Here is a 142,932-nt window from a genome sequence, read left to right as displayed (position 1 = left end):
TCCGTCCGCGCCATGCCGGCTGCGTGCGGGACGGGCTGGTGTGCGCTGAGCAAGGAGCTGGGCAGCGGCTCGGCCTCCGAGAAGCGCTGCAGCGGGAAACAGGAGCTTGCTGGAGCGATAGATGGGGAGAGAAAGGGGGAAAAAAAACCCAGTATGGGATCACTGTGGATTCATGCCTTTAAAAGTGCTGTCTCTGCCCTCTCCTTACCTTTTTTTTCCTTTCCCGACTTGGAGGTCTAGCAGCTAAGATATCAGCATGGGACTCAGGAGGCTGACTTGGTTTACAGAGTTAGTTTTCTTTGGTTTAGATCCCTGAAACAGTGTCCTCAGGGTAGGAGCCAGCAAAGGCAGGAGTGGGAGCACAGGACCAGAGCCGGTCCTCCTCTACAGCGAGAAGCTGTTAGATCGGCTCAGCTGCGATACGAAACTGCATCTGCCAGCCGGTGGGGCCAGCAGTTTTGTCATCCTGTGCTCCTCTGCCCTCTTGTTAAGGGAGAACAGGATTTTTCTTCCCTTGTAGGGATGAAGCTTGGGATGAGGAAAGAGTCTGGTAAGGACTGTGGCAATGATCACAAAAGTGCCCGGCTAGAAGCCTGCCAGCTGCTTGCTGTACCCCTCTTTACTCAACACCCCCCAAAGCGGCCCAAGCAGAAGAAAAAATGCCGTTTTGGGGGACAGCTGATAACTGTGTCTGCTGCTGCTTACATCAATGCCGCAGGTAACAAATCTCGTCAGAGGTGCCAGACCCTGCAAGTCATTTACAGCAGATTTCCTTGAGGCAGCAGTGAAATCCGTCATCTTTTTGTTTGACATCTGCAACCTGGGTGGAAAGAAAACAGTGTGACTCTTGCCTTGCATTTGCAGCTGAAGCCTTACCAAGGACAGAAAAGAAGAAGAACCTCTATTGTTTTTTTATCTTCTGCAGGTACAAACAGTGTTTTTCTGGCGTAAATTGAGAGGCATAGGGCTCCGTGGGAGTGATTTGCTTCTAGGAATTTATTTCACATGGCTGTCAGTGGCTCTGCAATATAGGATGGGAAAAAAGAAACAGGCCCAAACCTCCAAATAACTCTGGAAGAGCCCGACGAATGAGTCCTCACATCTCGTGCTTCCCCAGAAGAATGGAAACCTTTCCAAGGGAGCTGATACATCTACTGCCAGTGTTCAGCATTTTGTGTTTTGTTTTTTAAAGAAAAGCTAAGTTACACTAGGAAGTATCACGTGCCCAATTTTAAGTCAAAACAAATAAATAATCTTGGGGTTTGCCTTTAATTTCCTGTCCACTGCCAGTTTTTCTGGGACCAACATGGGTCTTCTGTGACATGCTGTGAGAATTTCGGGGCCGGGAAGGCAGGTCCCTGGCCCTGTCACCTCCACGGTGGCTGATGAAACACAGAAGAGCTCCAGCACCCGAAAAACCTGCGTCCCCACAGGTTGGCTCTCTGTTTCTGCCCTCGCTGGCTGCTCTCAGCGCAGGGTTTGCCGCTCGGTCTCACCTTTCAAGGAGGGACTGTGTCCCGTTTCCTTTTAGAAAAGGTGATTTTTCAAATTGTCCTTGTTTGAAAGAAAATACTGTGTTTGGCAACAGTGAAAACAGAGGGCTAAGTGCTCTCTGGCGTGTGCTGCGCTGATGTGATGAGACCGGGCCATGAGTCCAGCAAGTTTTGCTCATTTTTATACCACGTAGTGGTAAGCTGGCATGTACAGCATTTTTCCTTTACCCTAGAGCTTCCTCCTAGGACCCTGCCAGTAATTTGATCCTGCTTTGATAAACCATCACGCAGACACGACATGGAACTGTAGTCCTAATGACCTGTGTTAATTAAAAATCAAATGACACTTTCTCAGGAGAAAGTTCTTTGGTTCCAGTGTTTTCCTAAGATAATTATACCAAGCCAGCCTATTACCCTCCCCTGTAGTTTCATTTATTGCTCACTTTGTCTAAATTCCTGCATGCCGTTGCACTGCATTATGTTGTCGTGTTCCACCCCATCATTTCAAAATAGGTTGCCTATTTGTTTAAAAGTACTTTGAAGTCTTGAAGAGAGAGATGCCATATATTTACCGTGATGATGTACAGTCTGCCCGTTTGATTTCACTGCCTTGTAGCACCAAATTGAGAACTCTCTGACGCTTCGTCTCCCCTGGCTTCTAAAATAGCAAGAGATAAACAGGAAAAAGGGGAGACACCTTCAGTTTGATATTGTTTGACTCTCAAGACAGTTCAGGCTCTGATATTAATAACTTCCTGTTTTGTTGTAAGTCTTCTGATGAGCGAAGAGCCTCCACGTGCGTTGACATTTCAGCCTGAACTTAGGCAACCGCATGAGTAGTGTGTTCCCAGGCTTTGGGCTACAAATTCCAGTTTTCTGCTTACCTTCGGGCCAAAATTTTAGAACTGGAAGTCAAATCGCTGAAAATCGGGTGCCTAAACCCACCGTTAGTTGCCAAAATAAAAATGACTTGACCGTCGCAACAGCTGAACACCTGCAGACCCTATAAGTATCTTGGGACTTGAGAGGGCAGAATCTATACAAATCAGACTAATTTTATGTAGGAGCTCAAATAAGGATCCTAATTTGAAGCTCTGGGCTGCTGTTCATTGCTAAGGATGTGCTCAGAAGCTAGAAACAGAAAAGAGGATCTGCAAAAGTGTGGAGGAAGGTGCATTTCTGTAATATCACTTGTGCAAGATGCTTGTGAAATGTGGCGCATGTTGCATTGCATCATTTTTCACATGCGCTTTAATTAGTAAGACTCCTTCTTTTCCAGCTATCCACATGACTTTCCCTGTGAACTGAACTACTTCCTCTGGATAATACGCTGGTTTGCTACCTGTTGGAGAGGTGGAGTATCCCCGGAATGCCTCGTGCCTGTGTACTGCCCGTGGCTGCTGCTCTGCGTAACCGGGAACCATCTCCCAACCATGGTGTGCAGCAGGACAACTTGGACTTAGCAGTTCTATGAGATGTAAAAATCAAACCAGCTAATCAAGATTTAAAACAGCCCTGGATTGAAAAGACTAGCAAGTGGTCCAGCTGTGAGTTAATTCATTAGTTGCAGTAAATATCACTGGAAGAGCTTGTCAAAAGGAAATGTGAAGCAGCTGAAAAGAAGTCCTTAAAGTGAATGTCAAAGGCTTTTGCAGCTGTCATCCAGTGGACTGGGAGACTCCGGGCTTTGGAGAGAAAACAAGGGTGAAAGAAATAAAAATTTGAGTACAGAGTATAAAGTACCAGTTCCCACTGAGTGATTATAAAGGAAGCAATCTCGCCACTACAGGGACCTAATTAGAGACTGAATCTCACAACCGTCTAATGTCTCCTCCAGGACACCGAGAAACCCAAACCAGCTAAAGCAGTCCGTTCAGACCAGCAGCAGTAAGAGGCTCTGCTGCTTCAGGGGCACACTGAAATGCCAGGTTTATATAGCTGTGGTCATTTCCAGTGTTCTCGAATCCTGTAGTCTGTTCAGCGCTCACTTAGGACCAGGAGAGCAACTTCATTTTCTCGCCTGGCCAGCACAGCATCATCCTGGTCCTACAGAAGGCAACAACGGGCTCCCACTGCTGTGTAGCCAAGACTCCTGGAGGAAAGGCACCAGGACCCGTTTTCCCAGGCAAATTGTCCACGTTAATAAGAGAGTATTTCACATTTCTGCGACCGATCTGATGAATCACTGCTTTTGTTGGTCTCCAAAACGTGCAGGTCAGGTGTGAGTCCTCAAGCCTTCCTGGAGATGCCAGTGCTGTCAGTCAGCGGTTGCGTGCGTTGGTTCGCTTAAGCCTTGCTGCAGGGCTCAGCTCTCCCACTTTGCTCCAGCTATTGCCTGTCCGAAACACTGTCTCCCTGCTCTCCCTCCTTTTGGAAATGTGGAAACACTGGCCGTAGTTTGAGGCTAACCTTTGGCAGCAACGCCCATCCCTGCTCTAGCTGCTCCCTCCTAACTCTGAGCCGCAGTGCGTCACCTCTTCATCAGCGTGCTGAGCGGGGAACTCCCCGAGTTGGGTTTTTTTCTTTGTTTGGTGTTTTTTTCCAAGCAGCAACAAGTTTTCGCTGGATTTTATTTAAGACTGGGCCGTTCCGGGCCCTGGTCCTCAGCACTCCCCTCCTGGAGCCGGGAAGGGCTGTGCAGGCAGGAGCCGTGCCCCGGGGTGAGCGAGCAGCGGGGTCAGCAGGAAGGAATTATTTGAGCTGGTGTTGCCATTAAAGGCACTTTTTTACATAACCCCGTCCCTGCAGAGTGATGCTGTGCAGGTGAGGCTTCAGGGGAGCACAGCGATCTCTTCCAGTGTCACTCCTACTAGCAGCCACGGTTTTCTGTAGCAGGATTTTCTGGGCATGGGGAGGGTTGTGCAGTCTGAGACCGCTCGGGGAGCTCAGCACCCCTGGGGGGAGCGGGGATGACCGCTTGGGATGGGTAGATGCATCGTGAATTGGTTTACGGGTCTCTTCTGGAGCTGGGAAGGGGTAAGTGACCTGCCTAGAGAGAGCTCAGCACTGCTAACATCTGACAAGGACATTTTCATAACCGAGATAAACAAACAGATGCCTTTTTTGCTCCAGGGAGATAATTTCTTCTGTGCTACTAGCCTGAGACCGTTTGCTTGGCTTAGCCTGTATTTTTACCATATGCAACAAACCTTAACCACTTCATTTGAGGCTGTTATTCATTTGGGGCCAATATGAAACATTTCTGGCATTTCTTTTCCATTTTTCTGGCCCTTACGTGCTGCTAATGTCTCCACTTCTGTATATATGTTTTCTTCTCTAGCATTTCAGTTCTCCTCTCTTGTAATATTTTAAATCCTTAATTGCCTGATGTTGCAGATGGAGAGTATTAGTTACCTTCCATCACCATTCTGGCCACGATGACTTCCTTTGCTTGACAAGTTGATTACTTTGTCAAGGTGAATGTTAAGTCTGTCTAGAGTATCTCTGCGCCTCTTGTGCCAGATTGCAATTGCAAGCTGGTTTCTTATTGGACATGCTGCTTCTCCAGACACAGAATACCAGGAGTAAAACTGGGATCTTGAGGGGCATTCTTCCCCACGTCCCTACCGAGATTGAGGTTGCTCCAGTTTATACCAACAGGATTTAGATGGCTGTATCTCTACATGTGACAAACTAATGCATGGCAAGCAAACCCAACTGATGAAATTCCATTGATAAAGAAAACGCCCATCCTGGCAACCACCCTGCAAAGTCCGCAAGTAGCAATTACGAGTTAATAATAACTGCACCGAGTCTGCCAAAGCTGCTGGAGATGGGACTACCAGACACCTCCGTGGAGCCAAAGGTTCGTTGCAGTGCCTGCTCCCCGCTGCACGGCATCAGCACGTCCAAAAGGGCAGCATCACGGGTGAGCGGTGGGGATGAAGGCTCCCCAAAGTGCCACTTGCAGGCAGCAGGGACCAGAAAGGAGCCTTTGCGAAAGCGTTGCAAAACCGGCTTAACTCTACGTAGGCTCGTTAAGGTGGGAAAGAAACTTCGTCTCCATTGCGTAGTAGGATATCGCTGGGGTTGGTGTCTCAGATCTTGCCATCAGCGTGTGAGTCCGTAGGTCCCCTTCACGGGTACACCGCACGGTGCGGGATCCAGTTACGTCTCTGTTTGCCAAAGTGGCTACACGCGGCACCAAACCTTGCCTCCTTATGCCACGCACATGCCACCCAGGCCTCCAGAGACCTTCAGATGGTCGTGTTCTGCGTGACCCCTAAAAGAGGGTAGACAGCAGTTGCAGCATGGAAGCGGTAGCATTAACAGTGCTTTCAGATTGTCCAGCGGATATAATTGAGGCGAAACAGCAAAACCCAGGTAAGTTAAATGCATTTCATAGTAGTGCCTGAGGGAGAACATGTTGCATTGTTTGTGAGCTGCAAGCCAGGTCAAGAGGGCTGGCCCTCCCACAAAGAATTGCTGACATTGGCCCCAAAGTGTCATTGTTAAGGTAAGAAAAACATCCAAATTTCTCTTAATTTTTTCTAGTTGATATGTTATAAGGAAGTGGCATCCAGACCGCTACAGGTATTAAAAATTTGGGAAACAACACTAAGAACAAAAAACAGCAGGTGCTTTCTGAGAAGATAGGGAAACTGAGTCTATGCCACTGGATGCTTCAGGAGAGTAAGTGCTAATAGCTACAGAAGCCAAATGTCACCTGGGACCAGAGTGTGAACAACTCCTTTGTGATATTACTTTGAGACTGTCTCAACTTCTTGAGCTCATTGCAGAAGATAAAAGAAAAGGTTGGCCGGCATTATTATCTGATGGTACAGGAACATTCATTTCTCTAACCACATGTGGTAGTATCTGACCGCCTTGGATATCTGAGCGGGCAGGTCAAAGGAAAGCAGTGTTTTCAAAGTGGTTTTCAAAGGCACCTATTTCCAGTAAGTGTGAACTTCATTTTCTCTTAGGAATTCATTTTTCCTGGCATATTGTAACAGAAATAATAAAACAAACAAAAGCACGGTAGACCTGTAAGATGAAGCTCGGGATCACACCGTCTGCAGCCAAACCAGCTCTGGGTGCAGCGCGAGCACTGCGAGCAGATGTTGGGCCGCTCTCCTCCCTCAGGCAGATGTGCTCCTGGGGTTGCTCTCCTCACAGGCTGCCACAGTGAGGGCAGTGAAGAGCAGAGACAGAGCTTTTCTTCTGTCACACCATACGTGACAAGGCAAGGTTGTGTTGGGACGCCTGTATATTGACCTACCTCAGATCAGCTTCGTACAAGAACGGAAAGGCAACGTGCATCCACCGCCCTCCCCCCCCCTTTTTTTTTTCCTGGTGTTTGTGGGAAGGAGGAAAAGCACCTTTTACGGTCTGAGTTTATGACATTCCTGCTCCCCCTGGGTGGAAAGGAAAGGGAACTTTTCTCTCTCTGCCTACAAGGGAGGCACCGACCATCGGTGTGAGCGATGGGTGGGAAGCTCTCTCAGGACAGACCTTGTTCTCCCCAGGGACCTGCAATCCAGCCCAATCCCTGCCTTGGGCTGGCACGCTGGGACCCCCTGGCCTGTCCCCCCTTGTAGGTCCGAGCCCTGCCACTTTCTGTCCTTGGAAAGGCAGAAGTGGGGCAGCAGGCTCCCAGGGGGAGCAGAGGGTCTCCATCGGGACTTGCAGGAGATGAAGAACGCTCCTCCGCCCCGCGGACTGCAGGCAGGACCGGTCACGCTCTTCCCCTCTGCAGCCAGCAGCACTCTGCTTTTTCCCGTCGTTGATTACCTGACGAGTGTTTTCTCGTGTTTTCTTGTGTTTCCCTCCAGGCTGGGAGCCAGGAGGGCTGGCGCTTGGGACGTCTCCTCCCGGTGCGGTCCTCCCGCCGAGGGTGGTGGTCCCCAGCCCCGGGGCACGCAGCATCCGTCCCCGCCGCTCGCCCGACCCGACCCTCGAGACCTACTTTTGCTGGGAGAGGCAAGGTAACCTCGCCACTGAAAATAGCTGGGACAGCAGCCAGTGGAGATTAATGGCATCATTAACGTCCCCAGTTTATTTATAGGCTTAAAAATGCCTCGGACCTGCAAACCGAGCAGAGTTGCTCTGTAACGCAGGGACTCCCAGGTCTCCGGCGTCTGTCTTCCCCCTTCCTGCTATTTCATCCTGATCGCTGGGACCGTAAAACCTCTGCAGCAGGGACTGTCTCTCATTGTAAACCTACTTTGTAAACCTTCCTAAATAGAGGGATACACATGGATATTTTTTTTTTTTTTCCCATGAATGCTGTATTTGTCTGGTCTCCTTCCTCCACCCAACTCTTTCTGTGCTCACTGTGTCCTGTGGCCCCTCTTTGGGAAAATCCTCTTTTTGATGAATTCCTGAGGCATGGGCTGAGCAGTCGTCACAGGCATTAGTGATTTTCCACCTTGGGTTTTAAACTGTGAGCTCTGTGGGAGGAGGACTGGGAATCTCATAGCACCTAGGACATGGGGGGGCCTAGTGAGACATGCAGATGTAATTAATGACCGTGGAGGTCTTCCTATGGGAGCCAGCAGAGCCAGCCCAGCTCCCAGGTCCTCCAGGAACCTCAACGGAGTGGCAAGAAAAGAAAAAAAACCATCCTGAGTGTGTTGGCCCCAGAAGAGGATTTTTCGGCACGTGACCTGCGGCCGCACCGCCTGGCGCGTTTCCCAGCGCTCGGTGAAAGGTAAGTGAGAAAGGAAGCTTGTTGTCGGCTGGCACAAATCCAAGGGATCGGCTGCGTGACTGGGAGATGGCTCCATGGGTGGGAGAAAAAAGTAAAAATGCCCATAGGGACCCCTCCCACCCAGAAACACGGATAACCAGCGTGGCACCTCATGGAGGTGAGGTTGCTTCAGGGGGCAGCCACCCTTCACTTTGCTGTTGTTTTTTTGTTGTATCGTTCTGAGATAAACTCCTGCGCCAGTCTCTCCTTGGCCCTCTGGCTTCTAGGGGCTGAAATAAAGAACCAGCAGAGAACCACTGAAACCGCTGTTGTCTTTTTTTCTCTGGGCAACGAGACTACGTCGGGGCAGAGTAAAGGAGCACAAAATGCTAGAAGGAGGATTTCTCTGCCATGGCCACTACAGGTGAAACTACAACCCTGGGATCCCCTCAGCCCCCAACGTCTGGTGGGTTCGAGGCATCTCAGTGCCTTGCTTTCCCCTCCCTCTCTTTCCCACTTGGGTGCTGGGCTCCGGATCCCCTCCATCCCCCCTGGCCAGGACCCGGCTCTCTGCTGCGATGGGGAGGACAGTGCCTGCTCAGCACCTCCCTTTCCATGTCTGTTGGATGGGACCATGACACTTACCTGGCTTTATAAAGTCCTTTGAAGGACAAAAGTGTAAATGCAATTATTCAGTCATCCAAAGATCATAACTGGGAGAGTATTTATTTCCACGTCTGATAAATGTGAGATCCTTTAAAATTTAAAAGACTTCAAGGAAAAGGCAGGTCATATGCAGCATCTGAGAAAAAGGGGGAAAGAGGTAATGTTTTACCTGTACTCATCCTAGGAAACAGACACCTCTCATATAGTTGTTTCTCAGCTAAATTCCTGAACATCTAACCGCAAAAGTCAGCACAAATTTCTTTCTAGACTGATGTCAGACTAGAGGAGTGAGTCTTGTAACAAAAGAGGCCATCTACATCTCAAACCGATTACCTGCTTTGAAAAATGAATATAAACGGTGGAAGATTTTTTTTTTTTTTTAACAAGGCAGCTAAGCTGCATTTTGGCTGCAAGACAGCTATCTCCTGGACCTCAGTGCTGCACAGCTTCTGTGGAATTACTCACCCCTGATACAGAAAGCAAGAGCAGGGATTTTTTTTTCCTGTTTCACTAGGCTACACCCAGTTGTAACCATATTTAACCTTCTTTTTCTAGCTGCCAACACTGGGTGGCACTAAGTAACTCCTTCTGACATTTTACAAAATTGACTCTAAAAACTTGAATCATACTGACTTGGCTCCAGTCTGTCCTGACAGCAAATGGTTTTGTTTGAGAAACGTTTGATCATATGGTTGTTGCTGTAGAAACATCTGACTTGCATGGCACATTTTGTACTTCGTTGGCTTGTTAGGTTGTTAAAGCTCTCCTGAAACTCTAGCCTCACAAGTTTGGTAAAGGTTCAACGTGCTGTTGGGCTTGAAGGCCAAATTTCCTCTACTGAGGTGTGAAGTGATGGAATACTTGAAAATAACTGCACTTAATGCTGGAGATTTAAACAAATCTCACAGAATCACAGCATGGTTGGGGTTGGAAGGGACCTCTGGAGTTCGCCTAGGCCAAGGCCCCTGCTCAAGCAGGGTCAGCCACAGCAGGTTGACCGGGACTGTGTCTAGTCAGGTTTTGAGTATCTCCAAGGACAGAGACTTCACAACCAGAATTCTTCTGTTGTTCAGTCACCCTCGCAGTAAAGAAGTATTTCAGTTCATGCTCATTGACTCTGGTCCTGTCACTGGGCACCACTGAGAAGAGCCTGGCTCCATCTTCTTTACCCTCTCCCAACATCAGGTATTTAAACACACTGATAAGATCTTCCCTGAGCCTTCTTTTCTCAAGGGTCAACAACCATAGCTCTCCGAGCCTTTCCTCATATGTCAGTTGCCCCAGTCACTTAATCGTCTTCAAGGGACTCACTCAGGTACATCCATGTCTCTCTTGCATGGGGGAGCCCAGAACTGGCCATAGCACTCCAGATGCATCTCCCCAGTGCTGCACAGATGGGAAGGATCACCTTCCTTGACCTGCTAGTGACACGCTTTCTAACGCGGCTGAGGAGGCTGTTGGCCTGCTTTACCACAAGGGCATATTGCTGGCTCACAGTCAGCTTGTCCACCAGGAGCCCTGGTTCCTCTCTGCAAAGCTGCTTGTCAGCCCAGTCAGCTCCCAGTGTGTACTGGTGCGTGGGGTTATTCCTTCCAAGGGGCAGGACTTTTCCCTTCAATGAACTTGATGAGATTGCTGTCATCCCAGTTCTCCAGCCAGCTGAGGTCCCCCTGAACGGCGACACAGGCAAGTGGTGCATCAACCCCTCCTTCCCTCCTCCTCTGCAAACTTGCTGAGGGTGCCGCCTGTCCCATCATCCAGGTCATTAATGAAGATGTTAAACAGTATTGGACCCATTATTGGCCCCGGGGTACTCCACTAGTGCTTGGCCTCCAGCTTGACCTCGTGCCACCGATCACCACACTTTGAGCCTGGCAGTTCAGCCAGTTTTCCATCCACCTCACTGTCCACATGTCTAGCCCATACTTCATACTTTTGCTTATGCAGATGTCAAGGGAGGTAGTGTCAAAAGCCTTGCTAAAGTTGAGATAAACAGCATCCACTGCTATTCCCTCATCCACCAAGCCAGTCATCTCATCATAGAAGGCTATCGAGTTGGTTAAGCATGGATTGCCCTTCATAAAAACATAGCGACTTCTCCCAGTCACCTTCTTGTCCTCACTACCTAAGCCTTCCCTATGTCCTGTATCACCAGGTCCCCTTTCCCCATTCAGCAGCAGGCCCACATTTTCTAGCAGTAGAAGCCCTTCATGTTGCTCTTCATGTCCCTCACCAGATTCAACTCCAGGTGGGCTTTGGCTTTCCTAACCCCATCCCTGCACACTCCAACAGTGTCCTTAGGTTATTCCTAGGGTTACTTGACTCTGCTTCCACCCTTGTGTGCTTTTTTGTGTTTGAGTTTTGTCAGGACCTCCTTGTTCATCCATGCAGGCCTCCTGCTGCCTTTGTTTGATGTCCTGCGTCTGGGCAGGGACCGTTCTTGAGCTTGCAGGAGGTGATCCCTGAAAATCTACCAGCTCTCCTGGACCTTTCTTCTTGCCAGGACCATATCGCGTGGGATTCTTCCAAGCAGCAATCAGAAGAGGTCAAAGTCTGCTCTCCTGAATCCAGGGTTGTGGTGCTGCTCTTTGCCATGCTCCCTCCTCTCAGGATCCTGAACTCCACTATCTCATGGTCACCGCAGCCAAGGCGGCCCCAGCCTTCACATCCCTGGCCATTTCTTCCTTGTTTGTGATTCTGAGGTCCAGCAGATTGTCTCCCCTTGTTGTGTCTTCAATCACCTGCATCAGAAAGCTACCATGAGTGTACTCCAGAGACCTCCTGGATTGCTTGTGCCTTAGTGTGTTGCCCTTCCAGCAGATATTGGGGTGGTTGAAGTCTCCCGTGTCCTCATCGGCCTGCAAACACGAGGCTTCCTCCAGTTGCCTCAAGAAAGCCTCAACTACTTCTTCTTCCTGATCAGGTGGTCTACAGCAGACATCCACAACAATGTCACCCTTGTTTGTCTGCCCACTTATCCTGACCCATAAGCTCTCAGCTGGCTCCTCATCCATCCAAGGCAGAGCACCATGTGTTCCCTCAAATCAAGGGAATTCCCCACTTTGCCTTCCCAGCTTATCCTTCCCGTAAAGCCTGTATCAGGCAGCATCCACAGCAGTGAGCTATTCCACCGCGACTCATGATCCCAATGAGAATGTAGCCCTACAATGGCACACGGACTTCTTAATTTCTCCCGTTTGTTCCCAATGCCATGTGCTTTAGTGTACCGGCGCTTCAGAGAGGCACCCAGTCATGCTGATTTCCCAGAAGGGGTACGACAGCTTCCACCATAAAGTTCTCCCATAGGCACTCCCTCACCTGTGTGCATACTCTTGAGGTTCACCCCCTTCAGCCCTGTTTTGTTGATTATGAAGTCTCTCCTGTCCACATCACACCGAATCCTTTCCTTGCCAACCTGGACAAGCACTTCCTCACTTGATGGAGGTTTGCCAACTCCCTCCCGCATCGTTCCCATGTTGAAGTTATGGCTGGCCAGCCTACTGGCCCACTTTTGTCCCATTTGGTGAGGTGGATCCCATCCCTTCCCAGCAGTCCTCAATCCTCAAAGGGGGTCCCACAGTCATAAAAACGAAATCCTTGTTGTCAACAGAAGCTGCACAACCAGTAGTTGCATCATAGGATCCATCCACTCCTGAAGCCCTTCCCCATCAACAGCAGGATTGAGGAGAAAACCAGCTGGGACCCCATGCGCCTTGGCCCTCGCCCCCACAGACATATAGCCATGCTTGATGCGCTCCTGGTCTCCCCTGGCCTCATGGAAAAGCAGAACGAGAGCCCCAGCAAGCAGCAAACCTCCCACTGCTGCCACTCGCCACCTCCTCCCAGTGGTGCTGAGGGGCTGGGGCAGCCGAGCATCTCCCTCACCCTGGCGAGAGGTCCCCAGCGTCCCTCAGCCCCAACCTTGTGGCCAGGTCCCATTGGAGGCTGCAGTGTCCTCAACCGCAGCAGCACCCACGTGGTCCCGAAAGGTCTCTGAGGGTCCCCTACCAGCCCCAGAGGCTCCTTGAAGATCTCGAAGTGGAGCCTGGACACTGCCACGTCTGCTGGCCGCTGCTGCCAGCTGCGCACCGTCAAAGTCCTGTTAAAATAAATCAGCTTTAAAAGGAGCACAACCGCAGACGCGTGGCTTTCACCCCTCGCAGGCAGTGCTTGCCCTACAAGTGCCAAGGCTGCAATTTTAACGGCCTGTAATGGCTCCGGTGGGCTTTGTGGGACCCTGTTGACTGATGCTGGTGCGTACGGTGATGGAGGCAGCAAAAAATCAGGGCCAAGTAGTGTGTCCTCAGAGGACGTGGGCCATTCTCGGCCAAGCCACCCATGGAGACCCATTGCTATGTCCTGATAATAAAAATTAGCATTGCTGTGTTTGTACCTGACCCTAAGAAGGTGTTTAAAATATAACAGACAATAGATGGTATAACCTGATGGGATCATAAAGATTTGTTTCCTGAAGGCAAGGACATAGAAACACCCACGACAGTAGCTAAAAATCCTCAATATGGAAATTAAGTTTGGTTACCAAATCTTTTTACACAGCCATTCTGATGGCGGCGGGAGAGGTGCGGCTGAGAAAGAAGCTGCCCACAGCGAGACATGGAAACTACTGAAGATCCTTGGCGTCTCCAAGCAGAAGAGCTGGCAGAGAGTGAGAGTAGCTGGTGTCTAGCTTAGAGCCAGAGCAGAGCCGATCCATACACTCAGCAGTACCTACAATTACCTGCTCTCTCCTGTGGCAGTGGGAAGGGGGGTCCAAGTAGAGCCAATGATTTCTGAAGAACAGTTTATTCACTGAAAAGTGCAATTTCTGGTTGACCAAAACTATCTGACAATTGGCGTGCAATCCATTCATCAGATTGAACCCGTAACATTAGAAACATCAGAATGGCTTGCTTTGATATTTCTGAAGAGAAGCGTTTTGACTTTTTTTGAGGCTGATCTCACAAGAAAGCCCAGACAAGACACATTGGGAAGAGAGGTTTGAATGCCCTTTCTGCCTCAGCCAGAGTGAGGATTTAACTGACACGTGCTGTATCTTCAGACTGTGGCCAAACCACAGGCCATGGGACAGCCTGCAACAGGGCTCTCCCAATCCTCCTGCTCAGGGTATAATGTTGTATACGTTATTTACACTGTTTATTGGACCAGGTAGAGCAGGAATACCTACAAGGCTAAACTGCCTGCCCCAGAGAGCTGGCCTGGGAGCCAGGAGGTGGTGGTTGAGAGTGGTTGCATCCACACTGCTCAGGGCCAGCCCACGTAAAGTAGGTTGGCTTTGGCTGGATGACATGGCACTTGACTCCAGCTCAGCTTGGCCCTGTGTGTTGTGCCTATGGACCTGAGGGACAACTAGTATTTTTGTAGGTTTGGTTTTGTGGGTTTTTTTAATCCCAGCTCAAAATGCCCAGGATAATGAAGACGATGCTGTAGCTCATCATTGTTGGGTTTCCATAGTGTAAAACATTCCGGGTGCATTGCCCGCCCTGGACTGAAGCATGAGAACATTCAGGAGAGCTGGAGGATGGAAAGGCTGGTGGGACCATGCTGGAGGAGCATCGTGAGGGAAGGGAGACAGAACTTGCCCATGCCGCTCTTGAAAGCTGTCCCAGGAGTAGTTATGACCAGAGCAGTGCTGCTTGGGGGTTGGAGGGAGCTTCGTGTCCAAGTCCAGAGGAGAGCATAGGCACGTGCTAACCAACACGACAGGGACAATCCAGGATGAGGACCCACAAGTCAGCTGGGGAGTTGTTTCTGACGGTGTAGGCACATATGACGGGCTTGTCTACATCACCAGCAAAGAAGGGATGGACTCCAGCCCTGGATTTCTGCTCATTCTCTGCTGGACTCACCACTGACTCTGAGGCTCGGGTTTGGATCGCTCCAAGTAGCTGTTTCCAAGACAAATTTTCTCCTCAGGGAGCAAGCTCTGAGCCCAGCAGTGCCACTCCACCCTGGCCTGCTTTTATTGAGGCGCGTAGGCATGGCCAGGCTAAGGCAGTCTCCTGCCTTGCTGTGCTCCAGCCCCAACGCGCCTCGGGTGCTGCCTGGCACGCTGGGTGTGATACTGCTTCTAGGAAACCTCTTCTTAAACCTTTTTTCTGCTTGAGAAACAGAAGGCTTTGAATTTGCATCTTATGTGTTTTGAGGCTATGTCGTGGGCAGTGGATTATAGTGGATGATAGCTTTTCTTCATAAGCCTTGCGGCTGAAGACAAGGTCTCCTTGGGAATACGCCCTTCCATTCCTGTGAGGGTTTTGGGGTTGACCTATATCATGTTTGTTGAGCTTTTAGTTTGACTACTAAACAGAAAAATCAACTATTGGCAGATCTGCCTTGTCAAATAGACAAAGACCCCGAAGAGGCAGAAGCTCTTTGGAGAGAGGCCCTGGCTTTGCGGGGATCACAGGGCTTTGGGCAGAATTCAGGCAGAGGATAAACCCCGCTATCCAAGAGGATAACTTGGGGAAAAGGAGTTACACGGGATTTTTCCGTTGCTGTAGGAACCTTTGCTGTAATTCAGCTCATGTTGATTAACCCTGAATGCTAGATTCTTAAAAAGTGATTAGTGAGATCATACTGGAAACAGAAACAGATGTACCATCTGTTACGCAGTGTAGGGGGTTTAGAGGGAGGTTTTGCTGAAACACAGTTGTTCCCGACACTGACATGAGACTTCACTGCTGTCACCTTCCCGTTACCTCCCCAGAAGCTGAACGCCCCTCTGAACATACAAAGTCAACTGGTGGGATTTGCTGTCAGTGGACTGGTGCTGGAATTCTGGCCAGTGACTCGGCTGGGAGCTGAGCTATGGTGGCACCTCAGCCTTTAGGGTAAGCCATGGTATAGGACTTTGCCTCAGAGCATCTTTTCTTTCAGTGAAATGTAACCACCGAAAGGGTAGAGATTATTTTTTTCAATGCTTCCGCAGAGTTGTTCATATACTGTGTCCCTGCCCCAAAATACTCTCCATTTGTAGTGTAGTCACTCGCTGCAGGTCTCAAGGATTATCAGAAGCACTAAGCAGCTCTCAGACACCAATTGCAATTATGCTTCTACAGCTGTGATTGTCCACAGACGTGCTGTCTGTCTTCATCCAGAGCAACAGAGGATTTTAAGGAACCGTGCAAGGCCGGAGAAGGCAACACATCCATATGTGCTTTCCTAAATCTAATCTGGCATCCTTCTGGCTTTCATGGCATCTAAAGAGCAAAGTGCACATTTGCGCTGTTCATGGCGTTGCTGCCTGATAACTAATATCTGGTCTAACAGGGGAAGCGCTGCGGCACCTGGGGAGAACAGGAGCGGGTTCCCTTTGATCTGCAGGGCACCTTTTTCAGCACAGCTGCACAGCCAGGTAGAAAGCTGTCAGGATTCTTGTTTTCCTCTTCCTTTTTCAGAATAAATCTCATGTCTCGTATTCAAAGTCTCTGGCAGGCCTCCATTTACAAGTATAACTACTATTTATTATTTATACAGAAACAGAGAAGGGCCATTGCTTTATGACCGTGTAATAAAACGGGTCACTGCTCCCCGTGTGCTTTGAAGCCCAGGACGTGATCCAGCGGAGGTAGAAAATGGGACTCCTGGCACGGGAAGGGGATTGTTATAGCGGATCCCTTTGCAAAGACCAGACTTGAATACACAACACACCTACAAAGCGCAGGTACGGCTTTACAGGGGGAAAAGGAGCCAAGCAGCCGGCTGCCCTCCCTCGAACAGTGGTGTTACAGGGGAGGCTGAGCACTCTGCTCCAGCAACACCCCTGGGGATCTTCTGAATGTGGGACCTGCTGGCATTGCACTGGTTTTACCTGGGTAAAGCCAGATGGCCCTTAAAAGAAATTATTTCTCCGCCTCCCTGTCGCTCTTCTTGCTCCACCACTAGCTGCTATTAGCTGTCCTTGTCCCCAGGGTCTCCACCGGGACCAAGGAGAGGGGCAGAAGGTGACGTGCCGTGAAGAGGAAGGTGACCAGATGGATTCAGCTTGCTGTTGTGCTTTACATTTCCAGAATGTCACCTCAAGCCCCGCTGCCACCCCCAGCTCCAGCCCGTCATGGCCATCCCCACAGCTTGTTCCCCAGGGTGCCGGGAGGAGCTTGGTTTGGGACCGTGAAGGGGAAGAGGGGACAACCTGGAGAAAGCCACCCGGTAACCCACGTCCTGGAGCCCAGACCGCATCCATGGGTGGGTAGAGTCTTCCACAGCTGAGCCAGCATCTCCTCCCAACACCACCTCCGTGGTGAGGAACCTGAGCGCGCCCCACCAGCTCCATCCACTCCAAAAAGGATCTGGGGACCTAAGCACGCGCGGCGAGCTCAGTTTTGCTCCTTGGTTCCCTACAGAGGCGTGCTGACACCTCGCAGAGGGATGAGGGGACGGGCGAGCACGGGGCAGGGGGAACGCGGGGTGCCGGCGAAGCCCACGAGCGGCCGGCGGCCCCACCACCCACCTCCTGCTCCTCCGGCAGTGGCGGCAGCCCCCCGTCCCCCGTCCCCCGCGGAGCTGGCCCCGCTGCGAGCCCGGCTCTCCCGCAAAGGATGACACGGTTTTCCCGGGCTCTCGCTTGCTCACGCAGGGCTGATTCAAAAAAGATGTTGGCAGAAGATGTTACGGACCTTTCAAAAAAAATCTCTCTTCGTACTCCAGCACTTCCTTCTCTCCGTCCTCGGGCAGGAATCGCACAGGTCTGGACTGCATCCCCCGGCCCCAGAAAACAGGAGCCGGTGCCTGGCAGCAAGTCCTCCCAATTAGTTCTTTTAAGAACACTTTCACCGAATAGTTGATGAATCCTACAAAGTGCTCTCCCCGAGCACTGTGTGCTGGGCACGAGGACCGTGCACCCACTGCCCAGGAAGAAGACGGGGTCTGGGCTCCTCACGCAAATCCTGACGGCTGAGGGGAGAAGGGATGTTCTCAGGAAGGGCACGTGCAGTGGTTACCCTGGGGAAAAAAAGTCACATACAAATTTTCTTCCCTCCAGATTCCTCATATGCAAGCCACGGAAACAAAAAGACACCCTTACTCTCTTTCCAGGGAATTTTCGACAGAAAAATGGAAAGCTTGTTAAAAAAAAAAAAAAAGAGGAAGGATGTGGGGAATCTAACCGAAGTTGTCCGAAAACTCTGAGTGCCCCTGCCCGGCTGCGTTAGCACTGCTGGGCTCTCTGGGCTCAGCCCCCAGGACCCCGCGCCCCGGAGCTCAGCGATGCTCAGGGGCGAGGTGGCTGCGCCCGGGGCGGCTTTTCCTCCGGTCGGTGCTCGCACGGCTCGAGCAAGGACACAAGAGAAAGCGCCGGTGGTCCTAAACGCTCTGCCGGAGCAGCTGAAAGCAGAGATGTTTTCTCCAGGGTTTACTGGGAGAAGTGTCAGAGCGGTGCGGCTGCCGAGGTCCCTGCTCGGTGACGAAGGTGACATGGCAGCCCAGCCTCCCCGGGGACAGAAACCACGCGGTGCTGGACCTACAACAACCCACGACAACCTCGACTCTGCCTCGAGGGCCTCCCTGCCCAAATAATTCAGTAACCATTTACCCCCTCCATGCACCCAACTATAACCCCGTATTTTTCACAAGCGTCTAGCAAATGTAACCTCTGTGTTTTATACCTTTCAGTCGTTGATCAAGCTGATGTGTTTCTCCTTTGGACAAATAGTCATTACATCTGAAAGTTTACGGCTGGGCTTTGAAGTTAATGTTCTCTGAGATGAAGGAGAAAGTTCACACTTCTTCTATTGCTTCCAGCCCCTCTGGCTGCAGACCAGATAGGACAGCGATGCCTTCAATTTACAGGTGATGACTATTTATGCAGGCAGAAAAGCCAAAAAACTTCTTACAATAATAATGGCTCTAATCCTGTAGTGCTCAGCAAAATGCTGGGAAAGGAGGGAAATGAATACAGGAAACCTACGGATGTTTCAGAACCTTTTTTTCTCTGTTTACTGTCTCAGCTTCAGCTGAGGCCACGTCTCCCTGCCTCCGCTTTTGCTGCTGTTACGGTCACATTGCCTTAGGTTGCCCACGAGCTGCTATTTTCCACCAGCAACCTGTGGGGAAGAAGGGGCACCGCGGACAAAAAGTTTTTCCTTGGATATTAACAGGTCCCCCCCTCTAATTCTCCTTAATGAGGTAAAGGAAATGCTAAACTTACAGCATACTCCGTTAACAGCCAAGACCAAGTGTTTAAGCTGGAGGGAGTTAAGGCATCCAATTCCTTCATGCTGGTTTGGAAATTGCAGCCTCGGCATGACCTTTTCAAGCCTCCTTCCTAGCAGTCGGGGCGAGCCGGCTCCTCCAGGCTTTGCTGGGAGAAGGCTTTTAGCATCTCTGCCCGAGGGGGTTTGGAGGAGCATCGCGTACGGTGGGAGCCGGGATGCTCGGAGCCAGGTGAAAGCTGAGGCTGAAAGGGCTTTGGAGAGGGATGGGGTTTTCCAGGGCCTCATCCGGCCAACTTTGGGAACTCTCCAAAGGCGGCGGATCCAACACCCACCCGGGCAGCGGTGCCCGCACTCGTCCCCATCCCGCTGCCCTCTAAGCCTCTTCACTCAGAAGGGGCCGTTCCATTTGACCCCGTCGGCTATGGGACTGGCCAAAAAAAGAGACGTCAGCGAGATCCATGTGTACCCCCCAGCTGGGGTTATCTGAGCCCGTGCTAGGGAGATGTGAAATGTAGTTTTGTCAGGAACTCCCGCAGAGTGTGCCCAGGTACCATTAGCATTTTGATACAGCTAATGAGTGGGTGCTTTTATAAATAAAATACCTCCTGAAATGTGATGTACAAACCAGCAAGATTTCCAATATACGCCGTCTAATTTAAAACTGAATTACATTCCTGTTGTTGTACATTAAAGGAAGGATCAGCGTACCACGGCTCACAGCTGGGCAGCATGTCAGCTAAACCCACTTCTCCCTTCCAATTAACTGTCTTCAATTTGTTTCTCCTAAATATTCAGCTGAAATTCAGCTGACAGGCATCAGCCAAGTTCAGACCAGTAAGGCATCATCAGATGAAGGCCGGCGCTCCTTGTAAAGTGGAATTCGGTACCTGACTGGAGGGACCTAACCCCCCTCCCCAGCAATCCCCAGTTCCCTCCCTGTTGCGGGGGACAAGCGCCGCTGGGGACTGACAGCCGAGCAGCACGAGGCTCTCAAGCTGCCCTGACACGACCGCAAGGACCGGTCAGAAAATCCCCCCCGGGAGGTGACGGCAAACCCCAGGGTGCCACCAGCATCCCCCGCACCAGCCAAGAGAGCCCCTCCGCCGCTACAGACCTGCAGCATCCTTTGCCAAAAGCAGTGGTTCCCTTTCGCTCACACCTGCTCTGCTAATTTTCCTCTGTTAGGGCAACCGAGGGACTCGACGGGCTCCGGAGGATTTCTGCTGATTCTCCTCCGCGTCTTGGCAATACGACCTGCCTCACTGAACACTCGGGAAACTCCCCCATCCTTTATTTTACTCCATTTAATCCTCTGCAGCAATGCTAAATAAATTTGTTTATTATTACCCACCCCCCCCCCCCGCCCTGCAACGGTACTGGTTATGTTTGCTGCTGGTTTAGCTTCCAAGTAATTTAAATAAACAACTGAACCATAAGGAGAAACTATTAAACATCCTCTTCCACTGGACATCAAGATGTGCCAGGCCATTAATATTTCTTTATCACTGCAAATTTCGATGCTTAAAATCCACTCCTCAGTTTGTCAAATGGGATAATTCTTAAATGTTTTCAATTATCCAGCTAATTAGCACTAAATCCTGCATTGCGGTGAATGCTACGTTACGTGGTGTTTCTCACACTAATTTCTTTGGAAGTTAGGGCCCGTAATTTGGCACTGCCCTCGCAGCGGGGAGGTATTTCATCTTCTAGGGCGACATCACCCATTTTTGCCCCGGCTTTAAAAGGCGAGCAATATCCCTTCCAGCTTTCCCAGGCAATCAGCAGCCAGAAAATCAGTGTCGTGCTTGGGAACATCAGTGTCGGGAGGTGTGAAGGTGGTCGTTCTGCTGCTGGCGTCGGGGGGGGGACCTTTTGGGAACAAGTCCCGCTGTAACACCCCTCTATTTTGGAAAATGCCCCGTTTTTCCTTCAGGAGCACCCACAAGCGCTCGGCGGTGCAGTAGCACGCTGGGGACGTGGCGGATGCGTCTTCTGCCCGGGCACTTGGGGGTTGGAAGCTGTTTTAGGGGCTTTGATGCTTTTTCTTCTGTTCCCCTGGGGAAGGCAGGGCTGGCGCGAGGCGGGTGCCGGGTACCGGCAGCGCCGGGGCATCCCTCGCCTTCCCGGTGGCACCGGGGCATCCCTCGCCGCGGTTTCTGCTCTGCTTTTTCCTGCGCTGCCCGCTCGCTCCTATTTTTGGAGGAGGGCAAAGCAAAGCTGTGTACCTCTCGGAGAAGGCGCTCTGGAAAACACCAGCCTGTTCCCCAGCTCCGCGGCAGAGTAATTTGGTTTCACTGTAAAACGATCTTACTGCCCGACGCGGAGCAGGTCTGGAGCAGCCCCCGAGAGGTGCAGGGCTCTGCATCCCATTAGGGCTGCCTGGAGGAAGCCGGACAGAGTTTTTATTAAATCAAGCTCAGAGTCGATGCTTAAAGAAGGGCTTTTTTGAACTAGGAGCTGAACCTCATGTTTGGTGCCCTGCCAAGCTCAGGATAGTGCGAGGAGGAAAAGGAGATGTATTTTTGGACTGCATGTCTGTGAACAGGCTGTTAGATAAAATTAAAGAGGCTGTTTATAAAGAATCCTCTGGTGGTGAAGCAGATGTGGAGGCCCGAGTTTATGACAAGATATATTTCTGGTGTTCGCATGAAAAATCATTTTCATTGAGGACTTTCCTCATGCTGTAATAATTTGTTGGTTTGGGGTGGGGCTTTTTTTTCATTTATTTTATTATTTGAACTGAAACTGGCACGATGCCCCCCGTCGCTTGTGATAAACTCGTTTGTTTACGTATGCCGTGGTAACCGGAGAGCTGGACTCGGGCTCTGCTTCCTGGGATGCTGGTCGTTTCCTACCCGCGGTGAGCGGGGACATCTTCAACTAAATCGGGTTGCTCTGAGCCCCATCCAACCTGACCTTCAATGTTTCCAGGAACGGGACATCGACCACCTCTCCGGGCAGATCCCCAGTCCAAACGTCAGGTTTGCTCTGGTACAAAATGGGAGCCGAATTTTCTTCTGAGCCGGTGTTATTCTTTACTGAGCTATGTTTAGCATCCAAGAAAATACTTTGGTTTATGCTTAGTGTTATATAAATACATGGAATGTGTTTAATAGATACTTCTGCAGCTCTAAATGTGTTTTAAAAATACGCTGCTTTCCTGAGCGTTGTAGGCAGCAAAGGCATCACTGTGCTTTTACAAGAAAAACGGAGAGCGCAAGCGCACATTTGTAAGTGAAGACACATTATCATTAATTATACATGGTTTGAGTTTGTGCTGACTTGCCGTTCTTCCTTGGATCCCGCACCGAGTCCCGCCTTTCTTATGGTACAGACAATAACTTAAAAAGAAAGAAGCCCAACACAATTGCCGTGATCTGTATCTACAGCAGGGCATCCCATATGGAAGACATAATATTTGATGGTGAATTTTTGCTTTGACATTATAGTAGAAGTTAAGCGAAAAGGTGTCAGCCTTGGCCTAGAGTTTCACGAGTGCCACAGGCAGAACACGCTTCTTCGGGCTCTTTTAAACCTTCTCCTCCTCTTCCAAAAGGAGAGACTCGCAATCTGGACTCAATTGAAACTTAAAGCCATAAAATTCCAGGTTCCAATAAATCTTCGTTTTATAAAAACACATCCAGCATATATCAAAACAGAGACTGTAAAAGAAATTAAACATGTGTGGGTCACATACTCTGCTGGATGCTCCTTAACAGTATCGCAAAATGAGCGGAATAACGAGGTGCAGTTTTGCTATGAAGTTTTGGTACCTCCTTGTAGCTGCCCAGAGCGCCCACCCGGAACACGAGCAAACGCACGGGAAGGGGCTGGCGGCTCCGTTCCCACGTCCCATCCATCCTTTCCTGGTCCGGGCAAGCCGGGATCCGGCCAGCATCCCCACGCGCCCAACGCCCGCGCTCGGCCGGGGGCTTCGGCTGCTGGGCTGACAGGATGGACCGGCCGCAGGATGCGGCCCGCGGGCATCCCGCGCATCTTCCCTGCAGGAGGGGCCCAGCGGAGCGGGAACTCGCTCCTCCAGCCCCAGCGAGTGCCGAGGCCGCAACGGCGCCGTAAATCAAAGGGAGAGAAAAGTCAGCGATATTTGGGGGGGGGGGAGGATTGGCCTGCCTGTTCCCGTAAAGTCGAAACGCGAAGGAAAAACGAAAGCAGCTGGGATCGTGCTGCAGAGAAACGGACTTTAACAAGCTCTTTTTCAGGGCTTTAAAAAAAAAAAAAAAAATCTGCCTGTGATGTCATCTTGACATTTCCTGGCTGACCGGCGATTTCCTCGGATCAAACACCCGGAATGCCGGGGAGCCGTCACCGCCGCGCGCAGCTCGTGTTACCCGCGCCGTCGTCCCAGCGGACGCGGGAGGAGAGAGGTGCGGGGTGCCAGGTACGGGCTGGGGGGGGCCGCAACCTGCACCCCTCCTCGGCCCGGCTGGGCGAGACGCTGGGCACACTCCTTCCCTTCTAGAAATTCCTCTTAATTTTGAGGGGTGAGGTTTAAGGCTCCTGGCCGGGGGTCCTGCGGCCAGCAGCCTTGGCAGAGAGACTAAAGCCTGCGAGGACCCCGGCGGGGACAGCACCTCAGATTTTATAACAAGATATAATCTATTTTTTAAAATGTATTGTATTACGGCAATTATACGAACTTCCAGGTGACTTGCTGGAGCAGTCACGAGCGACTCCAAAAGCAGGCAAAGCCCTGTAGACTTTGGGAATCTTCTTCTCATGAAGATTCATCGAGTTTCTGCTAGCAATGTGCTGAAACTAGAAAGTTGGGGGGGGGAAAGGGGGAAAAAAAAATCCAGCACACTTCCTTTATTAACATTTGATGGAAGTATTTCAGTTCATATTCAGAGCTCCTTTAACATCTCCCGATTCTCGCGAATCCAAGCGGCCCCAGGGATAAATGCCTGTAAGAGCACCGGGACGTCTGTCCGGGAGGTCCAAAACCACGGGGCCAGCCCCATTTCCCAGCAGCGGGATGCGACGAGTCTGCCGCGGAATCGTTAACGCTGGGATGAGCAGCGAGGCCGCCGGCGCATCCCGGGTTTCCAAAACAGCCCCGGGGATGCCAAGAGCCCCCGTCCCCACCTGCCACCCGTGGGGACATGGGGCCGTGGGGAGGGCAGGGACGCCGGGTCGTGTTTTTGCAATTCCCTTGGTATCCAGCACCACAAACATCCCCGCAGTTTCCATCAACCCCCAGAGATGGAATACTTTAAATCCGGCAGCTCGGTTACAGCAACGAAATATGAAACCGAGGGACTTTCATCACACTTTTAGTGCAAAAACTCCCTGCAATCTTACTTACGCCCCACTCTGACCTCCCCGGCAGTGCCGCCGGTTTAGTTAATGTTTTGCAGCTCCCGCTCCCGGAGCAGCCGCTTCCAGGCGGCTCCATCGCAATCACGGCTCCTCCCGAACGCAGCGATTCACCGGCACGTGAGGAAAATAATTTCTGTAGGATTTAAGTCTTCTTGAAGGAGCTGAGGTTTTTGATTTTTATAGGGATGAACTACTCAAGTCAACCTAAGTATTTTTCACCGCCTCGAGGAACTGCAGCTTTCGAGAAAAACATCCTTTTAACTGCGTTGGCAGTTGGCTGTGCCGGCAGCGCGTGGCTCGGCCGGCGAGTGCCACGCAGCTCCCGTGACCTCCCGAGGCCATCGGCGCGTGCGTCCTCGTGGGATAACGCTGGGACGGGACCAGTCTCCCCAGTTCAGGGGACGCCACAGCAGCGCGGCCGGGGAGGGGACCCAGCAGGGCACGGTGGCAAACCCCCGTCCTGACTTGAGATCCTCCAATGTCTGCTGTAGCGGGTGGAAGGAGGAAAAAAAAAACCCGACTCTTCCCCAATTTTGTTATCTGGATCTCCAAAGACTGTCCGAATTTGGGTTGCTCAGGAGCTCTCCGTTACTAATTACCCTAAAACAAATAAAATCAAAGGCAAGCAATGAAGGACCTGCCTGCCGTACCGCCACCGCAGACCCCAGGCAGCTCTTCCCCACCTCTTCTTCCTCACCGGGCAATCGCTGGCAAATGGAGTTTTTGGGGATGAGCGACCCGGGGGCTGCGTGTGCCGGGGGCTCGGGGCGGTGGGACCCGCGGGGGTCACCCTTCCCCTCCCGGCCGGGGGCACCCGGCTGCTCGGGCTGGCGTCGCCTTCGCCGTGGTCAAACACGGGAGCTGCAGCCGAGAGGTTAACGCACGCGCCTTCAAAAGTATTTGGAAAGGGCATTTAAAAGGGTATCATGGAGTAATTTAACGCAGCACCAACATGGGGTTAGAAGTAGTATTAAAAAAAAAAAAAATCTTGTAATATTAAAAAGAATATTGGGGGGGTGTTATTTCTATGCAAACAGTGCGAATAATTGACGGAGGGAGCTGCAACTGTTCCGCACAGCAGAAAGAGAAAGCGAAACGAATCCAGCGGTGCGAGCAGGGAGAAGGCAAGGCCAGGAGGAAACTTCAGCAGGGTTATAGCGGGGATTAGTTAAGCAGCACCGCAGCTTTGGCTATCCAGACTTTTATTCACATAATCCTCCAAGTCTTGCATTAACACACGTCGGTTGGGTTTGGGTTTTAGCTTAATTATATCACATGCTCCGGCTTTTTATATTCACTTACAGGCGTGTCGTGGTATTTTCAGACTTAGGTCACTTCAGTTTTATTACCGCAGGTGGCCCAAATAAATTTTCGTTTACCTTTTCATGTATGTTTTCTAAAGAGAACTGTAAAAGGAACAGTTCAGAGTTTTGTTTGAGTTTTTGAAGGAGGATCAGGAGCAACTTCCCTATCAGTTTTACAATTATGTTCTCTGTTTCGCCTCAACCCTCACATTAAATGCAGCATCCAAAGGCTAGAAAAATCAACAGTACTTACCTGACAGGCACAGACATTCAGATAGACAAACCCCCTTTTTATTAAAGACATTTCAGGCAATTTGAATTGTGTTACGCATCCCGTTTTTGCATTTCTTTCCTACATTTTGCTTCGCTAAAGATCTTCCCAGAGGTGTATGCATGTAATCTGCCTCACACGAACAGCCTGCTTGAAGCCGCAGCTTCTCCCAAGGTTAATTTATTACCAATTAACTTGAGGCGCTCAACATCTTTGCAAAGGCGGATGTGACTACTCTAAATCTACAGCTGGAAATCAAATACAGGTAAACGTCTGATTAAAAAAAATAAAAATAAATAAGGAACATGATTAGTAATCTATCGGTGCTTGGATACCAACCCAAAAGCAAGAGAAAAAGGGAGTGAGCCCAACATCCCCAATCCCTTTCAGGAGCAAAGGTACACACTGTGCAGCACAGTAGTTTCTCTGAAGCATTTTTAAAAGTCTTCTGTGGGACAGTGGAGTTGTCCTGGACTTTTACTGTTTTAAAATTAATGCAGAAAAATGGGAAAAAGGGGAGTTTCCTCTGCAAAAGTCACGGGCCAATGATTAAGGACTGGGGGTATCAACCTGAACTCAAGTTTTGAGAGCGCTGAAGAGACAGAGAAAAGTCCACGTAAAATTCACATTTTGCATGTTTGCCTTTGAAAAAAATGCCTATCGAGTCTCCTCTGCCTTTTGCCCGTTCTCATTAAACCCAGGACGTCTCAGTGCTGAGGTTTCTGCATTGCTCGGAGCGGTGCGCTGGGACTTGCAGTCTCCATGTTTATATTTCGGCGCTATGCGTGATTAATCCTCCATTTCATTCATTGTCTTTTTACTTCTCTGCTACTGGGAACAGTAAATAAGAGGGAAGTTGTAACAAGAGCCTCCCTTTTATTCAGCGACCTTCTGTTTCCTGCAGGAAAACAGGAATTTGGCGGCTTCGAAAAAAATCACAGCTCCATTGTGCTCCAAAGTCATATTAAATGATTCAGATGGATAAAAAACCCCACGTCAGTAGGAACTGGGGACAAAAAGAGGAGCGTCGAGGCCGGCGGACCAGGGACACCGATCCTGGGCACATCCTGAGGATGCTGCACCCTGTGCCAGCACTGATATTATGTTTTTTTCCCCCCATTTTGTGGGTCTGTGGAAGGCGGGAGCTGCTCCCCGCATTAGGGATGCTTTGGTGGGGGTCCCCGAGCGCTCCTGGCACCACAGGAACGGCATCGATTGCCCGGGGATGGTGGGGCAGCAGGACAAGCCCCGTCCAACCCGGGGAGCATGGATCCAGCCCCCAGCAGCCGGAGGGGAGAGGCGGACTCGCTCCTACCCCCCGGAGCGGGGCTGGCAGCGATGGATGCCCCGTTACCGTCGCTGAACATCTGGTACAATCGCTCCCCCAAAATAGATCATTTCCTTCTTCCACCTCAAAGGAAACGGCGTTGGAAGGAGGCTCAGCCTCAGCCGGGCCGGATCGGTGCAAGGAAGGGTCCCGATCGCAGGCGGGTTCGCCGGCAGCCTCTGGCTGGGAGCCAGTTGCACATCCCGGAGCGAGATTCTGGGACAAAGCGTCAGTCCCAGGCGGGACCCAAGGGGTCGGTCCCGCAAAACACCCCAACGCCCACGCGGGTGCTGCGCCTGCCAGCCCCCCCCCCGCGAGCAGAAACCCACCAGCGCTTTGCCATCGGGGCTGGTAGAACAAAACCGAACCCTCCCGCCCCCAAAACCTGCCCTTAAAGCTGCTCCCACGCCAAGGGGCTCAGGCTGTGATCGATCCTCACCTGCATTTTCCGGTATCGGTTTTACAAATACAATGCTTGTTCAGGACATTTTCCTTATTGGAGGGCGTCAGTAGAAACGCGTGTCAACAGAACTAAGACGAGCGTAAGCGCTGCTACAGTCAAGTCTGATAATAAAACATGAGTCACTGCGATTCAATCATTTACTAAGGCATGTTTTGCAAGAAAGTTATCTCTTCTAGGAATCATCACCACACAAATTTGAGGTTGGTTTTTTGTTGTTTTTTTTTTTTAATAAAAAGAACACCGTGATTTTGCTTTTTACTGCGTAGCTGAGCCTGTACAGGGCTCGTGCCTGCGATCCCCATCTGCAGCCCGCTGCCCCGCTCCCTTCGCACCTCCATTCAAAACCCCAGGCACAAGCCCCTCGCCCTGGAGCGACCCACCACGTACGCTCTGCGCGCTGTGGCTGCGGGCAGGAGCCTGCCAGCCTTTCAACGCCGTCCTTCTGACCAGCCGTTTTCGTGCCCAACGTCTCCCTGGTACCAGGAACACGCAAGGAGGGTGCTGCCGGGACCCCCTCGGCTGCCATCGGTACCCCCACACGGCTGCAAGCCGGCATCATCCGTAGTGCCGCTGGCTGGCGTTGGTTTAGGGGACGGGCATTTTCCCCCTGGGCTGGGCTGAGGAAGAGCGTGGTCAACCCCAGTGCTTTGGCAAGGGAGACTTTTTCCCATAAAGGTATTATTTGCATCGCGCTCTCGTGCAGTTTAGGAAGGAGCGGGAGGTGTCAGGGATGTTGCAGCTCAGCTGGAATTTCTTCCCAGACATTTCTTCAAAAATGTTATTTTTATTCTCGACAACAAATGCACTCACCAAACATCGCAGCACGTCTTCGGTTTCCCCTCGACAAGTCTAATTTTTCGAATGGCATCTTGCAAAGAGCATTTAAATGGTGACCTCTTACTGCTGTAAGGTGTGCGGGGAGCTGGGTCCTTTCCAGGCATTCAGGCTGTAGCGTTTGGTCTTTCCTGTTTTTATTGAAGAACTTTTGGGAGGTCAGAAGTGCGTGATTTGAGCTTTTGCCGCTTTAATAGACGAAAGGCTGCTGGAAGCATTAGGATGAACTTCCTTTGTGCCAAAAGCCAGTCATTTAAGTCAAACACGTTTTAACAACATAAGCAAGATTTTAAAAGGTGTAGCTAAAAAACCCACACTTGCCCGTCTTGCTTGCTCCTCGCTGCTCCGCTGTCTCACTGCTTAGCTTGGATCTCAAACACTCCTGCTGCAGGGAAGGCGTGAGCTTCTAATGTAGCAAACAGGTAGACTAAGCTAATTTATAGCTTAAGTCTTTTATTCCATCATAAAGCGGCAAAAAGGAAGGCTTGTCTCTCTCGTGGGTCACCTCTAATAGCAATTGCTTCAGCAAGATGGATTTCAAAATTAGGTGCTCGCGAAGCAGAAGCCACGCTGTATTTTCCAACAGCACAAAGCAGCCGTAAGAGCAATCTGACCTTCATTCTTAATAATAAATTCATTGGGGAAAAAAATCCATCTTTGTTTTTCTGCTTGAAGCACTGTCAAAAGAAAAGCTGGGGCACAACACATACAAAATAAAAATATGAGACAACTTCTGCAAAATGCTACAAAACTCTTGGAGATTTACTTTTCCTATTCTTTTACTCAAACACTTAGAGAAAGTCTGACAGCTTGTCTACAGGTACATTATTTTGGAATAAAGGCTGGTGTTAAAGTGAACCTATTCTAGACTAAATGAATACCATCTCAAAAGTGTTTTTCAGATGTAGGGTGCAATCCAGTAGCAAAGTCCGGGGAAAAGTTTACTGATAAACACCCACATTTAGGCACCGCATTGGATTAGCTCATTTGTAAAATGTCCCTTATGTATTTCAGGGGCTAAAATAACGTCTATCACAGCCTGCCAAAGGAAAATGTCACACACTGTTATTTTCTTCTAAAGCAGCCCCAAAAAGACATGATCTGTTGTCTGTAGTCAAGTACAGCATGATGGTAAGCTAAAGAGTAGAATGAAGGAACGTTGTTTGAAAATACTTGGCATTTTACTGTTATTAATAAAACGCTCAGTACATTTGTGTCCTAAAAGCTCGTAGCTGGTCCACTACTACTAGCGGAGCCTGGAAACAGTGAAAATTAACCATCTCTTGTTATTAAATACTATCTTTGCATTTTGCCATGTCTCAAACCTGGTATTGAATAATAATATAACCCAACGCAGTACACTGGCTTTATTCCTTTAATTTTCTGTCAGGCATAGCCGGGAAGGCAGAATGGGAATTCTAGTTAGAATAAACTAGCAGGTTTAACCCTTAGGCTAGCAAGAATTAGGAAAGGGCTTTTTCAAGCTCGGTTTGTCACGCATCTAGAGAACCTAATGCTGTGGCTGCAGTCCAGCCGACTCCTCTTCTGGTGGAGTTACTCAAACCCATCTTCCCTCTTTCTAGCAAGCCTAAACCCAGATATTACTCAGCCTTTTCTCCTTCACGATGGGCTCGTTACACCAATAAAAGGAGCTGTAAAGGGGGCTCAGTGTCAGCAGTGCCAGCATCACCTTAATTAAGCTGCAGAAATCTTTTCAGCCACTTGATAGCCGTTACTTCAGGTTTCTAGGGGCCCGTCTGCCTGGACAGAAACACTTTGTTAAATAAGCTCAACTTTTTGCTAGAGCTGGTGTGATCACTGAAAGCACGACAGAAGGGATGAACGCTGTGCGTACATTTAGTTAAGCCAGTTGAGAATTACAGAGCGTACCTAGAACACAGGTGGCTTCAACTGCAGCTCCTTTCAGGACCAACTCCAGATAAAACAACTGTAAAATCAGTATGGCTTCATTTGGCATTCAAGATACCACAACTACCACTCATTAACATTCAACTTCTCTCCAAACCAATCCCTGGGTTTTTTGTTTACAACAGGAAAAAAAAAAAAAAGCCTTTTTTGCCTCTACATCAAGCATTTATGTGAAGGTTAAAGCCCTAGGGAATGCTTTTTGTTTTGACAGCAATGCCAATGCTGTCCGGTTCCACTGCCTAAACAGTTGCAATTTCACTGCTCGTTATCCCTCAGCAAGCACCAACTTTTCACGATCACAGGGAGGCAGGTTCAAGCAAAAGTGGCAGCAATAACTGACCTCAGATCAAGTAATCCTGTAGTAGTCAAGTCTGACCTATCGGTGCTGAGAATCAGGCGGAATTTCGACTAAGAGGATTATTTAACTGCTGGAGCTCACGGGGGACCACAGCCGGGGGACGGGGGGGGTCCTTTCCAGCATCAACTCTCAGAAGCTCTAATTTGAAAAGAATTCATCTACCCAACTATGATATTCCACTCCAGAAATAGCGGTTTCATTGTTTCAAAACACTCTTCTAGAAGACACAAGCGAAGACATCAGTCCGATATAGGCGTGCAAGCTCATTGATTTAGAGGCACGTAGCAACTGCTCATCAGAAAACTGTGACCGTTCTGGAGAGCTCTGGAACACCTCCCAACCATCACCAGCCTCTACAGCGTAGTACCGGGGGTCCTCTCCCTCAGAAAGTAGCATTTGTAATTGTTATATTACCTACCCTCTTCAGCCTCGAGCACGCTCTGTTTGTCATCAAAGTGCTAACCCCAAAGATAAAGGCAAACGCCAGGCCTGGCCGCTGGGTAAGCGCTTGCTACTCATCTTTTAAGATCAGCTGAATCCTCTAGGTTACTTCTGTCAACATCAAGCACCGAGAACAAAGGCACAAGATTATAGGGATCTCATTAAGTATGTTTGTTCCAAGAACAAGAAATGTGTCTACTTTCCTCTGATGACCTGGGGAAACAAAAAAACCCTTCAGCACAGAAAATTTATTTGTAATCAGTTACGAGCATTTGAATGGGTAATACCCAGTTTAAGAAAAAAAAAAAAAAAAAAAATCTATCTGTCCTAAGCTTTCTATATCAGGACCTTGTGAACAGCATCATTATTCTGTTTCAAACAGAAAGCAGGGATGTATATATCTGAAAACACCAACACACCAAAAAAACCCCCAACCCCTTAGGATATTAAGTGAGCCATTTAACTAAGTATTTAAAACCTCTGCAATTATTAGTTTATTAGTATCATCCAGGATTCAGATGTTCAATATTTCTCCTGAAGTTATACATAAATGCAAATTGAAATAAGAATCTGAAAGTCAAAATTGTATAACAAAACAATACTCCATCACAAAAGCGTGTAAAATTACAAGAATGCTTTTTTTTTTTTTTTTTTAAACACTGGCACTTAAGAGAACCATAATTTTGTAACCACAAAATTGCCAAATTGTCCCCCAAACTGGTAAGCAGGTATATGTGAAAATAGTTACAGTTGCCAGCACTTGAAGTTTTACTAAATATGCAAAAAAACCCTTAGCTTTGGTTTTGGAAGAGAACTGTATTTGACCAAATTAGACATTGTTGGTATACCATAAACATTTCACTTTTTAATGCAAAATTTAATAAAATGTACTTTTCCATACAGCTATATTTAACTTAAAAATGGGCAAACATCAAGAGTGCGGTATAAAACCTAACAGGAAAAATACATCTTATCTCATTTTCAATTTGAGACAATATACAACTTTGTTTAAAGGGCTAAAACTAGAATTTCAAGAATACAAATATGAATTTACATAGATTTAACAAATAATAATGGTACCATTTATAGAAATCTTAGAAAGAAAAATCATTTCTCGTGGGCCATTTGCTACCAGGAGAGTTTCATGGTATAAAGCCCGTGGCCATCACCAGACCTGTCACTAAAAAATAATATGGTAATTTCATGCTTTTAACTTTACACATTTTAGGTACGCTCATCGCTCGGAAGTGTTCAGAGATTTACAAATACAACTTCCATTACATGGTAACGGAGTCACACATGTAAATTTCTCTACACTGGATGGACATACACTCTTCCTATGGGTCCTTCTAGGACAAAATTTAACATTCCCTCCCTCCCCGCCCCGCCCAAAAGTATTTAATTTCTGTAAAATTGAACTCTATACTTCTCAACTCTCCAAGACTGGTAAACTCATGCAACTCAATAGAATATTACATTTCACAAAAATCCGAACAAGTATCAGTTTGTTGAGATTGAATTTTTTGTTTTGTTTCCAGTTACGGAAGAATATTCTTTCATCATATGCCTATATATTTCTTTTCTTACCCTATCATGATTATGCAGGGTATGCAGATCAAAGCTTTGTTTATCAGCTGGTTATATGAAAGATGAAAACTGTAATATTCCCATGATCCCATACGGGCATTCAATAAAGCAAAAGATGAGTTCCCCTCAAAAAAAAAAAAAAAAAAAAAAAAAAAAAAAAAAAAAAAAAAGAGAGAGAGAGAGAAAAGAAAAAGTATGATTTTTCAAGGGCACCTATTAAAAGGACAACAATACTAATAAAAAAAAAATTGTATTTACTTAGAAGCATTCAGAATGTCAACAAAACAGCTGCAACTTTTTTTTTTTTTTCTCCTTTTTGCAATTACAGAGTGGTATTCAGTTAACAGAACAACAATTATTTTTATGATGCATCCGAGACAACTGAAGATGAAAAATGAACTACATCCCCGTATATAACTAATTTGTGCTGTGCACCAACAAGAACCTGCTTTAAAACTCCCATGCCAATTTACAACCCCCACACTGTACCAGGCAAGGTTAGTGGCCATTGAAATACCACTAAGGACAGGGCTATCTAAAGACACATTCGGTAGTGTGTTAACTATACAAAAAAAGAGACACTGTACAGTTTAAAAACAAATCTTACACAGCCTTACATTTCAATTTTTTTTTCTTTAAAAGGAGTGAGTTGTGTACAGGGGGGTTAAATGCTTTATAGACAAGAAAGAAATTGCTCTAAAAGAGACTTATTCATCATCATCATCATCTTCATCCTCCTCCTCTTCTTCCTCTTCATCATCTTCATCCTCTTCATCTTCATCCTCATCTTCCTCCTCCTCCTTCTTCTTCTTGCTCTTCTCAGCCTTGGCAACTACTTTTTTGCCTGCATCAACCTTCCCTTTGGCCCGGTACGCAGCAATATCCTTGGAGGAGAAAAGCAGGAAGAATCTCTCAAAGATATAACCAGCCAAGAGCTCTGAGCAACTCCCAAACGGTACTTGTGAAACCAGAGCCACCCAGGTTATCTGCCCCTTCTCCACATCCACTGGGGTAGGACCTGGGAGCTGTAGCTTCCATTACCAGGTGAACTGAGGCCCAACGCCAAAGAAAGGGGAACCCTCTAACACAGAAACGATACTGGCGCACTGGAACACGCTGCTTACGGCTGTTGAGGCATCTCCGCTGTGAGGCTTCTGGGAACAGGTTGGAAAAGCTGCTGCCTCGGATGGTGAAGGCACAGCTGAGCCCACTATCCCATAAGGAAATGAAGTAGGGAGACCTCTTAAGGTCCCTTTCTAGCCCTACCTTCTACGATGCCTAAAGAAACGCACAGGAAAATCCTTGTTCGAGGCACAAAACTGTAATTAGCCATCCAAAACACATTAGAATGACATGGCCTAATATTTGCAATGTTACACCTCAGCGAAGAGCAATTATACAGAATTCTGCCTAACTGAAGTTTACAAAATAAAAGGTATAAGAACTTGATTAAAGGGTAGACAGTGCCACCTTCTGCATGCAATAAATTTATTCTAGTGGTTTATAACACACAAAATTCAGTTCCTGTTATAGGGAAGTCAAAACCGTACCTGGAAGACCAAGCCAGAAAAACGGTTAGACTCCCCGACTTTGTGCCAAAATAACAAAAACAATTACGTAACAGAATTGATCTACAGGATTTAATCATACCAGCTAGAGAAACGTCAACACCTTTACGCAGATGGTCCAAGTTTTCAAATATTCCCCACCCAGTAAACATTACACCACTAATCTTAAGAGTTCCCTCAGACTCCCTTAAAGCTTAGCACAAAATTTTCAGAAGATACAATATCCACTGAGTCGAAGGCTAAACAATGAAATACTGAGATTACTGCACCTTAAAAGCCCATTTGTAAGCTAAGAAATGAAGACAATACTAGCGAAGACTAAAATATCTGGGAATAAAGATTAATAATTCTACCATTTAAAAAGCCTCTTATGAGTTGCCTTGGCTGTATTTACAAACAATTACCACGCTCAAGAGTTTAAGTTGCACAGGAACGACAATATGGGAAAGCTTCTAGACCTGCAGTTCCTCTCCAGCACATAATTAGGACTCAAAGGGGCCACCTTGCTCACTACAATGCTACAATTTTAAAGTGGTTTTGTTTGCCAGCAGGAGAAACACCCAGAGGAAGGTCACAGCACACAAATGGATACACGTGGTATACATTAGCTATAGGTGCTTGCTGACCCATTGTAAAGCATCATCAGGGGAGGCTAACATGCATCCATCCCCCTCCTCCCTTACTTTCCTCGTATTGGGATGGGAATCTGCCTCTGGAAACAAAAACACGTGTAGCACTACCCTGTGCGTGCAACACATTTCTAGAGCTCCAATTATGACGACAGGATTTAGCTTTAATAATTCAAGAAACTTTATGACATCCTGCTTCATATGTATTATTAACTATGTTAATTACTAGAAAGGAGATGGACACAAAATAGGTACAGGAAAAACATGCGTCTAAAACTAGCACCTCATTAGCGTTCTGACATTATCCCAAGAATAAATTTTAAAAAAGGCGTACCAATTATCCTCATGTTGAGGGATGCTCATCAATACCTCCAAAATTAGGGAGAACCAATTTACTCTTTACTGGCATTACTTAATACTACCAACTTAACTCAGATACTGCTGTGACCTATTGTTTTAATAACAATACAGACACCATGGTATCTATTAAACCATCATTGATGGCCCTGCATTACAGACAAATGCAAATAGTTCAACACAAAGGACTGCAATTTAGTGTTAAGAGTAATAAACCGTATGCTCCCTTACGTGATATTTTCCAACAAATATCATGACATTTGTCATTGGCATATTATAATTTGCCACATCAGGTATCAGAGTACGCGATAAGGAAAAAAAACATCTAAATTGAGGCTTGACCTCCCCAAACCATCTCCATAAATGTCGACATTACCTTTTCATACTTCTCCTTCAGTTTAGCAGCCTTTTTTTCATAAGGCTGTTTATCATCTGCAGCGGTGTTGTTCCACATCTCGCCCAGTTTCTTTGCGACGTCCCCAATGGACAGACCAGGATGTTCTCCTTTGATTTTTGGACGAAACTCAGAGCAAAACAAGAAAAAAGCCGAACTACAGTGGAAAAAAAAAAGGAGAAGCTTATTTTAATTTTAATTAATGTTTTGTGACCTTTGTTACCGTTTCTTTAGAGCATTTTGGAAAAGCACTGAAAAGTGAGACAAACTTTAATCACAATGGAAGGTATCAGAACCAAAAAAACTACTTTGAAAACTTAACGCACCCTTGTCTCATAAGTAATGCCACACACCCGGTCCCATTTTTGGCAGGACCCCCAGAGGGGCAAATTTTATGTACCATACGCAGAGAAAATCTTAAAAAAGGAGAGTGAGTGGATGATACCAGGGGAGCAAATGTTATGTCAGAACTGTTAAAGGCAGAGAAGCTGCAATACTTGTTATGAAAATTAGGATTTCCAGATGATAGCATCAGCCCAAATACGAACATTCACTGGTACAGGAACTTCCCTGTTCCTTTCAGCATTAGCTCCATTTAAAACACACACAAAAATGTTTTGCTACAGAGTACTAGTGTCTAGTACCAGGTGAACCTGAAGTCAGTAGTCTTCACGTAGTGGCTGAAGTTTTAATTCTCTAAGCTGTTTTTTGTACAAGATCATCCTTCTAACTTGTTCTGTGCAAAAGCCTCTTAATTTTAAATGGACTGCCAGTCAAAAATTCTGCTCAAGCCAACAGGTGGGGAGAGCAGGGCCTGAAATATTTTACTGCCATTTTACACGAGAATTACCCTCTCAACAGAAATTGGAAACATGAGTCAGAACTGCACGTCACCGATTTTTGCATCCACTTTTAAAGGCTGATGTTATTCCAACTTCGATGAAGAGGGCCAACCTGAAACCACCAACCTGTAATTTGTAACTAAAATTTCAACCTATCTTTACGCCACTGGTCAGAAAAATCATGTAGTCTTGTATTTCTGAAGGTCCTAGACCTGGATAAAACCATCATTTTATAGATACGCTCCAGTGTGACGGTCCCGAACAAGATTAACTAGAAATCTACTTACGGAGGCCTCTTAGGTGCATTTGGATCCTTGAACTTCTTTTTTGTTTCCCCCTTAGGTGGTACATAGTTTTTCATTTCTTTTTCGTAACGAAGCTTGTCAGCCTTTGCCATATCTTCAAACTTCCCTTTCTCCTTAGAAGACATAGTCTGGAAGGCAATTAGAATCACAGAGTATCTCAAGTTGGAAGGGACTCACAAGAATCAAAATGGTATTTTAAGATTTAAAAGCATATCCAAGTCCATTCCAAAGTTTCAGTCGGGGGAACTAAGGTAAGGCTAGACCAACGGATAGTTACCACTGATCTTACAACTGCACTTCTTACTTATTTAAACCCTGAACTTTTGAAGAAATAATTTGCAGTCTCAAACAGTATTTCACACAAAGCAATCATTTAAAGGTTCTGCGGGGTTTTTTTAGTGGTTATTCCTACCTTCCATCGTTCTGAGCATTTTTTTGAGAACTCTGAAAAGTTCACTGAAGCATCTGGATGTTTCTTCTTGTGCTCCTCCCGGCAGGTTTGCACAAAGAAGGCGTACGAAGACATTTTACCTCTCGGCTTCTTAGGATCGCCTTTGCCCATTTTTGATGATTTTCTGTGACAAAGCAAAAAAGACACTCTTAAAAGTTTTACTTTTTACAAACCAATGCGGGAAGTAAAGCCACAACCAAGAATCATGCCAAATAAGACCCATTGGAGCAGTATTCCAAAATCACACCACAGGAAGAGGTTTTGCTTCTGGAAAATTTACTGAAGATTTGTGCCATCACTGTTTGAGGTGACCTGGACGCAAGCAACCTGAAATCTCAAAGGGCCTTCAAAATGCACAGTTCCGGTCTCCTGTGAACAAAAATGTCCCTTCCAAGCAATTCGAGAGCAAGTACTAGCATCAGTGCAGTGGAGACTATGCTCCTTGATTACTGCTAGTGTATCAGTCCCATGCTTGGAAGGAATAAAACATACTGAAAGAAGGAGCAAAAAAAGTACCTGAGTATCCTGTCTCAGCTGGCTTTACGGGTCACTGATTTTTTTCTTCCTAAAGCCTATATTTCTATCCCCCTCCCCTGTAGCCCTTGGGTGCTCACTTGCAAAAGATATCTGGTTTTTATTGTTATTGTTTTTGTATGCCATATATTATCACTCTCCTTTAGCCACATATTATCACCCTCCTTTACGTGTACTGCAAAAACCTACTCTCTCTTCGTATGTGTACCTAGAAATACAGGAATGAAACACCGCACTCGGTCAAACATGTTAGAACCAAGCCAGGGACGCTAAAAGTATGACATTTACATATGACTAGCAAAGCTGTGCTCCGCGCGAGGACTATCTGACTCTTTCAGGGACCGAGAGGGAATGAAAAAATACCTTCCTCGAACTTTTCACACCCAAGTCAGACATTCAGAGTATTTCTTCATGGCTCCCTGGAAAAAAGTCACTTGCACCCTGACAAACTTTGCTCTTCAGCAGGAATTAAAAAAAAAAAACAAACGTAAAAAAGAACATAAAGTGCATGCACCGCCTGCCCGTATTGCCACAGAAGCAGTATTTCCTATCGGTTTGGCGGATAGACAGAAACAGATTTCTGCTCTGTGACTAAACACGTCCGGTTTGAAGTTTCTATCGAGTAAACAAGAGGGCTGAAGAACCGGGAGCCGCTCCTGCCTGCCATGGAGACGTTTCCAGAGCCAGCCGGCACCCGGGGCTCGGCTAGCGGCTGGGGCACGTCCCGCTGGCTGTGGGGGAAGGCGGCGAGGCCGGGGGGGACGGGGCAGGGGTGGTTCAGAGGCGTGGAGCGACTGTGGGAAGGATGAGGCACGGCGACCCGAGCTGGCGTTTAAAAGCCTCCTTCCCGCCATTTTGGACGCTTCCCCTGCCGGGGGGGGGGGGGCAGAGGAAAACTTCAGAAGTCCTCTAAAAGACCTGCTGGGGGGCGGGTGAGAAGAAAATAAAAAAAAAAAAAAAAAAAGAGTCCCGTTATCAGGGAAAAGGTGTGGAAGTTTTATTTTGTGTTCACGGGCGCAAGCACATGCCCAAGGGCCGGCCAGCGGGGCTGCGGCTTCCCGCAGGCGGCGACCCCCGGCCCCGGCCGCCGCTCGCAGCCCCGGGACAAAGCGCCCTCCCCGTCCCCCCGCGGCGGGGCGGGCCGGGCCGTCCCCGGGCCTCCCCCGCTCCCCGCCGCCATGAGGCCTGGCCGGCGAAGCGAAGCGAGGCGCGGCCTGCGCCGCCGCAGCGGCGGCGGGAGCGGCCGCCATGGCGCAGGCTCCTGGCGGAGGAGGTCACCCGCCGCCGAGCCTCCTTCCATTTTGTGCACTGAGGAGAGCGAGTCGCCCCCCCCCCCCCCACCTCCTCCGCCACCACCACACCACACCACCCCCCCCCCCCGCGGCCCAGCGGGCGGGGAAGGGAGGCCAGGCCGCCGGGACCCCCCGCCGAGGCCGGGCGGCGACCCCCGGCCCGCGGCCGGGGGGGGGGGGGGGGGGGGGTGTGTGTGAAGACGACGGCGGCGGCTGCTGGGCGGCGCGGAATGGCCGCTGCTGGCGTCGCCCGCGCCCGCCGCCGCCGCGCAGAGAACATGGCTCCTTCCTCCCCTTCCCTTCCCTTTGTGTGAGCGCGCCCGCTACCCTGGCGCACACGCTCAGCCATTGCAGCCGGGGGAGGGCGGGCGGGCGGGAGGCGGGTGGGTGCAAGGCGGCGGGGGGGGGGGGGGGGGGGGGGGCCGGCGCGCTTCCAGCGCTTGCCCGGGCCCCGGTGAGAGCGGCGGGCAGAGCCCCGGCGGGGACGACCACCCCCCCCCCTCCGAGCTCGCTCCCGCGCCCCGACGAGTTGTACGGCCCCCGCGGCGGGGCGAGCAACGGCGGCGGCTGCAAAAAAAAAAAAAAAAAAGTTCCCCCCGAACTGCGCCCCCGCCCGCCCGAGCGCCTCTCTGCTCCGCCGCCGCTCGCCTTGTTTTCTCGCTCGCGGCTGCCGTCAGCCATGTTACAGCCGGGCGGCCGCGGGGGCCAGCGGCTCCCCGGCCCGCGCCCCGCTGCCCCCGCGCTCCTCGCCGCCCCGGCGGCGACCGGCAGCCCGCCGCTGCCCGCCCGAAGCCCCCTCCCCTCCCCGGCCGCCCTACGCCGAGCCTCTCTGCCCGCCGGCTGCCCCGCCGCCGCCGCCGCCGCAGCGATGGCTACGGCGAGGCCACCGTAAGCGGCTTACGGCGGGGCACGGCGCGGCCCGCGCCCCCCGCGGCGGGGCGCCCCCCCCCCCCCCCCCCCCCCCCGCAACCCCCAAACCCCCGGGCCGTTCGCTCGCCTCCCTCCCCACCTCCACCCGGGCGGCTTCCTTAGCCCCGTCCTTCCCTCCCCTCGCCCCGCTCCCGAAGTCGCCCGCCGCCCGCGCCCCCGGCGCCCCCGCCCCGCCCCGGCCAAAGAAGGGCGGGCGGGGGTTTGGGGGGGGGGGGGTCGCCTCCCGGGAAGGGTCTCCCGGGCGCAGCCCGTCTCGCCTTTGTGTTGCCGGCGCCCGAGCCGGCGCTGCCCCGCGCTCCGCGGCCAGGCAGCGGCGGTACGGCGGGTAGCGCCGGCTCGCCGCCCGGCTGCGAGCGAGCGAGCGGGCGGGCGGGCGAGCGAAGGAGCGCGCCCGGCCGGCCCGGCGGCCCCCGAGCGCGTACTCACCCGTGTCAGAGTCCGGCACGCAGCCCTCGCTCGTCGCCGAGCCCCAGAGACGCTACCCCGGCCGCCCGCCCGGCCCCAGCGCTGCCTGGGTCCCTGTGTAGCCCGGTGCACCGCAATGGCTGTGAGAGCGGGATCGATACGCAGCCTCCTCACACTCTCAGCGCTGGTAACATTACTCTGAACACAGCCCCGTCCCCATTGGCTGCCGCCAAGGCAGCCGCCGCGCCGATTGGCCGAGGCCCTTCCATTGTCCTGACCAGAGAGCTCCGCCGATTGGGCGTAACGCGGGACACGTCACTGAGGATTGAAAGGGCGCGCAAATATAAAAGTGAGCGGAGGGAGCCGGGTCGGCGGCGGGATGCAGAGTTCCGAGCCGGCGGCGGCTCCTCGGCTCGGCGCCGCGCTTCGCCGCTCGGCGAGCACCGGCGGGGCCGCTGCCGCCCCTGCCGCCCCTGCCCCGGGGGGGACCCCCCCCTCCGCGCCCGGCTTCCACCGCCGCCCCACGGGGAAGGGGAGCGGGGAGCCGGAGCTCCCGCGCCGCTCCGGCAGCGCCGCCGCCCCCCGGCCCCTCCCCGGCAGGGCAGGGCCGCGCCGCCCCATTTCACAGACGCGGAAACTGAGGCGCGGGGGCTCGGGGCGCAGCTAGCGTGGGGCGTCGGTTCTTTTCTTTTTTTTTTTTTTTTTTTTTTTTTCCCCCCAGAAACGGGTAAATCGTCTGTAAGAACAAGAGTCGGAAGGTCACGGCTCTCTTCATAACCCCGGGTGACGAGGAGCAGCCCGGGGCGGCCGGGCGGCCCCCCCAGTTCTCGGCGCTTCTGGAACGATGCCCCAGAGCAGAAAGCGGGCAACCTGGGCCGCGTCTCACCTGCCCTTCGCTGCCGCTCCTCTCCCTGCTTTTTTGTGGTCGCTTGCACCGTACGGATCAGCTATAGAGGACCGATCGGACAGAAGGAATGCCCCTTCGCATCCGCTTTGCCGTTTGTATCTGCTTTACTGGTGCAGACAACGCCGGGAGGAGCACCGCTGTGATAAATCCAAACCCACTGACCTTCCCCGAAAGGCATTATCGGCACGCTTACTGAACTAACAGAAACTTGAACGAACAGAACTATACACGGGTGTACATATTAAAAACCGTTCTTACCTTGTAACTGTTGTTACGCTGGCAGCGTGAGTAGCAGGTAACATTAAGAGACGGCCTGTACCATCCTTAAAAGTTTTGTAGGCCAGCTAAACGTGAAAATAGGACAAATCCTCGCGTGCCAGACCACAAACCCTTCCGAAACTTCATGGAAAGGAGAAGATTTTAAGGGAACGTGATAATTAAGTAGATTGTCAAAACCAACTCTTTACACGTGAGCATGTGTGACCGATAACAAAATTTAAAGTATTATACCTGACAAAACTAAATAATTGATAAAATCTCTACCTTTTCTTTGGTGGGACCATGGCTAATAGCATTCAGTAGCAGGAATTAACTACAGTGAAAAGCAAATCCTGGGAAGTTGTGCTTCAGGTCCCAAGCAAAACCAGCCTCTAAATCCAAGAACGACAATACCACGTACCTTTTCATTTAGCCCAACGCTGCTTGCCTGGTTCTTAGTAAGAGAGAAACTTAGAGAATACCAGTCTATCAACTGTAGGCCTATGCAAATGGAAAGCTGTATAAATACCGAGAATTAAAAAAAAAGCCCCAAACCCACATCTTAAAGTCATAATTGTACCAATTTCCAGTGCAGCTAGGCCCAAGTTCAATAAACTAGCTTCCTCTTTCTTTAGCTATGAATGTGATTAAAAAGAAACTAACATAATTATACTAGTACTACCTCACTGCGGACACTTTTATGCTGGGATGGCTCAGTTCTCTACTTGCTTGCATCCGTGTTAGGTGGACTGAATCATTTTACTTGTATCAGTAGAAGAGCCGTGATAAAATCCTGTGAAGATGCACCCAAGCGGTCACTTTGCATGGTTCGTCTCTAGGAATTAAGCCACAAAAGAGGCTGCAAGAGACGGGCTTTGCCACAGACTTACTGTCTGATGATCCTCAGGCAAATCTTTGTGCTCGTTCCTCCTTCTTTAAGTGGGGTGGTATTTCTAAAGTGTTTATGAGACACTGTTACAACCAAAGTAAGTCTCAAATGAGCAGATCCCCTAGCAGAGGCCATAGGTGCTGATCTGCTGGAAGGAGTTACGATAGTGAACGGAGTGCAGCGAAACTCTTCACACCAAGTCTCGGTCCGGAGTGCCACACACCGGTGACTGGTCTCAGTGTCATGTCGACATTTGTGTCATATTGGACGATGTGAAACAAAAATTGCTTTTTTTTTTTTTTTTTTTCCCCCTCACTGGCTTACTTCTTTCAATATGCTTTTGCGCACAGTACTATTAAGTCCCATGGAAGTAATATACGGGTTCTATACAGGATAAAATAGGTTCCTGTTTAGGAAGCTGGCAGCACATGTTAAGGTCCGTTAAGCTGAGAGCTGTTCAGCCTCACAAGATGTAAACCACCTCCCAATAAGCATCTGAATATGCAGCAGGGCAACTTTATCATTCAAGAAATTTATACCAGGGCTGCTTCTGAGTGTCGTTCACACTTTCTACCCTTGTCCTCTGGCGATTCTCCCACCCAAGAAAACACCGATCTCTCCTCAAAGTCTTCCTAAGTTAACTGGGCCCCCTCACGGCTGAGGAAGAGGCCCCACAAATCACACACATTTTTACACATCTGCTGACAGAGTATTTGTACTAGTATTCATCTGACCCCCTTAGTTAATCTGGAGTCCAGTGTTTTCTGTTCTGGACTCAATGCCCCAGCCAATTGCTGCTGCTTGGTTATGATTGTTGCCTCCTAACATTTCTCTTCCTCAAGATGGTGCTTCTTTCAAGATATTGCCAGTGAGAAGGCAAACAAATTCCAAATCTATCACAATTATCAGTCATTTGGCAAGGCAAGGTGCTTTATGGAAGTCAAGAGATCCTTCTAAGTAATGACCCTAATTGTAAAACTGCCTCATTTGTGAAGAAGTGCTGACGGACGCGTGAAGACAGCGGTTCTGCTATCTGAATTAATGTGAAAATACATAAACAGTAGGAACACTAATGGTTCTGTCTCGAGGGAAGTCTTTTTTTTGGCTGCTTTGTGTCTTAAGGTTTAAACCTTGACATAGAATATGGAGCAGAGGAAAACTGTAAAAAGCACAAGCGTTTATGTGGCCTAGTGTGCAGGATCTGATAGCTTTGCACACACTGAACTTCTTTACAGTTTCTTCCACGAAAACCAGACCTGAAAAGAAGGAAAAGGCAGGCATTTACTCCCAGCTGTTGTCTAGAGCCAAGAATTTAGCAAAAGGTGAGCAATGAGGAGGTTCTGATTACAGGACGTATTCCTGTAAAGGTTTTCCTTCATCTCTGCTAGTTATATGCTAAGGCCTGTACAGGTTTTCATATTCCAGTGGGTTTCTTCTGCGGCCCTTGATGATAGAAATAAAAAGAATTTACTCATCAGTTGCAGACGGTAGCATTTTTTACGGAAGCAGTGTATGTTTCTCCTCTTGTTCATGCTGTGCCACATCCCTTCTGATACTTTACAAACATGCCTTCTTCTGCAAACCTTACTGAAGTCCAAATCTGTTTTAAATTACACTCCGCATGACAGGTGCAGTCACAGAGATCACCTGGCTAACACAAGCCACCTTTGACTTCACGCACAGAGGCTTTGCCCACAGAATATTCGGGTCATAACAGCCCAATACGACTGCTCCAGGAAAAAAAATATGTAGCTGCACAGGAAGTTTCAAAACCCCTATTTAGTAATTTTGGTGTTTTGCAAACTAGAGTATACTTTGGGAAAAGTCACATGGATTGGATGTCATATTGCAAAGCAACAGTAAGACTATGATTTCTATTAGATATGTGTTTTCAAATACTTCCAATTTTTACGATATGCTTTGTAGCTACTTACTTGAAAACTAGTAGAAATGTTTGTTAGGAGCCTTTCTGTTCAACTTTTTTTCCATGCAAGGCAGGCTGAACTTGGATGGAAACATCAGCTATGTATTCTCAACCTTTTTTTAAAGCATCCTTTTGTTTTCCATTTTCTGCAGAGATAAGAAAGAAAGGCCTCTCCAAAGACAGAACTGTTCTTCTAAACAATGTATTGCCGAGTAGGAACAGCAAAGCTCCAACTGAACGATGAAAACAGTGTTTTATTTTATTTATTTAAAATTATCCTCTCACTTCGGATCATCCCCCGTGTAGCTCACAGCTGAAGACTTCTAGCAAAGACAAACAAGGACAGAGAATCCCAAGAAGTACAGACCACTTGGTTGGCAGTGAAGCCTGATCAAGAGAGAGATGCAGAGCAGGGATCTCATTCTCCCCAGCTCCCAAAATAACTTTGTGAAACACCTTGGTGAGACTCCTCAACAGAATTTTCAAGGAAGTCACAGTATATAAAGAGCCAGGCCTTAGCAAGTCTGTGCCCACTCGAGTGCGGTGGTTGCTGACAGGGGTGAGAAAAGGAACTCGCACCAATTCCATGAGATTCAGGAGACACAGGATGCAGGGCAGCACAGCTCTCCTGGGGCAAGAAGGTTGCTGCTCCATGCCACCACCTTCTCTTGCAAATTTTGCTTTCTGTGAAAGACACTGTTTACTCCCCAGTGGTTCTGGCTGGAAGGCAGGTGATTTCATAGCTCGCTTTGACAATGAGGAGATTCAGTGTCGTCACTGGACCTCCGGATTTTGTCACTCTGTCCTCCCTCCCAAGGAACGAGGTCATTGTTTCTTCGGGTCAGAATTAAGAGAATATTACAGTGAAAAAGGCACAACAAAAACTAGCTTGTCAGTCAAATCAAAGCTACTATTAGGCTATTTTTAATGAGATCTGAAAGCTTTTCTCAGTAAAAATGTTACATTTTGAGCTCAAAACAAGAGCGAAACGTGCAGCGACAGGGCATCTGGGCACATGTACTTATGGGGCTGCTTGTGATTTAGATTGCCACGGTTGCTTTCGAACATTTCCAGCTATACAGCAGGTAGGTTATTCACAGCACACTTGGAAAAAGCACTGGCCGTATTTGCCCTTTTCCTGAGGCTGCGGTGCCCACCTGTATGCAGCCCAGATGAACACGATTCTCAGTTGCTTATTAGATGCAGACTTATAACCAATTTTTTCTGTGTCTTATTTGAAATCTTCAGGAGATACTTCAAATATTTCCTTAAAATAATTTCTGGAAGAGAAAGACTCCATTCAAAGAAATGAGACTTAGCATGTCTGCAAATAGTAACAATGCATGGAATGTGCTTTGCTTTACCTTTCCAGCTGGATTTGCTCAGATTGCGTCAAGTAATCTGCATATATTGCTGGCTGTCTTCTATTAGAGAGCATTATCTAGGGAACAGGGTTTCAGAAGGCCGTTTGTCCTTTCAGCATGGATGAGTGGCTGGCTAGTCTAGATGTGCGAGCAAGTGGTAACTGTGGAGAAGCAGCGGCCAGACAAGGTAACCTTGGCTGACTAAAAGAAGTGGTCTGGGAGAGGCAGGCAGGGAGCAGGGACGGCACCGGTGCTGCTGCACTAATTTCCTCACCGGGCTTCATGTGCGAACCAGCTGATTTTTGTTGACATGTGAGCCCTGCAGACAATTCCATCATTTCTAGAGCTGATACGTTCTTAAACCAGGGTCAGTACTTACACAGTGCTTTTATCCATAGAATGGATAACATTAAAATTTGTACACTTTTTGAGGAATTAACAGATATACAGTAGAGTATCCAAGAAAACATGTTTCCATAGCAAGAGTGTATACCCACACTGTTCAGCTCACAAAGCAGGCAAAACTGATGAAGATACATCAGTATGGACTTCTGATGATCAGTATGCTATGAACATCTTTTTATAGTGAAAATGTGTATAGAAAGTAACCATTTCATGGTAATGGTCATGGAAAATATTTACTATTATGACGTGTGATTCCTTTAGCATCTTATTCCTTATGTATAAGCACAGAACTTCTTTGAGTGCCTCCGTGAAGCTCTCAATGCAGAGTTTCAGACAGATGGGAATGGTGCTCAGCTTCAACAGCAAAAAGGAGTTCAAGAAGTGTTCTTCCCGAACTGCACAATTTCTGAAATCACTGACCTGTTGAGATGTTTGCTTTGCTGAGCGCACAACATGCAGTGCAACATCCACTCCCCTCTTCAACTTTCTGGAAACATTGCATCAAATATTCATTCCCTCTCCAAAATCTCCAGACCGTTTATGTGATCGTACGCTCAAGTCCACCACCAAGATAACTCTTATCAGCTGCTTCTAATAAACCCCAAATGCTGCTGTCCACCTACACACTCTCCTCTAAAGGCATTAGTACTCAGCCACCCTCGCTCCAGTCTAGAGGCAGGTAAGCTTCTGATGCTGACACCACTATTAGACTTCTACACCTGAACAGGCGGAATCCAACCAGGCCTAAGGTGATGAGAAATATCCGAGATTCCCTTCCTATTTTATCCAGCCCAGAAGATTCAACAAGATATACTCCCTCACATCCAGGAGTCCTTTAGATAGCCCTCAATGCTGCAAGTTAAATTGGAAAGATTCCTTGAGCTAGGTATAGTGCTGGGACAGAGCTACTTATTCCCTTATCTATATGTTTTCTGAAAGTACACAATATACAGACATCACTCTGACCTGTACTCTGACCCTTTATACAGGACTCTACCCGTACCCGCAACACAGGGTAAACCATCTGCTTCTGAGTATGTAGAAGACACCTTAACACCAACACAGTCCCTGATATTGGAAACCTTAGCACAGTATTATCTCCACAAAACAGGAAAATAATGTGAATTTATGGGATGCTGGTATCTGAAGAAATAGAGGATGCAGCACACATCACTCTATCTGGTAACTACACAGGATCTACCATGATGTCTACATTGCATACAAGCAGTTACCGGAACTGCTGTAGGAAATAACCATTAGCTTACAGCTTCAAAAAGGAACTCGCATAGTTTGGCAGGACCGTTTTGCCCTTTTGCTGAATACAGCCAACTGTGTATGGTTGTCACTGAGTAGTGTCCATCTCATCCCTGACAATGCAGTGGTAGAAAACGGAGTGTTCCTCATTCATTTGGGGAATTGTCCACATATTCAACAACTTCATTAACTTGCTAACTTCCCAATGAGATACGGTGCTCAAGGAAGATTACAAGTACTACAAGTTATCAGAGTGAATCACTTAAGGAGGGCAAAGAACATATCCTGGAAGAGCAGAACAAACCTCAGAAAACTGTTATCCTTTCTCCATTTCTCTCCTTTCTGTCCCTTTTCTCTCCTCTTCTTTTCCCCATACTCCTGTGCAAAGATAAGCTGGAAAATGCACTGTGACAGCTGCACCTGCTCACCAAATACTCATCAGTAGCATTATTTAACGGGAAAGTAATTTTCTAGCCACCACCCCTCTCCCCCCACCCCAGGCTGGTTATCCAGTATATGTTATACTCCAGCGGGCACTGCATTGGCCAAACACCTACCATTATATGCAGCCAGCCCAATTTATTACTGGTTCAGGAAGGAGGATCACCTCTTAAATAGCCGTTCAGAGAAATGAAGTCATGCTAGTATTCTTACAGAGACTGTCTCCAGCTTCTATCATAATCATCCTGTTTCTTCTACCATCTTCTTTCCCGGTGCCGTCATCTCCCTTTATTTAAGGGCTCTATTCCAGGACTTGGGAGACTCAGGCGAAGGAACTGAGGCAACCTAGGATGTAAGAAATGACATACTTTACATTGACTAAGCCTGTATTACCAAAAGGCATTCAAGGGAATGCCCACTTCTCTCATCTCTATCCGACAACAAATAGTTGTTTTGAAAAGGGCTCTGTGAGCTCATCATCGCAGGGGGACAACTTCTACGCCAAGTCACCCAGTGCTACCAAAATCTTACTATTAACTTTCTCATTAACACACACTTGTAGTCTAAATCTGTTTAGATTAGTACTGTCTTAAGTAGAGGCCATTTGGCTTTCTATTCTGTCCTTATTCACCCTTACACCTTTTCCAGGAGTTTTAGAGGATTTTAAGTCTTTTACATCATTTTAATTCTCCTTTTTTCCTCATTTACCATGTTTCCATGAACCTTACTTCTGCTGAAACAAATTAAGTCCCTTATTGAATATGCCCCAAGTCTCACTGAAGGAATGCTGCTACAACGGAAAGGAGTACTCTTTTCGAAGTAAAAAAGCAAGACAGGTCGGACAGAAAGTCAATGTGGTGACCTCAAATTTGTGTAAGACACAACGTTAGACAAACTTGGATTACACTGATCTACAGCACTGAGTGCTTAAACAGTCTGTAGTTCAATAAAATGAAAATCTGATGGTTTCCATGAGGGATAAGTGTGGATCTGGGAGTGCGGATTCAATTCAGATGCTGATATGCATGATATGCATAAAAGTCATTGGGTATGCCAAGATGCTTTGACCAGGCAGGCATCTGATTAGTCTCCTCAGGGTAAGTTTAACTCAACCTTGTCCTAAAGTACGGATCAAGATCAAAATGAATAGCCACTCCTTTGGCAAGAAATACTGAAGCCTCTTCACTGCTCAAGAGCCCCTTTGAAGCTGTGGATTTTGATTGTTTGAACTCTTATACGACTTAATGGTGACAGCTTTTGTAACAAAAGAAATTCTTGATACTGTGTTATTTCTTCTATTACAGCCTAACAGATCACATAACTGTTCTAGGGTTTCCAAATATTGGCAAGTGGCTACTTATGGGATTAAACAGATATAAGGGATGCGTATATTGATGTCCATTCACAGTCTCTATTTCCAGTGGCCCGCATAGTCTGGAACCGACAAAGGTTTTGCATTCAATCCTACAAAATTTTGGCAAGTACTTATTACAGTGTTATCCATAGCACTTAAGGTTTTGTTGTATTATTGTTGCTTTACAATTAAGATTATTATTTTTATTTCATGTCCATCTCCTTAAAAACCTCAACACAAACACAAATACTTTTGCAACCCCTCCTGCACACCCACTCTTGCTGATTTGATAGCCCTTTTGAAGTTTATGAAGCATTTAAATGTTTTTAAAATGATCTATCCTTTTCTGTCCTCTAATAATTACATACTCAGATGTGTTGAAGTCATATTAAATAGTTGTTTATTTTATCTGACCTTGCAAAAACATAAATTTCTGACCATACTAACACAGGAGTAACTAGTGAAGCAATTTTACTTCTGTGTATGTGACTAGTAAAATACAGGTTTATGTCTCTTTTTTAATAGAAAAATTAGAGAAGGGATAGAAAGGAGCCAGAAAAATCATCTGAGAATGTGAAAAAATAATGAGAACCATAAAAAGCTCAATCTGTTTAGCTTTTAAAAAAAAAAAAAAAAAAAGCCACAACAAGATTGAGAAGTAACTTGATTACAGGGTAAAAGCACCTTCCTGGGGAGAAAATAGTAAGTACTAAAGAGCTCTTTAATCCATCAGAGAAAGGCATAACAAGGATCAATGACTGGAAGCTGAAGGCAAACAAATGCAAATGGAAATAAGGTAGAAAATTTTTAGCAGCAGGCATGATTACTACTTGTACTGTCCTGGTACCTGGAAGCCAAGTCATGGATCAGGGCTCTCTCACATTAGGTGCTGGTTAAAAAAAACCCTAACAAACCAAACCACCCCACCCCCAACCCCCCCAACCCCCCAAAACCCCAAACCAGAAAGAAGAAAATAAACACAATCCCTGCCAAAAGGTTACAAACCACGCATAGGATGAAGTAACATAATAAATCAATGACAATATTATCTGATATGACAGGCAGCAGTTTCAGGCCCTGGTTTCACGATACAAAGTGTTGAGTTGAGATACTGGCTTAAGGTGATTCTGCCCTATCAAGACTGATTCTTCCCGCTCCCACAATTTCTCTAAAGCTGTGAAACTCTGAAAACTGATCCTTATTAAAAAAAAAAAAAAAAAAAAAAAAAAAAGCAAAAGCGTTAAAACCAGGGTTTTCATTTTTTCTTTACAACAAAATGCCAGTGGAACTGATGTACTTTTGCAAGCGTTTGGATTTTTATGAATTTCAGTGAATGGCTTGATGAAAATTTTCCTAACTACCTGTAGATCTCAGTATCATCTCCGGCACCATTTACAGGACATCTAAATTTGCTGCATTACGTGTGGGAAAAGACTGCATAACCCAGAGATAAATATGCAAAAGCGAAGCATGAGGTTGCTTTGTTTTCCTCATAGCAAATCACGAGCCCAGTCACCAAATCTCAAGTGTTATCCATGGATAAGGTAGAACATTAACAAAAACTGAAACCTAACCCATGGTCTGGCAAGATTTCTCTGTAAAAAATCTATCATCCTAATCAAGTCTAATGTACAAGATAAAGAGATGAGCTTGTGATTCCCAACACCACTGCGCTGGCACTGGTGTCTACCTTGGTAGCTTACAAACGCAACAGGCCACTACAGTTTGACTGGGAAGAAGATTAAAGGGGCAAGCCGAGAGCAGTATTTTCTATTATAAAAGTTTTTGCTACCTATTTTTGAGACCAAGGATCATACGCATCGCCCCTGAAATTCATCTGGGACAAAATGGGGAGAGTTGAGGAGTGCCTTCTCTTGTTTTCTGACAGAAAAACATAGGTAGGAGAAAAAAACACCTTTGGTTTCTATTTCTTTATTTACACTATTAGCAGACTATAGCAACACACCGCACACCCCCAACACCTGCTGCACTGAGAAACTCCAGAGGAACTCATTTTTTGGGCTGGGAACACTGAAGAGAAAACAAAAGCTAGGGTAAACTCTCCCGAAATAGTCCCCGAGACTCGAAAGCAAACCGGGTACACCCATGGCGTTTACTACCCAGGCTTCTTCCTTCCCTTCCTCCCTAGAGGTGGCCAGCCTTCTCCTACCGGCTGATGTTCTGTATTTCAATGAGCTGAATATTCACGTTCACGTGCTAGACAGGGAAACACTTACACCCAGTTCTAAAAGCACTCATTTTTTTCTCAGTCCTTGTTAAAAATACTTCAAGCCATAGCTATAATAAGCTACATTAAAAGAATACTACTTCATTGCAAAGTTTAAATACTTAATAGCCTTAATATTTGTCTTCATCCACTTTGCTGAATTTTTCCACAGGACCGCGGCTGCCCTGTGTGTGCAGGACACACGCTGCTCAGGAAATGAATCAGGGTTGTGTATCGAATTAGATTATTTATAGGTTGGTATATGTGTTTGCTCTAGAAGTTGTGCAGAGAACCAGACAGACAACTACAGGAAGAGAGTGATGGGCATGTGGTTAAGGCAGTTGAACCCCACACAGGAACGCTCCGTTCTGCCTTCGCCATGGGCTTCTGCGAAGGAGGAGCGAGTCAGACCGAGCACCTTGGCAGGTGGCCACCAACCTTGTCTTCCTCTTTTTCTGGAAGTCCAAACCGAAACACCTTGGGCCTTTTACGTAGAAATGCAAAGCAGCTGATTATAATGGAAGCTTTGGCTTTTGAGGGAGAAATGGAGCTGGAGGCACAAGGTTAAAAGGCAGGAGAAGCCAATTAATAACATCGACTTAGCTACTGACTGAACGAGTGGCTCGTTTTTCTCCTTGGTCAAACAGGACAGCGGTGCTTTTCTGTTGTCCTGGGAATACGCAAAAATTCATCAAATACTGCGAAGCTCTTAGATATCATCATAATAAGCCTACAAAGAAAAAAAAAATTAAGCTATTTCCAATTCTCCATATGCAGACAAAGTTTTGGATCTTTTAATCTGTTAATTATCCTATACTGCTACATACATGCTTTAAAAAGTCTATACAATATAAATACTAACATGCGTAGAGATGGAGCATAACCATTTTTCCCCTCAAACTCTATTTTTAATGTGATTTTGCAAAGTCCTTTCCAGCTTTTACCAGGGTTATTTAGTACTCAGTGAAACTGCAACACGGTCATATGGAATAGGACAGGGAAGAGCACTCAGTGTAAACAAAAGATATTCTCTGGTTCATGAAAATAAAAAAATCCTTACTCTCAGCTGTACAGCATGTCATGTAACCACAGCCACAGAAACAGAAAAGCAACAGGAGAGCTAGTAAAAGTTAATGCCTTTTCCTACTTATTTTATTGGTCTACATCACAGAGTATCATCATATTGAAAGCTTTCAGTAACAGTAGGCTACTAAGAAAATAGCAGATTGCAAAATAAAATGAAATAGATGTACTTTGTGTCCAACAAATAAAAACCAAATCTACCAACATTTTAAAAATGACCTGAATAGAGTTCCAACAGTTACTCTAACTTCAAAATCTGAGTTAAGAGAAATACCACAACGACTGAAAACACAGGTGATGATCCCCTCCATTTTAGGTAGGAAGCCATTGAATGTAAAAATACAGCACAATAATCACGGCGATCATGAGTTTTTGGCACATGACACAACAGAAATATTTTAATGATGTCTGACAACATCCCAAGCACGTGGTATCTGAATGCTACTAAAGTAGATGTGCGTGAGACTCAAAGACAATACCGTTATGTAGGATAATTTTCATGAATTAGAAGCAAATAGACAGGGGAATAAAACAGAAATTTAGGTTCAGGCCTACAATCAGATCTTCAGAGTAGAAACTTGCAGTCATCCAGAGTCCCATCAACTCAGCCAGGCCCCATGGCTGTTGAGGTCCATTTGAACAAATTCAGTGGCAGGATTAGGGCCTAAAGATGTAAACAGAAAAAGGATGAGATCAGGTAACAGCGCACAGCAAAGAGATACCAAACTAGTCCCAGAAAAATAATCTGAGTGTCTAGACCATGACGAGGTTTACATTTTTACCACAAAACACTGCAGCTACAGGAAAGGCTATGGTGATATCTTACATCAAGAGGTTTATACAACATTAATTGATCACAGCATATTCCCCTTCAGGCAAACACGAGTACCTGCAGTGCGTTTGCTCACCTCCTGCGTGCTGCTGCTTTTTCATATTTATATATAATTTGTTTTATTATTTTAAATAAAAGAGAGCGGTCTAAAATCAATAAAGATGATATTTTTATCTTCATCAGCTCTTCATTTCTAGACATGTAGATTTTTAGCCTCTTAGTAACATGGTGGCAAAAACTAAAATAAGATAATCTTACCATATTTTAAAACACTGTAAAACCGACAGAAAGTAATGTCATTTCTATAAAAACATTTGCTGTTATGCCTATCTGAAGGCTGTGAGAAGTTCTAGCTTGGCAGCGTGTTAGATGAAACCACTTTTTATGCCGATGTTTCTCCCTAACGTACTAATAAAAGCTCACAGTAGCATACACCTAGTATCATACACAATTGCCAATGAGAAAACGTACTGTCTCCAAAAAATGTCTACTTTCTACGGAGGTTTGCCTACCGAAATACAGGCTTTAATACAACAGGAATGTGCGACAGCAGCGGTGAAGACACTACAGGGATATCAGGTTTATGGCGGAACAAGCACACAGAGCCACAGGCTACACCATGGAGTATCGTGTCCCCCAAAGTTGGGCAGCAGCACTCCACCCCAGAAAGGGGTCCGTGCCTTCTGCTGCACCTAGCACCTTCCTTTTCCATCAGTGCCCCTTGCAACTTCACCAGTACTACCACTTCGAGACAGCCAGACCAAAGACAGCATGAGGTTGTCCGGGAGTATGATACAGTTCTTCCCTTTACTGTAGTGGAGTTATGCCTTCAGAGATCAGCATGTAACCAGACAAACTAATATAAACACACTGTCAAATAAAGTAATTAAAAAAAAAAAATTGTTCGGGAGAATCAACTCTCTCTGATTACTTTTACTTCTCTTACTTGATGGCTTAAGACGCAGCAAGATCCTTTATAAGAAATAATAACTTTAAAAATTATTCCAAGATAAGTGAGGACACGAACATCTGAAATTCATTGAAAGAGATGTTGATTTGTCTATGACACTGATGGAGAGGTAAGGACTCAAATTGTTATCATTTCTAGGTGGAAAAAAAATACCGTATACAGTTTTCTATTCGCTATGCACGTGGACATTTAGACGCCCTTTTTGCCAAGATGTGACACGGACTTTAATTAGACTACTTATATATGAGGAGACTCATAGATACGCAAGAGAGATGCGATTTCCGAAATCTGTGGGTGAAGGTAATGGTTTTGTCTTCTTAGTGTTGGTGCTAGCTCAGGATAGATATAAAAACCTTTATTTCCATTTCAGTGTTGAATTCCCACTCGCATACCACACGCATGTCAGAAACCGGTACCTCTTAAAGAACCCGCAACGCCACACTCAGTATCCCATTTCGGTTAACTCTATCTCAAGATAGAGCCCGCCTGTGGCTCAGAACGCGCTCCCCAGCAGCGCCCGTCCTCGCTGCGCGCAGGCGGGGGTCCCAGCCGGGAGCAGAGGGATGCCCGACCTCCCGCCCCGTCTCTCCCCGCCGGCTGCGAGCATCCAGCCGCCGCCGTCCCGCAGACGTACCGCGCTTCCCGCCCGCAGATGCCGTGAAGCGCGTTTGCTCACGAATTCACAGGTTTTTAGCAAGCAAAAGGTCATTTACTGCCTCACCTGGCCAGCACTGCTCTTGCTCTGAATAACCCGAAACTACTGAAGGGCTATAAATACAAAATTCCTTTCCAAAGAGTTACATTTCTGAAGAAAGGCAATTTTAAAATTTCTCTTCCCTGAGCACAGTACATACTTCAATATTTTAATCTGGACACTTAACTGCTAGACACCTAAACCAATCTTTCTTCTTCCTCTTGCAAAAATGCATTAACGGTTTATACTTCCACACCTGGTGGAAATGTATCTATTGTAAAAATGACAAGAAAGGAAATAAAAAGCTGTTTGGTTTTTTTTTTTAGTTCGGGTTATGCCTCCCTGATACTAAAGTTGCCTCATCTCTGGTTTAAGTGAGAAAAGCCTAGAAACAATTCTAATTCACACCGGTTTGCTACCATACCCATACAACTATATGCCAGTGGAAAATTCGCCAAGAGCAGATGTTATTTCCTCTGCCCTTTCTCCAGTCCCCCTTCTCAACCTGTGAGTTCTGCGACATGCTGAAGATGGAAGGAAAGGATGACTGCGGCTGGTATGGGACCTGGCTATAAAAGCCTCAAGCAAACTGAAAGCTTCCTCCTCCCGGGGAGAATTCTTACATCATCAGGCGGGATCAGAATAAGGAATTGAACCAATTAATTACATTACTGAAGCACTATGGAGTATAGTTATTAGCAGACTCGGGTCCATAATTTAATTGTAAAAAATTGTAAAAAAAATGACTGTACCCAGTGTTCATTATTATTATAAACCAAATAAAAAGATCAGTGCCTTCCCAGCAAACACAAAACACACCTTTTCATGCGAGCCACCCCACTGTGACATTACAAATCAAACTCAACGATTAATGTCCAGTCCTTGGTGGCAGGTGGGGAAATATTCTAAGCAATACTACATGGCAGGCAATCATAGGAGTGAGGAACTCCAAATAATAATAAACAATACAATTATATTTGAGGACAGATCTTGAAGGTTTTCATATGAATTACTTAACTGCTGGTGACACATACAAAGCTGCACAGCTACACCATCACCATGCCTATTGCTCAGACACACAACTCTAGCATCACCTTAGATCCTGAATTTACTTCAAACCCCAAGATTCATATTCATAATTTGCAGATACTTTCAGTGCAACGTTTCCAAGATGCTATTTTTCTTAATTCTTCCAATCAGCTGAAGCATTCAATCAGGTTATCATCGCCGCGTTTTGATTCAGCAACATTTTTCTCTCTGCTTTTGAGAAATGCAGCCTAATCTCACTCGCATTCATTCAAAAAACTGCCGCAGAGACCCTTTTCCTAGTCGATCGCTTGGAGAACACATCACTGTCTCCACAGCTCTCCCTGACTTCTCCTGCAATATCTGTTACTTGTCTTCACTTTCAAGGTCCTTCCTCGCTTATCACCACCGCACCTATTGTTCCTTAATCATCCCAGGAAGCCAGCTGTGGTTTGCTCACATTTGAAGCCAGGCCAATTTTCATGAAACATAAAGCTGAGAAGACCGTTAGATCATACTGTCGGATTTGTTTATTATTTTGTGTTTGGCTAAAACATTTTCAAAACCTCCCACATCTTACTGAAAAACAAAAATTAAAAAAATTTGGAGATGCTTCTTGAATCTCTTGCCTTCCTATCTCCCACCTGTCATTCAGTGTCAGGAGTCCAGCTTCCAGCTCCTCTCTGACCCACATGTTATATTTTCAAACAAACCTCTTCCACCTTTTCCTGTTTTACACATTACACTTTTGGGAAACTCCCTTAAATATTTGAAAACGTACTTCATTGCTGTTCTTCAAAGCTTTCTCTGAAATTCAGTTTACTAAGATGCCCCATGAGCAAAATGTGCAATAAGAAGGTATATACACACCACCTATTTTTAAGTCTCTAAAGTAGGCAAGTGTAGGATGTAGAAGAGAGATCCTCCTATACAGTAAATGGAGAGAGGTTCCTGTTGAGAGTGGTTTTGATGACAGAACTCCTAAAATATTCCAAACTGTCCTCTGAAGGAGTCTCTGGATAAGCTGTGGAAATGGCCTAAGGAGATAAGTCTTTTGATTTAGGTACACAAGTTGGATGCCTGAAGTATGAATGTTCCCCCTCAACTCCTAGTATTTCCCTTCCCATCTGTGTATAATTTCTCTTTTCAACTGTATTATATTTACACTGCAAACATTTAGGATTGCAGATAATCTTTTCAGCCCATGTTTGTGTGGTGCCTGGCACCACAGGAACTTCAATGTCCAAATAACACTATTTTACAATAATACAAAAACAGTCTTACAATGCTATGCAGTATTTTATTAAACAGTACCTGATCATGTAATTATCATAGAATTATGCATGCATGCATGCCAGGTAGAAGGTGCACAGCTACGCATCAAGTTCAACTTTGTTATTTTCTAAATTCCTTAATCCTATAACAAAGAGCGGGAATGTGTTCATGGCTGGCACCAGTTGGTTTTCTCCCCGGTGTGAACGATGGGCAAATCCTTGAGACAATTCAACACAGTGAAAGAGAAGGGAATAAGAGGGATGGGAAGGTATATGTGGATCTAGGATGCATACAGAATTTTTGGCAGGGGAAGCAGGATGGGGGAAACAAACCATGGAAACCCTTATCATGTGTGTGACACATGTCATAAGCTATTTTCTGAACCAATCAATGAGAAAATGGTAAAATGTAGGACTGGTAAGATAAAAGGAAGAAATATGAGGAGCCCCTTCGTATAGGTGAAAAGTTCATGCCCCACAATGCACGCTCCTCCCTGTTAAACTTACCCTATTAAAAAGGAGATTTCAGTAACATGAAGAAGGTCCCTAAAGCCCAAAATAAGGAAGCAAAACCCCTAGATGTATCTCACATGCTAAGAAAATCTCTGAGTCTCCAAAAACATGCTTATTGCTGGGGAAAAAGATAATAAAACATTATGAAGAAACAATGAGCTTCAAGAATTTACCTGAATCAAATAGGAGTCTCACACAAATTTGGAAATCTAATCCTAGTACAAATGATAAGCAAAAGTCATGTCAGGCATTATGTAAAAAACCGAACAGAACAACTACTACTGATGATGATCTAGTTCTTGCTCCAGATCTATTCATCCAGATAACAGAAAAGAAGTTCTTTCAAAGCCTGACGTAAGAGAAGAATTCCTCCTGAAGCAAACAAACAAAAAAACCCCCTAAGACACAGACAGTCATAGATCAAAACCTGATGAGAATAAACAATGCAAAATAGTGGATTAAATGATCGATTTCATTATAATAAATTTCATTAATGGCAAAGAGTTAACTGCAAAGTGTCTCAAAAGAATGGGTTTGGTCCTATGTTATGGTATAGCTATTAATCATCCAGAAACTGGGGTGAGTACCATGGCATAAAATCTGCAGTTATTTAGGTTACTAGGAATCATGCAGAACTGTTAATCTAACCAAAATGAGTAAGCAGACCCCAAAAATGCCAAATCAAGTTTAAATGATGATAGATAACAAACACATACTAAAATAAACGCAAGAGAATACAGTCTGTGTTTTATGAGGTTTCAAATTAGAGGCGCAACTGTAGGGAACTTAGTGTGATAAAACTCAATGTGTTAGGCAAGGGGAAGGTAACAGTCACCTACAAAATCTCCAGATAAGTTGATGTTACCCACTGACATTTATTCTCCCACAGATTTAACTCACTCACACTCTAATGCTCACTTAATCACAAGCACCAAGACTTATCTGTCCAAATGGTCTGGCCAGGATAACTTATGTGCAAAACAGAGGACAAGGGCCATCAGCTATCAAGTCCTCGCTCCATTTCAGGAGTTGTTCTTAATTAGCAATAAAAAACTTTTTTTGAGCAGATCCATTAGGATATCCTTCAGGAATCATCAGCTATGACAAGGCAGTTCTTTGCCTCAGGATCTTGCTTACCTCACCTTCCATAAATCTTGGGCCATATTGCTGCCCATTGTCTGTTTTCCTTGTTTGGAATACAGGTCCGAAATGTCTGCCTGCAGTCTCTTCTCGTGTTTGGCTAACAGGAAAAAGAACGGTGTATGTGATATACTACAACCTTGTTGCCATCCTCCTGCTGTTAGGATGCAAGGTCTTCCGCTGCAAGTCATCTGTGCTGTGGCACACAGATACTGCTGGGAATGGTGTCCTGGAAACGGTGTCCTTCGTTATCAGTACAGGCCATTTCTTTAACCCTTTGTTTCGCTCTTTCACCTTACGCTTACATATACATTTCCATCCATCCTGCATTTATACCAATCTTAATGCTTCTGTTACAAATCTGCATAGTTTTATGCTAGTTAAGCTGATCTGACGCAGATCCCTGTGGAAAGGACACATTCCATACTTCTACCTCCTCCTTCCTTTGCCATGTGCTCCTCTCTTCTTGCAACAACAGCAGCAGCCATCACTGCTCAGGGAGCAAACCAAGAGGAAAAATCAACCCTTTATTGGTAAAACTAGGATTGTTTTTTTTAAACGGTGTAGTTCCATGCACTGGATCACTGGGGCATACGAACGCCAGTGTCAGGTGCAAGGGAGGTGGTAGGACTGCTCCTCTTTAATGGAAGTCATCCCGTAGATCTGTTATGTCGTAATGGGAAAGAACACCAGATGCTTTGGCCTCAGGAAGGAACCAGGGCACCACTTCAGCAGTTTAGTGGAAATCTCTGCTCAATACGCCATTACAATCAAAATAAAAATAATAGGCTGCTGAAACAATGGAAGAGAATTAGAAGAAAGCCAGTGTAATAGGATTATAAAAATCACCGATGTGACCTTACCAGAAAAAAACCCCACGAGGTACAGGTCACCCCTTCTCCAAAAGGGTACCAAAGAACTGGAAAGGGTTCAAATGTGAACAACGAAAAACACTGAAAATATCCTATGAAGAGAAATTAGGAAGTTTAAAATCAAGAGTATTATGAGTGGACATACAAAATAACAATTGCTCTAGAGAGGCCAGATCAGACATTTCTATTCTTGCTATCTTAAAACACAACAAAAAAATATGGAGAAACGTCCAAAGCGTGGAAAATTCAAGACTTATCAAAAGAAATGTTTTTCACATCATATGTAATTTATTCATATTGATTATCAAGGAAATTCGGTTATTAATGTAAATACAGTGTCCCTATCAACAATAGTATAGATCAAACCAGTTACTGCATAAAGAAATCAGGAAGAAACTTATTTGGAGTTAACATCAACTGAAGCAGTGGGATATATTTATTAGCGAAACAGGAAACTGTGTGATGGTTTAAGACAGTATGATAACTCCTATGTAAACATACGAATTAAAAAAAAGGAATAGCAATCTGATTTCATTATTGAACTTCTATTCACAATCTCACAGTAACTCTTCCCATGGTTTGCATTAAATGCTATTAATAGCTCATTAACAACAGTATAGTCATATAAGATTTTGAAACAACTAAAGCTTGGACACATTAAGCTCTTATGTAACCAATAAAGGCAAATACATGAAAAATGAAAATCAGCATGATTATAAACTCATTTTCTCCATCACTGCAGGTTCTACATAAAATGTATTTTCCCTGATTTCCAATCACAGCCAGTTTCTTAGAAGTTTGTCTACTTTTCAAAGACCTGAAATTGAACATTTTTCCCCTTACCGATTTTTTTAAGTGGTTTTAACAAGGATTCTCATCATACATCTTGCTGAAAAGCACCCAAAAAGTGACTACTTACTGATCACCCACAAACAAAGGAGCTAGAAATAGCTTAAGCACTAATTTCTTAGTATGCCATCACTATACTGCTTGGTTAGATCATCCTGCTTTAGTTTGAAATGCATATTGTCACAGCACGTACTAGAAAACACATTACACCATTGTATTAGTCATTACAAAGACATACAGAAAATTATAATTCTTTCTCAAAGAGCAAAGAGTCTTAATTTTATGGAGATAGGCAAGGAAAAAAAAATAAAAGATAGCATAATGTTGGGGCTTCATGTATTTCGTCCAAGTTCCTTCCACTGTGTCTGGGAAGGTAAAGCGAATATACTATTGTCTGGGAGTGGGGGAACAGGAAGGAGAGGCTGCCAGTATTCCCAACGCAAGGATGGGGCTTCATGGTTTAGTCAGTGGCTGGGTCAGGTAAACGGTGCAGAAATAAATGGCTGAAGCATCACGCAGTACAATAGAGGGTACAAATGAAGACTCAAAAGGCCAATAATACAGACAGCACAAAGAACCAGAAAGATCGCCTGGGAACTCTTTCTTGGATAGCAAGAATGCAGCTGGTACCAGAATGAGGGAAACTGAGAAATTTAAAGAGCTACATAAACTTTGCGCAGTGACACTTGAATGTAGGCACGGGTACTGGTTCTGTTAAGAGAAGGGAATTTCAGCGGATGTACAGCTGTGGGTCTTTTCTGTCTGCAACGACAGAAAAGCTGTCTGGCACAAAAGCAAGTCAACAGGTTGCAGAAAGGCAGTATACAATTTCTGAACCCAAAAGGCAACATACCTTTCATCTATGTTCTGAAAGCAACAGACCATTCACTACCAGGCAATCGGAACATAAAATTTATTCCCCTTGTTTAACTTACTGTGTTTTGCAGATGACACAGGCTGTGAATTTGTCAGTAAAAGAATTGTCGCTTGCCAGAGATACCTTTTAGTTGTATAGCTTTTGCCTGTGATCATTTTTATAACACACCCCATTGACAAATATTGATCACTTTATAAAAGGGACGTTTTGCTTTCCTAAAGCTATTATATGCTTGAAAATATGTACTGAATATACATAACTTGAAATATACTTTGCTGTACGTTTACCTGCAAAGTTGCCCCACGTGCTTTTTTCCTTTTAAGTAGAGGGTGGGCAATTGCAATAAACTAAACTCATGGGGGAGAAGGTGTAAACTAACTTCATTTAGATGGGACGGACTTTCTTGTTAAAGACATTTCTTTGCTCATTCCAATAGTATGAAAGCTATTTACTTGGTAATAAAAGTTTTTGGACTGAAACAGACATTTCTGAACTTCTTGTTGATGATTAATGTACAGTTTAAGAGAGCCATTACTTTGTGGCAGGCGCTATAGAAGCCAAGTGTCAGATAATGTATCAGCTTCTGCCCTGCTTTAATTCTCATTTAATGATCAGAACCCTTTTATTCTTAACGTCTTGCTTTAAACTGCAAAGAGTTCAGCAGGACACGCAGCAGTTGCCGTAAGAGTAGAACACCCGTCTTGCAGCGTGAGCATCACGCGGGCGTTAAACGGAAGGTATTTTAGTATTAGCCAAAGCGTATTTTCGAAGATGACCGTTTTCCACAATCCGCTGTATATCCATCCATCAAAGGGAGACCTAAGTTCATGCTGCATACGCGCAAAAGAACACCGACATGAAGCAATAAAATCACTTCAACTCGCGTGGTGAACTTTCGGATTGTACTTATCGTGCGGCCTCGTACGTCGTGCAAATCACTTTCCTGAAACGAACGAGACGTTTCTTGCTGTCGTTAAATGCTTTCACCCGTAACTATTCACGCCTCTTTTCCCAAGGCAGGCAAACCCTCCGGGCAGGGGCGCGTCTCCGTTCTCGAAGGCACACGCTCCCAGCACCACAAGACCCCACGGCGCGACCCCGTCAGCAGCCGTCGTACGGTGGCGCCAGGACGCGGGCAGGAGGGAGGCGGGAGCGGGCAGCGAGGGCACGGAGGACCCGCGGAGCACTCGGGCCCGCCGCGGCCGCGGAGGCAGGCGGGAGGCGGAGGGCGGCCATCGGCGGGGCCCCGGGGGCGGGCGCGGCGCGGCGCGCGGCGCTGCCGGCAGCCAATGGGGGAGCGGGGCGCGCCTCCCGCCCCGCGGGCGGCAGCTGGCGCGGCGGGCAAAGGTCCGCGCGCTGCCGCCGCCGCCGCCGCCCCGCCAGCTGCGGCCCCGGCGGCTCCCCCAAGGGCGGGCGGGAACAGGGAAGGAGCCGCCCGGGGTCCTAGTGCCGCCCGGCCCAGCCCTGCGGGCGGCCGCTGGCTGGAGTCAGCGGGGCCGTGCCCCGCTCGCCCTGGCGGAGAGAGGTTTTTTTTTTTCCTGATGGCGCTGCCAGCCGGCCCGCGGCAACGCCGGACTCGGCTGTCGATCCCGGCGAGAAGAACCTAAGGCCGGGCGAACGTCCTCGACGTGCAACAACCACCCCCCCGAGCGCTGGGTGACCGGCGGAGCTGCGCGCAGCCACGGCTGACGCCGGCACCCGGGGAGAAGAGGACTAAAGGATTCACCGGGAAAGGGACAAGGTCAGTGCCTTCAGCACCTGACATCAAACCTGCCTGTGCTTACACGAAACCCCCATCAGGTCCTCAAAACTCAGCCCCTACGCTTAACCGTCGAGCTGCGCATCTTCGTCGCGCAGCGCAAGGAAAGGAAAAACCGCTGCGGAACAGGAGGGAAAGCGAGAGCAGGACCAAAACTGTACATGCTGTACGCCAGTAAGATTCCACACAATCTCTCCTGGCAAACGAAGGAAGGATCTTGACAAGCCAAGGACTCAGAGCAGAGAAAAACGGCAGGAAGAACAGTCTGGTGAGGCAGCTCTTACACCTGCAGACGTGGGATTACACCAGCATGCCCCCCTTCTGGCTTGCTGTTGCTACTTGGGTTCATCAAAAGCGAACGCAGCTGTACAGAAAGCAGAGATACAGCCCACTGCATCTACACCCCGTTCTCCCAAACACATCAGCCCGGCCAGAGCGGTCATTTCAGGCGTATTTTCGCTTTGCTACCTCCTGCCTCTCCTTGCCTGTACTTCAACACCACTTGAAGATGAAACAGTACTATTGTTGTATCTTTATACCTGTTATAGTCTTTTAGTGAGGGTCACAATCCTTAAGTGGCCCGAGATGACTTGGTCTGGGGTGCGAGAATTAGAAACAGGATTGAAATGACTACTTTTATTGCCTTCCAGCGTTGCCTATGGAAATTGTGATCAATTTTGTTAATAGATGCACATAGTTTTCATTAATGTGTCTACAGTCTTGCAGCCCAAACCAGACAAGGGATGGACAGACAAGCTCTACATCAGTGGAAGTAGAGTTAGGTGAGCATCGACAACCTCCTCCTGCAAATGAAGAGGAACATAGAAAAACTCACGCACACAACGTACAGCCATGAGTGGTGTTAAGTGAAAAATTTATGGGAAGACCACTCTAATATAAATGCATCTGTTCGCTCTGGCATAAACTCCTCCACTACATGTTATGGATGGTAGAACAGGACTGCTATTTAAAAGCCAAAAGTACCTGACTCATGATAAGTTGTATCTATTCTATCACAGCAATCTGTCTTACTCCTGCCAAAACTACAGGTCTCTCATCCAGAGAACAAAAATTCTGGAGCCATATACGTATTTTCAATATACAAATCAGTGCAGGCTTAGAGTTAATACTACTATATAGCACATCAAAAAAACCCAGACATCCTAAAGATTCAAAGCAGTACCTGAAAAATTTCACTTCACATACTTTTCAAAACCCTCCCTCTCATCTTGCTGCTGTGAGTGCACATCTGTCTCCATATTACAGATACTAAAGAAATGTAGGACTGGAACCCTGGGCCAGTTTTAGACCTGCTTCTTGCAGCGTTCCAGTATGAAGCTTCTGTAATGTAAGTGATAATTTGTGTAATGTTGTCAATAGGTAAATCTGTTTTGTCTTTCACAGTTTTATTAAACAAGGAAAAATTAAATTGGTAAGAAAGCCAAAATTCAAGGAGAGCTAAGATAACCAGAGGCCAACTGGTTCACTCTAATTAGTGTTTTCACAATATGGAGACCATTAGATCTGTGCTATCAACTTCCCAAATAAAAGCATTTCTGAATCTGTTTAAATCATTAAAAAAACCTACACAGGTGGCAATGCAAAGCAGATACTTCTATAGCCTCTCATCAAATAGTCCAGAAATGAATACACTGAAATTGTGCCACTTTGTAAAAAAAGAAAAAAAAAAAATTAAAAAAAAAAAAAAAAATCACTGTTTCTCAGTTCCAACTTACGCTCACAAGACAGATGTAGCCTACAAACTCAGCAAATCAACATTGTGAAAAAGAGCAATCAGACATGGTAAAACACAGCTTTTTGAAAGAAAGTACATTGAGTAACTAATTGATAGCACACATGTCCAATGTGCACAAAACTTCTCAAGGATTCAAACGGGCACGAGCATCTTCCACATTTTTATATGTAATGGCATCAAGTTTCACTGTGGGCTGCAATATTGAGGGCATGCCTTTAGGCTGGCATGTTCATTTAACGTATGAGTCATTCAGTGTGGAAACAACATAACAGAAACATCCACAAACTAATGAATTGTGAAAGAACTATAACATTTTCCCCCTCAGGCTTCCACCTACTAAAGTGTCACAAATAAAGTTAATATCACAAAAATTATTTAGCAAAAGAGGAATTAAACATTAAATGACAGTCAACTCTTTTACAAGTCAATCACTTGTTTTAACTGTTTTTATTTGAAACAATACCAGTCAGTACAGTCACCTTAGAAATGATCAACAGAAAAAGACACTCCAGCCTCGATTTTTATAACTACTGCAACTACAGACAAGATACCTCTATGACATGGAAACTGCGAACTGGGTTTTTCGTGATTGATATTGTCCTTCAGAATTTGAGGGGTTTTAAAACTAAGAGGAGCTCACCCCTCCCTTTTTTTTCCCCCCTAAAAGTTGGTTTAAAATAGAAACAGGTCAAATAAATAACCAAACACTTGCCATGCAATGAACCAGAGTGAAAGATTAGCCTGGGAAAAATAATGTTATGAGCAGCCTAACTTCCTCCTCCCAAGTTACTATGATAGCCTACAGAGTTACAGCAGTTTTAAAAACTACTTATAAATATATCTAAGCAGATATCTAAGCTTATATCCATATATCTAGCACACATACTTATCCAGTGCAGCTAGAGGAACCTAGTATGCCCTTACATTACAGTTCCTGATTTGTGTTCTGTATTTTGGCACTGGAATGAGTGCATAGCACTTTGAGGGCCAGATTTTATCTCCCACCCACCTAGAAAGTAAAAATGAAAAGCCAAGCGTTGCAGAAAGGGATATTAAATAGAAGTCACTATTAGTCACTTCCATACCAATCTAATTTCAAACGAGGAGACTGCTTACATTAATCTCTTCAGGTCTAACTTGTGCAGTTACATCAGGCCTTTGGCGTCTGGCCACAGATCTCTCGGGAATTCATCTACCAGGCATTCTCCATACTTCCTCTCCCGGTATGTTAGTGAGGATACTCTGCTTTAGTTAACGCTGCCTTAGGTACCTGTTAAGTTACGGTGCCTGTCTATACTGTGCAACCGAGTACCGTGCAACTGGATTCTGTCAGCTAGTAGGCTGGTACTCCTCCTCCCTCCAAGATACACTACGGTTTTGCTGCTCTCATCGGGTGCCCATAGGAGGTATCTGTGTCAGAACAACGATGCGCCTGAGCTCCTCATCCTTGCCTCTCAACGGGGCTAAGGCCTCTGAAGGGCGCGAAGTGGACCGAACGCTGTTACCAGACACTAACCACCATCCCTCTGACCAACACTGTCCATCCGATTAATGCCTAATCTGCTTGTGAATCAGCTCCTGAGCCACCACGGCTTTCAGCATGGCATGAAAAAATTAAGAGTTCTTGAGGTGTGTCAAAACCCTAATTTCACTGGAAGTAGCATGCTGCTGGAGCAGCTACCTCAGCTGTGAAACCAGCTCACCAGAATAACACTAGTCTCTGTCCTGCTCTTTACTACATAGTGTATGCATACCCAGGACCTCAAAATACACTTAAGAAGCAGCTTTAAGAACTGCCAGCTGTTACCACAACAGTTCCATTGCAATACCAACCACCAGTGGCATTCAAAGAGCAAGAAGAAAAACAGAGGCACAAATTCTTTGTGAATTTCAAGAAATCAGTATATACATGGATAAAAACATAATTGGGTTTGGTGAAAACAAGAATTTTTGCTTAAGGAGTTGTTGGCCTAAGCTATTTCAAAGACTAAATTAAAAGGAACCACTTCTACTATACTGTAGTTACAGTAAAACTTCCACTGGTGTTTCTACTTGCATTTTCTAATTGTGTACATTATTTAAACAGTGTGAAACTTCCAACAAAGTAGTACCAGTATAGTAACTTAGCATGCTGCCATTATACTTCTTTTTTTTAACCTATACAAAGATTAAAAGTTTCCAGCTATGATTAATTTGTCAGTAATTACATAAGTGTTCCGTATCTCCTGCAAAGTTGGATGCAACGCCTGTTAGAACAGTTACATGTGTAGTGGTGAAATATGCCACCAGAGGTTAGTTATAACATACTCTGAGTATACGCTGAGTGCAAAAAAAGCTGTTTTTTAAAATGACCGTCCAAAAATATTCAGTTCTAAATATTCAGAGAAACACAGTCAAACATAGTGAGCCACAAATGGCCGCCAACTACTTCTCTAAAGTAACTTACTTTTCTAAAAAGATACTTTAACTGGTTTTATATGCAAGAAGTCACTGCTAAGTAAACTAAAGTTGTACACTGTTTCAGAATTTTAAATGCTGCACGATATAGAGCAATCCTCCTACTTTTCACATTTTAGAAGAAATTTTCATTAAACAGACAAATCTTCAGAGAGATACAAACACATTTTACTGAGAACTATCATGTACTCTTTAATAAATTACATGCAAATTCTTACCAGAACGCCACTGCTTTTGAACATGCTATATCCATTGTTATCCTTAGGATATCCATTCACATCCGTCATTAGTAACCTGCTCGCTTTGTACTCAAGCTTTGGAACGGATTTCTGACAAGCAACCCGCACCTACCAAAATGGTTTCTAGAAAGCAAATTTAAAAGCTGTAAAACATTGAAAACAAACCAACAATTTGCAAACCACTGCAAGCGCAATGCAAACAAGAGTCAATATAAAATTAGTTCTGAAATGTTCATCATATTATGCTGGACTGTAATATAACCACAGTTACAACATTATACTTTTAAATCACTAGTTCATCTATGGAAAAACTGCAAGAGCAAAGTTCCTCTTACCAACTTAAGTCTCATATACCTCATCTCATTAAGGGTAGTCATTTGCCTAGAAGTGATTTCTTATAAAAAAGCTGGATAAAGGAATATTATTCGTAATCATATTTAAGGTCTTCTAAGGACTAATGAAGATTGAAGTGCCATTATGCTGGACAGCGCATAAACACAGAACAGTAAAAGGTGCCCAATCATATAAAAAAACAACACTCTAAACAGATAAGACGTCATGGGGGAAAAGTTCACACACAGCACAAACAGCGTGATTGTAGTCAATGTAACAGTAGTTCTATTTTGGGGTGGCTTTTGCTTGCAAAGAAAATGGAAGGAGATACAGAGCAAAGAGGGCAGTTTGGGGGGAAGCACATGAACTAAGCAGGATTGAAGCAGAAGTAAAGAGGTAGAATAGACAGAAAGAGGGTGGAACAGTCAATGAGCATAGGCCAGAGAACAGCTAATTAAAGCTAGTGAATGTTCTCTGAATGTTCAAAGGTCCTAGGCTTTTGGCTCTTTCTGTTCCTGCTAGTTAAGTCTCTGACTAGGTCCTTTTTTTACTGCTCCCCGGCTTAGAGCAGAAGGGTTGTACTGTTTTTTCAGTCTTTTGCCCATCACAATCCCCTCCCCACCCTTTAACATGGGATCAGGAGCTCTCCCTCACCTGTAGCTTTAAAACAGAAATTATCTGAATCTGCTCAACATTATCTTTATAGAACAAGCAAATGCAGATCATCCTTATTTGCAAGTCATCCAAGTTCTGATATTCTGACTTCAACTTTCTTAATTCTTTCTTAGGTAACAGATCATTTACACAGCAGAAAAGCGAGGCAAGACACTGATCTATAAAACAGCATCTGGAAGTTTGATCAAAGTACATAAAACATTGTGTTCCATACTGAACAACAGAGAGTTAAGCTAGGATTTGGGGTGGGGACAGCTGCTCTATAGGCTCTGGTGCACGCAGCCAGATGGAAATATTCTAACCGTTCACAGTAAACTGTAGTTCTTCTACTATTAACTGAAAATATTAGGCTTATATCAGAAGGGAAGATGCATTTTTATTGTCAAACCAGTCATCATTTATATTCTCTAGCATAGATGGAGATAAGTCTGTGTAAAGGGCAAGTTTGCCCACAAAGGCAAATCGAACCTATGAAACTGAAGTGGTGTAACTTTTTATGGGGCTCTATGGATAAGAGCAAATAAACTAGAATGAAGTCACCTTCTTCTGGTATAAGGTCTCCAATACAAATAGTTTATACAGGCATAGCAACCACAATATAATTAAAAACAACTTCTGGAATTGGGCCAGCCCTCCTAGGTTGTTTCCTTCTATGCGGAAATAAGCTACCAATATATACAGTTTTATACTGATACAGCTCTGTTCACACTATGGGAAAAGATGGCTGATACTTCAATTACGCCAGTACAGATAAAATAGCAAAACGTCTGATGGAGAACTTAGGGTCTCAGATATAGTCCATTTACCTATTGCAAGATAGCTGCAATATTCCTAGCACAGGCAAGGCTTTAGAGTACTAATTCTTAACTTAAAAAATAATTCCTCCCGTGTAATTCCCAGAACATCGTCAACCTTTGAAATGTTAATGGAATTACTAGAGACAAACCAGACTTTGAATTTCTGCCAGATTCTGTCATGAGTTCAGCTGACAAGAGTTTTCTGTGTGCCACTCAGGTGTCACAATTCATAATACTTTTTCTTTTAAAAATAACTTTTTTTTCAGCAACAATGCTGTGATAATTTTGAATCTGAGTAAAAACACTGGTAAAAACAAAGTGTGTGTTTTGGCTTGAAAAATACACATAAAAGCAATTACTCCTCCTCAGCCAGACTACAGCTTTGGAAATTATCTCTGACTTGCCAATGACAATAACAGGCAAGTAGTTATCCAGCAAAATCCCTTTAGTTCAGCTGCACGATAGTATTTCCACCACTATCTATACTTTATTTGGTTGTTTCAAACAGCATCTGCAAATTCAGGCTGCGCTGGTAAAAAACCCAACCTTTTTACTTCTAAAGGAACCAACTTTATTTACTTCCCCAAGTATTCCTTAAAAGAGAAAAGAGCTAAAAAAAAAAAAAAAAAAGTTTTAACCAGTGTGTTCCTGTTAGGACACTATGAAAGGTATCTCCCAGACAACTGTTGAGACACCAGAATCACCTGATAAAACAAGAATGCATTTTCCTCCTTACTTATGTCTTGGTTTACAATAGCTTCCAAACCAGACTCAAGATAAATGCATATATGCATGTTTTTGTCTCCCTATCTCCCTCTCCCCTGAAAATAAGACCCCTGCTCCCAGACATCTTCAGATAAAGTGAAATATCTACAATAGTAGCTTGCTTATCAAAGGTGAACTGTATGTGCTTCATTAAGAATGAGAACTGTATTGAACATAACCTAGCTAGCACATAGAAAGTACTGACAGGTATATCAGTTATTTTATAGGAAAAAAAAAAAAGGTAAAATATTTATTTTTTATAACTTAAACTTGTTCTAATCTTAGGGATGGATCTGTGTTGCAAACTGAGGTACTTAAAAGTTGGGGTTTTTGTTTGCTAGTTGGTCAACCTCAGTAAGAACAAAAAAATTGAAACTAAAAATCAACAAATCAATCCTTGTAATAGTATCACCCTGTCATAAATAAATGGGAAGGGCATACTTATACAGAAAATCTTGTTAAACAAACATGACATCTCTATATAGAGAGATTATCTCATTACAAATAGTTAACAGAGCACTTTAAGGGTCTGCCAGTAAATGTAGTCTATTATATATAGGAATTGTAATTTCTCAATGCTATGAAATTCTGTAACAAAGTAACTTCATCTAAAATATTTGTTACTTACAAAAAGCATCTTGAAGGATGCAATGCTGTAATTTATTACTTTTAAATCAACTTCACTCCTTATTTTGACACATGCAGAATTTTTTAACAATAGGATATTTTCTTCAATAGACTCAGGGTGGGGGGGGGGGAATTGAAGAAAATAGTTCTTTTTCCTAGAGATTACAAAGCTTTTTTCCCCAGATCCCTCAGACAAGATTCTCTTGCCAATCCTCAAAGGTCCTCCTTTCTTTATTACTAAGGTGAGATTAATCTTGGATATATATATTCTGCTAAATAAAACATGGCTAGGAAATTTACTCCACATAGCACTTGCCTCTGGCCCCACGTTGTGCCCCTGAGAGGTATGAGATTCTATTCATTACCCTTTGTTGTGTGAAGGGTAGTCAGATAAACAAGGTTGGAGGGCAGGAACATATACAACTGATGTCTCCAGGATTAAATGATCCAGTAGGAAGTTAGTCCACAGCAAGTTGCAATGAAAGACACTGTCTTTAAAAGCGGAGGAGAGAAAAAGCAATAGCAGAAACAGGTCAGACTCTAAACACCCTCACCTGCTGTTCAGAAGCAGAAGGCTGTGCCAAGAAAGATGTTGCTTAAAGAATCACGATCATCTTCATTGATGAGCTAGATAGTAAATCAATTCCGGAAGCAGTCATGAAAACAACTGGTAGAACTTAGCAAACAGATAAGTCTCCAACCACGGTCTTTAATGAAACCAAAGCAGAGGGCACTTCATCCATCTACAAACTGAAATACTTTGCCCCTTAATTTAAGAGTGTCTTCAGCTGAACCACTGTCCTTTTGAAGTATCTGGAGTCCCAAAGCCAGGTCTCTAAACGACTGCTGTATTCACAGTGCAGCAGAAAATGAAATTCAAGTCACTGACTATCCCTCTCTGATGTACTCATTGGAGTCCTCGTTTGATAGCAAGTACAGTATTTGTATCCTGTAAGATGGTATTCCATAACATACACAATTACCCATTCCACAGAAGGATAATGAAGTTAATCTTCAAGGCACTACACAGGCTTCGTCACCTCTTCTTGGTAAGCATGTGAGGAATGAGACATTTTCTCTTGGAAAACCCTGAAACTCCCATAGCCGTATTGCAGATAAGGCAGAAGAGTCTTCTCCTTCAGAAACATAACCAACCAGCTCAATATGACAACACTAAAATGGTGGGATCCAAGAAGAGAGTATTTAAGCTGGATGTTGATGATCAGGACAACAAATTTCTGGGCCTGGTCTCAAAAGAATGTCATGATGCTGAGAACCAAAACCAGCAAAGTGTGTGTGGGTGGTATCCAGTCCTGCTATCATTGTTAAGCCCTAAGGTAAGCTATACATCAGCTCTCACAGCCAACAAGCCCTCTCCCAGACACTCTTGGATCACAAGCCCCAAGAACAAAGTAAGATATGTCTCTCAGACAGGGGAGAGGAAGCTAATTGTGTCCCAAAGAGGAATGGAACAAAGATACTACATAATATTAAAACACCAATGTGTTATGCACAAAAAGAGGTATGTGCACAGCTTATATATTGCTCAGATACCATGCTTCTAATTTACAGTGTTAATGGCACATACTTACCTACAGCGATATGAACTTTCTCTTAAAATACACCACTTCTCTAAGATTGAATGTTCTGTCTGCTATGTGAATTTGTTTAAATTATTGAGAACTCTTAGTAACTGTTGCTCAGATTTTATATAACTTTACAAATTCAAGGTGCAGAAATTTGCCCCCAATTGTTTAGTATACCTGTGACAAGAATAACAGGGATTACTGAATTGTCTAGGGCAAAAACAAAACCCAGACCTGTATTTTTCATCAGGCCTGAAGAAACATGCAACTTGCTACAAGCATGTGATATTTCTTCCACTTAAATTAGAGAGCTACTATGAAAACACTTGCATTTTAATAGTTTTGTTTAACCAATTGCTTGGCAGGAATAGTTGCTTACATTCTTAAACCAGATGATCTACTTTAGATGCACCTGTTTCTCTCACAGTCTATATTGCCTATAGAACTGAACATAGAAAGCCCTAAATATCTCATTGATGTTAATGGTTCACTGAAGTTAAATATTTTTAAAAGGTACTACATAAATTTTTTTTATTTGTTGTCATCTCTTCCTCTTAAAACACTCCCCATTTTTATTCTTGATCTTAATCTCAAAATACTGATCTTTTACAGTATCTGTTTTTGAAGAAGGCAAGGAAGTAAGTATAATTGAAATTGAGTAAGTCTTAAAAAGAAAAAAAATCCCCAAAGCTTTAATGTTTTCTCTTCAAAACACTATAATGTAGAAGAAAAACTGCTTGTTTTTTTAAACAGGAAGATTTCTTGCTCTTTTTCTACAAATTACAGAACTCTTTTCCACCTTTTCCTCCTCCTCCCCCGCAAAACAGAAAGAGGACCCTGGGCGATAAACTAGGGAAGATTACTGGAGATGGCCATAACAGTTCCTATTCCCATTGCGCACCCTGTTCCTTTCCAAGTTTCCTGCCTCCACTACTGAGGCAGCAGTACCTGCTGCACCACTGTACTTTCCAAGAGCAGAAATAAAGTAAAGCAGCACCAGTTCCAGGTGACTTTAAGGAGCTAGGTTACAAACTGCATTGAGCTGTTGCAACACAAACAACTGAGCTACCCTTTCCCTGGAGAAAGTGGGGCCCAGCTGGAGCAGGAAACAAACCACGATTTGAACAGAGCCCCTAACACTTATTCCAGTATAGAAGCTGTTACTTCTAAATTATGCATGCATTACCAAGACATCTCTGTCTTTGCAAAATGGAAATTGCAGTAGCTGAACTAGCTATACGCTCATAGCTACATGTTGGAAAACAAGATAAAAATGTGGCTGGGAATAGAACTAGACATTCATGTTGTGTGCCGGTAAAGAAGTCCTCTTTAGAAACAGTACTGCTGAAAGGTTAGCTAACTATATAATGCTCAAAACTGTAACTAACAAATCCTCTCACAAATATAGGCATATCTGTTTAAAATGTAAATGTTAAGTGGAAAATATTTATAGTTTAAGTTGCACCCTTTGCTACTTAATTATCATAATTCAAAAAAGAAGAAACCTTTAAGTTCCTCCTCCAAAGAAGTTATTTACCTGAACTGTAGCTTGGGAGTCCCTAGTAGTCAGTCTGTTCTGAGATTCTCATCCCACTGAATGTCAAAGACCTAGTATTTCAAGGATGGGATTTCAAAATCACTTAGTGATGACTTAACTTTGTCTCACTAAAGATAAACCAACCTTTATTCCCACTCAGGTCAGCTCATTGATTTCAGGGAAAACACATTTAGAAAGCAGAGCTGAATACTTTCAGAAATTCCACTCATGAGATAAAAAGGAAAAAAACAACAAACAGAAACTGATATAAACCACTTGAGACTTCTTGATGGATGATAAATCAAGTATTTTTGTGTATTTGTGTGCGTTGCAAGTCATTGAAATTACTTTTAACTGCTCGCTGAAATAATATAATCTCAAGTACCTTACCTTCTTATTCTTCAGACACAGGACTCTCTCCATTGAGGAAAACCCAGTTTTGTCCATGTACAGGAGGTTGTGCTAGGAACAATAAATAGTTCTGCTGAAAGATTCAGAAGAAAAAATACACTTGCTGCTCTCAATATCCATACTATAGACATCATAAGCACTATTACTGAATAATACTGAACTTGTTTTATGTTTTACTCTTGTCCTACTTTGGCTTCTATGGAATTGTGTTCAATAAAAGTTTGACTTCATGTACAGCCAGATCCATTCTCACCAACAGGAAAACCTAATAAGCTTAAGAATATGGTTCTTTAAATATATTAAAAATAAAGTCAGATGCATCAAAGTCCTCAGTTTTTATAATTCTGTAGCATTTATAAAAAAGCATTTTAAAATTGGTATCGGGTGGATAGTATTCATACTGCAAAATAAAACCAGAAAATTTAAGAAGTATCTCCAGAATAAATTCTCTTTTGTGATGATTTCATGGAAATGCATTTCAACATTTAGAACTTCACTGAAGCAACAGCCTCCTTTTCACTAGTGCTATCCCTGTTTGGAGTACCCTAACAGTTCAACAGCTTTTCTTAACTAGTTTCTGATTTTTAATTATCCATTACATTTACAAAGCATTTATTTAAAACAATATCTTCATATTTTCTCTAAGTATAGGGACTAAAGTAAAGGCTTACACTAAAAAAGTACTGTTCTTTCTATGTCGCTGAAGTTCTTCGGCATCAGTACTGTACCAGGATGACATCGATAAGAAGTTAAGCATGCACACAAAAACATGCAGAACAGGAGCCTTTGTTTCTGGACCCAAAAGATATAATAGTAATAAATTTGAAAAATCTAGTACTTTTCATTCTGTAGGATTTTTAGCAAGACAAATGGTATTGTTAAGGCTTCTCAGATCATATATGCATCTATAAAGGTATATTTTTATATATGCAAGTAATCCAGTAATTTAGCAACAAAGTAGACAGATATCATAAAAAGGTTCTAGGTTTGTGTGCACCACTGAAAAGGCTGACAAACTGTACTCTGCCTTTCTGATAAGAAGCAATTTGTTTGGTGGGGATTTTTGGTTTTGTTTTTTTTTCAAATTATCACTTGTTTGACTGCTGGTTGGAACACCAAACCCATAGCCAGTGAGAGAACCCCCACAGTTTGCAATGAGAACACAGGAAAAGAAATTCAAGTACCTGTTTAAATATTCATAATTATTTTATTATTCTACTGCTAACACTTCTTATTGAATGTACATTGCATACAGCTCCCATGCAGAATATGACTATAAACCACCTTCTACTGTGAAGTCATTATTATGTTATAAAAATAATTGGATGTCTAGAAAAAAAATAAACACAATGTACAGTAACGATTCGTCTAAAATTAAATCCTGACCCAGTGTTACCATGCCAAGATTTAAGGATCCATTTTAGAAAAAAATTCTGACGGGCAGAAAATTGAAAAGCTGATTTTTTTAAATAGAAAATTTGAAGATATTCCAATTTGTGAAAACCTGACCGTGACTTCCTCTTTATTTCCCCTGAATGATTTGAGACTTAATTATTAACACTTACAACCAAAACAACAATTATGGCTTAACAAAATAGCGAATTCAGAAAATAAATAAACACATAAGAAAACTCTGAAAAAGAACTTGTAGCAAAAGAGAATTGTGTCATTGCGATCACCATAATCTCCATCCTCAACAGCTACTCCAGGGATAACAAATTGTGCTAACATAATTTTCCAGACAACAATTTCCCTTCACATGTCTCATAAGTATGTGTGCTACTGCATGTGCCTTTTCATTTCAAGATACTTTATGTGTCAAATGACCAATACAAAGGCTGCCAGGCTCTGACATGACACTGCATGTATGCTAATTTAAATGAAAAGCCAGCCTACCAAAACCAAATAAGTATAATTTAAAAAATAACGAAGAAAAAGTACTTACCTGAACTTGACAAAGCACCTCTTAGCTGCATCAGTACTATTTCCCAAATGAAGACTCTTCATTGCAAAGAAGTGAGCTTTCATCAGATCATTATTCTGTGGCACAGGCTCCTCCAAATGGCAGAATGAATGTATTGCCATTATTGAAAATTTACAGATAATCTGAAAAAATTGAACTGAAAGCAAGAAATACAGTGGCTTTATTTTGTGTAAACTTACTGAAAAGACTTTACTTCGTTTTCAAGAACTTGTTATTTATCAATAGCATTTAAAAACACACAGAGGATATGTATATGCACTGACTGATAAAGTAAGTATAAATGACTTAATTAAACCAGATAGATGGTTCATTTAAGCAGAAATGCCCAGGTAAAGAACTTCCATTTAATGCTACTGTGGAGCACCATTTCAATAAATTTTAGGGCTGTTTCTTTTACAGTAGGCACACTGCAAAGAAGTTTTCACCAGGGCATCTATAACGATACATGTATTTTTGCACAACACTTACTTGTAATTTAGAATTACCTTCACATAGTTCAAGTTATTCCTTCTAGTGTGAATTATTTTCTAACTGCAAATACCAAATGACATTTACCATTGTTATGCTAATATATCCAGCCTTAGAAGATTGCCCTCAAGTTCCTCACAACTTTATCTGATTTTACAGAATGTATATAGTATTTTACTTTGGATACTTATTTGAGGACAAGATTAATCACTTCAAACACAGATTCTAGAGGTGTAATTTGATGAACATCTATTTTGGTAAAAGTGCCAATTCAAACAGAGATGACCCTCCTGCTGCTTATTCTCATCCTTCTGCCACAACCTCATTTGTGCAGATGTATCTGCTGGTAGAGCCACTCACTATACCATATTGAGGAACTAACCTGGGTTAAAAATTGACGCTTGCCATAGACTCCTCTTGAAGTCAGGATCAATTTTCTGATCCAAGTCACTGCATGATGACACAAATGATTGTGCTAATACAACAGGAGGAAAAATGAGGAAACAAGAGCACACAGTTAATTGCAGCTACAAATGTCAGCACCTCAGAAACTACTGTTATCACCTAAATGTAAATTACAAGGTAGATCACAGCTTTGCCACCGAAAGCAGGATAGGGTATTCTTGGACTGCTTTAACTTTCACCTCCATCTCTGCATCATAGTACACCATCCCCACAATTGCACCAAAAATGAGTGCTTGTAGGGCCACACCAGAATTGCATTACAGAGACAGTTTCCTGCCATAGGCCATATTTTATAAACTTAAGAAGGTGGGATGAACTACACACAGCACGCAAGTATATGAATATATGTGTGGGTGCGTCTCTCTCTTTTCCAGTAACAACAGAAGCATCTCAGATCATTGTTCAGACTGCTAAAGACAGAAGAGATTAATGCTGTTCAACGTGTCTGCCTAGGTATGCCTGACCCCTTCTAACTTTTGAATCCACTACCTGATTTCAAACAGTTTTGTCAAAGAGGAAGATTCAAAAGTCATTTACAGTTTAGTAAGAATTCAGATTTCAGAATTCCAAGTACTGGGCAGGTGGATAGAGAAGACCGACCTGCAAACTGCCCAAACTGAAGTAAAGGCTGCAGCATATGCCCATGTGGTGAGAGAACAAACGTGTACCTAAGAGACACACCTTATAAGTACCCCAACTGCAGCTGGTACTTTTCATTACTTCTAAGATACAACTACCGAGGAGACTAGGCACTGTTAGATCTTGTGCTCACAGAACTACTTGACTATCCATTTAGTATTCAAATCTACTTACGTGGCATTAAAATACAAGTCCTTGGTCTGCAAGTTCCAGATCTGCTCCTTGTGTTCAGTTTAAAAGTACGGTACGTACAACACTTGATAGCTTCCAGTCTTCTGGCACAGCATCTCATCCTAACAAGATGCATTCTTCTTAGCAGATCAGCCACTTCATCCTTTAGAACCACTGAATGAATGAATCACATCGAATCCTCATGACTTAGGGGTCTTTAGCACTTTATTCTAGCATTCAATCTTTTGATTCTCTAATCCGATAATCAGATAATGTCCCATCAACATTATTTGAAAAGAACAAAATGTCCACAACATCTTTGTGGTGAAGAGTAGCATAAAGAAATCACTCCGCTCCTTAGTGCTTCTTACTCTTTTTAATTGCTTTCCATACTCCCTAACAGTCCAGAAGACCTGTCAAGTCCTTAACAGATTACTTACTGTGTTACCATCCTCCTTTTCTTTTTAAATAAAAGCATACAAACAACAAAGTATTTCTCTGAAATATGCTGCTACCAATAAGACATGACAACAACTATATTCTGTTACTGTGGTTAATTCACATATTTGGAAGGGTTAAAATGTTACATAAAAACATTTCTGGTCACATGCATGTGAAAGTGATTGGCCTTTTACAGCCAGTAATTTTTTCCTCCCTCATCACCAACTTCTTGCTTAAAAGTAAATAATTAACAATCTTAAATGAGAACAGTTAAAGAGGTATCAATAGGTACAAATTTTATCCAAACACAGGAAGGAAACCCATATGAATTCCCCCCATATCTAAATGAGAAGGATCATCCTACTGTTAATCAAAATACAATTTCTTAAATAACGATAAAGACTGTTCATCTTAATATTCACTTAACATGTATTAACATGTAAACTCAACCAGTTGTGTCTTGACATTTACATATATTAAGAATCTACATAGTATAGAGTAACAGCGGGGGGGGGGGGTTTAGGGTTTTTTTGGGGTGGTGGTAGGTTGGTTTTTTTTAAATGTAAGAATGCCATCTCACATTCTGAATCCTTGCTTTGGAAAGTTTTTAAGGCCTCAAGCCTTTCTTAGACTGCTAACCTGCACTGATGGCTTTGTTACTGTAGTCTCAGTGCTAGCGGTACTTGAATTAGGCAGAGTAAGCTTAAGTGCATTCACACAGCTCAACTGCACATAAAGCATCAAATATTCAGGCACTCTACTCTGGACTAGTTCCAGAACTTGAACAGAGTCAACTGTATGCTAGGAAGGAATCCTATACAAGGAATTAAATCTGATATAAAACTGTATACAAGGAATTCAATGCAATAGACAAAAAGGCATGCATGTATTTCTCTTACTGTTTTAAATCTTAAATTCTGGTCAAATTTGCAACTCCATGCTACAACATGATGCAATAGGTAAAATAATTGCAATAATTGACTAGAGGTTCACTTATTCAATTAATGTTTTTTATAGATGAATTATCTATTTGCATAATACAAGTGTGATAATCATAGAATCATTCTAGTTGGAACAGACCTCAGAGGTCATCTAGTTCAACCTCCTGCTCAAAGCAGCATTAATATGTGAATACTCATTAATGATACAGGTCGTACTCTTAACCTTGCAGACCGCTAATCGCATGTAATCCTTAATCAAATGCACTCAACTGCCTTTGATAGGATTACTTATCTGCAGAAGCGTTTGTGGGACCAGTTACTTGCCATACATTATTCCTAAGCATGGCACATTATAGTACTTCCCAGCTACACCTGTAACCAGTATCACACTTTCATTTCATTTTAAACATCTTTTAAGCAGGTACTGTTTTGAGAGCAATTTTCAAAGTGGCCCTGCTGTACATAAGTAGATTTTGATATATGAGACTAGGATGGAGTGAAGCGGGGGGTGATAAACCAGTAAGCGAGGCAGGAAGCACAGAGTTGGGTCCTGGTTTCAGGTGTGTTTCACAGGTTGATGAACGTAGGATAGAGGTCCTGCTCTGAGATACACCTACAAAACCAGAGAAATTAACACCACTGGCACCAACAGTCCTTTAATCATCAGTGCCAGTGACCGAACTTCAGTAGAGTAAGTTTGGGAATCTCTGCTTTAATACTGTGGTTTTATTTTGTTCCTCCAATTTTGCTCTGATAAGGATCTCCATTTTGGATTTGTATTCAAGTTTACACCTTTCTTTCATGCATGAAGAAATGATTTAATATGGTACAGCATTGCTAATAAAAAGTTAAAAAAAAAAAAATTAAAAAAATCACTGAAACAACCCAAACATAAAAGAAAAAAAAAATAAGTTGAAGTGTTTTATAAAACCATGATTACCCAACAACACAAGCTGAATTACGAAAGAAATTTGCCTTATATTAGTTCAGTAATGTCCCTCTGTTCCAAAGCATGAACTACAGTAACAGTTTATATACGCGATACATGATACATGAACTCTGCCACACTACCTAAATAGAGGAGAAAAACTCATCTTCAAAATAAGGATTTTATTTAAACATTTATTACCTGCTACTGGAAATAATTTCAGATATTAATAAACTTAATTTTAATTAAATTGTATTTAATACAACTGAAAGAAGATAACATTTTAATTTACTTTGTTTGTTTGTTAGGATTTCATGGTCATTTTTGTTTACTGTGGACACTTTACTGTAAACCATAAAAATGCTATTTAAGAGGTAACAACAGCAACAAGAAATAAACAGCAGCAGGCTATACAGAAAGAAATTGACTTTAGCAGCTTTGATAACCTTGGTCTTAGGCCTATCTGAAATGCATTTTTAAACAGCAGTATTTTAAAAAATATACTGAAAGCCTTTGAAATTCTACAGTTCAGGACATTATTTACATGCCTTCCCCAAGCATTCATTAATAGCCACTGCTGTCCTCTAGGTTGCATAGAGGGCCTGTCCCTATTTGACCTGATATACTAGCTCTTAAAGTACAGGGTACTCCAAGAATTTTAATTATCCACAAAAAGAGCTAAACTTAGACCTCTCAGCAAACTTTCCCACCAGTGTATAAGTGGCAGAAGTTAGGTCACATGATGGTGCACATGCATCAACCACACGATCATGAAAGGGATGTGGCTGAGATGCAGATGGGAAGCAGCAAGAGACAGGAATCAAGCAACCGATTCTAAAGCCAAATATGAGAGATCAGACAGATCCCCAAACTGACAGAATACCTTCACCAGCAAAATTTCCACCTTAGATATCTTTATTTTATAGTTTTGTCTTGAAACTTTAATATTTTTCTGATTAATAAAGCTGAATAATTGATTCTACTAAATATTTAAGTTCCCTTTTAACACCAAACTATATTGCTTTTGTGTTTTAGAAAGTAAAATTTTACTAAAGAATACTTGTTTGCAACAAAACTAACTGCACTTCCATATTTGTGGTAACCTTGTATAGTAGTATAGTATTTGGCATTCTAGCTGAGACAGGAAGCTCAATACCTGACTGCCAAGTAACAACTCACTGTCCTGGCACCTTGTCTGAAGGAAGAGTGAACAAATTGCAAGGAGATGCTCTTCTGAGTTCTTACAAAGACAGATATGCCCAAACCTTGCTAGGTGCTGGGAAAAAGGGAAAAAGGGAAAAAGGGAAAAAGGGAAAAAGGGAAAAAGGGAAAAAGGGGAAAAAAAGGGAAAAAGGGAAAAAGGGAGGAAAAAGGGAGAAAAGGGAAAAAGGGAAAAAGGGAAAAAGGGGAGTTGTGAGTGTCAATTATACTGTATTGTATACAAAGAACAACATCAGTATACAGACGACATGAAATCAGCACACCTGAAAAAATTCTGCATTAACACACCAAAGGTTATATGAACGTGACCAGTGTGGCTAGTTAATAACGTTTCTGATACAATGAAAAAGCACTATAGGACTGAAAAGGACAGTTACAGCCATTCCCTTCTGTTCTAAAGGCAAAGGTAGAAATTATGCTTTATGTAGAACAATTACTGAACATCATCACAGCTTTGGAACATATTACCTCTAATTTTAAAGTATAAAGAAAGGTTGAGAGATTGACAGGGAAGAGGACATACAATTAGATGCATTTAACATGCCAGTAAGTGGCAACACATGAGAATGAGAGGGGTGATAAATTTACATCAGCAAACAAGAAAGTAGTAATATTTGGTTTCAGCTAGAAGTTAACTATTGATGTTTCAGGCTCCAGGGAAAAAAAACGTAATAGCTTTTTCATCACCACCATCATCCCCTCCACCCACTCCCCACATCCCTTGCCAACACAGGACCTAAGAATTATAGAAAAAATGCTCTACAAACAGTTTGGGGATTTTTTAAAAATACTTATTTATTTATTTAGAGAAGGATACTGGTCACCAGGCCCAAAATGTTTGCTTTTTGAGGGTGAAGAACCATATGTATTCTTACAGTAACCAGCATAACAAAACTCAATCATAACGTGGCCTTTCAGCACCACCACAAAATAAAAACTGACATATGAAAATATCTATGTCCTACACTTCATAAAGACAAACTATTTTCTTTGATTAACTCTACTTAAGGCATGAATTCATGCCATCAGATTTACTAGCTGTTTCACAAATACACATTAACACCAAGCCTGATACAACGTTTTCAGATGTTAAAAAAACCACCAAAGGATAATTCAAAAACAGGAAAGATTTTGTGAAGGCTTTAAGTTGACACAGAATTTTAACAAACTATCTAAACTCATGCAATTCTGTGAAAAATCAGGGAAGTATGCAGTGTTGGCAATTCAAGAAAGAGAATTTAAAAACTCTTAAAATACTCTCTAAAATACTCTTTAAAGAGTATTTTAAACTCTTCATAATAAGCATTAGTCTTTCTTTGTATTTATACAGCACTTCTTAGAAGGAGATGCTAGCAACTGGGGCCTCTGCTCATGCACAGTGTCAGTGGCTGTAACAGTACTAGCATACCTACATAGGATGTTTTCCTAAATGGGATTGTAGAAAGTAAAAAAATCCAAGACTAAGCAAGAAAAGGACCACAAGTTAATGGTGATAAATTTTATCTCAAGTGTCTATAAGTACCAGAGGGAAAAGTCTCTAATGGATAGGTAACAATATGTCAGTATAAGTTTAACTAAATAAGTAAGAATGGATAATCTGTCACTTTTAAACTTTTCACGAAATATGTCATTGCTCCTTCTTCTTTCGCAGTGTAGATTGCCATCTTACCAACACAGAATCAGTTTACTTGAAAAGACTCCTTTCTTTTGAAAGTACCAGAAACTGGAATACATGAAAAACGTCTGGAGGCACGTTATAGAGCGTAACAAGGACTGGTTCATTTCTTGGACAGCAAGTGTGTTACTTAATATTCTTCGTTCTGCCAGCATCTGAACCAAGTTCTGCAAGCAAGATATTTAGAAACTTTGTCCAAGAGTCACAAAGGTCTGACTTTAATTAATATGTTTGACTACTGCCTATTTTCAAGAAATCAAAACAGCCAGCCTTCAAAGTTACTTCAGAAACAGAATGAAACAATTAGATCCTTTTTTAAAGAGTCATGTGTTACATCAAATGCTGTATACTTGCATAGGTATAATTTGGAGTTGATTTCCCTTTTATAAATACGCACAAAAGAGAAACAGCACATTTTACATCATCCCAATTTTCCTAAGTCCTGTAAACCACTGGTGATTTTCAGCAATAGCAGCTGAAGGCATTCTCAAAACTAATGAATCACCTTACTGATAAAATGTCTTTGAATTCTGCCATAAGTCAATCACTTAAAACTATAATCACAACTAAGAAAACAAAAAACCACCTTAGAAATCTCAGACTTTCATGCAGAAGAACAGAAAGCCACTATAAAGGCCAAAGAAAAAGAAAAAGGAGAGTCAAATATAACCTGCCTTTAAAGAACAACACCAATTAAAGAAAAAACAGTATGAGACCAGAAACCAACATCTCATATTTGGGCATCAAATACTATCTATGATTTGTTCACTTACTTTCAAAACACTTTGCTTGCTCTAATGCTTTTTATTTAGTATGTCTTTTAACCAATGCATCTCCAAACTTTCACATCAGTTTTTAAAGTCCTTACCATCATAATCAAGATGGCCAAGATCTTTGCCCTTACAGAGACATGAATTTTGTTTGACTGTTGTTATATTACCTCATGCTGGGTCCCATTCAATTTCTTCCATCAACAGTAAAATGTATTTTCTATTTATGCTGACTTGCACTAAGAGTAGCAATGCAACACCATGATGCCACGGGAATATAACCTAACTATTGGAAGAATCCTAAGGACACAAGTGCACAACACAGTGACCATGATCGTATCATACATCACCCACCTTTACACAGGTTTCTGAAGCAACATTTCATCATTGATACTTTCCCACTAGAAATAGTCCTGAAAATAATTAATTTCTGAAAACACATAAGCTACTAAATTTTGGCTATTGTTCCCTACTGGAATGGAGTCAGAAGCCTACAGGCTGTAGGACAGGGAGGTAAAATAACTGAAAGAATATAATGAAAATTAAGAAAAAGTATTTTGAAGGCCAGCTGCAATTCCCAAATGGAAATCTTTGCAATGATTTCTGAGAACACTGCGTCAGGCCTAAAGTGTTCAGTTTCCCTCTTTGATACAGAGCAAAGAATATGCTCCTGCTAAGGATGACAAAATAAAAGCCACTCTTAAGAACCAAGGAAAAAAAAAAAAAAAGTCTACCTTTAACTCAGAGCAGTGAGTAGATTTCTCCTGCTCTGGCAAGGTTCCAGACACCATAGTAGGGAACCAATGTAGCATTTATTTTCAAAAGTATAGGGGGAAAAAAAAAGTCATTAAAATATCTTATAAGAGGTTTTTACTCCAGAAAAAGCATTTAAACAGGTAGCAGTCGACAAAAAAGAACCTGGCCTCATGTTTTAGCTACTCATTTTATAACCTCTGTCTCAAAAAAAATCTCCCTCTCCTTGGTTAAAATACTGCGATGCAATAGCCAAAGGATACTACATGTACACATTAAAATCAGTAATGTTAGTAGTTTGTGGGCTTAAAAACTGTTATGAAATGCAAGAAAGTTTACAATCACAGTAATCTTGACTTTATATACACAAAAATTATCAAAGTTGATTATTGTGATTAAGCTTTCTTGTGGTATATATTTAACAACAGAACATTAATAATGTATTTAAGCATTAAACAGAGAAAAAGAGGTATACATAGAATTAATTAGTTAGTTTATTCTTCTTACATTTCCAAAATGGCACTTTACAAGTTTAAAATTTAATGTTCTTTTGTTAGTTTTTGGAAAAAGAAGAAGGAAAGCCAAGCATACATAAAACCTGAGAAACAAAACCTTCAGAGCAAGTTTTCAGTTGGTACCTCCCACTTCATATTCAGTTTCTCAGGGACCATCATGCAGCAACAATCTGGTTAGAAGCAAGCAGCCAACGGGTGTGTAATTTGCATGTGAAAATATTTTTAGAAGACACACATGAATAGCATATGTTCTCAGCCTGAGTACAATCTTCTAAATATATGCCCTGAATATTATTTCCCCAACATTCATAATTATTTTCCAGATAATGATTCCTGCTACAGATACGTTACTCTGTGAAAACAACATACATATCAAGCCTTAAACAACACAGACTTTAGAGTTCACCTTGGGGGCTGGGGGGAGCCTCTATATGATTAATTTTTCTCCTCCATATCTGGACATACTAACAGAAAAAGAAAAGAAGTTTTTTTCCTATTACACTACATGCTCGATGCGTATGCCAAGAGGCTTCAGTCATGGAAAGTGCCCATTCCAGATACGCCTTTTAGAAATATTATAATAAATTCAAATGAATTAATACTTAAACTGTTTTAAAATCTTTACTGCTGATGTAATGACAAAGTTGGCAAATTACACTTGAAAACAGAGTGCAACAAGAGGACACACTGATTCAGAAAGTTAAATCAGATATGTATGTTCACTCGCCTGAACCAAAGCAGCTTCAAAAATTGTGTCAGAAAACCCTTCTACTCTTCCTATGCTTAGAAAAAACGTTAAAAAAGCTAAAGATGGAAGTCAATAAAACCAGAAACAAGCCACGTACTCATAGATTGTTAGTTAAATCTAAACCAAATCTAGTCAAACTGACACCACATGCCAGAGAAAACAATATTTGAGCAAACAGCAGTCTAACTAGATCCCAAAGTCATTACCAGTCCACATCTGGAACACCCAAACCAATTTCTGGTGACTCTGGAGTTTGCATCATGTAGCAAGTATTACTTTAAGACTGTTTTGTTCAGGCCAAATGAAGTTCTATTGTATTGTGAGACGAAAAACCTCAGTTTCTCTTCTTTGCCAACATATAAACGTTCTTCCTCAAGCACGTGGAAAAAACTCAGGTCTGGATTCTTTCTTTGGCCCAAGCTGTCCTTTATTCAACTTCAGTGTCAGGGAGGAAAAAAAGGAAGGATACCAGTAAATTATACTGTGGTACTTAATAGTAAATAAAAAATACCCAAAATCACAGAATGGTTTGGGTTGGAAGGGATTTTTAAAGGTCATCCAGTCCAACCCTCCTGCAGTGAGCAAGGACATCTTCAACTAGATCAGGTTGCTCAGAGGCCTGTCCAACCTGACCTTCAATGTTTCCAGGGATGGGGCATCGACCACCTCTCTGGGCAACCTGTTCCAGTGTTTCACCACCCTCATCGTAAAAAATTTCTTCCTTACATCTAGCCTGAATCTACCCTCTTTCAGTTTAAAACCATTACCCCTTGTCCTATCGCTACAGGCCCTACTAAAAAGTCTGCCCCCAAATATAAGTTAACTTACCAAAAGAGATGGGGGCAGTCAGGGGAGACAAAAACCAGAAAATGGAGGCATTAGGTAGCTTTAAAATTCTTAACAGCATCAAGTAATGAATTCTAACTGATCAGAGAACTGGAATCTATACTGGAGCTTTTTCAAAGTCAGTCCATGCTAACAAGCAGGAAAAACATCTACTTAATCATTCTAAAGCACAAACACACACACACAAGCAAACACCTTTTACCACTTCATCTGTTAGGCACTATACACTTGGAACAAAAGCTGATGCTTGGTAGAAGCCCAAAACAAAACAACGGACCCTAGTCACCCCTGGGAAAAGTAAAGACTTAAACTATAATGAAAACAAGGTAAAAATTTATTACTGAAATTAATAAACAGAGCATATATTAATTTTCATACATCCAAACACTGTATTTTAACCATAAGTACTAGTAGGGCTAAAACCACAATACTCAGAGAGTCATAAAATGCCATGAGAAAAATCATTGCATACATACAACTACCGAATGAAACTACTTAACGACATTATTCAGTGGCCTGCATTATTCGACCAGTTTTAACAGCGAAATAGAGCAACTGAAAAAGAGATGAAATATACACACCGCCTTTGATGTGTATGTAGAAATGCCAGTCTCAGTGGCTGTAGAGCCCATCGGTTCCTTCTGCTCAACGTACCCAAAAGTGCTTTACACTCCTGATGAAAGTACACAGAAAAAATACATTCTCCACAATGAAAGTACTAATGAATCAAAACCCAGGATCAATCTAAAAAAAGTACTCCTCACAAAATTATTAGCAAGCTTCATTACAATCTTTCTCCAGTCAGGCAGTTTCCTCCAATACAACCAAATACCCTCAAATATTAATTCAAACTTCAAAACATTGCTGTACAAATTAGAGGAGTAACTACAGCAAAAAGCCAGATTATGGGTGTTACAATGGAGCCATCGTACTAACAGATTATTTCACGATGTAAATCATACGACGCCAAACGCTTTTTAAAAATGCGACCAAGAGTAAGGTGTCAGCAAACCAGAGGCAGGCAAGAAGAGAGGAGGCATTTTTTGTGTTATCACTAGAACAATCTCCTGACTCATTCCATCCTCCAGCCCCGGGGACCGGGCTGGCTTGGTCCACACCGACAGCCTTCTTGACGTAAATGAAGCCGAGCACTGACCTAAATGCCGTTGCTGTTGAGCTCCTTGCAGCTCACGCTGGAGGAAAAGGGGCCAGTACGGATTCAAAGGCCAGCATCCAACACTCGAGCTATTTCGGCCTGAGACTGCTGGCGCAGAAACGCTCGTCGAGACCCAGAGCCCCGCAACGCCTCAACCTCTTGAGACTGAAACCTCCAAAAAAACCGACTGCGAGGCAAACTCTAGGCTGCTTAAGAGCGGAGATTATTAATTTTTGTGTTAAAGGGAGCCCGCACGTCACCGCAGCGCTTCGGTGGAAGCCGAACTGCCAGAACCGGCCTCTCGGTGCTAGGAAAGAAAGGCGAGACCCGAGGTACCGAACCTCGGACGAGGTTAAACCACACCCCGGGCGTGATTTTAAGCAAGTGTCCCCACGAACTGCACCCTTAATCCTCAACTCCCTGCCCCGAGCAACGCGCAAAGGCATTGCCGGGAGCGAGTCGGTCCCTCCCGTTACCGGGGCGGCCGCGGAGGCCTGAGGCCTACGGCAGGCGGGGCTGCCGCTTTCCCGTCAGTGAGCTGCGAGGGGCCCGGCTACCGCCCTTCGCCCCTCCGGCGGGCGGGCAGCGGGCAGGTGCGGGCCCCCCCTGCTCCTCGCTCGCCCGGGGAAGGGGCGGCGGAGGGCAGCGGCGCGCTCCTCGCAGAGCCGGCCCCCGCGGTAGGCGGCCGGGCCGGATCGTCCCCTCCCACCGCTCTTCGCCGTGAGGGAAGCGGGGGGAGGAAGGGCAAGGGCGGGAGGGGAAGAATACCTCAAGCGCTGCTCGCAACCGCCGCGCAGCCCCCGCTCCCGCCCGCCGGCGGCTCCGCCTCCGTTGCCTGACGGGAGCGGGGCGGGCCGGGCCGGCATGGCGGCGGGGACGCGCCGGAAACGGCGCAGCGGCGGCGCGGAGCACGCTTGGCGCTGAGGTGAGGGCCGGCGAGTTAACGGCGGCGGGGCGGGGGTCGGTAACGGCCGGCGCGGGCGGGAAAGGCCGGTGAGGGGAAGGCGGGCGGGAAAGGCCGGTGAGGGGAAGGCGGGCGGGTAAGGCCGGTGAGGGGAAGGCGGGCGGGCGGGTAAGGCCGGTGAGGGGAAGGCGGGCGGCCCCGCCGCTGAGGGGAGCTGGGGTTTAGGGCTGCCGTGTGCTTCGCAGGGCGCCGGGGAGCGCGATCGCCGAGGGCCGGGAGTCGGCGGCGCGGGGAGCTGAGGCACGGCGGTAGGTGAGAGCGGAGCCCGGGGCCGGGAGTCGGTGTCGCCCCGGGAGGGGCTCGGTGCCGGCGTGCGCGGCGGCGGGCCCGGGGGTGGTGGGCTGCGGGGGTAGGGTTGTTGGGCGGTGGGCCGCGGCGGAGCGGTTGTCTCGGGGGTTTCTGAATGCCGACTGAGTATTTCACGTCTGTAGCTGTGCGGTTAAGGCGTGCGTTGCCTCTGGGCGGGTGAGGCTGGAAGATGCGCTCGGTGAGGTACTGGTGCGTGTGTCTATGTAGGTATATCCCCCTTGCACGGTTTTCTTATGTTCGAGCAGTTAACTCCATAAACGGTTTTTTTCTTCTGCAGCCTTTCCGTTGCGTATGGATCGCTCTGGGTGTGGATTAGGAACTGAGGAGGCTGTTTAGCCCTAGGTTCACCTGGAAGTGTTGGGCAGCTTGTGGTGTGGAAGGAAGGGCAGCAACCAGCATGGCCCTGGCAGCTGGTTAGCTGGCATCCCACCCCCGTGCCCCTCGTTTCCACTGCCTTGGGTCAGAGACCGAGGCTCTGCCGACGCCAAGTCCCTTCCTGAAATCTCGCACCTCTTAGCTGAAGCTATAATAAACTGCGCTAGTTGAGGCTGTTTTCTTACCACGCTAACGCACGTTTTTTTCAGGAGGACTGAATGATTTGTCGGCAAAACGCGTAGTCCCTGTCCCTTGTCATACACCTATATAAGCATTTAACGTGAGGAGGTTGACTGTATCGGAAACTTTTAGAACAGCGGAGTAATAACGCTGCGTGCTGGTTTATTTTGCAACTTGATCAGTTTTATCTTTATTCGCTTTAGTCTGCCTTAGGCTTCTTGCAGGAAAGAAATTTGTGTTTGCTTCCACATAAGGGAGATTGCCCAGCACTTACAGGCTTTGCTGTAGAGAGAGTTACTTTGTGACAGCAATGATGTCTTGTTACTATTGCACTTAATGGCATACATTTTGTGGCCAAAATTGTTTGGTTTTGTTGGTTTGGGTTTTTTTTTTTTTTGATGGGCTGTGATTTGAATATTTATAGTTATTAGCTCAGATAAAGAAAAAACTTAATGCTCTGATTTCTTGTATAAGGAGAGGATAGGTAACTAATAACAAAATGGAAATGTTTCTTTTTTTTCCTCAGACTTTTGTTTGTTTCTTTTAATCTTTTCAATGTCCCCTTGATCAAGGAAAGACTTGTAAGGTAATTTACAAGAAGGTCATTCTTAAGTGTGCCTTTAGCCTTTAAACAAAGAGGAGATGTTCTTTTCACTGTAATGTAATCAGTGTTCTGTCACCTGCTTACTGCAGTTTGTAACTGATTTTTATTTATAAAGTACTGTTTCACAAGGTACAGCTCACTATTATCAAAAGTTCCATGGCTCTTTTACCATAGAATCATGCAATGGTTTGGGTTGGAAGGGACCCTTAAAGATCATCTAGTCCAACCCCCCTGCCATGGGCAGGGATATCTTCAGCTAGATCAGGCTGCTCAGAGCCCCATCCAACCCAACCTTGAACGTTTTCAGTGACGGAGCAGCCACAACTTCTCTGGGCAACCTGTTCTGGTGTCTCACCACCCTCATTGTAAAGAATTTCTTCCTTACGTCCAATCTAAATCTATCCTCTTTAAATTTAAAACCATTGCACCTTGTCCTGTCGCTACAGGCCCTGGTAAAAAGTCTCTCCATCTTTCTTATAAGCCTCCTTTTAAGTACTGAAAGGCTGCAATAAGGTCTCCCCAGAGCCTTCACTTCTTCAGGCTGAACAACCCCAACTTTCTCAGCCTTTCCTCGTAGGAGAGGTGTTCCATCCCTCTGATCATTTTTGTGGCTCTCCTTTGGACTCGCTCCAACAGGTCCATGTCTTTCCTGTGCTGAGTACCCCAGAGCTGGATGCAGTACTGCAGGTGGGGTCTCACCAGAGCAGAGCAGAGGGGCAGAATCACCTCCCTTGACCTGCTGGCCACGCTGCTTTTGATGCAGCCCAGCATACAGTTGGCTTTCTGGGCTGTGAGCACACATTGCCAGCTCATGTCCAGGTTTGCATCCACCAACACCCCCAAATCCTTCTCCTTGGGGCTGCTCTCAATCCATTCATCGCCCAGCCTGTATTTGTGCTTGGGATTGCCCCGACGCAGGTGCAGGACCTTGCACTTGGCCTTGTTGAACCTCATGAGGTTCACACAGGCCCACCTCTCCAGCCTGTCAAGGTCCCTCTGGATGGCATCTCTTCCCTCTAGGGTATCAGCTGCACCACTCAGCTTGGTGTTATCCGCAAACTCGGTGAGGGTGCACTCGATCCCACCGTCTATGTCATTGATGAAGAAAGATATTAAACAGTGCTGGTCCCAGTACAGACCCCTGAGGGACACCACCCATTACCGTTTCTACTTGGGACATTGAGCTGTCAACTGCAACTCTTTGGATGCAGCCATCCAGCCAATTCCTTAGCCATCTAACAGTCCATCCATCAAACCCATATCTTTCCAGTCCCTCACCTTTTTCTCATTTTCTGTCTTCTGCCCTGTCAGCTCTGTAGCTCATCAGATCTTTTCATAGGCCAACTTAACTCACTAGAATAGCAGAAAAACTTGTGCTTTATTGAGTTTTCTACTGGTTTGTGCATTCAGTTAGCTTGTGGGAAGTCTCGTGAGGATGTGAGCTGTCAGGGAAGGTGGTGGGAGAAAGAAGAAGAAGAAGAAGAAAAAAAAAAAGAGAGACCTCCCTGTTCTGCAGCAGCAAGCCTTTAGATCAACTCGTCTACTCAAGGAAACATAACCATAGCCTTAATAATTGCATCAGGTCCATAGCATATTTTGCATTACATTTTTCAAGTATCCAGTATAAAAGAAGGAAAGTAGCATAAATGGTTTAAAACATGACCCAGTAAGCTTGAAAGCGCATTCCTGTGTACTTTTGCATCTGTAATGCTCCAGTGGGTTGTTTAGTACCTGATACAGCAATCTTTTATTAATTGGCTGTTTTTCTTGGCAACTGTTGATCTGATGCCTGAATTTTGTACATTGTGCAAAGTTCACTAATAACTTGCTGTAATATTACAAATACTGAAATGTACAGGCAGGCCACTTGGTACCACTCTGCGTATCTAGTACTGGCAGACCTGTTTTATTTGCTTATTGTGTGTATGTCTATGAAATAAAAGGACAATTAATATTTTTTTAATATTTATTATATTCATAAGTGCAATAAAAGTCTTGGACTCCAGTACTATAGTACTATTGCTGGGTCATCATAGTTGCGGGAGGTATTGTACATCTCAGAACAGTATTTAAGCTTTAAAAAGAAGAGCAGAAGTAACAGAGAACATAACTGAAAAAAATACTTGCTTTCCTCTTGAGAGGGATGACAGGGAAAACAGGGACTTGCAAAGAAATAAATATGTTTTGTAAAACCAAGGCATGCTTAAAAAGGAGTAACCTGTGGGTTGTTAGTGTTATTAACATTTTTGAGTGTGTGTTGTATTTATGTGGTGAGAAATTGCCTACAGTTCCAATCATGTGATCTATGTATTTTATTTACTCTGAAGAGCTGAGACTGCTCCAGGCCAAGGAATTGACTAAAAGTCCCCTGAACAAGTTAGAGACATTTTCTTACTAGCTATAGCATGGAGAGTAAAGTTATGTGTTTTAGTGTGGTTGATATCTGCACAACTTGTAATTATATTAAAAAAAAAAAAAAAATCAAGTTCCTGGCTAGACCAAATATATGATAATAGAGTTGAGTCACAGTGCGATAGTGCTGTTGCCACTGTGTGAAAAATTGGAGAGCTTGCCTTTCCTGTATAGTCCAAAAAGCTTGTATACTTTGAGCTAATTCATTAATTTTTACCTTGAGTGAGCCTGGGACCATGCTGTTTATTGTATACCTTCCAACTCTACATTGAAAACGAAAACTAAACACGCGCTTTAAGGCATGTGGGTTGATATTTGTATGTTCTTACCTTCCCTTACAACTATTAGTTTTATAAATCAAGGTATACTGTCTTTACATGCTGCAGCCTGGTAGTTCTGAAAAGTGCTGCTGAACACATTGGAAGTGTCAATAGGGCATGCTGTCATCTCATTTTGACCCTCTCTTAAGTAGCCATTGGGAACTGATTTGAAATGAGTTACATTTTCCTACTGTGCTTTTTTTATTCATGCTCTGTTGGTTTTTAGCGTTCTGTCCAGTTCTGTAGGGTCTCTCCTTGCCCGATATTATAAATGGTTTTGGGTTGAACTGGTATTTACACAGGTCTCCAAGAATGCCTTGGGATTTTTTTTTTTGAAAGGAACTATAATCTGAGTTAGTGCTGTAGTGTAAGAAAGGGTTGAAAGGACATCATGGTGTGGGAGAGGATGTCATTCAGTGGAAGTAATGAAAGGGGAACAGTCATGGCAGAAGGAAAGCTATTACGTTCATGATTTTGCAATTCAACTTACCTTAACTTCCTCCCGCTTTTTAAAAGAGATACGTATTTATTCTAGTTAGTTCCATTTGAAGTCAGCAGGGGCAGAATTGGGTTCCTGTAGTTCTAAACCTCTGTGTTTTTCTGGCTGATTCAGGGTGTAGTTAGCCTCCAGTGCTAGTGATGGAATTGACTTAAGGAGCTGCCTTCTGATGTGCAGCTGGTTCATACTGAATCTGTCCTCCGCAAATGTGTCTGTGTGTAATATGTGAGAAAGGCAAAATTTGGGCCTGAATTTGAGAAATCATTTGAAATGGAATAGTCAATGTCATTTGTAAAATATGCAGTAGAGTTACATAGCAATGATACCTCTGGAAGAGCTTTAGTTTGCTAGGAAGTCTGTAACGTTGTTAAAATAACATTAGGAGAAGCTTCCAGAAAGTGGCAGTAACAGCAGAATGCCCTTCTGTAGTTAAAAATTGTTGTGTTTGCAGGATGAACTTTTAATAGTTTATTATGCAATAAATTCACTGTTTTGAAAGATGCAGCAGTGGGGTTTTTTTGGTTGGTTGTTTTTTTTTTTAACGTTCCTCAGCAACCATCTATAACTGTATGGGATCTTACTGTAGCCATTTTTAAAGAAGTTCATTCTTTCTGAGGGTTAGATGCAGTAAGCTGAGATGCCCAGGAAAGACATCTACATTTCTGCCAAGTATAGTGCACTTGGAAAATATGTGAGACCTTGTAGAGTGCAAAGAATAGATAAGCTTCCAAATTTAGGGCCTAAAGCTGTTAAATCTGTTATGTGACTTAATTTAAAGTTTTGATTTAATAATCTGCATTAGAAAATAGGTATTTTCAGTTAAGAAAATACTCTTCTGAATTAATTTCCACAGAATATACAGGCTGTGTTATTGTTGGTATATTTTTTTTTTCCCCAAAATTTAATCTAATTTTTCTTTAATTGTTTTATTCACTTCTTATTTTTCAGGAGTCTTTGAAAAATCCTTAGTGGTCATGACATTGTAACAAGTGACATAAATTAGCCAGTGGCTCAGAATGATGGATACCCAGAAGACTACAAATGGTTTGCAAGTGATTGGAGAAGGGACTGGTATAGGGAAATCGACACTCCACATGGTGGGGTATTTGGGAAAAGTCAGTTGAAACTTGTTTTACATGTGTGCAAAGTTCATATTTTTCTCTGCTTTGAGAGATTTTTAATTGGTCTTAATTTTACAAAAAAAATTCTCAAAATTATTTTCCACGGAAATCTATAACAATGGCGAAAGATTATTCTAAGTAAATCTGTGCCTATGACTTTTTTACTGGCACTATTTTTACAACTGTTTGCATTCCTATGAAAATTGATTTGTCTTTCAAAGATCTGAGCTTACGTTCCCTGGCAATAAGTGTCCTGTGGTTTAGTTCAAGTAGAATGAAATGTTGCATAATTGCGTTGTTAAAGATACCTTATTAAATATTTGAATATTTAAATCAAAAGATAAATTTATTTAGAATGCTACCATACAAATATATATCTTATAAATAATTTTTTAAAAATCTAGTTTACTTTTTTATATTGTATTAGGTATTATATTTAGAAGTTGCACGTTGGTTTTCTATCTTGGTATGTATGTATGTCTTACCTTGGGATAATATATGAAATACATAAATTTATGCTATTGTGGCTTTCTTTTTTTTTTTTTTTTTTTAGAACTGTAATCCTGTGGAAACAACTGCACAGGAATATTGTCCAGTCTGCAAAGAGAAGGGCCAGATCCAAGTTTTACGGACTTACCGCATTAATTTTCAAGAGTCCATTTTTCTTTGTGAAAATCCTCAGGTATTACACTAATTAACAGTTTTATTTGGTTGTGCAGGGGCCTTTATCTTCAGCAGTTACACCTCTTTAAGTTCAAGATTTTTTTTGGTGGTAAGCAGACTGTTGAAATCAAGACCCGTTTGAGTCCATAGGCTGGATGATGTTTGCCTGTATGTAGACAAAACCATAACTAACCTGTGTATGTGTGGTGTTTAGGCATAGCTAGCTACCCTAAAGAATTAAAAAGAATAGATTAAAATGAATAAAGGAGAGTTTTGCTTATATAACAAGGGAACTGTGGCAGGTTGACCCTGGCTGGACGCCAGGTGCCCACCAAAGCTGCTCTGTCACTCACCTCCTCAGCTGGACAGGGGAGAGAAAATATAACAAAGGGCTCGTGGGTCGAGATAAGGACAGGAGAGATCACTCACCAATTACCATCATGGGCAGAACAGACTCAACTTGGGGAAAATTAACTCAATTTATTACCAATCAACCAGAGTAGAGTAATGAGAAATAAAACCAAATCTCAGAACACCTTCCCTCCACTCCTCCCACTTCTTCCCAGGCACAACTTCACTCCTGGATTCTCTACCTATCCCCTCCAGCGGCGCAGGGGGACAGGGAATGGGGTTTACGGTCAGTTCATCACACATTATTTCTGCCACTTCATCCTCCTCAGGGGCAGGACTCATCACACTCTTCCCCTGCTCCAGCGTGGGGTCCCTCCCACGGGAGACAGTCCTCCACGAACTTCTCCAACGTGGGTCCTTCCCATGGGCTGCAGCTCTTCACAAACTGCTCCAGCATGGGTCCTTTCCACGGTGTGCAGTCCTTCAGGAGCACACTGTTCCAGCGTGGGTCCCCCACGGGGTCACAAGTCCTGCCAGAAAACCTGCTCCGTGGGCTCCTCTCTCCACGGGGCCACAGGTCCTGGCAGGAACCCTGCTCCAGCGCAGGCTTCCCACGGGGTCACAGCCTCCTTCGGGCATCCCCCTGCTCCGGCGTGGGGTCCTCCCCGGGCTGCAGGTGGAGATCTGCTCCCCCGTGGACCTCCCTGGGCTGCAGGGGGACAGCCTGCCTCACCGTGGTCTTCCCCACGGGCTGCAGGGGAATCTCTGCTCCGGCGCCTGGAGCATCTCCTCCCCCTCCTTCTTCACTGACCTTGGTGCCTGCGGGTTTGTTTCTTTTACATGTTCTCACTCCTCTCTCTGGCTGCCGTTTCTGTCTGTCCCAGCAACTTTTTTTTCCTTCTTAAATCTGTTATCACAGAGGGGCTACCTCTATCGCTGATGGGCTTGGCCTTGGCCAGCGGCGGGTCCGTCTTGGAGCCGGCTGGCATTGGCTCTGTGGGACACAGGAGAAGCTTCTAGCAGCTTCTTACCGAAGCCAACCCTTGTAGCGCCCCCCCCACCAAAACCTTGCCACACAAAGCCAATACAGGAACACAAGTGGTACTAAATAAATCTTTGTACTAATCAGAATACAAGGCAAAAATTTGATGATTCATGTAACTAATACACGACTCCTGCAGATCTGAGTCTCCCATTTTCCCTTCCTTAAGTCTGGGTAATGCAAATAGGTTTGTAATTATAATTACAATGTTTTTCTTTTTTTTTTTTTTTTTTTTTTTTTTTTTTTTCCTTCCCCCTTTTAAGTTTAACCTTAGCTGGATTTCTTTGCTGCTTAATATTTGAGTCATGATTTTGCTGCCTTTCCTTTCTCTGCCACTCTTTGTATGGGGGGAGGGTATAGCAATCCCATATGGACTGGTGCCCTTAAATTAGTAGACTAGACTAGATATGGGTCTCTGAGTTGCTTTTCCCATCCCTCCCTGCTTTTAAATAATCATATTATCATTCTGGAGATTGGTGATAGTGATTTGACTATATTCTGGTTGCAGAATAGCTATATATGTAGGGCCCTACAAACACCTGGTCTAATGCATCAGGCTAGCCTGAGAGATACCCTGCCAGTTTTGGCACCAGTAGTCTCAGGCACGAGATGATAATGCCAAATCTTTTCCCTAAAGGAATGGATTTAGGCAAGTAAGAGAAGAGGACTCTCCTTAGCAAAATTAGGTAGTTTTCAGGGGTTCGAAGCATTTAGTGGAAAAGTAGTGTTGATTATCACTACTGATACATTTACTTCACAATTGCTTATAAGACAGTGGTTGGATAAAAGACCCTTTCTGTCATACATATGTTGAATTTATGTATTGATTTCATTAAAATATCACTTTACAGAAATCCTATATTCCATTTCAAGAGTATGGTATGTGATTTTTTTAGCTCTTGTTCACCTGAAATTGATTTCACTGTAACTTTCTTTCTTTTCTGTAGTGTATCTACCCACTTGGTTATAAACCATTAAACAGCATAATTACTTCTGCTGATTCAGAAAATCATCAAGTTTCATCTACTCATAAGAAAAGGAAATTGTCTAACATCAGTGACTTTTCTCCTGTTCAATCACATCCAAAAAAAGCAAGAACTAATAATGTGGTAGACGTTGAGCATACTATTAATACAGACCCTGTTGTTAAATGCTATCAGAACAGCTTATGTATTCCCAAGTCAAGCCTACATGATGTGTTACAAAATGACCAGCAAAAACCTAGTAACAATGTGGAGTCCTGCCTGCAGAAGGTGGATTTTGAAACAACCACCAACGCCAACAACTACCAAGAAAGTCCGCCTAAGACTTCTAGTTGCAGAACACAACTCTTGCCAAATTCTGAACTTTGTTCAACAACATCAGAAATTTTGCTCAAAGATGGTAAAGGTTCCACTAACAACACAGATTTATGTCTTCAGTGGAGAAACATGCATAATCTTTGTTGGTTAGATTGTATTTTGTCAGCGCTGGTACACTTAGAAACATTAAAATTTGCTCTAGCAGAAGACTATAATGATGGAAAATGTTTACTCCGGAAACTCTTAACAAAGTATAATCAAGCAACTGTGCTTCTGAATACCTGTAAAAGGAGTAAAGTAAAAGGTGAGTAAATTTAGCTGCTGTTTCTTCGTATTCAGACTGATCTGATCTACTACAAATATGTGGAATTTAGCAAATATGCCTCTGTTCTATTTCAAGATCACAAAAAAATGAGTTACAACTCATTACTGTGAATTTGCAGAGTAGTGTGCTTTATCTGGCAGAATCCCAGTAACCTCTGATATTGTTTTTCTTGGGGCAAACATGCACACTTTGAAAGCATCAAACACTAAGCATCTCTTGAATTTTTTTGTCATATCCCACAGAGAGAATTTGTGAATTGTTTATGTAATTGAGCCTTACTTTGTTTCCTTCCCCTCTGTTGGTTAACATATGAGGATGCTGTTCTAATCTTAATCTTCAAAATCATTTCTGTTGTATAAGTGGGCAGTTACTTTGTCACACAAAAAATAGTAAAGCTGGGAACATATGTTCTCTTCTGGCTCCAGCTGCGCTCATTGAAGGAACGCTTCCCCTGAGGTCTGCAAGCTGTGCTGTGGATGATAGTGCTTCCTAACCTGTTTCAGTCAAAATTAGTCAAACACATTAACCTGGTTCATATTTTCTGGAAAGAGTTAGTGACTACTCACATGTGCAGCTTAACAGGTTCGAGGACTTTAACCTCCCAGCACAGGGGCAGTGATGGGCAGCCGGGGGCAACCTTCCAGGCAGCACAGCTGGAGTCAGAGGAGGATGTGTCACTGTAATCTACTAGTATGGTCTTTGATCATTTTCCGGACTGCGGATTCAGTTTAAGACTCTTAAACTAAGATCTGGTTTTGCTGAGGAGAAGGGCTTGGGAGTGTTGGTTGACGAGAAGCTCAACATGAGCTGGCAATGTGTGTTTGCAGTCCAGAAAGCCAACTGTATCCCGGTCTGCATCAAAAGAAGCATGACCAGCAGGTCAAGGGAGGCGATTCTACCCCTTTACTCCGCTCTCGTGAGACCCCACCCGGAGTACTACATTCAGCTCTGGGGCCCCCAACACAAGAACAACATGGACCTGTTGGGGCGAGTCCAGAGGAAGGTCATGAAGATTATCAGAGGGCTGGAGCACCTCTCCCATGAAGACAGGCTGAGAGAGTCGGGGCTGTTCAGTCTGGAGAAGAGAAGACTCCAGGAAGACCTTATAGCAGCCTTCCAGTACCTAATGGGGGACTACAAGAAAGCTGGAGAGGGACTTTTTACAACGGCATGTAGTGATAGGACAAGGGATAATGGCTTTAAGCTGCAAGAGGGTAGATTTAGATGATATGTGAGGAAGAAGTTCTTCACTGTGAGGGTGGTGAGGCACTGAAACAGGTTGCCCAGAGAGGTTGTGGATGCCCCATCCCTGGCAGTGCTCACAGCCAGGTTGGATGGGGCTTTGAGCAACCCGGTATAGTGGAAGGTGTCCCTGCCCATGGCAGGGGGGTTGGAACTAGATGATCTTTAAGGTCCTTTCCAACCCAAACCATTCTGTGATTCTATGATTAGTCCTCTTGAACTGACCCATTGGTGTCCTAAGTCTGAACTTCTAAGAGATCATCTGTTAGAGAATTAATACAGATCTCTGGTCAGCCGGTACCTTTCATGAATTTTTTTTTCCACAGGCATTCCAAGAAAAGTGTGTGTTTGAATATAGAGACTATGATCCCAGAACAGCATTTGATAACTTAAAAAATGTCCTATCTTTGCTGGGAAAAATAATAAGTGTATCAAAAATGGTTTAATCCACCTTGTGGCAGAGAAAGCATACTATTTTACAGAGTGGGAAGAAAGAAATCCAAAAAGATTCTGAAGTAGTTCATATACTCTGCTTGCCAGAAAGTCAGGCTGCTTGATTTTAGGTTCCAGCTATTACCTGGAAGCCCTCTACCATCGCAGAACCTGTCTGAGATGTTTTTCTTTTACCTCTGTTGTGCTCTGTTTGCCAAGGAGCTCTGGTGTGCAAGAACCCTTAAATGGAGATGTTAGGTGTTGGAATATAGTGTTGTTTGAGATTAACTTAAACCTTTTCATTTCCAGGAATTGCTGCAAAACAAATCAGTTTATTTGGGCTACAGTGGAGAGGGGATTGGATGAAGAGTACTGTTGTGGAGAAAAAGTGTAGTATTTATTCTGCCCTTCTGTGTAATTTTGCAGCATCTTTTACATACAGTTGTTTTTAAAAACAGTCAAAAGCAATAAAGCTGCAAGAAACTTCTGTTTACCTTTTTTATATCATAGATTTTATAAGTAATAGTTTCAACAGCTACTCTAAATCCTTCCTTTAATTTGTAGAGGTTATCATCATGATTGTGTAGTAGAAGTTATGTTCTTGCTGGTGCTTAAAGAATGTGTTTGTGTAGAAACAATGTAACTTGCAAATTTAAAAGACATACTAAGATACATAAAATATATTTTTTAAAAATTATTTTTACTGTTTTAAAAGGCTGACTTAGGAAATTAGCATTTAATCTGGAACAACACATTTAAATATTTTATTATGAATTGTATAACATCATTAGAAAGCATGTAAGCAAATTTTTGGTCTTTTGATCTTAATGTTTAGGTTTTAAAATCTACCCTTAATCTCCAAATCTCCAGAGTTTGTAATGTCTGGTTACACTATCCTTAAATGTTGGTACTATCTAGCTGTTGGTACACACTGTTAGCCATAATTTAAGTCAGGTCAAGTAATTTCTGGTTAGCAGACTGCAGTAAAATGTGTACAACTTGTGTAAATTCTTCTCTAATTTTCAAATCAATTAGTACCAAGCATTGGCTATTTTACCAGCAGTTTTAGGCAAGTATGGGTCAATATGGAAGGTATCAGATTGCAGAGAATGAGTGTGTGTTAGGGGTACATATGTGTGTGAAAGGGTGGGGGTGTTACACATAAATATATGAAGACATATGTACTTTTTTCTTTAGATGTTCTTCCAAAAGCAGAATCTCATCTCAATGAAATCAGAAACAGAATGTTTACACAGCTTCAGCCTCAGCTTAAGTGTGAACTAGGTAAGTAATTAGTGCAGCATCTCAGTATTTACTTTCAGGAAACTCTACATGTAGAGCCTTGTATGTCAGTACATAAAAATATGTATGTACATATGCATACAAGACAGTTTGCAGATACATTTGGTTTTATTGGTGACATACACATACTTTACAGTGTGATCAGCTGGTTTGTCCCTTGACTGGTTTTGACATTTTAGAGAGCGTATTCTCATCTTTGTAACTATGCTTCAGCCATGAAATTGTCATTGATAACAACCTAATAACATGGATCAATCCCTTTGCTGTGAGGATTAGAAATACAGCCTTGAAGGGATAACTGGTATTAAAATCATAGCAATAAGCTTATTTTCTTCCTTTTTGAAGTACTGAAAGCTGATTTCAAATATTCAGTGACTGGTTTTTCTGCCCCATCTTTGAAGGTCAGAAGGAGAGTCCAGTGTTTGCACTCCCTCTACTCTTACAACTGGATCAACAAGCTGAGAAACTATTCTTGCATTCATTTTCATGGAAGTTTGAATGTGTATGTTGTGGCTACAAATACCAGGACCGGTGAGATTTTTATTTAAGTAGCTTCTATATAACTGTTCTACCTTACCTTTTTAAATCTGCATGTAATAGTTTATTTTCTTCAGATCTCCAGGTTTTGTACAGCTTAAGCTTGTTGGTGAAGTTTTACATGATCCACTTTTTTAGGCTACGTTTGCAAATAGTTTACTGCTATGTCATGTCTTAGGAAGCCATGTTATCACTTAATTAAGAAAGAAATAGTAGGTAACTGTGTGAGTCCCTGGCCATGCTCACTCTGGTATTTTGCTGCGAGTATACAAATTGTTGTGGTTCTAAAGAATATATGCCTAGTACGCTTTTGCTATTGAAGAATATCTGTAATATTCATTTGGATTACAAAGAATCAGAGATTCTCTCACATAATTTATCTATTTTAAAATAGTATTACAGGGAAGTAATTTCTTGAGAATTGATTTAGTTCTGTGTAGTTGCAGGTACAAGCTAGTAATTTAGGCTCGTTTTAGAGTTGGAAGAAAAAGAGAGACACCTTCACAAGACAGCTCACTTTACTTGAAAAATACCTGTTTCTCTCCACTATCTTAGGTTTATACAATAAAATTCTAGATCCCCAAGTGAGATGAGATTAATGCTATCTGTTGCACTGCTAGCTAATATGTAGTCCTGGTTAATAGGATGTGTTCGAGAGCCTTTGTTACATACTGTGTCTTTTTAAGAAGCTGAAAAAATCTAGGTTAGGTTGAATATAAAGGAAGCCCTTTCTGTGGCTAATGAATGAATAAACTACGTTATTTCACTTTAATATCCCGTACATTGTATTTTCATACAATATAACCTCTGTGTAATCTCTGCTCTGAATGTACTGTTTTTTGAAAACAAGACCTTGTATAACGTGGATTCTGAGGTAATTTGTTACCACTTCCTTCTCTCCTTGAGATTCTGTATTAGCTAGTAAATTATGCAGATCCTGGTACAAGCTCTGTCTTATGTTGGAAAGGAAACAGAGATAACATGCTAAGGGAGAAAGAGCAAATAATGTGAAACTGAAGGCCACAGAGCTGCTGAAAACAAACGGTGACTGATACTGTTTGGCAGAACTGAATTCAGTGCTGACTTGGATGTGATGCAGTCACAGTGGAATTCACACAACTGGCATAAATATGAATAGAATTTGGCTTTGTCATAACATTTTTATAACTTTTTTTCTCCTGGTAAAGTGTGTATAATTATTGTTTTCTGATCAGCAACTCAACTTCGACTTTTTTTTTTTTTTTCTGTGTGTGTGTGTGTATGTCCAGATTTAGGAAAACACTAACAACATTCACAAATATAATCCCTGATTGGCATCCACTTAATGCTGTTCATGTTGGACCATGTAATAACTGTAGTGATAGATCTCAAAGAAGACAGATGATTTTGGAAAAGTAAGTTTGAATATGTGAACTTGAAAATAAAATACATAAAATTCTGAGACTTCATGTATCGAGCATATCACATCACTTTCAAAACCAAGCTATTATCTTGGGTTTACAGAGATTCTAAACTTTAAACTCTGATAAATACTCACTTTTTAAGATTTCTAGATCATTCTTAAACACTCTTTGCCATTTCAGCATTTAATAAACATGAAACATAGAGCAGTGTTTTAACATGCTGACCAGCACCTGTGTTTGAGCGAGGTCATAAATACTTACTACCAAGTAGTGACTATATACAGCTGATATCCAGCGTCAGCCTTTTCATAACCCCTGCTGTTGGTGGATAAAACTGTTGTTTGATCATCTGTTTACTTATTTGACTTGTGAACAACGTCCTTTCCTACTGTGGTTATGGCACAGTTGTCTCCTGGTTTTTTTCACCTTTTTCCCACTCCCCAAAATCCCTTACGTGGTGGTGTTTTTTCCCCTAATCTAATAACCAAATGGACTATCCAGTTGGGGTATTCTTATGCCTTGACTGCTGTGCAATCTGAAGAGTCCTGTGTGGAAGTAGAACAATAAGAGCAGAACTACATACTCTTTGAGATGCCTTACTTTTTCATTAGGAACTTTTGCCACTATTTGATGTAATAAACTGGTTCTTTATTGTTTCTTTATTATAGAGTACCCTCAATATTAATGTTACATTTCGTAGAAGGCTTGCCACATAACAACCTGAAGAACTATTCATTTCAGTTTGAAGACGACACCTACCAAATAACCTCTATTATTCAGTATCAAACAGATAAGAAGCACTTCATAACCTGGTCTTTGAATCCTGATGGTAAGAACCGTAAATTCTATTATAATACTTCATAAGTCTACATCCAATACTGTTTTATGGATTACTGCAGTAGTCTCAGCAGTCCATATATAATAACAAGGATTTATTTTGTCTGTATTCTAAACTTCATATTAAAATTTTGTGAATAATTGTGGGAACTTTGTTACTCAGCGTGAAGGTTTAACTGATTTATTCAGCAGTGTTCTGTCCTACGCTGTACTCACTGGCAAAAAGTTATCTGGGTAGAGCTGTTTCCCTTCATAACTTTGTAGACATTAAAAAATATAGTCTGAGCATTGCTGTGGGACAAATGGTATCGGTTATTTTGAAGCCAGTTATTAATCTGTTCTTGGCTGGAAGCGAGGGAACCTATGGAACTACCAGCATTAATGAAGTTTCTTTTCATTTGTGAACTTTACTGCACCTGAGGGGCGGGAGGCACAAATCCATGCTAGAAACATTACTAATGGTATGATGGTTGTACCATTGATGGGAACTCCATAGTCAGAGGTGGTGAAAAGTTGATATATTGATTCTCGTGCTTCTGTAGAGAGAATGGAGTGCAATCTTATCAAGTGTTGTGACAAAATGAAAATGGTCTAAATCATACTGCCAGAGTTTAAGAAGAAATAGGAAGAGGAAGCAGCTGGGAAGTGCCTAGTTAGGAACATCCTATACATCATAGACACCTATTTTGAAATTCTTAAAGCTGTGAAATATTTGCTCATGATCTATGAAGAATTTGCAGATGATGAGGCAGATTATTAAAAAGAGCAGTTTCTCTTAAACCCCTGTGCCTCCCACCCAGGCAATGTAAAGGTCTACAGAGAAACTTAATTTGAGACGTAGTTCTTCCCTCAGACCTGTGCGGGTATTTTCAGACAAGATGTCAGCATCATTAGCTCAGACAAAAAAAAACTTAGCTTTGTTTTTTTGTTGACCTACTCTGACCTGTAATAATATTGCTGCAAATTTTGCTTGTGTTTGATCTTTTTACCGTGGAGATCTCCCAGTTTTCTCTGATGTAATAAAGAATGGAGAAAAAAACCCTTTCTTTTCTGCTTGTCAGGGGAATGGGCTGATAAAAATATTTGACAAGTGTCTGAGGATAGTGACTTCCATTTTAAAAGTCTCTGAGTCTCTGCACTAGTTGCTATTTATTTTTCAGGAACTTGGCTTGAGTGTGATGATTTAAAGGGGCCATATTGCAAGAGACATAAAAGATTTGAAGTTCCTCCTTCAGAGATTCATATTGTTATCTGGGAAAAGAAAACATCCCATGTGCCAGAAGAACTGAATTCACAGTTCCAGAGTAAAAACATTGAGGATTTTCCTTTTAATAATGTACACTCAAATTCCACAGCGTTGCACTGTGGTTTTGATAACACTGTAGACAAAATACCTGAAGAACATCGCAAAGAGGATTCTGTGAGAACTCCAGATAAGAAACAGCAGCGGGTAGCTGAGGATGAAAGTATTGTACATCATGGTTTAGGAAATCTGGCACATGATGATCTTGTAACACTGATGCTTGAAGAAATTCAAGTTGACTCAGAATGTAAATCGCTGCTGAATGGACAGATGGTGGGAAATAACCTTGTTGAAGTAGGCACACCGCAACAGCAGGAATCAGCTTTTTCACCTAACACTCCATATACAGGAGAGTTTGCTGCAACTAGTCTAGCTATGAACAATAAATGCACGTTATATGAAAATTCCAGCATTTGCTTACCTCTAGAAGAGTTGAACTCAGCAAATATTACTTCTCCTGTCCCCAAAACCCACGACCCCGACCCATCTGACTCATCGCTTGCTCAAAGAATAAATGACAGAACTAATTTACCTAACAGAGAACATGGAATAAATTCAGAACTACAGCTAAACATGAAGTTGTCACCAGTAGAGAATATTATACAAAAATCACCTGACTTGAAAGATGCAAGCAAAATTGTAGTTAGTTCTCAGGTTGCCAATTCTTCTTCTTCCAATAATTCCTTTCAGCCTTCACACAAAGACCAAAAAAGAGGATTTGTAGGAAGCTGGGTAAAGAAATTATTAAGCAAGAATACTTCTTTCATGCCTTCAAGTGCCTCAGCTCTCAAGAATGAGAGAAGTTGCAAAACTCCCTCAATGCAAAAAATAAGTGAAGTGCGGTTGCCAGTTAAGGGAGCAAGTAACTTTGGTGGATTTCAAAGCAGAAGTACAAACAAAACAACTGAGACCCCGAAGTCAGTGGTTCCTCAGAGTAATAATACTCATCCTTTATCAAATTTCAAAGGATTTTCTCAAAGCACTCGTCTTCCAACAGCAAGTCATACCACTATTGAAGGTCCAACTTGGAGTAAGTCAGGAAGTACGTTGGGTACCTCAGGTAAAGTGTCTCAGTTCCATTCACCTCGCTATAGTTCTGGGAAGGCAGAAGAGTCAGATAGTGACAAAACAAAAAAACTTCGCCTAAAACTGTTAAAAAAACTTAATGCTAAAAAGAAGAAGTTGGCTTCACTGGATAGGCTGGCAGTGGAACAGATGAAACACGAAAAACCTGTGAGTAGAGATGTAAGCACCCCATCACAGACTGAATCTCACAGTGACAGTGAATTATTGCAGAGCTTTTTAAGGGAACTGCAGTATCAGATTGATGTCGCAGATAATGAATCTGAATTTAATGCGAACTCTGTATCAGGGTGCACTAGCCATAATAACAATGATGAAATCCTGGCAGAATTACTGTCCCCTACTTCAACTGTTGCTTCCTTAGAGGCTCCAAAAAGCGAAGATGAATGTATGTATATGGAAATGGTGGATAGCAGTGTTGCAACGACAGCGTCCGATGAGAAGACCAGTGTACCACAAGCAGCAATGACAAGCGAGGACCACAATTATTACAGTCCTGTAAAGGACAGTACCTTGGAACTTCATACAATAAGCAAACCTAGTGTGAAAAAACTTGCTTTTGAAAGTCCTACTAGGGAGGATATCCTTGAAGACCTGTTCTCCATTTCAGCACCAAGCTCAATGGCAGGTGACATAGATTTACCTCATTTTGATGAAACTCTGTTTGAAACTTGGTAAATATTCACTTTCTTGGTTTTAAGTACTTTTCAATATTATGTATATTTTGAAACAAAGCACTATTAAATTATATTTTCTAACTAGTTTAATTGCACACTGGCTGTACTTGAACAATTTACGTTTGAGGTATTTTTTTTTTCTTAAAATCTTATTGTAGCAGACAAGGTTTTAATGCATTTTATTTTTCTGAGAAACAGTTATTTTAGCTGTCAGATATCATGATGATTTTTAATTAAAAGCTCCTATGAGTCTTGATTTTTGCTGCTTTTAATATGGAAAACTTATCCATACTCTACTGAGTTTGAGAAATAATAAAATTCAGTAGTCTTGATGATGTAATGGTGTAAGAAATATTATTTAGGTAGTAGTGGTTTATTTTACAGGATCACCCAAGTCCTGAAGTTATTTTGTCTGACTTTAAAAACAAACAAAAAAAGTACCTTCTGTAATCAGGGATATTTGTATCCTTTGATAAAAAGATCATTTGCAACACTAAACTTGGGATGGGTATTCTGTTAGGAACTCTACTCTTCTCAGAATTATTGTTCTACAAGCTTACCCTGATGTATACACCCCTTGGATCCAAGGAAGGATGGACACGTGGTAGAAATTTTCCTATTTAATGTTACGGCATGTACTGAGTCTTTGTCCTGGGTAACGGAAAATATAATTTGGCAGAATATTCTTCTGAGCCAGGTTATATTTTAAGTAAAATTAGTAAGATTTGGGCCAGAGTTTGCAGCACTAAGAAAGAATATCAGATGTAACTTAGTTATTCATAGCTGCAAATTCACGAATAAAAGAAATGTTTCTAAGAATTAAAGTTAACTGTACGTTAGCACCGATTACTGTTGTCACTAGGAGTTTTTCATGGCTAGAGCAGTGCATCCCTGTCCATATGTGACAGTGCCAAGGAGAGGCAAGGTCAATAGGAAGAAAGTAATGGAAAATGTGGCAAGACAGCGGTGAGTAAGCAGAGGGATTCACATCTTGGTGTTGCTGGATTTGTATAGCTTTTGTTCTGTTAGATGGGAGTCTCTTTTAAATTCATAGACACATTGGTGAGGGTATTGTATGCTAAATAAGGTTAGCTGTACATTTTTCTTGTACTCAGAAATAACAAGGATTTTATCAGCAGGTCTTTGTTTCAGCCATTTTTTTAAAGGTATTCTGCATTTTTTCATTGTTTTAGATCCCAAGTTCAAAACATTAAGTCCTCAGTCTTACTCTTCCAATAGGTGCAGTTGAACATAACTGTTACTAGAAGGCACGGCTACAGATTTAAATGGTCTTGGATTGCTCGGACCAGGTTCAAAAAGTGTTTGAAAAACTGTCAGTGGCACTGAACTCACCTTGCCAAGCTATTTCTGTTGCAATTACATACATGTTTATCAAACTGGCACTTCAGACAATGAATGGTTTCATTCTTGAAATAAAAGTCTTTGTAAAGAACTTGAGCTCCTTCTTTGTTTTAAATGTTGTAATTGGTAATGTTACAATAGAAAACAAATCAATGGATTCTGAATGGAAAGTGCCAGGGTACTGCTGGTCAAATGTTTGCCTGTTTGTGAATTCCCTTATTAAAAAAAAAAAAAAAAAAATGCTGACCAAAATTGGAGTTTGATTTATCAGTGAATAAAATAGGTGCCTCTGCAAGACTTGATAGAACAAGTGATAGGATTTTCCTGCAGAGTTTTCCAACCAGTGGTTTCTATATATGCAAACCACTAAAAAGCAGTGTGTCTCCCAACCCCGACTACTTGTTGCAGAGGTTTCTCCCAGCAGCGGGAAGCTGCCTTCAAGTGTGGATACCATCTGTGACCGACTGGATTGCAGCTACCTGCCCCTGTGAAGTGGGAACTCCTTTCACCACTGGCTCAGGACATGACAGAGACCCAGGGGTGAGTGAAGCAGCCAGCCTGGGGTTGGTGGGATGGAGAATGCGTAGGGCAAGGCGAGGAAGAGACCGCACTGGAAGATGAGAAAGTCCTGGTGGTAAGGTTTATAATAAGGTGTGCTGGGTTGACCCTGGCTGGACGCCAGGTGCCCACCAAAGCCGCTCCATCACTCCCCTCCTCAGCTGGACAGGGGAGAGAAAATATAATGAGAGCTCGTGGGTTGAGATAAGGGCAGGGAGACATCACTCACCAGTTACCTCCTCCCCCTCCTTCACTGACTTTGGTGTCTGCAGAGTTGTTTCTCACATATTCTCCTCTTGCTGGCTGCAATTGCACATTCTTTTCCCCCTTCTTAAATCCGTTAGCCCAGAGGCGCTACCAGGGTCACTGTTGGGCTCGGCCTTGGCCAGCGGCAGGTCCGTCTTGGAGCCGGCTGGCATTGGCTCTGTCGGACACAGGGGAAGCTTCCAGCAGCTTCTCACAGAAGCCACCCCTGTAGCCCCCCCGCTACCGAAACCTTGCCACGCAAACCCAATACACGAGGTTAATAGCAGAGGAAGGTATGGGGGCACATCTGCTGTGCATATATGCTTAGACAGAAGCCAGAATCTCTGGTCACCACTGGCAGCACCTCCGCAAACAGATGTTAGGAGTCCTCGGTCTGCAGCTGCGTGGGATACAGTGTGGGTACACGTATGTATAGAAGCTCCAAGAGCAAATAAATAGCGTTTGAGATTAAAGTTAGTATGAAACTAAATATGTTAGTGCTGCAAGTTCTTTGCTGTCTTTTTTCTGAAATGGTTAACTAAAGATGACACTGTGCAGATTTGTCTGTTTCCATAAATGTTTTGCTGCCTCTGATCACGTGCAAGTGAGAATTAAGCTGAGGTTGAATGAAAACCCCATGACCAAAGAAACTGTTTGGAATTTGGTGGTTACTGGACTTTTTGTTTTGAGACTAGTTTTAAAATACAGCTTTTTATTTGCTGTAAAGAGAATACAAAGTATTGTATTTGTTTTCTGTCAATTAGAAATACACTAGGTGGGCAGGTAGCAAATACGATTAGTAAGCAGAAGTTAGCCACTATTATTTTGGAGGTTTTATCAATGTTACAGGGTAAATTTCCAAATGTCTAATGGCTTTGAGCACTTGAGGGGATTATATTTTACATGTTTCTTCACCTCATGCATCACATAAGCTTGTCAGTCTGTGTCTTCCGATTTGGGAAAGGCACAACTGTGGCACGCACTTAGAGATTTACAGCTTTTCGTTCAGAATCAACTCTGTGGTGGAGGTAGCACTCTGAATCAGATCTTCCTACCCCATGATATATTCAAACACTTTTTATCAAAGAGTACAGGTCAAAAAAAGGGCCGCCTTCTCACATCCTGCCTATAATAAACCAGCCCATCTGCAAAGGAGCTGGCTGGATGGATTTTTAGCTGTATGCCTGCTAGAGCACTGTTCTAGAAATTCTTTGTGGTGCCGATTACAAATCTGATTTTGATCTTAATGTTTTTCATGGCTGGCTATTGCCATTTATTCTTCTTCCAGCATTGGTTTTTGCTTTAAATAATTATTCCCTTCCTGACAATGTGTCAATGAGAGCGATTGTGTCTTGTCTGTGTTCCTTTTGCAAAGGAAACAGCTGCTGTTCTCCATGTCAGCCCCTTGGTGCTCAGAGCAAAGCGTGTTACCTTCCGAGCAGATTATGCAGCTCTAAGTGTGTGCTGTGCTTTAAAGTCCACCAGAATTCAGTCTCAGAGTGGAAGAGCTTACAGTCTAAGTATAGATCTAAGACAGCGTGCAGACAGAGCAAGAGAGAGAATAAGGTTAACAGGATTATAAGGCTGATGGAGTTTGCAGCATGCTTAGTGTTGCACCGCTACGCAGAAACACAGTGTAGTTGTTTGAGAGAGCTGCTGAAGCTGCACCGCAGTGGAGAACATGGTGGAGTCACAGGGCTCACGAAGGAGAGCAAATGCTGGGAAAGGAGTGTGAAGAAGCAGGCCTGGCCTTTTTTAACGTAGGGACTGGAAGAGTAACCTGTTGGGGCCCGGGTGCCTCCAGCTTATGTTTGCTGGAGAGAGACTGAAGAAACCCTCAGGGGATGTTTCTCCTTGGACATGGGTCTATATTACTTTTTAATGTAAATGACTATCTAAAGGGCCAAGGCAGGGTTTGGGCTAGCTGTAAACTTGTCCCCAAATTTCCAGTTTAGAAATAGGGCAAGTAGGCAGGATGTTAAAATAACCAACCCACGAGATGTAAGGGTTGGGAAACCCGCCACAGAAGTGCCCGGTGAGAGGGCATCTCCCCTTTCCTCTTCAGAAGAATGAACTTTGGTCCTGGTGACTGGTCCCGTTGCAGAACCTTTCAATGCCAATGCCGGAGACGGCGACCTGAAGAGTGGGAGAGCCCCAAATTATTTTATATCCCTGTTAGTGGACTGTGTGTCCAACATCTTTGGCTTAGAGACAGGATGGCCCATGAGTTTTAACTATGAAATACATATTTGAGCCTTTAAACAGTGTTTTACAGTTCTTCCATACTGTAACTCTACCTTTGGTGTAGGTCGTTTTATTTTTCTGTATCCGTATTTTCACTGGCTTGCTCTTTCTACTGGTGTAGCAGAGCAAGAGAATTGAAGTAATGGGGAAAGCTGTGAGAAAGAATTTGTGCATTTGGATTTTCTAGGATAGCATTTTAAACTATTTCAGTGCGTATCCCTCTTTTTTTCTTCCCTCTGCCTTCAAGCCTTGCTTTGCCATGGGAAGATGAGATTTTGAAATGCTTTGCGCCACAGCACAATCAATGTAACCGTTAACTGGCATTATCTCCAGGCAAAACTTTAGCAGTTCCTGGGCTAACTAACCAAACATCTTCTACAACTACGGCCGTTCAGGGGCAAGCAGTGAAAATGCTATCATTTGGTGGTGGAATCGCATCCTATTTTTGCAGTTTTTGTCCAAAGTTTTCTGATGACGTTCAGACCATTTCAGCTGAGGCTCACTTTTCTCTTCCTTTAGATCATCCTTCCAAGCAGACGAGGGGAAAAGAAAAAAAAAAAATCTGTTTGCAGAGGGGAAGCTTGTGCTGGGGAACGAACCAAATCTCAAAACAAAACCCCCGGCCCCGCCGCGGTGCGGGGCCCAGGCCCCTTGGGGCGGGCAGGCCGCCTTCTCCCGCTCCCGGGCGAGGGCGCGGGTGTGCCTCTCCGTGCGGTCCGGTACCGCCTCGTGAGCGCAGGCGGCTTTTAAAGGAAGAATCGGGAAAATTGACGTCCGCGACGGGGAAAAAAACTTTGGTGTTTCCGCCCGGTTTCGAACCGGGGACCTTTCGCGTGTTAGGCGAACGTGATAACCACTACACTACGGAAACTCCCATTAGACTCCGTTTGTCCTGCGGTCCCCCTTGAGCGGGTAGAGGGAACATGGCGGCGCGGAGCGGCGCGGCGGCAGCCGCAGGGGAAGTTCCTCTCGGCGGAGGGCTGGGGCTGAAAACGGGGTCTCGGCCAGCTCCCGGCGGCAAAAAAGGCAGCGCAGGCCGGGTCCGCCCGCCGCCAAACCGCCCCCCCCCGACTCCCAGGGGAAGTAAAAAGACCCCGCTCCCCTCAAAAGGGTCGCGCCCCGTCCCTGGGTGGGCTCGAACCACCAACCTTTCGGTTAACAGCCGAACGCGCTAACCGATTGCGCCACAGAGACGCGCTGGGAGCCAGCGCCGCCGAGCCGCTCCTGATGCCCGCGGCGGGGTTTGGCGCTGCGCTCACCCCGGCTGCTCCGGCAGCGCTTGGCGGGCGTTGCGGTCTTTAATCACCGGCTTTGTTGCCTATTTGCTTTTTTAATCTGAAAAATATTCCCTTTCCCCCCCCCTTCTGTTATTTCTGTGGCCTTTCCCATAGGAGCAAGGGAGAGGGAAGCAGTAGACAAGCAGGAAAAAAAAAAAATAATAGGGTTTAAAGTTATGTCTATTGGCGGGACAACCGGGGGGGCAAGCCCAACAGCTTCTTTTGGAGACGGACCAGCCGGCAAGCGAAAAAGCTCTGTGAGTGTACGCCAAGGGCGAGGAAGACAAAAATGAGCATCAGCCTACTGCTTAGCACATGGCCAAAGTATCCAATGTCTTTTCTTCCTGTAATGTCAATACGAAAAGGACTGGTTGTGACCAGATACTTGAGGAACAGAAGACAAAAGTCATCCCACCTCATTTAAAGACCTGCGATAATTATTTGCAAGAGTTAATGGAAAGTGGAAACACTGACAGAAATGAGTCAAGGCAAAAGAAACATCTCAAAGGAGAGCGGAAGGGAAACTGCTGCCCAAGCAGCCTCGCTTCAGCTCTGAAAAAAAAAAAAAATCTATAAAATGAATTATTAAACAATCAATTTGCAGCCACCTAAAAGATAATAAGGTGATAACAACAGCTGACGTGAATCATGAAAACCAAATAATGCTAAAGTAGTATAATTTGCCTTCAGGAATTCCAGGTCCCAGAGACCGAGGGGAAAGGCTGGAGCAAGGAAGAGGTACCCTTGGTAGATGAGGATCAGGTCAGGGAATACTTAAGCAACCTGCACATACGTAAGTCCTTGGGCCCTGATGGGATGTACCCACAAGTACTGAGGGAGCTGGCAGATGTCAGTCTTGATCGTCTCTGATCGATCTTCGCAACTGGGAGAAGTGCCCAAGGACTGGAGGAAAGGACACGTCACCCCCACCTTCAAGAAGGGCAAGAAGGATGACCTAGGGAACTAAAGGCCAGTCAGCCTCACCTCAACCCCTGGGAAGGTGGTGGAGCAGCCAATGCTGGAAACCTTCTCCAGACACATCAAGGACAAAGAAATCATCGGGAGTAGTCAGCATGGCTTCACCAAGGGGAAGTCCTGCTTGACCAACTCAGTAGACTTCCATGATGAAGTGACTGGCCTGGTAGATGAGGGGAGAGCGGTGGATATTGTCTACCTGGACTTCAGTAAGGTTTTTGACACTGTCTCCCCTAAGACCCTCACAGAGAAGCTCTTCGTGTAGGGGCTGGATGAGCAGACAGGTGCACTGAAAACTGGCTGAATGCACAGGACCAGAGGGTGGTGATGAGTGGCATGAAGTCGTTTGAGCCCAGTGACTAGTGGTGTACCCCAGGGATCAATACTGGGTCCAGTCCTGTTCAACATCTTCATTAACGGTCTGGATGATGGGACAGAGTGTACCTTCACCAAGTTTGCAGACAACGCCAAACTCCGAGGAGTAGCTCGTACTCCAGAGGGTCATGCTGCCAGCTGGAGCGACTTCAACAGGCTGGAGAAATGGGCTGACAGGAACCCCCTGAAGTTCAACAAGGAGAAGTGCAAAGTCCTGCACCTGGGGAGGAACAGTCCCAGGCACCGGTATATGCTGGGAGCCACCCAGCTGGAAAGCAACTTGGCCAAAAAGGACCTGGGGGTCCTGGTGGACAACATGTTGACCATGAGCCAGCAACGGGCCTTTGCAGCAAAGGCGGTGAATGGTATCCTGGGCTGCATTAGGAGAATTGTTGCCAGTGGGTCAAGGGAGGTGATCCTTCCCCTCTACTCAGCACTGGTCAGGCCACACCTGGAGTGCTGGTCCAGTTCTAGGGTCCCCAGCTCAAGAGAGAGACGGGGACATACTGGAAAGAGTCCAGTGAAGGGCCACAAAGATGATGAAGGGATTGAAGTATCTCTCCTATGAGGAAATGCTGAGAGAGGTGGGACTGTTCAGCCTGGAGAAGAGAAGGCTCAGGGGGATTTTATTAACATATAAATACCTGAAGGGAAGGTGCAAAGAGGATGGAGTCAGTCTCTCTTCAGTGGTGCCCAATGACAGGACATGAGGCAATGGGCACAAACTGAAACGCAGAAGGTTCCTTCTGAACATCAGGAAACACTCTTTCACTGTGAGGGTGACCGAGCACTGGCACAGGTTGCCCTGGGAGGTTGTGGAGTCTCCATCCTTGGATAAGTTCAAAAGCCGTCTGGATGTGGTCCTGGGCAACCAGCTCTAGGTGGCCCTGCCTGAGCAGGGGGGTTGGACCTGATGACCTCCAGAGGTGCCTTCCAACCTCAGCCCTTCCGTGATTCCGTGATTTTCCTCCTGTGACAGGGTGGCTGGTTGCTGGGGCTGTCGGGAGGCCACCGCGGTGACACCCCACGGTATCACAGTGGCTGCGGAGAAGCTGCTTTTTGGGGCCAGGGGAGGGAGAGATGACAGAGAGGAGATCCCCACGAGGTGCCTCTGCCGCTCACTGGGCACCGCTCAAAGCCTAGAAATCAATAGCCTCCCGGGAAATCAGGGGGCTTTCCCAAAAAGACCTCAGAAGGGGCCGTCCTGGGCCCCGCTCCATTCTCCAGTCTCCCAACGGCAGGGAAAATACCAAATCTGCAGAGGTGCCCAGGTCGGAGGTGGGTTTCCAGCCTCCCAGCGGAGGGGCTTGGGTTCAAATTGGTCTCGCTACATTGCAGCAACGCTCCAGCCTCAACCTGCTGAAATTTAATAAAGATAAACCCAAACAGCCACTCTGGGGAAGGCGAGCCCTGGCGCACAAAGTCCATTACACGGGGCTCGCCGGCGAGGCAGGAGCGCTGTAGAAACGGGCCCGAGGGGGAAGCGCAGCCGCAGGGATGTCAGCGGTGCGGCGCTTGTGCAAAAAGGCAAATTTTGCTCAGGAGAGCAGCGGGTGAGACAGGGAGGGCGAGGAGGAGGCTGCGCCAAGGGGCCCGGAGGGACTACGGGCTCTGTCTTCAAGCGCCGTGTTTTGAGCTGAATTTGGCCAAATGGAGTATGGAGACAGTAATGAAAAAGATGAAGTCTGGGAAATGTGGAGAAGGAGGGGTTTTTGAGGCAGCACTCTGACTGCTCCCACGGTTTCATTCTCTTGGCCACGCAAAATGAAGGCAGCATTTAAAAAACTGCAGCGTTGCCCTTTTCTTCATGTTGCGCTTCACGTTTCCAGCTCTGTTCATGCTCTGCTTTGGGGTTTTGTCAGGCGTCAGAAAGGATGCGATGCTGAAGCAGACTGACATAACGGCAGGTAGTCACACACACGTATGTATGTGTACTATAGATTTGGTGGTTCTGTGGCGCTTTAAACTTGCAAAGCACATTGCTATTATTAACCAACCAGTCCAAGGGACTTGTGTCCCGTTGCATTTATGATGAAGTGTGACGGCTGTGCGTCGCCTGACATTTATACATAGGAACTTCACAGAAGCAGCTTTTATTTTAGTAGGAGACACGCTTTCATTGAAGTCCTTGCAGCCCAGCGCTGAGCGGAGTGCATGAGAAGAGAGGAGAGATGAACATCCCAAAAGATATTTATAGATCTGTGTTCCCAGTCCTTTCCTCTTCAGTATGAAAGCAATTCTACAGAAGGATTATTTTGACTGGCTGTTCAAGATTTCCAGAGGAGGAGATTAATGTGCGGGAAGCCTCGCAGCACAACTGGCTTTGCACATTTTCCGGAGCTTCATGGCTCGCTGTGTCAAGGTTATCTTCCTCAGACAGGAAGATGCGGATGTCAAATTGCAATGCAGCAAGAGGAAGGGCTGGGGTCTGACAGCAGCTGCTGAAGCGCAGAATTGCCTCTGCCCGGAGAGAACCGACCACGACTGGGGGTTACAGCACATGCAGGCACTGTTCCCCAAGGTGGCCACCCCCCCCCCCTTTTTTTTTTTTTTTTTGCCTACTTGAGAAAATCCCCCATTTCAAATGGCCAAATGGGATATGATGGAGGTGTTTTGCACCGATCTTTCTCCCAGGTGGACAGTGTTTTCGGGTGGTGCCAACCTTGCCTGACCCAGACAGTGATCCTGTGTGTGTCTCACAAAAGAAAGGGAGGCAAGAGCCGCCCAGATGTTTAGGTTTCAGGGAGAGGGAACAATTTAATGCGTAGATATGGCAGAAGCTGTTTGCAGAGTCATTTTGGCCCTATCTTAGCCCTCCCTTGCCAAAGCAATTCCCCAAATTGCAAAAAAATTGCCAGAACCTCCTTTCATCCTGCAGCTATTCCAGCACCAAGGGGTACAAAAAGGTAATGTTCCCCGCCCCACGGGGTTTCTGCTCTGTCCGACTACGTTTACAAGTGTTGCTCTGCCACAGTAAAGGGACAGGACTTCTTCGGTGTCTCTCATACCTTCTTGATTACCTCTGCTCTTCCCTAAGCAGAGCACTTGGAGCGGTGTCACACTTAAAAAAAAAATAATCAAAAAAACCTGCAGTTCTTCTTTAAAGGCAGCCATACCAAACAGATTCTCGCTGGCAAAGCTTTTTTCTCCCTCCGCACCCAGAAATCAGCTGAGCAAGCCCTGGAGCTGATGTCACGGGGGTATTTTTTTTGCAGGGAGGAGGGCGAAATCCTGTTTTCCTCCACGCATGTGTGAGGGATGACTTTGGAGCAAGCCTCGGCAGGAGGAAGTCACGGGCTGGGTTTCTAGCGAAGCGCCGGTGCTGCCGGTGGGTCCGGCGGTGCTGAGCAGTGCCGGGGACAGGCGGGGGGGGAAGGGGCAGAGCAGGATAGCGAAGCAGGTACGAGGGTGCGGTGAGAGGCGCTGAGCGGCAGGAAAGCAAAGAGGTGGAAAACGAAGAGCGGGACGAGGAGAAAGCGAAGGCATCGGCGGCGCAGCCCTCGTAACCTGGCCTGCACGCGGGAGGGGGGTTTTTTTTGGCATTATGGCAACTTCAGACCTTAGCAGCCTGATTCCTACCCCCTTTAATACGAGACTCCTGCCAAACTGAAGCCACCTTCGGGAAGCCTTTGAAAGCAGGGAAACGTGTGCATTTTCGTGGCAAGTCGGAGGAGATCTCAGAGCAGGCTCATCTGCTTTTATTACCCCTCGTAAAAGCAAGCCTTAAGCAGCGTGGTAGGTTTACACCGGTGTAAAACTGGCAGAAGAAAGAGAAGGACCAGGGCCTGCTGTGGGAGGACGGCTGGGAGCCGTCCTGCTGTCGATGCCCTGAGGACCTGTGCCGTCTCCTTCGCCCTCTCCCGTCAGCAGCTCCCTCCTGCCTGCCTCCATGCGCAGATCCTTTCTTCGTGGTCACGGCACTGGTCTCCGCTTGGACAATATTCCTCTTTTGTCTTAATTCCGTAACCACTTTTAGGTGATGGGTTTTCCTCTTCAGGAGATTAGTAGAAGCTTATCATTAAATACCATTCTTAAATACCAGCTATGATCCTGTGCTCGGTAGACCGTAAAACAAACGTTGATGGTCAAGTGGGAAAAGGCCATTGTGTGGGGGAAAAGAGAACTTCAGTCCTAAAAAAAGGTCAAATCTCAACCCAGATACTATTTACAGCCTTGCTGCTCACACAGTTGTGTCTGTGTGGACTATAGGGAAAGTATCCGAGAAAGACAGCCACCTTCTAGTAAGTTAACAGAAGGTCACAACTCACAACATTAATCACCTACCTCTCAGCCAGCATGTTTCTATATATTTGTTTGTACCCAAAGTACCTGAGAGTTTTCCATATCTAACAGTACAGGTGATGATAATTTGTATGATAGAGAGACTGGATAAAAACATCGTTGTAGGTAAATGTGTCCCCATTGAACAAGATGAATTTCACAGCTTGGCACCTGCTGGGAAGTCCTACCAGGCTGTCCCCTATCCAGGGAGAGGTAACCAGTTATCCAGCTGTGGTTTGGGTGCTGGGTGGCACGCAGACCTTCTGGATAGCATGTGGTGGAGTACAGACAGACAGACGGATGGGGCAAAAGTTGTCCAGGGCTCAGTCCAGTGAAAATGTTGCTTTTATTAGTGTTAAATCCCTGCTAAAGGGAAGGATTTTTCATATGGCTTTCCCCCATCGGAATATGGGCAAAAGGGAGCAGAGCGGTTACAGTCGGCAAGTGATGTGCACTTTGGATGAGGATGCTTTCCAGTGATCTGACAGAAGCTGTGGGACTTTCTGCAGCCGTCCAACACCGCAGCCTGTGCTTCCCTGCCGTTTCCGTCACGGGATTGAAGCCGAGGCATGAACATGGTGCAGCAATGACGTTCAACCGTATTGGGCTTCGACTGCTAAAATTCAGGTACACCTGTGACGTCTGAGCCTGTAAAGTGCTGAATGCTGGCAGCTGTCACTGCCATCCAAGAAGTTATTTGCAGGGGGAAGGGTGCAGGATCCACCCCTGGTCATGAAGGATGTATTTGTGTGTCCACCCGCGATGCTCACAGCATTTGCGTACTGCCCGTTCAAATGTGCCAGATGGATCAGGAGCTTTTGCTTGTGACCTGGAGATCCAGGGTCTCCTCACCGGCGAGGCTGATGGAGATGTGACCAGGGAGGACGCGTGTTTGAAAGCAGCAGTGTTACTGAGACTTGCCAAAATTATTTCTCCACCCAGCTACCTGTGGGGTGGTCGGGCACTTGCGGGCGATGACGTGATAGCCTGGCTGGTCTCTTCCAGCCTTTCTGCTGTTCCACACAGCTAGCTCAGACATACTTTACATATCAAGGTTGCTGTTTTGCTCCTGTGCAGGAAGGGCAATAGGTGTCTTTCCACATTGTATACCCTCTTAGATCACAGACGTGTAATCTCTTGTTTCTCCGGGCTTCATCTGTATATGATGAGTGAGTGAGCCTGGAACTGCGTTGCTCTGACAGGCACCCGAGCGCAGGGTGCTGTCACTCTCCTGTGAAACCATAGGAAGTGTTTTATGATTCAAGATAAGAAAGACCTTCATTTCCTCCTTCCGTGCTTGCAGGGCTGAGCTGCCGCCAAGGCTGCAGTGTCCACCCGCACAGCCCGCTCGCAAAATGGACCAGGAAACCCTGGGAAGCATTGTCCTGCTCGCCATCGTCACCTTGATAAGTGTTGTCCAGAACGGTAAGACAAAAATAAGCTTTTATTTAAGGGCTAAAGGGGAGCTGAGAAAAGTTCAGGGTGATGTATGCCGGTCTAATCTTTGGATAGATAATCTCTGGTTATAAGTGCGCATATGCTTAGGCACGACTTTGGCTTTAGGAACGATCTTCTAAGCGTATAATTTTGCATGCTGTTGTTGCAGTATCGTGGCAGTCACACAGTCCTACTCTTGTGATATTCTGGAGGGATTTTGTTATACATATGTCAGCTAAGGAAAGGAATAATACGCTGGGGTTCCCTGTGACAATATGTATTTAGATTTGATGACTGGGACCTCCTTTCCTGGCTAAAGTCCCAAACGTGGGCAGCTCGTCAGCCAGAGCCCTGCCGCCGTGGGCAGGAGCCGGGCAGCTGCAGTGGGTCAGAGCTTTGCGCGGAGCTGGGCGAAGGGGGCAAAACTGCACCGGCTCATCGGAGGGATCTGTTCGGGTTATTTGTGGGCAGGCAGCTCTCCTGCTTTCCTACATCTCCAGGTCCTACAGTTCAACTAATCAGCTGTGGTCCCAAGAACGCTGTGCATTTCCTGCAATGGAGAAGTTTCCTTTTTTAGCTCTTATTCAGAACTCTACAGTCCCTAGCATTCTTCAGAATTTTAAAAATAAAACAAGTTTCTCTCTTGTGCAAATCTGGTTTTAACTCGATCATTGTCTCCTACAAATAAATACATAATCATTTTAGCAGGAAATTCTGCCCAGAATACAGAGAAAGGAGTGAGGTTTGCCCAAGCTGCACTGAGATCGCCCAGGTTTGAGAGTTTGGGGGCTGATGCAAGTGCTAGAAATCTTCTGTGAAGGCTTCTTGATACGAATGGGAGATTCCCACTGAGCGCAAACCCTACCTTTGGTCCTAGGAAATGGGCTATTCTTGGGCTGCTTCAGAGAGGGGAAGTGGTGGGAGCCTCAGCATAAGCCTGACTGCCAGAAAGCAAAAAAAAAAAGACTTGCAGTCTGGTTTAGTTTTGACATAGGCACCAAATGCCACTTCGTGTAACCCAGTGCTCTTTTCTGGTAAATGCACAGTGTGTGGTGTCACCAGAATACAGCACACTGAGATCAGACCACAAACTGCAATTAAAAAAATGTTTCAAATACGCATTTCTTGCTATTTAACCAAATGACTTTATATGCAGTTTTTTTCCTCTCACTCTGAAACTCGGGCATTTGCCTTCCAGCCTGACATGCACTTTTACCTCATGGAAATCCGTCTCTGAGATTATTGACCCGACTGCTGCAAATGGGCAATGCGGAGCCTGGCAGAGGACTTAGTGTACCAAGCACGAGTGGCACACAGCCCTAAACCATGATTTCAGACCTTGCATCATCTGATTTCCTTCTCCCAAGCTTACTGTCTAGAAAGACCCAACTGATACGCAGTCCTGCAATGAGTGCAATACTTACGGCGGTAGAAATGCTTGTCAAGGGATATCAGTTGTACTGAACTTTTGCTACGGCTCTGGTTCAGCAAAGCACTTGGGCATCTGCTTGACTGCCTTTAAGTACGTGAAGTCAGTACCGCGTCAATTCAGGTTTATATGCTTTTCTGCATCTGGTGCAGGATTAGAAAACAGTTCGGGTGAATGCTGTCGTTCCCGAAGCTGGAGGTGGGCTGTGGTGCTGCCGCAGTCTGACGTCCAGTTACTGTCACCTTGTTCGTGGCGGGAATCTCCGTATCCTACAGAATGACTCGTGTGGCCGGATGCCGCTGAGTCACACATGTAGCTTTAGGTTTTGTTCTTGCATCAGAGAGATGTTGCAATTCAGCAGCTTTTGATGCAAATCAGTGGTCATCGCTGAGCAGTTCGGGATGGAGGAAGCAAAGCGAAGTCAACGGGAAGAAGGGCCAACACGCGTGTTTGCCAGCACTCGCTAGGTTGGAGCTTCAGCGCGTGGTTTCTGTCGACATGAACTTGTGAAACAACCAGGCTTGGACTGAACTCTTGTCCATTAGCTTGACCAGAGAGGGACTACAGTGGTTCAGGCTCAGGGCAGCCTGTGCAGCCCTGGAGCCTCAGGACATCATCTCCTGGTGCACCTGAGCGGAATGAAACCCCTCAGCTCCAGGCTTGCTCCGCTCACTCATCTCATGTGGGCTTGTGAAACCAACCTCTTGCCTTGAGGTTTAGAGTAAAGAGCAGGAAGTATAACCATGGTGTTGCAAGCTGCTTCATGCTATAGTCTCCCGATTCCCCGATGCCAGGTTAACAGCAGCCCAATGTTGCTGATACGTGGCGAGGTCCGCCACTGGATGTGGTCTGTCGGCTCTCCTTTGGTCCTTTGCAGAGCTTCAGCAGCTGGGACCCACCTCTTGGGTCGCCTTCTGGGGAGATTTTGGGAGACTGCATCGCGTGTGAGGTTGACAGGGCTAAGGAGCCGCAGAACTGGGGGAGCCACTTTCAGGGTGAAAAGCTCACTTGAAGCAGGAGGCTCTGCCTCTCCATATGGCGGTGAGATGCTGGGTTCCCTTCCGATTTACCGCCCTCACCTTGGGGGTCCACGTGGTCCTAAGGAAATACGGCCGCTGCAGTGGGTTGGAGGCGATCGACCCAGGCATTTTCTCTAGCGAAGAGGTGGGCATCTCGTGGGAGGTGGTTGTCTAAGCTCTTTCTTGAGTCAATGGAGAAAGATCAGCACTTCAGGGAGGTGGTGTCCCTCATGCCAGTAGCTCTCTGAGGGATGGATTGACCTCTGGAGGTGGCTTTCCCCTGTTTCCTTCTGTCACCCACTGTTTACAGAAGGAAAACATCCATCTCCCCAACACTTCTCAATGTCTTTGAAGTGAGATGAGACAAAGCCTGCTCCTCATCCGTGGTGCGGGTGTACATGATAACCCCACCTCTGTCCTTTGCCCTAATGCCCAGTCTGTTGACCAAGGATCCATACACCACGTCAGAGACGGCAAGAGCTTCCAGGACAGATGCCCGGACCCCCACAGCCAGATCCTTCCCAGGAGACCCAGCACCCCCATGTCTGCCCAGCCCTGATCCCAGAGACTGTGCGCCCGGAGTGTCACCACCAGCACCTCCAACTTCTTGTCCTCAGTGACCGCCGTCACGTTGGACACGTCTGTGTTCAGCCTGATGGCTCTCGGCATCGTGGAGTCTCTCTGCAGCGGCACACTGGCATTTGGGAAGCAGCAGCAGAGAGGGAGATATATATATATATATATATATATCTATCTATCTTTCTCTTGGCTTTCTCTGAAGCTGTGGCATCTTCTAGTGATTTCACGTACGTGCTAAAAGGAAGGGAGGAGGTATGCTACATATCCCAGGGAGCCCATGCAGTCCCAGACCTGCAGAAAGTGGTTTCCCATCACAGCAGCTTTGCACTGTACAAAAAATTGCCGTCCGACCTCATCTTCTTCAACGAGGTTCTCTTAGACCCCATAGGCAGGTTAATAACCCCATGCCAAAGGCTGGGGTGGCGTGCAGATGGAGATGATGGGAACTCTTGGTGACTGTCCTCCAGGAGCCGGCCAGTGCACCGCACTGGTGACAGTGGGAGGGAGGGTCTGCAGCCTGGCTGAAAGCGGGGAAACTGGCTTAAAGCACTGCGGGTTTTTCTGGAGAAAGGCTGTTTTTACCTAGGGAATCACTCGATATTGGAAGGCAGAAAACTCAGTAGCTTTTAGTGAAGGCAATGGAAGTACAAAAGGCCTACTTATAGCATCAGCGAGGGGAAAAAAGAGGTAACTCTTCAGATTCCGGGGATGAAATCCTGCAGCTTATCAAGTTACACGTCTGTTGTTAGAATAACATCTTTCCTGATGGGTTATCTTTTATATATCTCTTTGGCTAATATTCTGAACCACAGAGTGATTTGGGTACACTGAGGTGGGATGTGCGACAACACAGAGCTTGCAGCTCGTAGCTTGTCAGGGCTCTGCCTGGTGTATTTAGACACATGATTGATGGTCTCAGGTTTAGTGTCATCAGATAAAACGTGTTTGTCAAGCGCATGATACATTATCTTGAGGTGCTGCATTTTTGCAGCAGCTAACACCCTGACACAACACTGTTGCTTAAAAGGAGGATGCGCGCAAGACGGACACGTAGAGATCAGCCGTCAGGACCGGGATTTCAACAGGCCTTTCGGGAAAACGAACCAGCCCTGCAGGATGTCCCTGCTTGGGCAAATGGGTATGACTAAAAGAGAAGAGTCTCCCTTGTCTCCCCGCTCTGTTAGAGACCGAGATTTGGGGTTGGCAGCTCTGGCTCGAAGGCTTTTTACCCACTGGGGACTGAAAGGACCGAGTCAGGGCTGTGCTTCTGCATGGGGATGAAGCGGGGCTGCGAGTTGAGAACTTTGCTGTCGGTCACATAGGAACACGTGGGCTTGTCTGAGGTCGCATCGCACTGCACACTTGCACGGAGGGTTTGGTTATACCTCGGTGACAGAGCAAGCGCGCTGGCCACATCCTGCACCTCCACGCACCCGCGCCCTCTCCTGCCGTCCAGCCTGGCTGCTCGTGAGAACAGAGCTGAGCCCACAAAGCCCAGCTCCCGCAATATCTCCAAATTGCATCTCAGATCGAACACTGTGTTTTCTTAACAGCTTTTTTTGCTAGCAAACTGGAGCATGAAAGCAAACACTGCAACGGCAAGGGGTTCCAGCGGGCAGGATCCTCCGCCTTCGACCGCGTCTACACTGCCAAGTGAGTAAGCAAGCCCTGAGGAGCCGGTGCGGGCAGAGCGGGGTTCGTCTCTCTCTTCGTTAGGGTTTAATCCAAACTCTTTTATGGTCCGGACTTTGCTCTGCAGTCCCATTGCTGTGGTGTGCATTGCAGTGGCATTTAGACCCACGGCTCTCCAGTATGTTTGCTGGTGAACCCAGCTCCTTTCTGGACACCAGTGCTGTATTGCAGCCCTTGTGTGTATTACGTCCTTCCATTCGGGAGCCCATTCACCCCGCAGTAGCTAATGCTGGAAGTGTGATACAAGCACAGCCCGTGTCCCAAGGGCGCTGCGGATCAAAAAAAAAGAGCTGGCGGGGAGATGCTGGCTTGCTGAGGAGCAGGTCGGTGGCAGAGCTCGTACAAACCCCTGCGCCTCTGTCCCCAGGCAGCTCCCCCAGCACACGGCTCCCCGCTTCTCTGCCCCATCGGTACCTCCTGTCTTTGACATCCCTGCAGAGAGAGCGGGGGGGAAACTAATTCCAACCCAGAAAAGAAAAGAACATAAAATATTTTTTATTACCCATGAAGTACTGCTTGAAACTGGATGGGGCATCCAAGTGTTGCCCTTCACAGGTTTGCAACCTCTGCCAAGGGCAGAGCGCTTCCCCCTTGGAAAACATTCCCCGCCAAAAGAGGCAGCTGGAAATCATTCCTGTTCTCCTGCAGAGACACGTTAACTGTCAGACACTCCTATTTGCTGTGGGATTTTCCTTTTGTTGGTTTCACACAGCTCTCGGTGCCACTAATTTGATTAATATGACTTAATTACAAGGATTTCCCAAGCCAATAAAGCACGCAACATCTATGATACACATGCCTCGATCAAACAGGTTAGAGGCTTTCACAGGTGCCGGGCGTGTGCGCAGAGCGGTTTGTTTTCCTCGTCGGGCAGGACAAAGGCATCCTTTATCCCAGCGAGGACACCGGGAAGCAGACCTGCAGGCAAGGCGGCTGCCGCGTTCCGGCACGGACACGCCAGCCGGCCCCCAGCAGCTGCCTGGGGCAAAAGCGCACCCGCAAGGGCGTTAGTGCAGCCCAAATTCACACCCCACCACCCTTTGCTGGTGAAACATGTCGATTTGGGTTCTATTTCCCTGCGTTCTGATTTCTCTCCTATAAATTTCTTTCTAGCCAGAACTGCGGACACGCGTACCCTACGTTTCTCGCTGTGCTTTGGTGCGCTGGCCTTCTCTGCAGCCAAGGTAACACTCTTTTTTTTTTTTTTTCCCTTCAACCTCGCACCGCTTTCAGCAAGGGATGGCAAGCGCTTCGGAGGTTACGCTTCCAGGGACCAAATCCTCCTGCAGTGGGGGAACCTGTCCCACCCTGCTGTCCTGCAGCTACGCATGCTGTTTAATTAGCAGCACACTCCTGGCAAGGTTTATGCCAACAGATGTAATAATAATACGGGGTGGGGACACTTCCCATACAGGCATTATGGATGAGATCCCTCTGTTTTGGGTGGAGGGTTTAGTACTTGGATGCTGGATGCCACATTATTTGCTCTCAGGACTGGAAATGGGCTCATTTGATTAAATTGCCAGAGCTGCCAGCCTTACCCAGCACTGAGGGCAGCCCAGGAGTATCTGCCTGCATTTCTAAATATGATCCCCTTCAATGCAATTTGAGTTTACCTAAAGTTGAGTACTCTCCTGGGGTACATGGCTATTCTTTCTGGAAAAGAGGAGTTTCCTGGCCAGAATAAGAGGGGCTTTTGCCTGCAGGTATGGGGAAGGCTAGAATTAGGGGGAAAAGCCCCTTTTTATGTGCTCAGAAATGAGTATTGGGCCCTAGTATAGTCCTCCACCTGCTCCTAGAGAAGTGCATCTATCGGCTACCTTTTATTTCTGGTGAAGACAGTGCCTGGGCTGGCACCCTCCTCCCCAAGCCCGGCATGCCCCACACTGGGTTTCCAACAGGGACGAGCGTGTGCTCTGCCGTGGGCAGGATTATACCCACAAAGTCTTCAGAAAAGCCGGAGTGAGGGCAAGGCGAGTGCAGTTTCCCACACAAAGGTGTCTGTCCCGGTTCCAGCCCTTGTCCCATAACCCAAGGCTGCAGACTCCCATTTCCCGGTCCAGCCCAGGCAGCAGATGGGGACGGTACGTACGGCGAGACCCGGGCTGGCGTGTGTAACGCCTTGTTTTACCCTCTACCCAGCTCCTGCCGCCTTTGCCGGCCTGATGTACCTGTTTGTGAGGCAGAAGTACTTTGTGGGCTACCTCGGGGAAAGGACTCAGAGGTAAGGACTTGAAGAGCCTCTTCCCAAACCCCGCGATGCGGCGGGAGCGGGAGCTGTGGGAGACACGGGAGATGCGGCGGCACCGGGCTCGGGGGGCTGCAGGAACAGAGCGGCTGCTCACGGCCTCCGCAAAGGCAAACCTTGGCACCTTTGTGCCGCTATTTGCACGAGGCTGTCCTTTTAGATTAATAAAACTCATTACACGCACGTGAAAGAAGGTTGTCCCACAGCCTGTGATGGCTGAGAAGACATACAAGCCCCTCTGAATAGCCACTTCTGTAAGCAGCAGCCTACGCTGAGCGCCGGAGGCCAAATCCAGACCCAAACAGATGCTGAAAATGGCATTTAAGAGCTCGCGGCTGCCTTGCGGTGCAAGACAGAGCAGAAATTTGCCCCCCTCCGTCCCAGCCCCCGAGGTCTTTCAGCTTGTCTTAACAGCAGAGTCCAAAGTCTAAGGACTTCTCGCGTGAGGTGACGTACGTTAACAAATTGCTTTCCCCTCTTTCTGTCTCCTCAGCACTCCCGGTTACTTGTTTGGAAAGCGCATCATTTTGTTCCTGTTCCTCATGTCCGTGGCTGGAATACTCAACTACTATCTCATCTTCTTTTTCGGAAGTGACTTTGAAATGTACATAAAAACGATAACCAGTGCAATCTCTCCGTTGCTGCTCATACCCTAGCTCCCCGCAGCACTGAGGGGGTCAGCGTGCTTAATATATTGATACCCAGAAGCAGCCATAATTCAGCTGTTTAAGACGTGAACCCGTAACCCTTTTAGATTGCTGTAAATCTCATGCTTGATGGTCTTTGTAGTTTGATTTAACCTTGCTTTTTCCTTCAGGAAAAAGATTTATTGTGAGCACTCGGCATGCCCAAGGAATGGTAACAACTTCTAGTTAATTCTTTAGAGTTTTTTCCCTAAACTGCAGCCTGCAAGCTGATTGCATGACTGGAAGGGGCATTGTACGCTTGCTTCATAACTGCGTCGTACCCAGCTTTTGTCCCAAAACCGAGGAGCTGCTCAGCATCGTTCCCGACCAGTAGCTCCTGCAGTTATCCTCAAGCACAGGCACAGACTTTCGCCAGCATCCCGCACGCCCCTGCCCACGCAAAAGCACGGACCGGCCTCTCCACCTACCCTTTCCCTCCCACTTGTTGACGACCGAGCTCCCGCTGCTGCAGGAGGGTGGCAAATTGGCCTCTGTCTGGTCTTCCTTGATAAATATTCATGCGCATAACGCTCCCAACACTGATCTCATTTACACTTCAGCCTTTTTGTTCTCCCAGAGCCGTGGAAAGGGGTCTTGTGTAAATGAGGAGCTGGTGTATTGACGGCGGGGTTGGTTTTGTTTTGCTTGGCTTTGTTTAATAAAACAGTCTAAAAGGATGAAATCTGTTTGCTCCCATTTTCTTTGCCCGGTGCACGATCCCAGCGCTCCACGGCTCGGCAGCTGGCCGGTGAGCGGAGCAAGGCGAGCAGCACCGGGCTTTTTGTGCAAGCTGCTAATCGCCCTGGGCACGGCCTCACAAGGGCGCGAGTTTAACAGCTCCCTCTCTACTAGCAAGTTCAATTTTCTGCCTCTGTCACTCACAATGTGCCCCTACAAGTCCATGCCACGGAGCAGGTTGATGAGAGAAGCGGGTCGAGGTAGGCAAACAGGCCAGTGCAATCGTTTTAAACGTTGCTACCCTATGAGTGCTTAAGCTCTTAAGGCTGTCTGATTACCGCACGTGGGGTGGATAAAGCTGTATTTTATGACTCCTTTGGGAGGGACAGAGACTCCTTGCTATGCGAGAAGAGGGTTTGCAGAGCTGTTCGCAAACGCAGGCGCAGAAAGCCAACTGCCTTTGTACCACACCAAGGCTGGTGGGTTTTGCTGCTGCCCAACGGCGCAGAGGCACTTGTGGGTGGCTACTCTCCTCTGCACCCGGCCGTTTGCCCTGCCGAAATAACATACATCTGGTTTTTTTCTTATCTTCTACAAGAATTTTAGACGGGAAAGATTAGTAATAAACATACTTATTGCATAATGATTAGCCAATAAATGTTCTCACTGGTTAGAATAGGTAATCCAAAAAATATAATTTAACCTCCTAAACTATAGCTGCTGAGACACCTTATTCCTGGGTGCAGCACTTAGGTTCCTTCCCTCCCCTCCTTCTCAAACAACCGTAACGCACCCCAAACCCTGCTTCACACCACGCTTCTCTGCCACCTTCTCTCTCCATAGCTCACTGGCAGCCGCCCGTCCTTGGTGGTGACCCACCACCCCTCTGCCCCATGGCGTCAGCCCACCGAGGGATGGCAGCACCTCAGCAGGAGAGGGCTGACCCCTGTGGCCTGGAGTTACAGAGCTTTTCCGCACCGCTGGTATCAGCAAAGGCTCACGCTGCCACCACCGTTACCCAGTTCAGAGGAGGAGGAGATGCTTCACCAGCACCACAGTCCCTGCTTTCCAGCCAGTCTGGTCTCCCTGAGGTCTGAGACTTGTTTCTGGAGAGCATCGCTTGTGGGAGGTGGTTCTCCCAACCCTATGTGTCCACCTTGCAGGTGTCCCCAGCGGGATGAGTCTCCCCTGGTGCCTTTTTGTGCTCTATCGCAAGAAGCAGCTCACTTGACCTCCTTCTGATGTCCCACGCCAGCGTGGGAAGAGGCGCTCCACCAGCCAGCTATAAAGGGCAGAGGATTCGAATGTCTATTTTGGGTCAGATAATCTACCCCAGCTCTCTCAGGCCTCTCTGTTGACTCGATGGCTGGTTTCTACACAGCTGTATTCAGATAAGATCAGGTCATCTTCCGAGGGAACTAAGGCCCATCTTTTGCTGTAATCATTTATTTTGCAAGAGTATCTCCTACTTACTTCCTCAAAGCCTTTCTGATAACAAAAGAGATGAAAATGTAGGCAAAAATCTGTTTTCCATCTATCTATAAATGCAAATGGTGATAGTATCAGACAAACAGGTGATACATAAATCGATCGCTTATGAAAATTCTCTGTGACCGTCATGCTGTGTTTTCCATGTTACAGGCAAGCCTTGTGGTTGCATTTGCCTTCCCACTCTTTCTATGAAAGGAAGGCAACGTCAGTGCTATTTGGGCTTTCCCCACTGTGTTAGACAGCTCTGTTTTTTGGTTCTGGCAGTAAAACCACCCTGATCTGGGTGGTACATTTGCCAGCACTTTGCACACAAGCGAGTCAGAAAGCCACAAACCTAGGGTCATTCCAGGGGTGTTGGACTAGATACCCTTTAAAGGTCCTGTCCAACCCAAACCCTTCTATGATTCTATGATTCTATAGATCTACATACAAAAGTCGTATGCTACTGTAAAAGGTGTACGGGTGCATACTGGGATCACATACACGTGAACTCACTGGGACCTAACTGAGCTGCACTGGACGTGGGGACGTGACTGGTTGCAGAAGTGACAGTCCTCTTCGATGGCTCCCGGTCAAGGCTGGCTTGCAAGCTCCGGGGGCCAGCACCCGCGTTTGGCGCAGGGCTCGGCACGGCAGCGCCTGGCCTGGAGTCGGGGCTCCGTGCAAACAGCTATCGCTTTCCCATCCTCCTGATTGTGCCGATGCTGCTAATTGCCCCGTTCGCCGCGTTGCCAGGCTGTGGGCTTTGCTCAACCGTCGGTGCCCCGGCTCTTTGCGATGGTGTGCCACCACCATGCCACGCGGCTCTTCGTGCATCGAAATCCCAGGTACACTGACAAACATACTGTCTGTGTGTGTATATGCATAGACACAGTGTGTTTACTTACTATATCTGTGTGTGTGCGTGTATATATATATATACATCTAGTAGGTGCTGAGTCACGCGAATGCTAGAGGCTTTTCAGGGAAGGCAGGGGAGCGGATTGCTCAGGCAGCAGCCCTCTCGCAGCTTGCAGGCTGTGTACACCAGAGACTGCAGAGACTGCTGGAAGCCGCGCTATCGCAGAATGCTTTTGATCTGCTGACAAAGGCCTGGAGTACGTACAATATTCCTGCCACAGTAACCGCATCTGCTTCTGCACAGCACTACAACCCTCTAGTGGAAACTCGGCCCTATCGGCGCGCCGGTGCTTCTGGCCACGGGATGAGCCGTTCCTTTGAGGTCTGAAGCCTGACGACAATGCAACGGCGTCCACGTTTCTGAACAGATGCGTTGTTGCTATGGAATGCTATTTTTTATTATTCTGGCACATAGGAGCGTTGGTCCTGAAGCGGGACCATCCTACCCATCACAAAGCGAGCAGCCCTGCTTAGCACAGGGTCTGAGCGAGCAGGTAACATCCAAGTGGGATAAGAAATCTGTGCACACCACCCACAAGGGTTTCCTGCAGTATTTCCCAGATTCCCAGAACTTGCAAAAATTGGCCTGTGCAGTATCAGCTCAGCCTGAGTCACGTCTACACCAAGTCAAGTTTCCAAATGAGTCTCTGAGGATCAGGAGAGCAGTTCTGCTGGCGTGGAGGAAAGACTGGCCCTGGGCAGCTTCTTCAGCTCTCACCTGCTCTGAGATTACTTTCTTCTAGCAGAGCAGGTGGTTTAATATTCACAGAAACCTTTCGAGTGCCCTGTCAGGATGGGATGCCGCAAAACATTGAGCACTGGCCCGAGTCAGTGCTGTGCCTTTTGCAGACTGCAGTGGGAGCAGAATTAGGCCATGCAGGGAGTGCTTGGAAATAGTCCACCCTTGGTAAGTGAAAGGGCAGTACAGAATGAGAACAGCGGTAAAACCATTCCCTGGGTGATTTTAAAACGGTCTCATGTCCCAGCCGGAGCGAGCAGGGTGAGCATTCTCATGGAAAATCCCCTTAGAGCTGCAGAGCCCAGCGTCCTTGCAGAGGACACGCTGACACCCGGGAAGGGAAAAGACCTTGGAGGCCGTGACGTCCCTTCGAGGCACCCGGGGGACAAGTACGAGCTTCACCGTCCCTTTGGGTAACGAAGACTGCTGTCCCCGGGGCTGTCGGGGAGAGTGCAGGACACCTCAGCTGCGGCTCCTCTTAAGGAGGTTCGGTGCCTGGAGGGATTCGGATGGAGAAGCATCCTCTGCCGCACTAACTGGCTGCGGTAGAGAAAGAGCTGCTTTTAGCAGCGCTGCCATGAATGCCAGGAAAACACGTCTCGTGGGGAAGAACAGCTCGAGCTGGTGCCCGACCTCTGCCCCTCGGTGTACCTGTCCCGGCGGAGGGAGGCTGCTCCATCCATCCTGCCTGCCAGAGCATCCCGCTGCTCCCAGCCCGCGCGCAGGGACACGAAAGCTGGCGAAAGTGAGATTCCTGCCCCAAAGGACAAAGAGCCTCTACGGCGAGCTCTTTTTCCCTTTTAGAGAAGAAATAAATAACTTTTCAATTACGAGCTCCCGGGGCTTCGTGCTGGCTGCCTACCGAGCTGCTCGGATGCCGTCCACCGGGCGCTTCCCGCTCACCCCCCGGGGGACGGGGACCAGACGCGACGTGGGGCGTGGAGAGCGAACGGGGTGCGGTTTTCGCTTAAAAAAACAAAGGCGTGATGGCATCGCTGGGGAGTTCAACTCACGGTTACGGCAGTGCTGTTTCTGCCACGTGGGAACCGGCAGGGACTGCTTGCACGCCGTGACCTTTCGCAAGGCCAGGGGATGCTTCGGGAGGTTTAGGAGAGGGGCTGCCGCCTGCCACGCTGCTATTTGCCAGCACTCGTAGGAGCACGCGGTTGACTTATTGTTCCTGTGTTTTCCCAAGGGAGCGCTACCACCGCCTTCATCCCCAAACAATGATGTTTTTCCGTGCTTTTGGCACTTCAGAGGGGGACAGTGCGACCCAGCAAGAGCCCCCTCGGTGCTCCGGGATTAAGCAGAGCGGCACGATGTCCCCTGGCCAGCCGCTTCGCGCTTTCCGTTTGTGCCGCAGCAAAGGAATTTCTTTCCAAAAGGCCTTGAGCAGACGGGAGGGGACGGTGCGTGTCCCTGCCAGCAGCCGTGGGGCCGGGGGACTGCCGGCTGCCGCGTCCCTGTGCTCTCCCACCTCGACGGGGACCGCGTCCCCTTGCTGGTGGACAGATTTACTTCCTTCTCTCAGACGAGACAGCTTCAGCCATAAACCAAAGCAAGCAGGCATTTGTCAGAGTTTAAGTCACAGCTCAGTCCTGAGCTATGTTTAACAATACTGCGGTTTCTTGCAGCGTATCTCGCTCCACGTGCCTTCAGCAGAGGCTGTGCTGAAGAGCAGAAAATAATAGTTTTCATGGCATAACCCCACTGCTCAGCCTAGCCCTGACCTCATTCCCCAAATCCCATGTGCCCCCTTTCCCTGCTCCCATCAGGCTTCCCAAGCATCCCCACTCCTTCATCCCTCTCCGTGTTCGCTGTCCCCTCCACATCTCTCCGTCCAGTCAATACGCCTGTTGGTGGAGCTGCCTGGTGAGCCAGTGCAGGGAGCTGATCTGGCTGAAAACAACCTTTTTTTTTTGCCCTTTATTGGCTTGGTTTTAACCCATCTGAGCTCCCTAATCACAGGTGGGGACGCCAACAGAAATACTTGCGGAGCTCATGGTGTTTCGCCTCTGCGCAGTGTGAATGTTGTGCTGATGTATTAGTTTTGAGGCACTCCTACGTGCGTGAGGTTTCCTTCCCCTAATTCGCAGCGAGTTATCGCAGAGTCACCCAGAGGCCAACCTCCCCTTCTCTCACCTCACACTGTCCGTAGGATCGACGTGGCATCCCATGCAGCGCAAATGGGACTGTACCTGCATTCTGCCAAGCTTGCAACCTCTGCTGCACATCTCTGACAGCACAGACCCTACTCATGACATACTGGTGACACAGCTTACAAATGGAAAAGAGCAGCAGGAAACTCTGTGCAGGCAGGTTGTGGGGACCAAAAACCCTGCCAGTCATTGCTTGTCCCACCCACGGTTGGTTTAAAGGCCCCTGGGCTGCCGTATTTCAGAAAAGTACTTTCATTTCATGACTGGGAGCTTAAGTTTGTGATTTTTTTTTTTTGATCGAAGTAGGAGGATGTAACCCTTCTGACAGGGCTTCACTGGCGGCATCGCGGTCTCGGCTCAAATTTAAAGAGGTTGCTAATAAAACATCAGCTCCAGCTCCCTGGCAAAAGTCAGCTGAACTTCTCCTGTTCACACGCAAGCCACACTGCCTTGGAAACAGAAAAGGGAGAAATGAAAAGCAGAAAGGCAGATAAACGGTGATACACCCCTACCCTTTCACAGCCCAGTCTCCCCAGTGAGGTGCCCTGGGCCAGCCGGCCGTTCGCTCCCATGAGGTGCCAGCAAGTCCCCGTCCCACCGGAGCTTCCCCGCGGGACAGCGCGCACCTCCCCGAGCCCGGCATTTCTCCAGCGCCGCGAGCCCGGAGCTCAAGGCTTACCACGTTTGCACCTCGGCGGTACCTAGCTCCGATATTTCGCCGCCAAACGCCTTTGCAAGAGGCTGCCCTGGCCTCCGAGGTGTTGAGAGCCCTGCACCACCTCTCGCTCCGCGGTGGGCTACGCCAGCAGGCTGGATCACCCCTCACCTCCCTTCCCTCTGCACCCCCAGACCCCCTGCGACACATTCGGGTTCCCCCCCCCCCCAGCGCCGTGCGGTCTGAGGAGCCGCCAGCCCGCAACGTGCTCGACACCCTCATTTAAAATCCCAATCGTCCCCACCGGGGCCGCGTTCCCGGCTCTCATCGGGCGCAGGGCGCGACGTGCCGGGTATACGCTCGCTCTGGGATGCACATCGGATAGCCTGCGGGCACTGGAAGGAGATGGTTCCTAACTCCCCGCGCTTTTCCCAAGCCTTGCTCTCCCAGTCCTAGTCCTGGTGTCTCATCCCCACCTTTGCTTCAGTTACAGCACCCAGCAGATCTTTCCCTGAGCCACCTCACCCTCCCAAACGGCAGAAGATCACCCATTTCTGTGTGTTACAGCTGGCTGCAGAAAGAGTCCGGGAGGCCAGAGCTGCTGCAAGATTAATTGCAGGGTGGGAAGCGAAGGGTGCAGCCTCTGCCGGTGGCTCTGAGTTGTGTCCGGCTTGCTGCAGCTAAGGTTGCACTTGGGTGATGCCTGGGTGGTTACGGTGTTGGACTTGAGATCAGTGGCGTCACCCTGTGCCGGTTGAAATGCTGCTTTTAAATGCAGCCAGAAATCATAGGAGGCTTGGGGAGCACTGCTGTGTTTGCTCTGTGCTTACGCCCGCTCACAGGGATCTGCTCTCGGCCGCAATCAGCGGCAGGATCGTGTCGACAAGAATTTTTGGTTTGACTCAGTACTGCTGATCTTACGTTTTGATGAATTTCTGCTCCCAGCTAATTTTGCAAAGCGCACCATGGCTCTCCACCAAGGCAAGGGGAACGGAGCGGTGATGCATGCTGCAAATCAATTAAGAGACACCCTGCCAAATCTGTTCCTTTGTCAAACGACTCAGCAAATGACTACGGGATGGTACAAGTGGGTTTTATTAGTAGAGCATGAAAAATTCAGCACTGTAAATGAAAGAAAGATTAGTCCACCAACCCTCAAGGCTGTACCTGGGCCGGGCTTCTTCTCGCCCTCCACCACACAAACCTCAAGCCTGGATGGCACCAACCTGCTCTAGGGCTTGCAGTGGAGAAGTAGCCTCCTCCTCCACACTTCCCAGGGGAAGAGACCTCTCTGCTGGCCCGGGGCACGGCGTGCTCCTTGTGCAGGAGCTCTGCACAGCCGCAGCCCCCAGGGCAGTAACAGCCTTGAGTTGGGCGCAAACAGTCTCCTCGCACCCTTTTCCTGGACCTACACCCCACGAGACGTGGTGCTGCCCCTCCGAATCTTTGTTATCGATGAGAAATTTAGCAATGCAGCCAGTGGCAGCAGCTCTGCTCTGAGTCTGCTGTGTTGCACGGGGGCTGGAGCGAGTCGGAAGCCAAGTTGTGTCTGAACTGCCGCTTTTAGGACCGGCGGCACGTGCCGACCCACGCTGCTGGACCCACTGCAGCTTGCAGAAGACACTCAGCAAGTGCGGGGGGGGGGCAGGCTGGAGCCCTCATTTGGGGAAAAATTGGCATCCTGGGACTGATGTGCTGCCTTCGCCCAGGGTTTTTTCGTACGGGTACGGCAGGAGCAGCCCTGGAGGGAGCTATGCAGAAGGCATGAAAGACAGGGTGCACCATCCTGCAGGGCCACCAAAAGCACCCGAAGCCTGCACCGTTGCACCCACTGCGTCCCGTGCTTAGTCTCCTTCAGCAAAAATGCCACCGAATGCAGGCTCAGGGCAGACCTAGATCAGACGTATGCCTCCAGAAAAGCCAGCGCAAATACAGTGCCAGCAGCTGTGAAAGTGTGGCTCAGGGCAACGTTTGGCAGGATCCTTAATGCTTCCGTCCCTCCCTTCTGGGCTGAGAAAACACAGAGGGTGATGCAGCAATCTTGTCTTCAGCACAGCCTGTGTTGCAGCTCTTTGTTTTACAGTGGAGGTGCAGCAAGCCTAGGAAGGCGACGCATCCCAAGCAAGCATCTATACATGGGCAGCTTCTGAAACCTAGTTCAAACCAGTCTGCGATGGGTCTTGGCAAGTGTCAGCTGGACAAGGTTTCATGAAAGTTTCATTCCCAACATGGCAGTGTTCTTTACTGTTGTTGTCTGGGGTTTTCTAACCCAGATGGCAAATGCTAATTGGCTTTTTCCTATGCTTGACTACGGTAATATGTTTTACACTAACAAGGGATCTAAAGTTCATTATGGGTCCAGTTTCTTGGCCTTTCATTATAAACCGCAGTAGAAATCTGTGGGAGGTACGTTTAAGATATCCCTACCATAAGTGTACAATTGTGGTACAGCCCTGTGGAACCTGTACAAGGGTACATAACTCATTCTTTATACGCACCATCTATGTGGGTAAAGCTAAAATTATGGCATATATCCAAAGTTCTTGCACTGGTACCCTGCTCGTTATACCAGGAGACCCTACCGATTACATTATGGCGTTCATTACCATTGGCAGATGTCTAGTGACATTGAGATTTTGGGTACAGGAGCCTTCCAGGATTAAGTGTGCCTTGGATGGAAGGTGCAGAGAGCACAGAAACAGTGCCAGTGCCAGCTTCTAGCAAAGGACCACTCAGTGCGGTGGCTGGGATGGAAGCAGAGCTGTGTCCCCTGCTCCTGAGGACCTGTCACCGTCCTGCACCTCAAACACTGTAGCCTTGGGGCCGCAGTAGGATCAGCTGAGCCTGGCTAACTCACGTGCTCCTCTTCTGCCTCAGCACATATTATATCACTTAGGGAGATGCTCTTCCAACAGGTCTCAGGATTTAGTGCGGTTCATATTTGATCAGGCAGATCCCCAAGGAACCATTTGAATAGCAGAGGATATGAGTACAGAATATGAAGGGACCACCTGGGTCATTAAACCCAGTCCCCTGTTGTCCCTGGCAACCATATAATAGATATTTAATCCAGAAAGGCCCAACTACCTCCATTCCTCCTCCCCTGTGTGGCCGGAGCCTGTAACATGATATTAAAGCCGTCACTGAAAGCACATTTCTTGCTGCAAAAAGGCAGAGCTCCCAGAAAATGGAAAAAGTCTCTGGTGTCTTTGGCCATAATATATCAGTAGGAATAACACGGTTCCCAGCAATAGCATTTCACACAGAGCCAGACTTGGCATTTCCCCAAACACTTTCTCAGCCATTTTAGAGATTTATACCTAATAATTGCATAGCTGGATAAATAATTAGACTCTGAGGTTTTGTCTTAGCTTTTTTCTTATAAATAAATCCCTTATTCACAAGCTATATTAAAACACCTGTCAGTAGCGTAATGTGCATTTCATATTGGTGACTTGCTTATTTCCTGCCCGGGTACATTGATTTTATTTCCATTATCTGTACTCTTTTATTTATGCAATTATCAGACCTGTCTTTCATCAGAAGTACATCTATTCTATGTGTATAGGTGTATAGCACTGTATTGGAGGTGATTCACATACACAAACACACATGCACAAAGGGTTACAGAGAAGTGGGTCAGCACAAGGCAGAAACCCACCACAAAATGACGGAGCCATCCTAAATCGCATCTGATTGCTGTGAGTGAATGCTGAGATACGGCAGAGCTATGGCAGAGCTCTGGCAGACCGCGTTGTCCCACTGAGGGAGCACTCTGAAGGAAGAGCAGTGACTCCCAACAACAAACTCGAACCCTGCAGAGGAACTGTTGGTTAATGTCAGGAAATACCTTCAGAAGATTTTTCTAGGAAGGGGAGGGTTAAGGAGGCAGATAGAGCTATTGCAGCACTGAGCTCTCACGGGACCTGGTGTTAGCAGGTATGTATTAAGCATCTAAGAAAGTGAGGGATAAAGAAAACAGAAAGAACAGCATTAGCAATACATTCACCTTTCGGAAACGTACACCGCTCCCATTCCATTCTTGGTGTGCCCAAAAGTTGCACAGCTACTTAGAGTCAAGGACAGGAGTATAGGTTAGATTTATAAAAGGTTATCAGGTTAGATTTATAAAAGGACAGGCACCCTCAGCACTGGGAAGAGACGAGCACATCGCCTTTCGTCAGCTGGAGGCGGATTTAAGGGAGGGAGGACGAGGGATGCTAACGGGGCTGTTGCTGTCCCCCACCCCGTTACCGCTGCCCGGCGCGGCACGTGCTGCGCATTTGTCAGCCGGGCTCCGCTGCCCCGCGTCGCTACCGCAGCCGTATCTGGCCCCGTTTTAATTTCCCCCACTGTCGGACCCTCGTGCAGCTTTGTCCCCTCTCCCTGTCTTCTCTTCTCCCGAGTTAGATGAAATCTCTCTTCCAATTTAGGGAACGCCGTTTGCAGCCCACAGGAATTAGCATCTCCCTGGGGGATGCGCTGGGGAGGAGCAAGGAAGGCAAAAGCTGTCCAGGAGCAGCCCGACTCTTACGTAAACAGAAACGTAAACTCAGAAGACCCAGAAGACCCAAAAGCCTGTGTTTTCTCTGCGCTTGATTCTTTTCCCATTTTATGCCAGCTGGGTGCAGTTGTGAGCTAAAGCTGATGGAGCTGCAGCGAGTGGGGCAGGGAGGACCGGTGACCATTACTGAATCCCACGGCAAAGGTGGGGTATAGCCAGCACGGACCTGAGTCCACCTGACCTCCTGAGTGAAAACTGGGCTCACTTTTGTGTCAATCAATCAACTTGATTTCATGGTTGCATTGGGACAGAAGAGCAAGTAAAGGCACTGGCTTCGGGCCCATCGTCTTGTGCCTCAGCCCTGAACCCGGGCAGGGGTGACAGATTATGTGCAAGAGGTATTTCTGAGTGACACTAATTTCTTTTTGTCCAACTGAAGACCTTTGGCGCAGCACCAGAAAGTACCAGTAGTAAAGCAGGTGGGTAAACATTGCTTTTGCTATTCTAAGGATGGGCATATTTTGCATCACACGACTGTAAAACCCAAACTCTAACGGGTTGAGTCAGACAAAAACAATCTGTAGGAACTCATTGCTATTTCCTCATAACCACATTTTTCTCTTCGCCGTCGGGTCCGAGCCTTGCAGCGAGGGCCATAGGAACACTTCCACAAATGCACAGGATGCGATTCTGCTGGGATTCCACCCGGAGCGGAGGGGTTGTGGAGCCAGTGAGCCGGCCTTGGCCGCACGCCTCCCCCTTCCCAGACCCCCAGCCACACGCTGTGCTTTATCTCCAGACCTTGGGAGACCTCCTCCTCCGCGTGGGCTCGCACAGGCACATTTGCCGGGGTCCGGGCCAGCCGCTGCCTGCACGTGTTTCGCTCATGCCCCGCGTAAGGGTTGGTCTGAGCGGAGTCCCCAAGGACTCTGAAAAATTTAATGTTTTGATCTTGCTGGCTGGCAGGAGGTTTGCTTGCCCCTGGCTTTCGTGGAGGGGTGTTGGGGAGCAGCCGGTCCCCCCCAGCCACGGCAAGGCTGTCAAGCGGTGACGGTAGGTGGCCGGCTGCTGGAAAGGGGCCAGGAGTTTCAGGAAAGACGTTAGTCATGCTATTTACCAGAAAAGTCTTCGGTAACCACCAAGTGCTCTCCTGGCCCTAGGAGGGTTTGGTTTTTTGTTTGTTTGGTTGGGGGTTTTTTTTTTTTCATTTCTTTGGCCTGTTGAGTTTTATTTTCGCTATTACCTTGTGAAACGCCCCAGAGAACCTCTGCCCTTAGCAGCCGAACCTGTCGTCTGCCTGACGAAGTGGCCGGCCGTCCCCACTGCCCTGCGGCCGCAGCACGGCTGCTGCCCGGCCCTCACGAAGCCGCCTGGGCAGCATCCCTCGAAGGACACCCTCCAAAAGTGGCACTGCACCCAGCATCCCTCGAAGGACACCCTCCAAAAGTGGCACTGCACCCAGCATCCCTCGAAGGACACCCAGGCACTGCAGCCGCTGCCCCGCGCTCATCTCTCCTCTTAGAAAGGCAGCGGCATCGTAAAAAAAGTCTATTCTTTATGCCGTGAGGTGCCTTTGTGGGTCGCTTCGCTCCGTACATAGAAGGGGACGAGGGGGATCAACTCACCTATGTTTGTCATAAATTTTCACGTAATTAGAAGGACTTTCTGCCTAGGGTCCGTGCTGGCCCGTGGAGAGCTGTGCGGTAAGAGGTAGTCAGGGCAGCACGGTGAGAACAGCCAAGCTCTTCTCCGGCGAGGTGACCTGTGGGACTGAGAGACTGGAGCACACTTCATACAGCGCTGCTGCGTCTCGAATTGGGGAATTGCGCTGTGTAACCCACACAGAAGACATTCCCACTGATGTAAGCTATGTCCTCTCCAGGATGCGATGGAGTTGGTTAGAGGAAGGGCACAGAGGGACAACTAAAACGATCAAGGTAATGAGACAACCTCTAAGGAGAGACTAAAAAGGCTTTGGAGAGGAGGAGGCTGGGTGTTATGACTGACATTTGCAAAACCGTGAAGGCGGTGGATGAGGTGAATGCAGGATGGTTATTCACCATATCCCAGACACTAGAACTAGGGGGAACATGATCAAACTACTAGTAGATTAGTTTAAGATAGATAAAAGTGGTTCTTCACATAAAGGGTAGTGAGCCTTCCTCAGAGCCCTGCCTGGGCTTCATCTTGGAAAGAGCTAGATGGACCACATGCAAAACTGACTGAAGGAATGAGCCAGAAACTGAGCCATGGGTCAGTCAAGGACGATCAGGGTCCAATATCTCCTCTTTTATTTATCACTGTCATCATAAGCATTGTGTACATGTCTCTAGCCCATTTTCATCGACAGTTTTGAGATAAGTCTTGTAGGTACTCATTTATTTGGCTTATTACAAGAACACATCCTCAGCCTGTAATTCTTGCACAAAAAGCAAAATAAGAATTAAGAGCTGTGATTTACAAGAATGAGTAAGGCGGTGTTTAACCTAGCCAGCTAATTCTCCTCTAAATCTCTGCTGAAAGCCACAGGCATGCTTCCAGCATGTGAGTCTGTCTTCAGTATTTCCTAAAATTTGAACAAGAGTTCAGCTGGAGTTCTGAATTACTGGGGGAAATTGGCTCTTCTCCATCTGGTTTCCACCAGTTCTGCAACGGTCACACAAAAATTGAAATGAACTTCCTACAATTTCAAAATATGCTGCAGTCATTGGAAGTTAGTAGGAAACACTCGTGCAATAACCTACCAGCAAGGTGACACTGCAGAAGAAAGTTGACCTCTGGCTGCAGTGTGAGGAGCAACAACTGCTAGATCATGTAAGAGGAAGAATTCCTCATCCACCCAAGACAGTGGGAGCCACGAGGAGAGGTTTGGGGACTTCACTTTCCGTTCAATCCACATGGAAAGAAATCTGGAAACTGCCCCCCCCCCCCCCCCCCCCCAATCTCTAGGTCAAACCCAAACTTTGGCAACCCTATAGGAGACATGGTTTTTTAGCTAGAAATTTTGGTGCTTCTGCCCATGCACATTTCCAATGAAAGGGCCCAGAATCATCCCAAAGTATGTATTATGCCTTTTCAATATTCTCTGTAGCTATTTCTGAACCTTCTAAGAAATTTTGTTGTGGGTGAGCTACCAGGCAGGTTGCATTTAGCTGCAAGTGGAGCCTGGCAGAGTGCACAGAGGAGAAGGCGAGCATGGAGAGAGCCCAGTGGACACAACAAGGTATTGCCATACAGCTGGGGATGTTTAATGTGGGTTTTAACACTTAATACCCAGCTCATTTGGGACACAGGAGACTGCAGGTTCAATTTTACTTACTGTGGAAGCCCTTCGCTCTGGAAATGTTTGGTGCACGTAGATATGTTTAGCACACCTGTGGAGAAATCTGAAGGGTGAACATCTACGATCCCTCAGGGCTGCTCAATCTCTAGGATTTACTTTTAAGGGTTAGCATGTAGGCATGACTCTGAGCCAGAGAAGAGGGCAGAGCTTCGGGCAGTGAATGTGAATTCTGAGCTTCTCTGGGCTTGGGAGGAAGAGAGGCAGAAATCTGGATAGTTACAGCCTTTGGAGAGACCTATGGAACAGCCATTTTATAGGCTGGTCCCAAACTTTTACAAATTTGGGTTGTGGCTGCAGGTTTCTGTTCCACTGAAAGCCCTGATGACACAGGCAGGAATTTCTCACAGCAGCAGGGCAGCTTTCGGCAGCTCCTGCGGGTGCCCTCCTCCCTCAGCTGTGCTGTGTTTGTGGGAGAACATACAGATGGGTCCTGGAAACCT

The 142,932-nt window shown here is 45.5% G+C and overlaps 3 protein-coding genes, 2 long non-coding RNA genes and 2 other non-coding genes across 14 annotated transcripts in view; 2 read left to right on the top strand and 5 right to left on the bottom strand.

The window, feature by feature from the left end:
• LOC121232461 overlaps positions 1-7,341 on the bottom strand; it is a 12,955-nt gene extending 5,614 nt beyond the window's left edge. Inside the window, exon 1 of the long non-coding RNA XR_005930919.1 lies at positions 7,227-7,341. This is a non-coding gene — a long non-coding RNA (uncharacterized LOC121232461). The remainder of the gene's footprint in view (positions 1-7,226) is intronic.
• A 24,352-nt stretch (positions 7,342-31,693) lies between these two features.
• On the bottom strand, positions 31,694-40,751 carry HMGB1 (high mobility group box 1). Its single transcript, XM_030042594.1, has 5 exons — positions 40,539-40,751; positions 37,318-37,480; positions 36,888-37,033; positions 35,741-35,915; positions 31,694-33,694 (listed from the first exon to the last, which is right to left on the bottom strand). Exons 2-5 carry the CDS (start codon positions 37,465-37,467, stop codon positions 33,518-33,520), a joined length of 648 nt encoding a protein of 215 aa, XP_029898454.1. The 5' UTR covers positions 37,468-37,480; positions 40,539-40,751; the 3' UTR covers positions 31,694-33,517.
• A 3,978-nt stretch (positions 40,752-44,729) lies between these two features.
• Positions 44,730-89,168, bottom strand: LOC115353219. Of its 5 annotated transcripts, XR_003927496.1 has the most exons (10): positions 87,759-89,090; positions 78,343-78,513; positions 77,447-77,539; positions 76,558-76,732; positions 74,592-74,663; positions 74,202-74,272; positions 67,861-68,004; positions 53,179-53,287; positions 51,979-52,270; positions 44,730-48,304 (listed from the first exon to the last, which is right to left on the bottom strand). It is a non-coding gene; the product is annotated as an uncharacterized LOC115353219 (long non-coding RNA). The 5 variants fall into 5 exon arrangements; XR_003927495.2 differs by lacking the exons at positions 44,730-48,304; positions 51,979-52,270; positions 87,759-89,090 and adding an exon at positions 89,102-89,168 and having other exon boundaries at positions 52,665-53,287; XR_003927494.1 differs by lacking the exons at positions 44,730-48,304; positions 51,979-52,270; positions 74,202-74,272 and adding an exon at positions 71,633-72,251 and having other exon boundaries at positions 52,665-53,287.
• On the top strand, positions 89,132-109,402 carry USPL1 (ubiquitin specific peptidase like 1). 4 transcript variants are annotated; one of them, XM_041118385.1, is made up of 11 exons: positions 89,132-89,258; positions 89,483-89,545; positions 94,945-95,111; positions 95,671-95,799; positions 98,121-98,778; positions 101,671-101,757; positions 102,177-102,306; positions 103,581-103,706; positions 104,384-104,544; positions 105,713-107,612; positions 109,386-109,402. In XM_041118385.1, coding segments are annotated over exons 3-11 (3,291 nt in total). In that variant the 5' UTR covers positions 89,132-89,258; positions 89,483-89,545; positions 94,945-95,012; the 3' UTR covers positions 109,387-109,402. The 4 variants fall into 4 exon arrangements, with proteins under 4 accessions (XP_040974319.1, XP_029898127.1, XP_040974320.1 ...); XM_030042267.2 differs by lacking the exon at positions 109,386-109,402 and having other exon boundaries at positions 105,713-109,068; XM_041118386.1 differs by lacking the exon at positions 109,386-109,402 and having other exon boundaries at positions 89,483-89,549; positions 94,945-95,040; positions 105,713-109,068.
• A 3,421-nt stretch (positions 109,403-112,823) lies between these two features.
• Positions 112,824-112,896, bottom strand: TRNAV-AAC. Its single transcript has one exon. It is a non-coding gene; the product is annotated as a tRNA-Val (tRNA).
• A 249-nt stretch (positions 112,897-113,145) lies between these two features.
• On the bottom strand, positions 113,146-113,219 carry TRNAN-GUU. Its single transcript has one exon. It is a non-coding gene; the product is annotated as a tRNA-Asn (tRNA).
• Positions 113,220-120,204: 6,985 nt separating this feature from the next.
• On the top strand, positions 120,205-128,700 carry LOC115353591 (arachidonate 5-lipoxygenase activating protein). The gene is made up of 5 exons (XM_030043244.2): positions 120,205-120,358; positions 124,951-125,050; positions 126,203-126,273; positions 127,232-127,313; positions 127,831-128,700. The coding sequence occupies exons 1-5, from the start codon at positions 120,289-120,291 to the stop codon at positions 127,991-127,993; spliced, it is 486 nt and encodes a 161-aa protein (XP_029899104.1). The 5' UTR covers positions 120,205-120,288; the 3' UTR covers positions 127,994-128,700.
• Positions 128,701-142,932: the final 14,232 nt, after the last annotated feature.

Source organism: Aquila chrysaetos, chromosome 19, assembly GCF_900496995.4.
Source record: "Aquila chrysaetos chrysaetos chromosome 19, bAquChr1.4, whole genome shotgun sequence".
Lineage (NCBI taxonomy): Eukaryota > Metazoa > Chordata > Aves > Accipitriformes > Accipitridae > Aquila > Aquila chrysaetos.
This window is presented reverse-complemented; position numbering and strand designations above follow the sequence as displayed.

Coding starts and splice junctions, on each gene's coding strand:
- HMGB1 (XM_030042594.1), bottom strand. CDS start 37,467: ATGGGCAAAGGCGATCCTAAGAAGCCGAGAGGTAAAATGTCTTCGTAC. Junction 37,034..37,317: donor AATGCTCAGAACGATGGAAG/GTAGGAATAACC, acceptor ATTGCCTTCCAG/ACTATGTCTTCTAAGGAGAA. Junction 33,695..35,740: donor TGAAGGAGAAGTATGAAAAG/GTAATGTCGACA, acceptor TTCTCCTCCAAG/GATATTGCTGCGTACCGGGC.
- USPL1 (XM_030042267.2), top strand. CDS start 95,013: ATGATGGATACCCAGAAGACTACAAATGGTTTGCAAGTGATTGGAGAA. Junction 95,800..98,120: donor TTCTTTGTGAAAATCCTCAG/GTATTACACTAA, acceptor TCTTTTCTGTAG/TGTATCTACCCACTTGGTTA. Junction 104,545..105,712: donor CTGGTCTTTGAATCCTGATG/GTAAGAACCGTA, acceptor TTTATTTTTCAG/GAACTTGGCTTGAGTGTGAT.
- LOC115353591 (XM_030043244.2), top strand. CDS start 120,289: ATGGACCAGGAAACCCTGGGAAGCATTGTCCTGCTCGCCATCGTCACC. Junction 125,051..126,202: donor GACCGCGTCTACACTGCCAA/GTGAGTAAGCAA, acceptor ATTTCTTTCTAG/CCAGAACTGCGGACACGCGT. Junction 127,314..127,830: donor CTCGGGGAAAGGACTCAGAG/GTAAGGACTTGA, acceptor CTGTCTCCTCAG/CACTCCCGGTTACTTGTTTG.